Genomic DNA, 114,255 nt, shown 5'->3' on the forward strand with positions numbered 1-114,255 from the left:
GACTCATTTAACCTTATGATAAAACTATTAAATTATATCACATTCCTAATTCCTGTGGGAAAATTAAGAATTATAATAAATATTTTATCCTAATTAATCATACAAATGTAAGGAAAATCCTGTGGATATATTTCATCACATTATATATAACTAATTACAATTAATGTTTCAATAAAGTGATCTTTATAATATAATTTAATTAATTAAAGATGTTGTGGCTACTCTTTAATTATTAAAAATTATATTTATCACTAAACATTAAATTCTCTCTTATATTTAATCTAAATAAAATATAAGAGTCATATTATAAATATATAATATTTAAAAATTATTATACTAACGTATAATATCCACGCACATTTTTTTAATCCTAATTGCCTATATATAATATTCAAAATTATTATACTAACGTATAACAGCAATATATTATACGTATAACAGCAATAAGAAAAAAATCCAATATCTAACATTAAATATTATATATTTATATATATGAAAAGCAATGCGCAGAATGAAAAGAACTGTGGGTTGTATTAATTAAAACCAGAAGCATACCAATCTCTAGTGTGCGCGTATGTGAACAACAGATAAAGAAGAAAAATAAAAAACTGAATATATTGTTCTGAAAGATGTCCAAAATGAAACGCAAAAATAAATGTCGTTTCGATCATCTTCAACCTCCAGCATGGTTCCAACAAGGCGTATTCAAACACGAACCCAATAATATGTGAGGGTTTTAGCATCAAAATTTCACAGAAAATTTTCTTCTTTCGATTCAGTTTCAAAACAATTGATAAAACTAAAAACACAATACGCAGAGGAGTGAACCAAACAAGGCAGAGGATAAACGGCTCTGATACCAAATGTAAAAATTCATACTAAAGATTTGATAAATCTAAATATCTCAAACAAGCACATTTAATCATATTCAGATTTATAAGAAAGAAAAGCGAAAGCAGAAAGACCAACCTCCAACCATTGTTGTATGCTTGCTTAAATTCTGGTTTCTGAACCCTTGCTCTTAAAACACGATGGTGATGTATATGAAGTAAAGAGTAGGCTCAGTGACCTGATATGAAATTTTCTGTAGTGCTCCAAAAACCATCACAGAGTATTTTATATAACGGTAGAAGAGATTGTTGTGGGAATAATGGCACACCCACACGTTTGAAAACGATTTTTATTTAAAATGGACCACTTTCAGAATATTAACTGCTTTTAAAATATTAACTGAAAAGGAAATAAAATAAATGGGATAAATATATTCTTAAAATGTAACCTCTTTTCTGTATAAGGCTAACATCATCCACTTTAAAAAAGCTCCTTAACATTAGGAATGACAATGGGTCGGGTCGAATACATATAGTTTATACTCGCAATTCGATTTGCAGGATAAAATTGTACCCATCTGTTGGATACCCGCACATAAAACCCTATGGATTTTTTTCAACCCGCGAGTATCCGTTAGATACCTGTTTTCAACCGGCCAATATTTTAAAAAAAATATTTTATAAGTTTTTAAATGAAATTCAAATTAAATTGCAAAAAAAATACAAATAATATTTAAAACATATATCCAAATGGATAAGTAAATAAAAGTTAAAACTTAAATTCAAATTAATACAAACTAATAGTAAAACATATATCCAAATATAAGTAATTTTAAAAATAATTGTTCTAAAAATAACACTTCAAGATTTATGTTTATTCTCCCACATCTTCATTTTGATCACTTAACTCCTGAAACAAATAAATACAAATAAATTCGTTAATCAATGAAAAATTGACACTATTAATAAAATTAGATTAAAATATTATAACCAAAACTACTAACATCATCATCAATTATCTCCTCTAGTATTGTATTATGCTTCATGTTATCCACTTTCAATTTTAAAGAACTTGAAAAAGGAAAATAAATTCATTTGTCATAGCCAATCATTTGAATGAATATAAATATGTAATTTGAATTGTCTCTATAGCCAATCTTGAACACACATCAATGCCTCTAAAGTGTCTGGGTGTAATCTACTCCGATGTGGAGTAAGAAATCGACCACCAGTACTAAAAGAAGACTCAAAAACAACTATTGAGATATGAATGGCTAGAAAATCTCTTGCAATCATTTGTAAGATTGGATATTTTAATTCATTAGTCTTCCACAAAATTAAAATATCAAATTCTTCATCTGAATCCAGTAGTGTCAGTTCCTCCAAGTAAAAATCAAGTTCTAACTTATAATTCGATGGTTCATTTTTCTTTGCAATCTGATGTTTTGCAAAATCTCTCCTCCAAGCATCTTTTCTTCCATCAACAATTTGGCCTACATTTATGTTCGGATTATGACATAAAGAAAGTGAATTCTTAACTTTCATGTACATTTCATACTCTCTTACCAAGTCCTTAAAAGGAATCTTCACCTTTTCAATTTCACAATTAGATTCATTGCCATATATCTGAGAAAAAAAATAATCCAACAAATCAATTTTGTACCTGGGATCTAAGACAATACTTATAGTCATCACTCCACTGATCACACTCCAATACTTATTAAACTTTAAAACCATAGATGTAGTCATTTGGTAAATAATAGTTGGATAAGAGGTACTAGAAGTGTCACATCATAAAATATTTCCAACTTTTGGCAAATTTCAATTGCCATTTGTCAATCATGTGCGATAGGCAAAACTTTATATTGACTCTCTCGTTGTGATAAATGATCAAATACATCTTTGTATTGTATGTCTACTTGAAGCATTAAAAATGTAGAATTCCACCTAGTGCTGCAATCAACAACTAATTTTCTTCTGAATGGAATATTCAATTGAGCACATGTCTCTATAAATTTCTCTTCTCTTTTAGGTGTAGTTGTCCAAATATTAGCACTTTCTCTAACCTTTTCAATGACATTAGCAATTATAGACAAATCATCCTTCACAATCGAATTCAATATATGTGCACAACATCGCATGTGAAACAATTGGCCACCCAAAATAAGAGACATAAGTGAAATCTTGTCTAAAATGCGATCAACCATAGCATCATTCATAGTGCAATTATCAACTGTCAAAGTAGAAACTTTTCTACCTAGATTTCAATCCATTAAACATTCAACCAACAATTCAGCAAGAACTTGATTAGTATGAGGAGCAGACACACAAAATAAACCTAAAATTGAAAGTCATAGGTAAAAAAATAGACCTATTTAAGATAGGTCACGACTGATCTTGAGACTAAAAAAGTTGTTTCATCCTGAACTTCCAAACATTTCATCCTACACTTTCAATTTCCAAAAATAACTTTAAGAATTATATTTTTCTTATCGAATTTCAAAATCAGATGGATGATTTATTTTCATCGGATTTCGAAATTCAATGAAGAATTTTTCAAAAGCTTCATCAGATTTCGAAATTCAATGAAAAAAATGAAAAATCTTCATCGAATTTCTTCAATCGAATTTCAAAATCTAATTAAGTACAAAAAACGGGGTGTAGGATTTTTTGAATTATAGAGGGTAGTTTTGAAATTTTAAATTTTTTAAAAGTGTAAGATGAAATTATTTGAGATCCAGGACAAAACAGACAAAAAAAATTTACAGCTCTAACATATATGTAAATAGTTTGATTTCCATATCTCAAAATGCTTAGTGAATGGTATTTAAGTCTTTTTCTTTTATTGTGGGATGCCGTTAGTAATTATATGGGTGCAGGAAGCAATAGTTAGAGTCTTATATTATAAAGCCTACCCAAGTCGGAGCCGTCCTTCTCCAAAATAAAAAAATCATTATGTGGTCGGAATTTATAAAGTAATAGAAACTATATTTTTTTATTATTTATTTTATGATGAAATGGATTCTGAAAAGTTCATTTCAAAATGAATAAAGGGAGTCCAAAATTTTTAGAGGTTAAATAGTCTTATATGAATGTAAATAAATTTCATTAAATGTCATAATTTTTTATAAATTTAAACTAATATAGTAAACATTCATTTTGAAAACACAACTACATGGAAAAGTAACAAGACTAGATAAGGCAAAACGATGTTCCAGATTTGGCTATTCTTGCCTCTTCCCACCACAAGTAGCAGCTTCTCATCCCAAATACACTTATTCCTAAGCCATATTTATTGGCCCTACGAAAATTAAACAAAAGGTGTTAATATAATTTGTTCGTTCTCACAGAACATTCTTAATTCTTATATTAATCAAGTAGGCACCAATAAACATTTAAGTAAAATATATGAAGATATTACTTGTAACATAAAATGTAAAATAATAAATTTGTGAACTTTATTTCTTAAAAATTATATTTTTTATTTTCTTTTTTCTTTCGGTGCAATAAACATTATATTTAAAATCTTAAAAAAAGTAATGAAATGTGATTGGAGTGTGTTGGAAGTCTTACATCGATTAAAAATAAGACTAAATTATAATATATAAGTGAGATATAAATCTCATTTTATAAGTTGATTTTGTAAAAATGAGTTAGGTTTAAAGTTTACTTCGTAGTATATTAATATATTGAATGAACGCAGTGACTATGTGTGAACATCATCATCAATAAGAAGAATGGTCAGTGAGTGGGTGAGTTGAGTGTTAGCTTTTGACTGCATACATTCGCTCCAGTTATATGGTTTTATCTCAACCAGTAAGTTTAATGTATATAGACACTAACCCATCATACATAAAAGATTCCTCCACCCTACTTTCAGGGACCTTGTTCCAATTTTGTCACAATCACTTCCCACTCTCATTACTATTCATATAAACCACTTCTTTCTTTCTTACAAATAAATCAAACTCTCTTCAAAACTAACATTATTTTAACTTCTCTTCCTTTAAAGTCATATATATGTATCTTAACTTTTTCAATCTTATCCGGCATTAATATGTCACATATTCCGTCTAATTACGAATTCCATTATGTGGCCAAGTTAATCCAAATCTTAATCATGATTATGGAATAATTATTTTATACAAGATGGCTCAATATGCGAAAAAAAGGGCAATATTAAGAGAAAGTAATTTTTTCACGTCACTCTCCCTGCCTGTGGAGGAGAAGATTCATATCTTTAAAGCAAATATTTGGATAAAAACTCACTATCTAAGAATTTGCAGTATTTTAGGTTTGCGTTCTTTTCATAATCTTTTAATGCAGGCATTTAATCCCGCAAATTTAGGACACTTGTGGTTTGAAAAAAAAATCAAAACTTATTTAAAATAAGAGAATTTTTTTATATTAATTACAAGTTTATATGGATTAAAAAACTTAAAAGTTTTACTTTTGTTTAGTATAGAATTTGGATTTTCGAATTTAGGTTCAGAATGTGAAGAAGAAAATTAAAAAATAATTTAAATGGGGATGATATGTCTGTTCTTAATTGTTAATTTGATCCTAGTACAAATCAAACATGGCCATTTACTGTGTAAAGAAAAAGTATCTATTTAGATTGTTTAAACTACAAAAGCCAGGCTACACTATTATCTTATTCCTATTATTATTGTTTATGGTGATATTTTTATTGGTTTTTTCAACGTTGATTTTCAATACGTAAACATTTCAACTGACTGAAGAGACTTGCGAGGGCCAACATTATAAAAGTATGTGAGCTTTTTGCAATTAAGTTATCTGATGATTCATTAAGGATTAGCAAAATTTAACAACTTTTAACTGGCAACGTATTATTATTTTTTACTTAATTAAATTTTAAAGTAAATTTTAATATTTATAATGAAATCTTTATTAAAAGTTTTTATTGAGTATTTAAACTTTTATATTTTTTAATTAAATTCTTTTTGTTTATATTTGATTAGGTAAGTAAAATATATCTTGTCTTATTATTGTTTTCACGTTAAGAAATTTTAGATTTTATAATTAAACATAAAATTCTATTTAATGTAAATTTGATTTTCATTTTATTAATTAAATATATGTAACAGAGCAAGATCATTTTGGTCATCAATGATATGCATTGATGTAACAATGCAAAATAATAGGTGAGAATAAGTAAACAAGATAACAAAATAAAATAATAATCACATGATAAATTAAATGATAAAAATTTAACTAAAAAGTATAAAAATATTTTAAATGCGCAATTTAAAAGAATTAATATAGACTCAATTAAAACTACTAAAATTTATGTAAAACTTAAAACTTAATTATATTTATTTCTATATCATATATTTATTCTAGTTGTATGATATATATTTGAATGCACCATGTAATAATCTTGAAAATATTACATTGAACACGAGTTAGAACAAATGACCAAAACAACAAATATTTTTGTGATTTTATAAGTGGATTTCATGTTGGCTTATGAGATTAAAACGAACACTCATTGAATTATAATGTCGTGCAAAAAAATGTTATAATATAGTGTACTGTATAACTTGAATGATATCAAATAAGCGACAATTGTACAAAATCAAATAAATGACTAAGTGATCCAAATGTTAATATTATTAAACATCATTCAATCAATTATTGATAAATGTTGTTTATTAGGCAATGGATTGTGATTAGAAGTTCTTTAATCATAAGTTCATCTCAAAACCTAGGTCAAAGGTAAGAAGATATATGATTGTATTCATTGCGAATTTAAGATTTTAGTGTGACTCCATGTTAAGATTACTAACTTGAGCGTCAGAGTGTCTTTGACATGTATCCGTTTATACAGTTTGAAACTTAAACATCAAGAAGGCAGAAGGGAGTTAACTAAAAATGTTTAAGATAACCTAAGCTGAATCAGAGAAAGTGTGAATGAGTATATTATAGAGATCCTCGATTCTATAACTGAACTACCTAAGATTTTGAATAAAGTGTGTTGGTCTTGCCTAATCTAATGTGCATTACTTGTTTTTGTTTTTACTCATGTATAAAGATTTACTAGATATAGATAATTTTAAAATAAAATACTAGGGTTTGGACAAGTCGGACTCTAATTACATAACTTTATTTATAAATTTAAATTAAAATCGTGAGTAACTAGATATAAGTTTAGACTAAATTTTCTAAAATCATGAGTCGTGATCTATGTACGACTTTTGTGAAATGAAATAAAGAGGTTGATGATTAGAATTTTTTTTTGTCTTTGTAGTAGTAAGTTATTGGTTGAATGTGAGAATCTGCGCATGTAGAGAGGAGATATTTTCGGTGGTTAACAAAATAAATTAACTCACTACCATGTGATTTTTTTTAAATAATGTTAAATATTCTTAATATTTAAAAATATCAAAACGTGAATTTACATAAATGAAATGTTAACATCAATTTAATAATATAAAGAACCATATTTAATCATTTTAAATAAAATGGGAACTAAGTTGAGAAAATAAGTAAAGATAGCATTGAATGAATCTCATAAATATTGAAACCAAAATATTAATTAAACTTTTGTTTTTCTAATTCATTTTATATATTTATTGTAATACAAGGAAAACATTCAAACAAATATATTAACCATTCAAATTATTCAAATATTCTTAATATTAAAATATATCAAAATGTGAATTTACATAAATGAACACATTAAATAATTATGTAAAAGAATAAAAAAAATTATTTATGAATTATGATCAACTTACTTCAATCCGGACTCAAACTCAAAAATTCATTTACTCTTCTAATTAAGTAAATTAAGTTTAACTAACGATTAAAAGAACTAATTTTTATTAAAAACTAACCCGTAATAAAAACCTATTGCTTATTGAAACTTATTTTGATTCCTTTATATGCATTGATGGTTGGAAGATGATTTGAGGTAAAGGGGCCCTTGGGAGAGTCACATTATCTTGTTCCCTAAAGTGAAAACAATGAAACAAGTTCCCAATAGTTCAAATCCAATTGCAAAATCTCATTCATTGCCAAACATCAATTTGAATGAAACAGCACGACCACATACAAAGATTGGGATCAAATAGGCCAACAAACAAAAAAATAAGGAACAATTAATCAAGGGTGTTGGTCCCTCCACCACCCAAAGTGCTCCTACATCTCTCCACTATTTTTTTTTATTTCAAAAATATTTTACACATCTCCATTATTTTCTTTTATTTAAAAAATACTCTACACATTTCCACTATATTCAACAATTTTTCTCTTTCTCTCTCCACATTAATGGAGCATTCACATGGCTCAGATTTAAATTTGTGATATATATCAAAATTTTATTTACACTCTCCCTTAAATAAGTTTGATTCAATCTTATTTTCACTGTTCAATATATTTTTTTCTCTTCAAATTACTTAATAAATGGTAAAATTTTGTTCTAAATTTCTAGAAAAATGTTTATATATATGTGTGTTCTTTTACATTTAATATCTATAATTTTTAACATTACATTATGTTTTAACTTACCGACATGTTTGACTCAAATAACTTGAATAAAGTATTTAATTTATTAGATAAATAATATAAAAATATTATTAAATACTTAAAATATAAAAGAAAAGTTATTTGTTAAAGATTTGGAATTTATTTAGTTCTTTCGTTATTATAAAGTTAGTATATAATAATAATAATATATTATTTACTATTAATATTATTATGTTTATTATTTTGTATTGCATCTAACTTTTAAGTTTATAAAATGAAAGTGGTAGAAGCACTAATATTGAAGTTTCCTCTGAATTTTATATTTTGCAATATATCACAAGTTTAAATCTAAGTCATATAAATGTTCCATTAATGCAGAGAGAGAAAGAGAAAGATTGTTGAGGATAGTGAGGAGGTGTAGGGTATTTTTGGAATAAAAGAAAATAGTGGGGATGTGTAAAATATTTTTGGAATAAAAGAAAATAGTGGGGAGGTGTAGAATATTTTTGGAATAAAAGAAAATAATATGGAGGGAGCAACACCCATTAATCAAACCTTTTGAGTGGTATTCTCTTCTTAAATACTTATCAGTTTCTTATTTATTTATTTTCTAGTAGAATCACTATATAACATTTTATACTTATTATAACACGCAAGAAAAAAATCACTATAGTTGACTTCAGGTAAATCATTTTTCCAATTTTTCTAAAATATTTTAAAGTTGTTCTCTAAAATGAATAAAAAAAATTTCCTTAATTTTCTTTTATACAACAATAGTGAATCATTTATAAATGTTTAATAAAAAAATATTTTCATATTTAATTTTATTTTTTAATTATGTATTTTATTTTAATGATCATCTTATTTTTAATATGTATTCTATTAATTAAATATTACATTTCGAAAAAGAGTGTGTTGCTTATCTTGTGAGATAACTTTGTAAAATAAAGTAAATGATCTCTAAAATAATTTGAGACCTGTCATTATTTATAAGACGAGTTTTGTAATGTTCAAAACAATCATTAATTTTTTTTTGTTTAAAAATCCACACACAACTAATGATATTAACATTATAAGATCGTGAAACCAAATCCTACATATTATTTTTAATTAGAGCACCAAATTTAATTGCATGGTAGATTTTCAATTAGTATTTAATAAACTAATGGCTAAATTTTTTAGAAGAGGTGATATCATTAGATTGACAATAGAAACAGAAAGGTTAAAAAGCTTTTTGGTTTGGCAGACATTGGTTATGTTATGGGTGGCCATGGTCCTAGGAAGGAAGAGTCGTGATAGAGGGATAGGGTTCGGAGGCAGGTTAGGCTAGTATGAAGTAGATAGGTTGGTCGTGCTGGTTGATGTGCTAGATGAAAGGGAATGTAATCTTGTAGGTTATGGGTTAGGCAAAGGCTCCAAGTGAGTGTTGGCCCATGGATGAACAAGGGACGAATGTATGTCATCAGTGAAACTACCATAAGTATAGATAGGGAAGGAAGGCATATGGATAAAGGAAATTGTGTTTCATCAAAAGTGACATGCCACGATATTATTACCTTTTCGCGAGACATATCAAATCATTTATAACCTTTGTATTAAGGGGATAGCCCAAGAAAACACACAGATCATGTTCTTATGTGTGTGTGTGTGTGTGTGTGTGTGTGTGTGTATATATATATATATATATATATATATATATATATATATATATATATATATATATATATATATATATATGTCTTCAATACATAAAAGAGACACGTCTTCAAATCCTCTTTCTTTCTCACGTGGTATCATGAGTCTCTCTCTGATCCAAACACGTCGTGTGCTCATTCTCTATTTTGCAGGATCTCTCTTACTCTGTCGTCGCTCCTAATTGTCGTTGTGCCTCCCTTCCACTAACAACTTGTTTTCGCACCCTTACTCTCTTTCTTCTCTAACTTATGTGTTGCCCCTCCTTTTTCAATAGTTGTGAGTCATCCCTAGTCCTAGCAATCGTGCTCTACTACCTGGCAGCCCAACTGTTGTCTCTTCTTTCTGTCATACACTTGTGTTTCACCGTTGACGCCATGTCTTCAATCAACTCTGATCTTGGCTCCTCCTCAAGTAAACCTAATTTCACCTAACACTCATTGTCATTATTATAAAAAAAATAACATCTCTTTTATATTGGGCATGAGTATTAGAAAGTGGATTTTAAGCCTAACTCAACCCTACAAAACTAGCTAGTAAGGTGAGGTTTGCACCTCACTTATATATTATAATTTGCCATTATCTCTAGTCGATGTGAGATTTCCAACACACCCCCTTCACGCCGAGGTATAGACATCTCGTGCGTGATAATAGAAATTGGGTGGTCCGATAATGGCCCGATAGCGGGTGGAATAAAAATGTCCAAAAAATAAGGAATATCGCTAGGATAGGCTCTGATCATGACTCTGATACCATGTTAGAAAGTGGTTTTAATCCTAACTCAACCCCACAAAACCGGCTTGTAAGGTGAAGTTTGCACTCCACTTATATATATAATATATATATATATATATATATATATATATATATATATATATATATATATATATATATATATATATATATATATATATATATATATTATAATTTGGTCTTATTTCTAGTCGATGTGAGACTTCCAACAATGAGAAGTACCATTATGTTATGTGGGTTGAACTTTTTGAAACTCATGCTCGGGCTATCAAAATTATTCACCATATCATCCCTTAACTTGGGAAGGAACGTTTGGCTCCAACCAATGCTAATCACTAATAATGGATCACTCTTGATTCGATTGTACTTCAGTGAATCTACTCTACCATTCATTTTGATCTCCTCGCCATTATCATGGAGAAAGGCTCCATAACTTGCAATCGTGTGGTTACCATTTTTCAGGACAACCAGAATTCCCTTATTGTTGCTCTCGAGCAAAATTTCTCTTCCACTCGCATGGATAAATTTATAAATATTTCTACATATTGTCAGCGACTCAAACAAAATTATGACACCATGTAAGAAAGAAAGATGATTTGAATATGTGTCTCATTATGTATTGGAGATAGATATATATAATGAAAGTATGATCTAAATAAAAAATGTAATACAACATAATTTTAGAATATTTAATAATCTAATTACAAGAATAATTTGAATTCTATTAGTAAATGTGTTTTGTTTTTAATTGATGTGGAATCTCCAACACCTATTAGGTCAGGACATATACATATTGAATGTGATTATGTACAAGATAATTACACAATATTTAATAACTTAATTAGAGAAATTTGATTAACTTAATTACAGGAAATTAATTGCTGATTGACGTAATTTCATAAGAATAATTTGGATTCTATCAATAAACATATTTTATTTTTAATTGATGGAAATATCCAATACATGTATTAGGTACATCTCAAATGCAAGATTAGTTCAATAATAATAATAACATAATAGACTCAACAAAAAAGTAAATATTGTTTGAATAGACTTTATATGACTCTAATAAAAAATAAATTTTAAATTTAACTATTTTTAAAAAAAATATCTGTAGATAAGTGTTACATTACCTTATCTCTTATTAATATAAAATCTCCAACAATAATATTTAACTATTTTGATAATCATAATTACACTATATGATACTCAATTAATATGTACATCATCTTGATTTGAATAAATCATTCTCAAATCAATAACAAACATGTTAAAATAACAATTGCATTAAATAGTGTCCGCTAACGGAAAAATCGTAAAAGTAATAAGAAAAACTAAGGGAACAATTACTATATATTTCGTGTGTTTGAATTTTAGTTGGAAAACTCAAACCTATTTTCATCTTCCAATTTAAATTCCATATAAATTAAAAACCATAATAAATTGTTTTTTGAACTCTAGTGAAGTTCAACCTACATTAACTTCTTAAGTGAAGTGCAAACACACATTTAATTACAGCTTCAAAAAGTCATGCTTTTTTCTAAGAAAACTTAAAAACCTTGAACATACGGAATTTTAAGGATCATTATATTATTAGAGATTTTATATAAATAAAAAAAATTATAATATATAATTAAGTATAAATCTCATGATTTTGTAAAATAGATTAGAGATTTAATCTAACAATTTAATCTAGTATCATAATTATTTGAAATTTATGTTAATGAAATTTGTTGAACTCATCATATATTAGTTAATTATTAATATTTAATCTGATATTCAAAATATATATATCTCAATAAAATAGTTAAAAATTATATATCAATTTAAAGTAAATAAAACTTACAATAAATATATATATATATATATATATATATATATATATATATATATATATATATATGAGTAGAAAATTTATTTAATAAGTCAATATTTATAAGGTTTGGTACGACTTAAGATATTTTTTTTCCAAAGTTTCAACCACAAGAGCAGGAAGAGGAAGCATTCATTCACACTTAGAAGAAGCCTTTTTCGATAGCAACAACAACATGGCTTCATTCAGAGTTTTCAAATCCAACAAAGAAGCTGAAATCCAACACGAATTGATACGAAGATAGCATACAGAAAAAAAAGTCAATTGTACTATTTGCCGCAACCACTATCATTGTGAGCTTTATACATAATTTCACAAAAGGAGCATAAAAATGAGAGATTTTTCAGGATTTCATCATGTCCACTCTTGCTCCTGTTTCTTAATGGTTCTAAAGTTAACACATGACCTCTGATAAGGACCAGAGAAAATTTCCTTTCTTCCTCTAATTACTAACTTTTTAACTTTCAAATCATGCAACTTAAGATTCTAGATACAAGGCCACAGAACACTCCAACCCTACTGATATATAATCAATGATGAAATTATTCATGTGATATGATAAGGAAAAAGAAGATAACAAGAGTCAAATGTGTGTTGCACTGTTAGGTCGTCAAGAGTGCAACAAATCAGAACTCTATCCAAAAACTTTGCAAACATGGCTCAGGGTGTCCACCATTAGTTGGGAGAAGAATTCTCAAAGACACAAACAACCATAACACAAACATAAAATTGTTTTCAGCATGTATCCTTGTTGACAACCCAAATTTTTGCTTATTCTTAAAACACTAGACTTATAGAAATACTAAATTAATCAATTGTATTGTCCACGATAAATAACAAACTTACGTCATTGAAAATAACAAACATTTATCAATTTCTTTTTTTAAAACCGGAGCTAGTGGAATCATTCCACATACACAGTATGAGTTGATTTGTAATTAGGTACAGAACAAAACAAAATACAGGAAAAGAAAGCCGGCCACCTCTGTCTATGTTCTATAACTTTACACAAATTCATTTTGGCCACTCAGTGCTCTCACCAAATTCACTTTATTTTTTTTTTCCAATCTCCTCATCCTCCCTCTCTCTCTCTCTCTCTCTCTCTCTCTCTCTCTCTCTCTCTCTCTCTCTCTCTCTCTCTCTCTCTCTCTCTCTCTCTCTCTCTCTCTCTCTCTCTCTCTCTCTCTCTCTCTCTCTCTCTCTCTCTCTCTCTCTCTCTCTCTCTCTCTCTCTCTCTCTCTCTCTCTCTCTCTCTCTCTCTCTCTCTCTCTCTCTCTCTCTCTCTCTCTCTCTCTCTCTCTCTCTCTCTCTCTCTCCACATCTCAAACCCCAAGTTTTCTTATAAATACAGAGAAAGATAGTGAGTGAGTGAGTGAGAGAGTTGTCTAAGTTGAGTGAGTATTGAGTCACTAGTCACTGTTGGGTGGCCTGAAGTTGAGTGATTGATGATGATGATGATGGTGATGGAGATGGGAACCATGTGGGTGGTCCTTGTGGTTGTGGCCATTGCTGGTGCTCTTTTAGTCCTCAAGAACTTAAATTGGTGGCTCTATGAATCCAAATTAGGTGTGAAGCAGTACTCTCTGCCTCCAGGTGACATGGGTTGGCCCTTCATTGGCAACATGTGGTCCTTCCTCAGAGCTTTCAAGTCCAAGGACCCTGATTCCTTCATCTCCTCCTTTGTTTCCAGGTAATTACCATTTACCAGTAGCAAGTAATTTTAACATTTATCATCCTCTGTATAAAAAAATGTTTTTGATACGTAGTTTTTTCATAAGCTTGTTGTTTGTTTAATGTTTACTACCTTTGAGGTGACTCTGTATTGTGACTTGTGATTGTGATGAATCTGAGAGGGCTAATGGATATCATGATCCTCACCTCATGCCACTGACACAACCACACCCCTAACCAAAGCTGCTACTGCTATTAGTGGTCCAGGAAACATAAGATAATGTACTTTTTCTACTTTATATCTAGTTTGGCACAAAAAGCTGCTGGTTCTTTGTGAAAGTGAAATTACCATTATGCTATCTTTTCAGTTTTGGAATTGCAGCATGACCCTTTTCAACCTTATGAAACAAACAAACCATTGATAGGGAATAAGAGAAGAGCTGCATCTGTTTGTCATTTTCACTGTACTTAACCTCCTTTTCTCTTTCTCACTCACAACATCGTCCAGAGTTTTCTTCTGCTATCTGACACTGACAGTGGCGCAAGAGCCACGATTTCTGGACTCTGATACTCCAACTTTCCCTTTCTAGCTTGTAATTTATAAATTTATTATGTATCAATTGCAATTTTAGAAAATCTTTAGCTTGAATTTTCTTATACTTTTTTTCAAAATACAAAATCTAAACATTAAACGTGAAATTTACGTTGAAAAATTATGATGCAATACGTGCAGTATATACGTTTTGATGTCCGGACACGTACGTCAGAATGTGCAGTCCATGTCAGCATGGGCCCTCCATGATTAAGATGGTCTATAAAGTATTATAATACATTTTAGAATTTTTTAAACATGATTAATTAAATGATAAAATCTACTAACAAATTGATTATACTGCTTATACTATGTGGGTAGAATTGTCTACTAGTAGTCTCATAGGATTAAAGTGGAAGAAGAGTTATAAATGAAAGTTCCAAGGAGAGAATAGTTCTCTCACTAACTCTTTTCCCCCACCAAGATTCTGCAATAAAATATTAATCCAGAGCGTTTCAAATCATGCCTATGTGTGATGATGTATGAAATACTGATACGTGGCATTTGCTTAGCTAACTAATGTTAAATATGTATAAGATACTTACTCTTGGATACATCCAAATGTTTCTGAGGTGAGCTATTCAGTGTTTGACACCACCTACCAACTAAATAAAGATTAACTTTAAAGCGGTTTACTTTTTTTATGATATGTATTTTGCTGTTAATAGGAGTGAGACAATCGTAATCTTTCAACGCATCAATGACAGAAGTATATTTATTCACTAACAATTATTTTTTTTTTACATATCTAATAGAATTATGATTATAACATGTTCTATGTATCCTAAATATGTGAACAATATATGTATCATATATCATATTGTGCATTATAGTTGGTGATACTAACGTTTTTTTATTGAAACAACAAATCATGAAGATTTGGACGAACTGGAATGTACAAGACCTTGATGTTTGGAAACCCAGGTATAATTGTGACGACACCTGAAACATGCAAAAGGGTGTTGACAGATGATGATAAATTCACTACTGGTTGGCCACGTTCTGCGATAGAGCTCATTGGGAAGAGGTCATTTATTTCAATGCCTTATGAAGAACACAAACGCCTCAGGCGTTTGACATCCTCTTCAATCAATGGCATGGAAGCTTTGTCCCTTTACTTGACATATATTGAAAAAAATGTGATAAGTTCATTGGAGACATGGGCCAACCTTGGACAAATTGAGTTTTTAACTGAGATCAGGAAACTTACTTTCAAAATCATTATGCATATTTTTCTTAGCTCAGAAAGTGAACCTATAATGGAGGCTTTGGAGAGGGAATACACAGCACTTAATTATGGAGTCAGAGCCATGCGGATTAATATTCCTGGATTTGCATACCACAAGGCATTCAAGGTAATTAACTTCAACATTAAGTGTGTTAAAACACCATATTTGGTGGTTTGATTTGAAAACTAGATAACAAGGATATAAAGAACTTTATTTAAGTTTTGCCTTGTATGAACCAAATAGCATGTTTGTTAGAATTTCCTTGCTTTTAATTTGAAAGAAATGGAGAATAGAGCTTGTCTTGTTGTATTAACCTCAAAGTATGAATTGGCGAATGATAAGGTTACTTTTCATCTTTTCAGGAAAAGCTTATTGATATTCTTATGTTTCATTTGTTTGATTTTGACTACATGATTTATAGTTTATGCAAAATTGAAACCATTTTAGGTAAAAGCAATCAATTTCAACCTACTAGACTAAAAACATGTGTTGATCTACCAGTTCCCCCCTGAGATCTTTGACGTTATAAGTAAGAGATTTCAGTATCTTCACAATAGAGTTGGAATTAGAGCATATTCTATCAAAGCTAACGTAAAACCAAGTAAAGTCTAAATTGTTTTGCTGTCAGTTTTAGAAAGAAGTGTCTTAGAATTTAAAGTGTTTGGTCTAACTCAACTTCAGACATATATGACATTAAGTTTCATCACTATACATTTGTTTGTGATTCAGTAAAGGTCCGACATTGGGTCTTGATATTATTAAAATGCTCTCAATATCACTAAGATTCTAATATTTTTTTATAATTTGAAATTTAAGTCCCAAAAGTTACTCAGAAAACATTTGTTTCTCACCTACATATTATTTTGACCATATCAGTAGTGATTGTGAGCAAAGTATGGCAAATTTTTTCATTCTTTTATTGTGGTCACCAAACAAGCATATTCTAGGATGCTTAAATCATCAATGAGATTGTCAGACTATTATATATGTTCCACATGAATCAGAAGTTCCATTCTGTCAGACTCTGATTGCAACATGAAGCAACAAAATATAGTCTATTCAAATCTTGCAGTTATACAGGTAGAACATCTTACCACTTGGTGCTTTTATTTTAGGCAAGGAAAAATCTAGTGGCCATATTTCAATCTATTGTGGACGAGAGAAGAAGCATAAGGAAGGGATATTTGCCTGGAAAAAACAGAGATATGATGGATGCTCTGATAGATGTTGCTGATGAGGATGGAAGAAAGTTGGGAGATGAGGACATCATTGATATCATGTTAATGTACTTGAATGCAGGCCACGAATCTTCAGGACACATTACCATGTGGGCAACCTTCTTCCTGCAAAAGCACCCAGAATATCTCCAGAAGGCCAAGGTAATAGGTTATTTGATTATCATAGTCCACCTAAATTTACAAATTACTAAGGCACAATAAACATGAACATTAATCACTTCATCTTGGAAAATGTATCCTTGTTCTACCCTCAATAGTAGAGTAAGATCAAAACTAACATTTATCTTTACGCCTTGAATAGGCAGAACAAGAAGAAATAGTACGGAGAAGGCCTCCAACACAGAAAGGGTTGACACTAAAGGAAGTTCGTGAAATGGATTTTCTTTACAAGGTAGGTAGCTATTGATCTGAAGTTAATATCAATATCTACTCTGTCAACTATTATAGTACATGTTTCTATTTTCCACATTGTTTAGGTGATTGATGAAACAATGCGTGTGATTACATTCTCACTAGTGGTCTTTCGGGAGGCAAAATCTGATGTCAATATCAATGGTCAGTCCGTGTTCTTCCTATTTATTTGTTGTCAGTATCAGAAATGAAAGAAGTGAAAAAACAAAGCTATACTCTTCTCCGTTGTTGAACTTAGTTTTGTATATTATATGATGGCAAGTGGCTAGTATGATATTTGTTCACTGCATGAATGTCGAAGAACATCATGGTGTGGTATTAAGTATAATCTTTCACTCGTGTTACAAAATATTAACCGTATATGGGGTGATACAGGGTACTTAATTCCAAAAGGTTGGAAAGCACTTGTGTGGTTCAGATCAGTTCACCTTGATCCTGAAATATATCCTAATCCAAAGGAATTTAACCCTTATAGATGGAATGTAAGTTCCCAAGCTTCATCTTTGCCTATTCTGAATTGAGTCATGCAGTCTGCAATTGTATATGTGGTTTATGGTTTAATTTTGAATTTGGTGATGCTTATTCACAGAAAGAACACAAAGCCGGAGAATTCCTTCCCTTTGGGGCAGGAAGCAGATTGTGTCCTGGGAATGATCTTGCCAAGATGGAAATAGCAGTTTTTCTTCATTATTTCCTTCTGAATTACCGGTGAACATTCTCACTCTACCATTGCATACATCACTTTTCCATAATAAGTTATATTTTACCATAGTTTGAGTACTATGATTGGACCTAAGTCTAATGTTTCTTTTCTTGCTCATTCTAGCAATAGCAGATTGCTGAGTAAACTGTTACACATAAGCAAGTTAATCACTTATGAATCAAATGGGAAAAACATTGAAATTTGAGTTTTTTTTAACTGAAGTTTTGTGTTACTTTTTTATTCAACAGTTTTGAACAGAAAAATCCTAATTGTCCTGTGAGATACTTACCACATACAAGGCCCATGGACAATTGCTTGGGAAGGGTGAAGAAATGTTGATCTACAACAACCTGAGAGCTGTAGTATATATGGCTCTTTTCAATTTGAAATTCTGTCTCCATGTTATCTTCCTCAGATAAATGCTTGCAGATCCAGTCTAAGCTAAGTTGACATGGCTTCAACAAAAAAAGGAAAAAAAAAAAAGTTTTTCACAGTACATACAAATAAGTATATTTTCCAATTCTGCATCTTTCATATTCTCTTTAAGCACTAGCTAGGAAGTCTTCTGTCATATCTAAATGTTCTGACAAATGAACAAAAGAACTTTGTCTCATTAGGTATTTGTCCAATTTTTTGTGCATTAGACTGTTTAAAATTGAAAAATAATGTATGATTGAACCGAATTCCAGATATGTATTGTAGGTAAAATAATGATGTTCCAATTCAGAATAGCCAAGAACCTGAAGGTGACATTGATCATGTCACACGATAACCTCCAATCAGCATATTTGATAAAGCTAACTCAAAGGATAACTGAAAATTAAAAAACTAAACTAAAAGAGTTTACAAAATTAGTTAAAAGTTATAACATTCTTTTTCTTTTCACTATCAATTGTTAGACTTCAAAATTCAAAGTTCTTTCATATTTGTCACATATTTTTTTCTCTTATCACGTCTTTAAGTACACATTTTTTTTCTTTGTATAGTTTTGTTCAAAGAGTGTATTGCATTTTAATAAACACAAACCTTAAATTTAATTATTCAAATATAGTTTTTAAAATAAATATTTTATTATTTCTATTCTTTTTCAAATATTTTTTATTTATTGTTTACTTTTTAATATGAAAATGTTTGATTCTCAATTTTAAATATTTAAATATGTAAATTTATAGTTAACTTGATAACATGTAAAAGTTTTTGACACCAATTATTTTAGATATTTTATTTTAGTTCAACAATAGAAATATATCAAATAAAAAATTATGACTTTTTTATTTTGGTTATCAACCGAAATATAAATTTTCACATTAGACTTTAGTGTTTTTTAATAATCGAAACTTATTTCCTTTCTGATTTTAAAAATAATTTAATTTTAAATGTATTAATCTTTGTATCTAATACTCTTAAAATTAAATTATTTTTAAAATAAAAAATATAATTTTTTTATTAAAAAATTGAAACTTAATACTTTTAAAATCAGAATAGTATTCGATTATTTAAATAAGTGAAACCTAATACGTTTAAAATTAAATTACTTTTAAAATTAGAAAAAAAAATAATCTTCCGTTATTACTAAAAAGCTTGCATATTCGGTTTGCTTTTATGTTTAGTTTCGTGTTTTATTTAAAGATATTTATTTTACTAAAAAAAATCATTCACATAATTGATTATTTCTATTTTTATTAATAAATATTTAAAATTTATGACATTGTTATTTTATTTTCTAATCTAATTTAATATTTAGCTAACTAGATTTTTTTTTTCTTTTTTGATATTTGGATTGAAGGAAGAATATTTATATCTTTTAGAATTGAATCTATAATAATATTATGCTTATTTTGTTCTATTTTTTGAAGTAATGTATGTATTTAATTAATATTTAAAGTAATAGTATAAATAGTGATCTTACCTATAGAAAGAGATGAGACGAAGTTAGGCATTTTTTTTCTCCACCTCCATAAAAATGATGAAAATGGAAATTAACTTTTAGTTAAAAATGGAGGAGAGATACTAAAACCACAGTAATCCGCAACCAAAATAGATTTTTAAGTATGGCCAACACAAAAAAAAAAAGTCTATACATAAGAAAAATTAATATATTAGTCTTAAACATGCACGGTTCAAAGGTTTGAGCATCTTAAAATAAATTTAAGAATGTATTATTTTTATTATAATTTTATTTAAAATTTACCTTTTGAATTTTTTTATGTTATTTTCCTTAAAAGCTTAAAACAATTAGTAATAAAAAAAATTTCGAAACGTTTTTTTTTCTTGAAAGCCTAAAACAATTAGTAAAAGAAATAATGTTTCTTTCTAATCATTCCACATTTTTCCTTGCAACCTATATTTTTTTAAAATTTCAAAACTATTTTCGCATTTCAAAAAACTTTATACCTTAAATTTTTGAAAAAAAATTCAATAAATTTTTAAATTTGTTGAAGGAATTTTTCTTCAACGAATTTTTTTAAAATTTTGTTTTTCAATGAATTTTGAAATTCGAAGGAATTTTCAACGGATTTGAAATTTGTTGAAGAATGATATTTTTAAAATGTAGGGGTAGAGTAACAAGAGTGAAGAAATGCAGGAAGAAACACTATAAAAGAAAAGACTTTTCTAAACAAGAATTTTACATGGGCCTTGAGCTTGTCCTCGTCTAGAATAGGCTTTTTAGGTATTGCCATCGTGGTTATTGTAGCTATGAATGAAATATTGGTGGAGCGTTGTGGTGCACTTCTTTTTTAATTATCTCAAACTAATTTTTTAAAATAATATTGATCTATTTCTTTATCATAACAACTAGTACAATTTTTCTTATTTAATTTTAATTTTTTTAACGTAATAATTTATTTAATATAAACCACACTTTACAGGGGGAAATAGGGAAGATAATAAGTGACATTTTAATTGCATAAAGTTTATTGACACTTTTATAATAGTCTAAATTATTTGGGAATAATTCAGGAAACAAGAAAATAGCTTACGAGATTATTATACAAAGTGCTTGTATATTGAACAAAGAATTTATTAATTACAATTAAAAAATAAAGAAAATTTATATTGACGATAAATAAACAGAAAAACACAATAAAATTAAAATAAATTATACTGTTACAAGCTCACATAGTTTTATAGCTTTTAAAAAACCTTCTAAACTACATTTATTGTGATGTTTTGTTTTTATCTCCATCATTTGTTATGAACGTTTTACTACCTTTCCTTAAAATTACTTGGGAGATAGCTATATGTAATTGTAATTATCAGTAAGAAAATATATACTATTTCTATTTACCATGAAGTCTAGCTTGAATATATGGAGAACAGTTTTGAATTTTAGATCAAATTTTACCACCAATATATTTTTAATTAAATATTGGTTTACCTTGTCGTAAATTTAATTTAAATCATATGTTTTTATGTAATTAATGTTTACAATATAAATTATTATAAACATTATGTTTTATTACAGTCGGTGAATTATATTTGGATGTATTTTAATATGATTAATGATATTAAAAGAATATTACTCAGAACTAATTTTCAACTAGATATGTACATTGAAGATTTCGACATTGGGTATTCTTTTTTTTTTCTTCTAATTAAAATTTTTATTTTTTAACAATTTAATTTCGTGAAATATTATTTTTAGTCTTTGATATTAGATAACTTGATAAATAGTAGTTTGATAATGTCATAAAAAATGATTTATCAATATTTATTACATGGATCTAATTAAGTAATATGACTTATTTAGAACTTATAAAAAAAGTAATTTTTTAGTCCTTTAATTTTGATATATTATTTCTTTAGTACTTTAATTAAAAATATCATCTTTTTTATTTTATTTTATATTATCTAATACTATTTTTAATTTCTGGATTTAAATAATGCTAATTAGGTGTCTTTTGTGTTATTATTCTTCAAGGTGATAGCAAGTTAAAAAAAATAACCGTTTGCCTAGTAAACACTTTCACAAACACAAACTCAAACTATCTGATATGAATGTTTTAAGAAGAATATGTAAATATTAATTATTAATTTAAATTTTTGTAAAGTTTATATTAATTAGGTTGTTGAGTTGTATATGTATTTTTGAATTGAGCTATGTCTAGGATGTTCAGTATTTAGGTGGAAGTTGGTGTTTCATATAACTAGTGCTTACATTTCTCATAGTGTTGTTTACATGCAAACATTCTTTTTATGAGTAGCTACTACCAAATAAACATAAATTTATAGAATCCTTAGTTTATTGAGGCAGTTTGATAAACCTGACAAGACAGCAACAAGAAATGAAAGTTTGATACGATGAAGAAATAAGTTTCATTAGATTAGATCCCTGCTCTTATTGATGTGAAGCTTGATAGGAAGAAGAGACATTGTGACATGCTCCCACTCTTCTTCCATGCAAGGATCTATGTAGCAGACCATAATTACTTCGCTTTGTTGATCCTTGCCATGCAGTTGTCAATGGGTCTTGGGTGAGGAAGGAATCTCATAGGGGCAAGTGGATTAAGGCGTTCAAGCCTGTGACAGACATATATAACTCAGATTTCCACCTCTTGATGGTAAAATAAAATAAGATTAAATATCTTTTATTCCTTAAATTTTAAGATAAAATTTTAATTATTAAAAAGTGGCTTGAAAAGGGAAATATGTTTACTCGTAATTCAGCAGAAAATGATGAAGGAAAACTGAGATTTCCAGTTTGGCAAGGTCATTTCCGGGGCAAAATCTGCTTCCTGCTCCAAACGGAAGAAATTCTCCAGCCTTGTGCAATTCCTTTGTTTCACATGATAAACTTTCCATCAAAATTCAACAAAACACATACAATCATATAATTAATCTGTTCAATTCAAATCAGCTGTCAACTAAATCTCTGCAACTTACGTTCCATCTCTCAGGATTAAACTCTTTTGGATTAGGATATATCTCGGGATCAAGGTGAACAGACCTGAACCAGACCATTACTTTCCAACCCTTTGGAACCAAGTAACCTGAAACATGAACATCCAGTTAGTGTATATATGTCTATAGTGCTATAAATAAAATATTTTAAGCTATGTTGTGCTAATATCTAGCTACAGCATAACTATAAAGTCTTCATTATTCATAATACAAGTAGATTATTCTAATATTCATTGGAATGATAAATTATGACTGAATACAGAAAGTAACCATTGATATTGACATCAGATTTTGCCTCCCGAAAGACCGTAAGTGAGAATGAGATCAGTCGCAGTGTTTCATCAATCACCTTTGCAATGTAAACGAATCAAAAACGTGTTATAATCACAATACATCAATTATAAGTTGAAAGTAACCTTTGATCATCCATTTATTTTCTACCTTGGATAGATATTCCATCTTCCGAACTTCTGCTAATGACAACCCTTTCTGCGTTGGAGGCCTTTTCTTTAGAATTTGTTCTTGTTCTTCCTGTTTAAGCAAATGAATAATGCTGAGAAGTAAAGTTGAATTTGTTAACGCAGACCTATTGAGGGTGATATTGTAAATGCACATGAGTTAACGATAATTAAGAAATTTGTTACATAGTTGATACCTTAGCCTTCTTAAAGTATTGTGGATGAGTTTGGAGGAAATAGGTTGCCCACATGGTAATATGTCCTGATGATTCATGACCAGCATTCAAGTACATCAACAAGATATCAGTGATGTCATCAACACTCAATTTCTTTCCATTTTCATCTTCAACATCTATCAAAGCATTCATCATATCTTTAGCCTTTTTTCTGGGAAACTTTTCCTTCCTTTCTTTTATTCGTTTATCCACAACAGGATGAAATATGGCCACCAGATTTTTTCTTGCCTGAAATTATAAAATGTTAATTCATAACATAACATGTTGCATTGCATCTAAAGAAGCACTTCAAGGTTTAATTTCTCAGGCAGTAAGTTACATATCAGCATTTGTCTTCCATTGGAAGGTACTTCTGGTTCATTTGGAAAACAAAGTCAAGAATACGAGAATTCTATCAATAACATTCTGCATTTTTTTTATATGAGAAATGAACAAATTAAATTAACACTGACAAACTATATTTACTTTACTATAGTATTCCTTCGAACTACGATATTGATTATTTAATAGTGTAGTTTTTAATGATATTGATTATTTACAACATTCGTAATTCTGCTTGAACATTTCAGTTATGTTTTTAGATATTTATAAATTGATTTAAGATTGTTTTGAACTTTGATATGCAATTAAGTAAATATGTATGGATTTAAAATAATGTTGGACAATTTCTTTGGTGTTAACTATAGCCATCCTAATTAGTTGTGATTTAAATTATATGTGATATTTTACTAAATGTAAGTTATTAAAAGATAAAAAAAATATATGTACGATAATAGTTTTTACTCACTTAAATAGTCATAAAGTATTCACAAAAGATTTAAAAATAAAAGGTAAATATAATAATTATTTTATTAAGAATATTATCCTGGGACAATATATGAATATGGTTTTAGCTATATTCATCATCAAAGTTAAAATGAGAATTTTAAATGATGGGATTTTTTATAGAGAGATTTATTAAGTTTGATTATATATATATATATATATATATATATATATATATTAAAAGTATTTAAAATTACTTTTAACTAAAAACATTAAAGTAATATTAAAATAATGAGTTTATGAAATTTTTTTATATGATTTACTTTTTTTATTTATTTAATATAAAACTTTGACTTATATTTAAATTATTTTCTAACGATAAATTAATGACAACTCTAACCTTTCATAAAATTTCTTTTTTGTGATAATTTTATGTTAAAAACTATTTCAAAAGATTATTTTAATCTATTAAAAAGTATGTTTGTCTTTATGATTAATGAAAATAACTATATCTTTTAAATTGATTTTATTCACATTTATTAAATATTGTAAGCAGATAGATATTATCCAAATAGATAGATTTTATATCTAATTTAATTTTATATAAAACTTTAGAATTATATTTATACATATTAATCTTACAAAATAAGTTATTGAAATTTTTTAATTAAATTAAGATATTTAAATTAGTTAAAACTTCTTTATATTTAAGACAATTAAATATGATTATTTTTCTGTATTTAAATATAGACTTATTTGATACAAATTGAATACATGAAGTTACCTTAACTGCTGTATAAAATCCAAATCCAGGAAGGTTAACTGCCATAGCTCTAAGTCCATAATTAACTGCAGTAAATTCTTTTTCTAAACTCTCCATAGCATGTGCATCTTCTTTTCCTTCACCAAGAAAAATATGTGTAATGATGTTGAAAGTAAGCTTTCGCAGTTCAGTCAAAAACTCAATATCTCCCATGGTGGTCCATTTCTCCAATGAACTTATCACAGCTTCTTCAATATATGTAATGTAAACGGATAGTGCTTCATAGCCATTGATGGAAGCAGATGTTAGACGTCTAAGGTGTTTGTGTTCTTCGTAGGATATTGAAATGAAAGACTTTTTTCCCATCAACTCTACTGTGGCACGAGGCCATCCAACAGTGAATTTGCCATCATCTGTCAACACCCTTTTGCATGCTTCCGGTGTTGTGACTATCACACTTGGATTTCCAAACATCAATGCCTTGTATATCCCAGTTTTTCCATATCTGCATTGTTCATTGAATGTAAATGTGTGTTACACTTATGCATCAAGTTCATGGTTTATGCCAGCATGAAATGATCAACTATATGTTCAGCTTTTTACTGAGGTTATCTTGAAGATTACAGAAAAAAGAAATTTGTGACACAATTACTTAGAAAACAGTCATCTAATACAAACTGTTAAAACTTAATTAATAAAATACTTTATACTGATGAGGTCCTAATGCTATCAACAAGTTTCACCAACAAGAATAAAGGAATAAGCCAGAAGAGAAAATAAGAAAAGAGAGTAGAGTTGGTAAATATATATTAAAAAAAAAAAGAAGGAAAGACACTTATCTACAGGAGATTAAAAGTTGACGTCACAGGCTTCTACAATTGTTGGAAAAGTTGACGTCACAAGCTTCTACTATTTTTGGAAGTCCCACGTCGACTAGAGATAAGGCCAAAATATAATATATAAGTGAGGTGCAAACCTCACTTTACAAGTCGGTTTTGTGGGGTTGAGTTAGAATTAAAAACCCACCTTCTAATATGGTATCAGAGCCTATTCCACTCGCTATCGGACCGTTATCGGATCACCCAATTTCTACGCACGAGATGAGGTGCAAACCTCACCTTACAAGCCGGTCCAAACAAAACAAAACACTTTTGTTTTGATCCAAACAAAACAAACACTTTTGTAAAAAGAAAAAAATCATTTCAAATAGTGTACAGATTTTTGTTTTGATCCAAACAAAACAAACACTTTTGTTTTGAAACCTGCACATGATGCTTGGTGTAGTGTCCCTCATACAGAAGGAGACAAAAACCACCGAAACAATATTATCTTATGCTGCAGTTCTTGGACTGCACTGAACCATACTCATCATGAGAGCCTTACATTCACTGTCACTTTGTGATGAGACCACAACGTCAAAAACAAAACAGACAAATGAATATATTCTTTCAAATACAGTAAACTGGTATGTGCTTTCAAAACATCAGTAAAATTTATGTACGGGACTGTAATAGAATAGAAACTAATACATTGTCCATATCTTTCCGTAGCCAAAATTGAGAACCAAAATTTAGATCAAGAAATCAAAGATGTTAATTAGCATGTGTTTAGCAAAAGAAAATGTCAGTTTATGTGGCAAATATGATACGCAGTGAACTTTATTCTCTGGATCAAAAGCAAATGAGAGCAATCATGGGACAGTGTTTAAGTTTTGACAAACTGAGATTAGTCAAACGGTGGAGAATTTAAATAATACGTTTGATTGTAAATATATATGAATCTAAGTTTATATTTTATCGACATAATTGAACACTAGTCTATTGAACACTAGAAGATGTTATTGTGTTGAATCTTTCCGTGCCCTCAAAAGAACCATTAGAGATCTTACCAGTGGATTGTTCCCATAACATGCATGAGATCATAAGTTATAATGATGTCATGACTGAGATTTTAATAGTGAAGAGTTTGGATAATCTGCAGAGATATTTTGAGTGCAGAAAATGCAAAGAAAAAGAGTAGTGAAGAGTGAATGGTATACCTGGTGTAAAAGGAGTCCATGAAGGACTCAGGGTTATTGGTCTTTAAAGCACTAAAGAAGGACCACATGTTGCCGATTAAGGGCCACCCCATATGACCAGGGGGGAGAAAGTATTGTTTTTCACCCAGTTTCTGTTCATAGAGAAACCAGTTTACATTTCTCAGCAGAAATCTTAGGACAAGAAGAGCACCAAAAACATAGAGTAGCCACATTGAACCACCTTCCATGATCAACACAGACCAGAATTTTCACTCTCTTTCTGTGCAATATTCGCCTAAGGATGGAGTGGAGACAAAATGGAATGCAGGAACAGTAGTGACCAAACTTTCTTATTTATTTCTAAGAAAAGGATAATTTTGGAAAATTAAAGTGTTCAGAAGTGAACATAGATATCAAATGTTTGGTTTAGAGAACATGGCAAAGAGGAGATATTGGGCTGTTTATGAAAAGAGAGAAGAGTTTTCAATTAACTTTTATAACTTATATTGGATTGGAATCTTTAGATATTATTATGTCATAAGAAAAAGTCTTACCAAATTTTAAGATTAAGTACTAATGATATGACTTGTTAGAACTTCTAAGAGATTTTTATGATTAAGATTTTGTAATTTCAATTTTAATGAATTTTATATAATAAAAATTTAAAATATTTGAAATAATTTTAAAGATTTATGAGATTGGAAAGAAATTTATCATTTTTACAAATTGTTTACAATTTTAAGAGATAATAAAAAAAAATATAAGATTTAGATAAATGAAAATATATTCATTCTAACTTCGGACTTATTATGTTATTTAGCATATAAAAATAGGTGTATTAAATTGAAGAAAGATAAAGTTAAAACGTAGAAACATAATATAATTAGATTTTATGTTTAGTAGAGATAATTTAAAAACATAAAGGTCAAAATTTAAATTTATGCTTAATATGTAAATTATAATTTTAATTATTTAGTATTTTACTTTACAAGTTTTATCATCTCTTTAAATTCCTTATTTTAACATTCTCTATTTTGTTTCTAAAATTTTGAAATTGTTTCTCATTAAAAAGTTACAATTTAGAAGATAACTTAATTTAAGATATTTTGACATTATGAAATTATGTGTACTAAGTAAACTTTCTTTTCCTTAAATCTGTAACTTTTTCTTTTACTGTGTAAGTTGTAATGTCTGCATATAAACTTTTAATTAAATAAACTAATTTAGACTTAAACTTTTAATTAAACAAATTAATTTATACTAATTTAAATATGTAGTGAAATATTGTATTTATAAATCAAGACTTTTAATAAAAGTTAAGTATTAGTTTTGTCTGACTTTTGATTCTTTCCTAGTAAAGTACAAACATAGAAGCAAGAGAAATTAATATATTAAATTTTTATTTATAATTTGGTATATATTAAGGATATAACAACCTATGAAGAAAATGAATATCATGGAATTAAATCTCTATACAATGGAACTGTTTTGGGTTATAATAACGTTATGTTAATTCTGAGATTTGAGTAGACAACGACTTATTACATCTACAATAGGTATATTAGTATACGCTTAAATTAAACTTTACTCAGTTAAAAGAAAGGAAAAGGAAAAAGTACGTTTTTAGTTCTTGCACTCTTAAATTGATAAACTCAACCTTTAGAATATATAATTCAAATTTTTCTTTTAAATCTAAATTTAACATTTAATAATGATTTTTCACCATCATAAAATAATAAAAGATTAAATTCACACATTTTTTTAAAATTTGAAAACTAATTAATCAATTATAGAAAACAGTAACCAAAACCAAATTTGACCAAAAAATAATACGTAAACAAACAAAAAAATAACCCTAAAATCAATCTTATCACAATAACCCTTATCTAATTTCTCTAAAAACTATTTACACGAGTTAAAACTGAATTTATTCTACCACTTTGTCATTATTCTCTCCTAAAAAAACTAGTCTGCCGTTTTCATTTTCTGCTCCTAGAAAGGCATGAGAAAAGGTTTCTCCAAATACAACTTAAATCCACAAATGAAAAAGAATGGTTTCCATGCACAACATAACACTTTCAACTCTTAAAAAGGCTGGATAACACGTCAAAGGATGCACATGTATGCTTCAGAAGAAATTTGAACGAATTCCCATTCATCTAAACATCAACATTCTGTAAATGGGTACATGGCCAGAGCGCGAAGGTAACAATAGCTCTAAAGAAATTACAAGAAAGATTCAAACAATGCTTCTATCTACAAGGACATTTTAAGACCCAAAAATTCAGAATAATCTCCTAAACAAGGTGAAACCTGAACAGTAACAAGAGCCTCAAGTATTATGTGTAAAATGTAGACCATGCCAGCAAATGATATGTAGCTGGTTGGCTTCCCTACTCAATGCCACGGCTCATCCCTCCTAGTGTCTAATTCTTCAAACTTCCATCAAGCATGGATCTACGATATTTAGAAATGCCAAAAATTAGAATACTACAATATTTTATTTTGATAACAGGGAATCAGTAAGCAGCCAAATGGAATGTCTCCAAAATGATAAAAAAATTTCCTTATCCTTAACCAAATCACAAGTCTCATCAATATGAGAAACTGATTTGCTCCTTTCCCTCATCACTATCTTATATGAAAAATAAAACAAAATTCCCATTTCCTAAGCATATTTAAAGAAAAATATGTGCCTCTGTCCTTCTACTTTTAAGTTGTAACAAAAAGAATTTTTCTGCGTGCTCTACAGACGTATTTTAGTATCATGAATGAGAAAAGATGGAGAAGGAAGAGATTTTACCCTCCTTGGGGATTTCCTTCCTTTCCCTGATTTTGTTGTAGCATCTGCAAAAGCTTGTGCCGCCTCTGCATCGGCTTCTGCTGCTTCAGCCTCCTTGGCTGCCTCCTCTGCTTCTGCTATGGCAGCTTCTGCTTCTGCAACTGCTCGAGCAGCAAATGCAGCTGCCTCTTGCGGAGTCATGGACCTTATCTTCGCTAACTCTAAATCTATCTGAGATTTAGTAAGAATGTTGGTCTCATCCTTGTCCATTTTCATGGAGGCTTTTTGCCTCCCATCCAAAAATAACATGGATGAGGTTCTTCTTCTGTCAGAATATGCTGCTGTAGGTGCAATCCTATACTTGCGGTTTACCTGAAATATCAAAGTCAACCCAAAAGTAAGATCTCTAACAGAAACAACTTGATATAACCAACACAAAATGAGACGACATCCACAATAGTTGTAAAGCTAACATGAAAACCAAATGTATAAATATGAACTCAAGCTAATGGATTCCCGAAAATTATATCATAAATATGTTTATAGTTCATACCAAAACTGATAGGGGAATAAAAGTATATGTGAGTTAAAATAAAAGCGGGAAGGAGAGAGTGTCTGTTAAAAATTAGGAGGGAGTTTCTATTAGAAGTTAGTTAGAGGGAAAGGGGAGTGTAAATAAAAATTAGTGGTAAAGGGCGGGGGGGTATGAAATTAGTATTTTGTTGTTAACTGGAACATTAGTCCACTGGAGGGAGATCGGGCTTCCTTGGGGTGATTACTATACAATTGTATTCTCGGTTCATTGAATAAGAGAAGTGCATTCTGTTCGGTGTGATTTATTTGCTTTTCTTGACTTCTTGATTTAAGAAGTCCAACAAAATTAGTCCGACCTGCCGGATCCAGATTGAAGGAGAGACAAGATGGAGAACAGGGTTAGTGCATTGGAGGGAAGATTCGATGCCATGGAAGCGAGGTTGGAGGAAATTCGAGCGGAGATGAAGGGAATGGCTCGAAACGTGAATCGCGACCGTGGGAGAAGAGGGAACCAGGGGAGGAGTTCTGAAGGCAATCATTCGGTTAATGGAGGTCAGGATACGGAGGAGGATGAATCAGATGAAGAATCGGAGAAGAACGCGACGTTCAAAAGAGTTGGATGAAGAGAGTGGAATTACCCACTTTCGAAGGGATCGATCCAATGAGATGGATCGCTAGGACGGAGAAATTCCTCGAATTACAAAATGTGACAGAAAGGGAGAAGATGAAGCTGGTGTACATTTGTATGGAAGGGGGAGTGAATTATTGGTTCCGTTTTTGGCGGAAGAAGGTGCAGAATCCTACCTGGGCGACATTGACGGAGGCGATGGTCAGGAGGTTGGGAGGTAGACACCGAGGAAATATTTCTGAAAAATTGGCGGCGGTGCAACAGAAAGGAGCGGTGGAGGAATATGTACAGGAATTCGAGGTCCTGGTGGCTCAGGTGGCGGGCGTGACGGAGGAACAACTTCTTGGGTATTTCTTTGCTGGATTACAAGAAGGACTGAGGGATCTCGTTAGACCTTATGATCCGCGTGATCTGTTAACCGCGATGGAAAGGGCACGGGACGTGGAGCAATCGGGATTAGTGGCGAGGATGTCTAACGGTGGTGGGGCGAAGAAAGGAGGATTGACGTGGGGGAAATATGCGGCCAGCGCAGGCATGGTAGCGAGAACGGAGACCTATCGCGGGTCATCGAAGGGGCATGGGAGTAGCGGGGGAGGTCTCGGTCCAAAGAAAGAAGTGACGACCAGGACCGCCGGTTCAAAAGTTGAAAGCAATGCAAGCGGAGGTGGGCCGAGTTGCAGAGTGCGAACTCTACCATATCCAGAATACCTAAAGAGGAGAGAAAAGGGTCGTTGTTTCCACTGTGGGGATCCTTATAGCCCAGGCCATCGTTGTGCGGAGAGAAGTTTAAAGATAATGATCATGGGGGCGGATGACGACGAGGAAGAGGCGAAGACACGAGAGGAGGCGGAACAACTTTGCATGGAATTGTCAGTGTATTCAGCTGGAGGAATAACGCAATCCAACACCATGAAGTTGCCCGGTTGGATTCGAGACCGGAAGATCGTAGTGCTGATCGACAGCGGGGCGAGTCACAATTTCATTTCGACGCGCTTGGTAGAAGAGATGAGGTTAGAGAAAGAGAAGACGACACCGTATCGGGTAGGTTTGGGTGATGGCCAGAGAAAGGAGACACAAGGATGTTGCATGGGGCTGTCCTTGACACTAAAGGGAGTGGAGATCCGAGAGAACTTTTATCTTTTTGAGTTGGGAGGAGTTGATGTAGTGTTGGGAGTTGAGTGGCTGGCGAAATTGGGGGAGATTAGGGTGGACTAGAAGAAGATGACGTTGAAGTATGGGCCGGCGGAGGCTGAGGTAGTGATAAGGGGGGACAACACATTAATGAGGAAAATGATTACCCCTGAAGTGTTACAGAAGGAAACCGAGATCGAGACATTGGCGGTGGTGTGGGGTTTGAGTAAATCTGAAATAGCAGAGAAAATTTAATAGCAGAGGATTTAACGCCCATGCAGGAGGAGAATCTGGAGAAGATTTTGGGGGAGTTTGAGAAGGTGTTTGAGGTGCCACAAGGACTTCCTCCTGTCAGAAGAGTAGACCACCAGATAACCATTAAAGAAGGCACTGAACAAGTGAACGTGAGACCCTATAAGTATCCCCACTTAATGAAGGCTGAAATAGAGAAGCAGGTCCAGGAGATGTTGGGCTTGGGTATTATTAGGCCCAGTAACAGCCCATTTTCCAGTAAAGCTGCTGTTTTTAGTAAGGATAGAGTGGCAGGTTGTGGTGGGTATGCCAAAACAGTGAAGAAAGGAGAAGAATTGTTGAGGCCTGGGATTAAAGCAGTGTTGTCAGGAAGTGACCCAGCTGTGGTCTGGGTGTCCAGGGGTGCATCCACTAGGGCTGTTACAAGTCCATTTGTTGAAATTACTAAGGTTATAAAACCTGCAGATCTAGCTTCTAGCATTGGCCACAAAGGAATTTCCAGGTTGCTTGCAGAATCTTTATTAACTAGCCATCTTATATTACTCACAGTGGTGAAAGGTAAAGATGGTAGGAAAGAAACTTCAGGACTGGAAGTAATGCAGACATTTCAGAAACAAACTATAATACTTGTACTCCACAAGGTAAGAGGTCACAAGTCAGAAAGCAGTATACAACAATCATATGGTTTAGGGGAATCTTGGAAAAGGAGCAGTTCTTATTAATGGAACAAAAGGAGTCAATAATTTTCTCATATAGACCACCACCCAAGCCTCCAGACCTGAATTGGAGGACAGTAGCTAGTGGGTTCTCTTCATATGATAACACAATGATGAAGAGGAATCATGAGATCAAGTTCTTATTAATGGAACAAAAGGAGTCAATAATTTTCTCATATAGACCACCACCCAAGCCTCCAGACCTGAATTGGAGGACAGTAGCTAGTGGGTTCTCTTCATATGATAACACAATGATGAAGAGGAATCATGAGATCAAGTTTCACGGTTCCAACAGTGGAATTACAGGTGGAAGGTCCATTATATAGACCTTTAATTGTATTACAGAGGAGAGACAAAAATCAACAAGGAGAGGAGGTATCTCAAATTCTGATCCAATGGCAAGAGGGAGGAGTGGAAGGAGCAACCTGGGAAGAAGAGATGTACATCAAGCAGCAGTTTCCGAATTTCAACCTTGAGGACAAGGTTGCTGAGATGGAGGGGGGTATTGATAGGGGAATAAAAGTATATGTGAGGAAAAATAAAGGTGGGAAGGAGAGAGTGTCTGTTAAAAATTAGGAGGGAGTTTCTGTTAAAAGTTAGTTAGAGGGAAACGGGAGTATAAATAAGAATTAGTGGTAAAGGGCGGGGGGTATGAAATTAGTATTTTGTTGTTAACTGGAACATTAGTCCAGTGGAGGGAGATCGAGCTTCCTTGGGGGTGATTACTATACAATTGTATTCTCGGTTCATTGAATAAGAGAAGTGCATTCTGTTCGGTGTGATTTATTTGCTTTTCTTGACTTCTTGATTTAAGAAGTCCAACAAAAACACAAACTTTATGCAAGTCTGCACGGTTTGTAGTTAAACAACGCATGGCTACCTACCATAACCCTGACTAATTACACAAAACAAAAGAGTTTATGTAAGTAAGCAACAGTGCATAAAATAAAACATGAGTAATACCACCACCAGCAGCAGCAATGGATTTCAAATTAACCATATGAAATTATGAATCCCGAATAATAAGTGGATTAGAATTGTTTCTTGCTGTTTTAATTTGTCAAAAACGATTATGCCAATTACTTCATTCACATCTCTACTTATTCCCTTTTGTCATCTCCCCTAATTCTCTTGTCCTGGCATACAGCCCAACATCCAACCCACACACTTCGTCAGTCTTATAATGAGTAACTATAGGTTTGTCAAATCAAACACAGCTTCGGGTAAATGCTTCAGTGTTTGTCCATGAATAATAAATTAATACTAAAATCAACGCCCACTCCTCTAAATGAAAGTTCCATATTTCAATTCATTCAATATTCATGCTCCTACATCTAATCCATAAGGTTGTAAAAAAAAGCAACCCATTCACACTGGTGAACGAGCAAACTGGGTTTCATACCACCCAATTTAGAGAAAAGCCCGTTCCCAAGAGCCAGGAAGACTACCGAAGAGAGCCTAGTTCAGCATTAATAGGAGCTTCATTTCTCACATGCAACTAACTACAGAAGTCCGAACCAGAAACTAATTTGCATCCATCTCTTGAGATCATTAATCAAAAACAACAGTGAATGCACCAACAACTTTTATTGCGTGTTAGCATCAGAAGCATCTGAGCCGGGACATAATTAAACGTGTAGAAATATACCTTGATCAGTTTTCCACTTGCTGTCAAAAACTTTAATTTTGCAGACAACATCCTTTTTAAGTCTGGCAGTGCCCAATATTGGTCCTACAGATTTCAAAGCAATGAAACTGATAATGAATACAAACATAATATATCATACGATGTACCAAAGAAAATGGAAATTTGAACAGTAACTAAAAGACATAATGTCATTCCTTAGCCATAAAAATTGTGGTTATTTTAAAGTCTGAACGTCAACACATTTTCAGTATCCTTACTATCTGGGTTCCTAACACGATCACATGAAATGTATCTATGGTTACATGTGGGGGACAAGATCATTCAACCATTGAAAGATCATAGAATAGACCAAATGTGCACTGAGACTTAAGATCATGATCTTGTGAAAGGAGATTACTTGCACCTCTTTGTTGATTGAGATTAAATAAGTCACCTTACTGCTGCCAAAATTGAGATGTGACTAAGGATCAGGAGAGGGGTGAATTATCATAAATGAAAGATCGTAACATTGATTGTAAGATGCGACCAGAAGTTGAAAAATTATAAATAAAAATACATATGATAAAAAAAAAGACATGGATAAGGAAAACATCTTGTAAAGCATAAGCTTGAACTAACTTAAACTGAAAATATTCATAGATTATTATTCAATTGGTAGGTCCAAAAACATCCCATAGTCAATCACACAAAAGACAAATATAAGCTTTCAAAATTCACCAATACTCAGGTAGCCTGAATCCCTAAAGCAAATCCTGCACCCATTCCTAATCAGGTGCATGGGCATATTTTGTTCAAAAATTGTCCCAGCTTATCAGCACAACCTGAAAAAGAAAAATTGTCCCAGCATATCCAGCAGAGCACAATGTTGAAGGAAGTACTACAACCAACACAGAAGAAAAAACATAACCCCAGCATCCCAACTAAAAGGGAGGAGAAGAAGATGATGAAGCAGAAGAGAGAAGACGAAGCACAACAATGCTATAGCTGAGAGAGCACAAATGACAGGAAGAAAGAGACAGCAGGATAGGGAAGAAAAAATAATAATTTTAGGGATGTGAAACATGAAATGTTGGCTCTATATGACCTGGGTCACAAAATACTGACCCAGAGAAACAACTCCAGGATCAGTGTGGCACATCAATCCCTCAACTACACAAGGAACATTTAATCCAATAAGACAACTATGTTATCTCTCAACACTCATGTTTTCCTTTGACTTTAGGCTTCAGAAGCTTTTCATATATATTTCCTCCGACTGATCTAAACTAAAAGGCCTTCTATGCCCACAAGAAAAATCTTACATAGAACGAATAATTTTGTTTTATTAATTTTACAATTATCTAGGGAAAAAAAAGCTAACAAAAGTTAGGCTTAGCACTCAGAACTATACCTCTATGAAAGCAGCAATAGCTGTCTTATTAGAACCACCATTCTCCTTCAAGCTAGTGATTGCTTCCATTATAAGTTTATCCAAACTGTATAATGTAAACAGGGTAAAACATATACAGTCATGCTAGACAAACCAATTAAACAAAAACTATAGTACTTGTTAAACATTAACAATTCCTTGCTAGAAAACAATTACAGATAGCACCACTAAAGCATCACCTTTCAAGAAAACCAGTAGAAAATATAATAGAACAAAATACCATATGTAATAAAAAATAAAAAATCCAACCTTAAATTAGATCTTTTCGGACCCAGAATATGCACTGTATCTCTAGAAATTTGAAGAGGCTTAACATCAACAATGTCTTCATCACTTGGAGCAACAGGAGTGATAGACATGGAGTGCTCATCCTGTTTTGGGGTATGATGCACCCTTCTGACCGCTAGCCTAGACTTCTCCCTAGAGCTCCATCCATTTGCCATCACGCTCAGATTTCGCCATTTATCCTATTCAACACCCCATATCAGAACCGCACAAACATGTTATGCATGTAGGCCAACATTAGTTCATTACAGTGTAAAGATAATGAAGTAATGAACCTCAACCTAACATAACATCAACAAAGACAACTACCGAGATAACCGGACCTTGAGATCCACATTTGACCGCAGGTATAAGACATTATTAAACTCTGGATCCTTCAGTATGGTGCGCCATTTACCAACACCATGCTTGATAACTCCAGCTTTGAGTGCTGCTTCCTCTTCTGCAGTCCATTTCTGCTTCGGAGCACCCATCACGAGTTTATCAGAAGCACTCTCAGCTGGCAAGCAAATGTAAACCACATAAGCATCGACTTTAGCTCTAAATACATAATCACAAGTTTTGCAATCACAACACTTTGGAAGCTCTTCTGATTAGTTTAGCTTATGCCCAACTAAGTATTTAATTTTACAAATTCTAAACTCGAGAGTAATAATATAAATTATATGTGAAAAGTTCAGCCTAGGGCTTGTTTTTATTCTTAAAGACCACCTACAGTCCAATAATTGTACAAATCACGCCACTTGTGTCATAAAAATAGTTAAATTTACCACTTCCATTCCATTGATTTCGGACACCAAATAGTTCAAGGATGTGTTATACGGCCATAAATGGCACTAAAACAATAAATTCCACGTAGCATGCAAAGAAATCCAACAAATTCATTCTTGATTTGAATTGAGGGAACATAAGCTACAGAAACACGAAAACCACTGTCCAATCAAATAGCAGACTTCGAAATTCGACACTATCAGAAAATCTAATCAGAGTTATACATAAAAAAATAAAAAAACAGATTTCACAATCGGACTAAAACAATTGAATTTTGGTCTGTTATACGAAACCCTAAGAGCAGAATTTGAGAGATATCGACAGGGAAAACGGAGAGGAGAAACCTTAATTGGAATAGGGAGGAAACGATTTGATGGAGATTGGAAAGATGAGAAATTGGTGATCTAAGGTCCCCAGTTTCGATTGCATCCCTCGCCAAATGCCCTAACAGGAACAGAGACCCAACTTGTGCATTCAACAGATGTATTCTATACCGGTAAACAACAAACAAAAAATAAGACAAAAGTTACATATTTCTTCTGTACTCTTTTGTAATGTCATCCTTCTTCTAAAATAGTGTTACCTTCACAATATTTTACATAACATAGATGTTTGAGTTTGTTACGAAACTTTAAATTTATAAGATAAATACACAATTTCATTTATATATATGTATATATATACCAGATCAATTTTGTATGTATTGTTACGTCTCTTATCCCAAATAGTCACTTTGGTCCGGTTAATAAAAAAAATATAACACAAATAAAATAGAATTAACAACATATGAGAAAAAATTTAAATTGAAAAAATAGAAAATATATATGTATTTTTTCCAATATTTTTTTTTGTTTGGCTGAGCAAACTCTAAAACTATTAAATAAACTATTGCAACTTCATTTATAAATAAATAAATTAAAATAAAATATATTTATTTTTAGTGAACATCAATTATTAATGAAAAATATATTAAATAGCCACCTTTTATTTTTCAAAAATTTTCTTTTAATCTACATGTTTTCCTTAACACGTTTTACTTTTTTATCACTTACTCTCCCACCTACATTTCACTCATTCATCCTTTCTTTCTATTCTAACCAACTCATTTTCGTTTTCTCTTCACAAATTATCATTTTCTTTTATTTATAAGATAATAACAAGACTGAAAAAAAAATTATTAATTCAAATACCTAAAAGTATGGGTCACAATATAGATAGCTGTTTACATGCTTAAAAGCTCTATAGAATAATGTCTTTTAAGAATTACACTTAACATACAAAAATATAAGTTGTTGCTCAATAGCAGTTAAATGTGTAACAGTCCATTCATTTAATAATGAATATATTCAGATTATAATATATCAGTAACTGCAAATTTGAAGTTGTAGTAAGTTGCACTTTAGCTTGTTGAATTTGTGTGAAAAAACGTGTTGAAGATTCTGCCTATCATAAATATAATTAAAATAAAGTTTATTCTATCAAAATTTAGAAAACACCATGTCCATAGTTATGTTAGTTATTATTAATAATATTTTTTATTGATAAATTTTATTAACTGGTTTTTTATTATTAATAAATTTTAAGTGTTTTTATCACATTTAATAGTCTCACATTGAGAATTTTAGATCAAAGATAATTTAAATATAAATTTCTTCTTATTTTCTTATTTGTGTTTCTTTAAGGACAAACTTGTAATGAAGTATATATTTCAAAACTAATAACATATCAACTAACTGGTGATTAATTCTAACAATATCATTCAATACGAATTTGGAATCAAATTTTTAATGTCTATCATAAAACTGATATATAATTCAAATAACTAATTTTTGTAGTGATTTTAACAAAATTTATATAATAAAAAATATTATAATGATACAAGTGTATTATATGACTGTCCAATTAGACACAAACCAGACGGTCAACCACCACTCAAATAGTCCAATAATTATTAGTAAGACCAATCAATCGAAAAACAGACCAATTAATCATGAATCAACACAATTAACCTTAATTTTAATTAACTTAAAAAAAATTAATTACGCACTATTAGGTCAATATTAATAAAAAGTTTATTGCAAAACTTATAAATATTAGTTTAAGGTAAAAAAATAAGTAATGTTACATTTACCATTTTTAGATGTCAACTTTAAGCTAATTTTGACATAAGAGTATGTTATATAAATACTCTCTGAGTTGTTAGACTCACAATTTAGACTTTAAGACAACTTTCGAGTTTCAAAAAAATTATCAAATCTTATATAGTTGATTCGATTCCGAAATTCAAAATCCTACATTATAATAAAATGTTATAATAACTATAATATAAGAATAACAGATGATAACAAAATATAGCTAATTCTAATAACTAACTTTTTTCAGTAATATATAATTGAGATTTTGCATTTATAAGAAATATTTATTGTCTTCAATAATTGATAATTTCCTTACCGAAAATGACAGAAGGTAAGTGCAATGGCCCATGAAATGTATCATAATAAAAGAGTGATAACTTATGCACTTTATGAGTAACCTTAAATTTTAATTATTGAAATATTTTTTGATTATCAGTAATTATTTAAATTTAAAAAATAGTTTTAAAATAATAGACGAGTAAATAATTTATTTTTATAATAACTAATTATTTGAATTTAAAAAATAATTACTAAAATGACAATATAAAAAATACATTTTTTTTCATTATAGGTAATTATTTAAATTTAAAAAATATTATAATAAGAAGGTAAAATTAGAAAAAAAGTACAAGAAGATGTATCATTCATTAACATACAAAATTTGCCATATTTTTTATATATTTTTTTTATATATATTTTTTGAAAAAATAGCTAAAAATATCGATCATCTCATTTATATATCATTATACATATATGCCATAAAAAATAAATTTATACAACTTGGTCGTTGCATTTTGACATCTTCTCAAATAATTAGTAACAATCTTTTTTAATTTAAGGTTTAATACATCATTTGGTCCCTACTTTTAGGGGTTTGGTTCAAAGTGATCATATCTTTTAAAAAAGTTCAGTAAGACTCCATATTTCGTTAAAAAATATTCAATCAAGTCTTTTTCGCTCACGCCGTTAAAAACATAACGGTGCAAATGTCACCGTGGCCAAGCCTAAATGAGTTATGCAGTTTGATGAATACGTAGCACGTTTGAAGAGGTTGCACTGTGTAAATATTTTTAAAAAAATAAAATGACATAAGTTAGGTGCAAATCCCAACCGCCACACCATCTAGAAATCCTCCAACCTGGTCCAAAATCACTCTCTAATGATGATGGAATGACAACGTCATTGCATTTGCATCAGAGGGCTCCACCACAATTATCCTCACCTTTGGATTAACCCTCTTCACATAACAATCACCGCAAAGCAGATAACTCCCTTTTCCAACAACTCCCTGGGAAGCTTTGGCATCATATTATAAGCTCCATGAATCTTAAATGAGAAAACGGGTTGCAAATCCTCTCTCTTGAGCCAAACCTTAACCCCGAGTTTCCCAAAAAGCTTTGGCGCCAATTGTAGAGAGGACTCAATTGCTACGTCGTAGATCTTCGAAGTGAGAATATTCGTCAAATAACTCAACGCATTCATCACGTCGTCGCCACCACTGTCAGACCAAGACAGGTGGGGAACCGCACCGACATATCCCGGTGGGTACTAGAGGGAATCCGGCGAGACCCGGGGGCGCGGGGGAGCCACTAGCTGGGTATCCTCAACAACAGCGGCAGCAGGGGAGGAAGAATGCGCGGCCTCTGACAGCTTGTGTGCGAAATAAGAAGCAACCCTAAGCTACATTCTAGAACAACTCGAGATGGTACACAAGAGAGAAACCACCACTTTTTGTCCTCCACCATAAGTGTAGTGAGTAATAGAGAGAAGACTGTGAGAACCAAGGAGTTGTGTAGGGGCCTTTGTTGCAGTCACGGGATTTTATAGGAACCAAGGTGCCTTTAAAGAATTCACTAGAAAACCCAGGTAAGGGGAGTTAACTTTTTGATGTATTGATTGAACATGATGTGTTTCCTTTGAAACTTGTTAATCTTGAGAAACGGTGTGGATAGATAGTATACCCAATTGGAAGGTTGTGGGTTGATAAGGAAAAAAAAATGGTTTAGGATGTTATTCCCAGAATATGAATGCACGGGTTGAAGGATTAAAGTGCATGTGGTTTTGTAGTAAGGGATAAATGCATATCGTGAATCTTTGGTAGCCGTGAATTGGCTAGGTTAAGAATGTAAATAAGAGTAGGAAGTGTTAACGTGTTGTATGAGTGAAATATGACAATAAAGTGCATTGGTGATGGGTTGTGTTCTCAATCGAGATACCAACATGAGTTCATGGGTATAATAAATTATTATTTTGTAATTGCATGAAATGTTTGATGGGTATTAAATGTATGGAAATGGTATAAATGTTAAGTAATGTACTGTCATCACATAATGGTATGAGTGCATGTTTTCTTTTTGCAAATGAAGAGTTTCAATGCATGTGAGGCCACGATAAGATGAAGAGAAATATTATATTTTCTTCCTGTATAGTGTAGACGTTGGAATTCAGAGAGTTAGAAGGGGTTATTGATATTGGCATTTAATGGTTTTCATGGTACCTACTTTTGGAGGGAAATCATAATATGGTTAATATCAAGTGCATGAAATTGTTGTTGTGCATGTGTTGCTATGTTCCTTGTTGATAGGTAAAGTACGCACATGATATTCTGGGGTTGCATGGGTGGATTATAAGAATGGTGAAGGGTTATAGCCTAAGGTTGTCATTGTGCAGATTTTAAATTTTGGGTCTATAAAATAGGTCTAGGGAAGCTAAAGGAGTTTTCTTTGAAGATATAAAGATTGATGAACAAGGTGCAGAGATTATCTAATGGCCATGATTTTGTTGTTAATAAGCAAGGATTCTTTGTTTTAGTTATATTGATGTCGTCCTAACAGTGAAATATCTAGTTTTATGGGTTTCGAAAATTATATCATTTTTGAGTTTTATTGAGTATATAGGGTGGAATCTGGAGGTGGGTGTATAAAACTGGTGCATTGTTGGGTAATTCCAGAGAAATATTCTCTCTCTAATCAATACGTCAATATCATTTAATTTTTTCAACTACGTATTCATCAACTGCACAACTCACTTAGATTTGGCCATAATGGCATTTGTACCGTTATGTTTTTAACGGCGTGAGCGAAAAGGACCAGAATAAACATTTTTTAACGAAATATGGAGCCTTACTGAACTTTTTTAAAAGGTAAGATCACTTTGAACCAAACCCCTAAAAGTAAAGACTAAATGATGTATTAAACCTTAATTTAAATATGTTTTTCATGGGTTTTGAGTGATAATTTTACAAAAAACACAAATAAAAACATATACAGGTGGTGTTTAAATTGGATCAGTTTCTAAAAGGATCCATCCAATAAAAAAATTGAATTTTAAAATTTGTGAATTGTTAAGTTTTCAGTTATAAAAAAAATTGAATTTTAAAATTTGTGAATTGTTAAGTTTTCAGTTTATTCAGTTATCATAAGATTAAAAGTAAGATGACAATAAGTAACAACTCAATCTGCTACTCGTGTAGATACCCATTTAAAAAATACCTGCGAATATTTTAAAATTTACGGATACTCACAAATACCCAAAAAATATATTTATATATTTTTAAAATAAAATTTAAATAAAATAACAAAAAAATATATATATATATATATATATATATATATATATATAAAATATAATATAAATTAAATATAAATTAAAATTTAATTTTAATTAAATTTAATCTAATAAAATATAATTTTATTTTATTTTTAATTAAATTTAATTAAAATATATAAATTAATCTTTTATTATTTTTTGCGGGTCTACTAGTATACTACGAATTTTACTCCGGAATACCTGTAGATTTTTTTTTGCCATCTATATCCTTAAATCGTTGAAAAATGCATTAATGTTGACATTAAAAAACGTTTTTCTTTTTAATTTAACAAACGAAGAGGGAAGAGGGAAGAGAGGGCTATGCACTCGATATTCAATCGAAAGACAGACAAAGACAAAAGTACTTGGAAGAACATGATCACCATGTGGTCATACTACACCTTTACACCCTATCACTTTTAAACATATTGTATAAAAAATTTAGAATACCAACTGATATATCTTGTATGTGCCAGCTGATGAATGAAGCAATAAAAGAAAAGAATCAATCACTTCAGCACCTTCCACTTTTTGCTTGAAAGATATTAACTTTATGAGTCTTTTCGCTTGGCTTTTGATTCTACCTTATCAGGTATGCACGATGACCAAAAAGTTGGCACCAGAGTGCATGCAGCTTGTATCAGAAGTGCATGTGGAAAGCCTGAAAAGTCACTTCCAGTTATCTTAATATACGATGCAAGTGCAACACCAAGGTATCCACTCACAATGAATGCCAGTGCTACGGAAGACATAAGAAAGGCCATTATAGACCCCTCACATCCTGGTGGACACATCTGTGCTATTAGAACACTGAATGGGAGAATCTTGAAGAAAAACAGAACCTCCAAGAATCCTGAGAAAATCACCACGTAGACTGAGTCTGGCACACCCATTTGACGATAAAAGCCTCGCACAAACAAGAAATCTGAAATCATGAAGAATGCCATCGTAGCTTGAATGGCTGATATCAGTTTCCTTGGTGGGACAGATTTGAAGTATTGGTTGTATATGATTCCCCATAGGAGCATTGTTGCCTGGCCAAACACCTTGGAGATACCCAATACTGATGAGTTTATTTTCAAATGTTGTGTCTGGTAAAAGAACATGGTGCCTGTAAGGGCAGGAATAATGGCATAAGATGCTGTAAACCATGATATTGAGTATGCAATTTCAGGCTTTCTTAGAGCAACCAATAGCTGTGAAAGTTGATTTCTTATCCCAATAGATGGACTCTTTGGAAGCCCAAGAGAACTCTCAGGAACTGAAATGGTTATGAAAAATTGGAGAGCAAGGAGGAGACCGAAGTATAGAAACATGGTTTGTGGTTGGAACCGTCCAATAAAAAGGCCGCCTAGAAGATTACCAAGCACTCCTCCTGCAGAGCCAGCTATCCAAACAAAGGATTGGAGGTTGCCTGAGGAGGATGGTTGCCGGTGCTTGGTTGAGGAAGGACTCTGTTTAGCCATCTCTGCAACAATGGCATCATTTGCAACCTCAGCTATCGAAGCACCTAGGTTACTAAGGAGGAGGTATATGGAGATAGTGAAAATAGAAATGTTTGATGGAGAGATTGCTATGATTATCCATGACAGTGCCTGCAAGAAAGCTGCATAAACAGATTCAGAGAAATATTTTAGGAACTAGTTATATCATTGGTAGAAATTAGAAATGCCATAAAACTACAAACATTAGTATCATGAACCAACTATCCCAAAAGCTTAACCTCATAGTTCAAGACAAATGAATGGTTTTATATTGTGTCTCTATGTCCTTCATACATGATCCCTACAGACTCTAACCATGGATTATGAACAAGCTCACCTGACTTCTGCTAGAATTCAACTTTTTATCAGAAGAGAATGGGGAGAGGCAAGGAGTGAATTCTCTTAGAGTCTACACAATTTGGTCTAGAGGATCCAATGCCATGTCATAAAACAATTATCCCAAAAGCTTTAGTTATCAAGTGAAAACAAGAGAATGGTTTTACATTATATCTCCAACAAAACTCTAGCTGATGAATTTTCCTCCATATAATTGAAGATATCAAAATCCAAGAATCAGGGTGGTTGCAAAACATATAAAAATGCCACAAAAAGTTGTTCTAACGGATGAGAACTTAAATGGAGAAACTTTGATACTGATTCCAATTTTAGCAACCAAGAAACTATGGATGAATTTCCACCGATAAAAAAGAGGGGAAAATTCCTGAAAAGTCTGGCCAGACAACATATCAGACCCAGAGGTCACTATTGATGCTAATTGTTAAGTCATTAATCAAATCATACAACTGGTTAACTATTTGCCCCTCATTTATAGAGACTCAATGCTTAAATTGAAATGGTTGATATTGCTGAGCAGATGGCTCAATTTTGAATCCTTGAAGGTTAAATTACATACACTCAACAACCACCAACAATATCTGGGGAGGGGAATGTTCTTTGGCATTTAACTACTCATTAATATAAAAAGAATTCAAAGAATCTAGATTCAGACTTAAGATAATATATCAAATAAGTCCCAACAAAAGAAAAAAAGTAAGATACGAAACTCTATCTGGTTTTTTCTTTCAAGTTCAGAATCTCGATCCGACTCTTTCTTTATGCTTTTTCCCATTAAAGCAACTTCACACCGAATGGACAGATTCTTTTATTCATAGTTATACACAAAGAATCAATTCATCCATCCATCTATTCTTTTATCTATTCCAAAGCAGAATAAGAAGGAACACAACAGAACCAATTCTCAATTCCCAACACCCAACAGCAAGGAACCAACATCTATCCATTGACAGCAGTAAAAGTATGCAACTTGGCTTTAACATGAACAAATCAGAGAGAGAAGGCAAAAGGGTATAGAGAAATGAAAAGAGTGAAGACAACTTTACCTCCAAAGGCGATGTAGGGAACTCGGTGCTGGCCAGAGATGTAAACAGAGTCTGAAACGAGGCCATAGAGGGGCTTCCCAACCATGGGAAGATTAGCAGAATTCTGGAGAATTTGAAGAGTGGAAGGGTCCACATTAAGACCATCTTTGAGGTAGAAACTCACAACCAACCATGGAAAACACCTGAATCCTTGCACCCAGTATCCCAAACCCAGAACCTTCCTCAATTTCCCACCATCGCCACCGTCTGAAGTTACCATTTTTATTTCACTTTCGTAACCCTTAAGGAAAAGAGTTATCGAGAGAGAGAAGTGTTTAAGACTAAATAGAGATTTAACTTTATCTAAGGAATTGTTGTTTCAAAGAGGTTTGAGCTTTTTAAGGAAATGCATTCAGGTGCTGTTATGTTTTATGGAGGAACACCACTGAGTGGGGACACATTCATTCATAAACTGACATATGTTACTGTCATTGAACTATAACGTTTTCTAAACAAGTGACACCTGTTCCCACCTTTCTGTTTCTTGCATCTTTAACTTCTCTTTTTAGTAATTTAATATTTACTTTTCCTAGTTTTTCTTTTTTCAAGTAACAATTCTTTCATATTACATTCTCCAGAATACTCCTGTCAGTAGATCTGATATGGGTCCCTTTTTTTTTTTTTTCATTTTTGGTATTCGTAGACAAGAAAAAAGGGCATGGGACCATACCTGTGAACGTGGCAATCCTAAGTTCTAACAATGTTTTAGACAAAAATTAACATTTTTGTGAACGTTGTTAGAAAATCATATAAAAATATTTTTTTTTGTGTGTATAAGGAATAAATCATAATTTATGTGGTAATAAAACAAACAGCGATATTGAAAACGTCCCACTAAAACGGAAAGTTAGAGGACAGTTTAGTTTCTTATACTAATTGTGTGGATGTCACTGTCAAAATTATTAAATTAGTATAATATGTGTAGTTGTTAAAACATACTATCTAGATCATAAATAAATTGATAAATGAAATTTTGATAAATTTACGTTATATGTATTTGATAAAGTAGAAGTTTTAATAATTTTTAGCTTATTTAATTTATTTATATTTATATTTCTAAATAATCTACATAGACGAAATTTATACCATCTTTTGCTATGTCTTTATTACTTGTTTAATAATGTTAAATTAGTTTATTTTGTTTTAATTTATCAAGTTATTGTTTTTATTAAAAAGTAATAACTATTTTAAATTATAATAAAGAATATTTTTACATAAATATTCCATAGTTTATTTATTGTTTTAAAACTTTTAGTTGGTCAATTAATCTTATCAAATATTTTTAATTTAGTTTTTTTAACTTTAAACTAAGGATTTAATTTCCAACTGCCTTTTCAACAAATTTTATCAAACATAATCAATATTTTTAAATTGTTTTATTATAAAAATAAGTAATAATTTATTTTTACACTTTTGTTTGTGACATTTTCAAACTGTTGAAATTACTGTTAGATTATCTGAAATTATTTCATATTAAATAACAAAATCATATATATGAAGAGCAACTATCTTATATTTGTAAAAATTAAAATAAAGGGCACTGTATTGGTAGTTAAAAAAAGGAATACAAATTAATAACATGTATAATATTCTCACGACTTCTTTGTCGTCGTCACCAAATCAAGTAATGGTAAAACAAAGCCCTTTTCATGAAAAGTTCCTTTAGGAGAATGAAAATAATTATACGAAAGAACAATGATAAAAAAAAAAGACTTGTGTAACGTGTTAGACACAAATTTCATGGTCATTCGATATACTAAATAAGAAAGCAAAACATATATTACCTACTCTCAGACTAATCACAATATCTAAGCCAAATGGCCAAGCCATAGCGATACAACTCATCATTCTTTTCCGTATCCTTTAAGAAGGTTTATAGAACAAGAAACAACTAAACTAATTGAGTATGAAAATAGGTATAATGCTTCATAAGAGGTTCACCAGGCACCAGTCCAAACAGAATACTAGCAAGTATAGTGTATCAACTACAAGAATCTCAAAGAACTACAAGAAAATTCCATAAAATAATTTTGCCTATGAACCTAGAAACATTTCACTTGGAAGAAAATATGTGAGCAGAGGATAGGCAGACTGTTATAAGTGTCAAACCAACACTGCAGTTACAAGTGATACAGTAATGAACCAGAGAACCCAACTAACAAAAAATGGTTCAAATAGATTATTCAACAGCTGGTTCTTAATCGTTAAATCTGTTTCGTGCCATTAGAACTTTCTTCTAAAATTCATTCACGGATAACCATGAGATGGGAACTTAAAGACATACATTAAAGAAAATTATGATCTCAACCAAAAATCAAAGTTCTACTCCATAACTGCAACTCCTCCAGCAGCTTTTATTTTTTCTATTATGTCATTTGCCTCCTCTTTTGTGACTCCTTGTTTTAGTACCACTGGAACCTTTTCAACAAGATCTTTGGCCTCTTTCAATCCCAGGCTAGTAAATGCTCTTACCTCTTTAATTACCTTGATCTTTGCGGCAGCATCAAATTTCTCCAACTTCACATCAAAAGCTGTTTTCTCTGCTTTTTTCTCCTCGACCTTTGGTCCAGCAGCACCACCTTCTGAACCCATGTCCAAGCCATCCGTGGAAATTGGCTGCAACTTAGGAAGATTTAATCTTTCTGACAAAGTAGGCATAATTTGACCACGTTCTTCTTCCGATAGTTCTCCAATTCGTTCTGCAAGCTGAATGATCTTTTCTGAGGGTGGAGGTCTGGGGCCATAAGGATCATAGAATTGAGGAATTTTGTACTTTCTTGGCTTAGCCAGAGAGTCTTTAGGAACCGAATTAGTCTGTAAGGCTCGAGATTGCAAGGGACCACATATATCCCGCTGAGGGAGACGGTAGATTAATCTGGAAAGGGGGATAAACCTCATCTCTTTGTTCAATCAAAATAGTGACTCATGAACCCGATATATTGGAAAAGATGCTCTTTCAACAAATAAGGAGCACCAACCTGTAACAATTTCAAAACTTACTAAGGTTGAGCAGTGAACCACACGACATATAACATATATGATCGCAGATACAACTTCAGATATTCATACACATTCTCACCCAGTCACTTCAAACAGAAGTGATCACCATAACATAAAAGAAGGCAGAACATACTACACACGTAAAACATCAACTTCAAACACTTCCAATTTAAAAAAAACAACAATGATGTGTGGAACAGCCCATCAATCCAACCAAACAACCTAACAGACCTTTCGCATCTCTCCTCCTATCAATCATATCACCTATGTAGCTGCACTTCTCTCCATTTATCTCTTAAGGTGTCAATTAACATTTGGGTGTCTACTCATCATTTTCCTTTTAAAAACATCCCAAAATCAAAAAAACGAATTTGGAAGTGTTCTAAAATCGAAACAGATATTCCACGAGAATCTATAACCACTCTTGTTAAAATCCAAATCCAAACATCAAATGCCCATCACATATTTTTCTCCCCCAGATACAATATGCATATTTCACAATTCATACAGAACAAGACAGCAACTATAATTGAATCACAACCAGCACGCAACAAAAAAAAAAGTAAGCGAACTTAACTTAGTAGTTACCACTGGAATGAAACACAACAACATTTAAAAATAATTAAATTTTACATCCCTGCAATCTACGATGCAAAAAAATAGATGGAGGAAGGCCACTAAATCAGGGGATTAATTAAACCAAACCGAGTTTAAAAGTACATTATTTGGAATATTTTCATAGCGCTGAGAAAATGTGCCGAGGAGTTAATAAAAATACTGAGGGTGATTAGCGAATTGAAATGGCGGGTTCTATCTATCTAACCATGAAAACAGAAACTTTTCTTCATTTAAAAAGAATAAAGTACAGAAAGAAAGCATGTGTTACCTTCAGGAAGAAGGTGTTGGACTTGCAATTTTGGCGTACTGTGGTAGCGAGGTGAAAATTGGGGAAGGAAGGAAGAATGAAAACTGCGGGATTAGGGATTGCAGAGCTGTGAACAAAGCAGGCTTTACAGGTGGGCTTTCAAAGTTGGGCTAGCTTAAGAAAGTCCAACAATCACTTTCTGAACCACCCTTCTTCGTCCTACAGCCCCGATTATTCTTAAATAAACTTTGCCCTTTGTAATAGTTAGCAAACAGTACACTTCAAAATACAATACTTCATTCTTTATTTTTTGAATTAAATAATCTGTTAAAAAATCTAGGTTTAATACATCATTTGGTCTCTACTTCTGGAGTTTGGTTCAAACTGATCCTACCTTTTGAAAAAGTTTCAGTAAGGCCCCATATTTCGTTTAAAAATGTTCAATAAAGTCCTTTGCCCTAACGTTGTTAAAAACATAACGGTGCAGATGTCACCGTGGCCAAAGCTAAGTGAGCTGTTTTGTTTGATGATTATGTGGCACTGTGAAGTGTGAAGTGAAGTGAGTTGGTTGAAATGTTTAAAGTTGAGGTTATTGTGATAAAAGGGGTTTCTGTTTGCATGTGAACTCACTGACACTCTCTACTTTCACTATTGGCGCTTTTATCGCACACATACTCTTCCTCTTCCCTCCAAATCGCTCTTTCTCTCTCTTACTCTGTTCCTTTCTCCAAACTTTGCTTTCAAGTTTTCACCCCGTGACTCCCTCTCTACCACCTCTGCATATAAATAACACCCACTTCTCACTGTTAACCAACCACCGCAACCTACAATGGCACCTCCCAACCTTTTTCCGTTTCTTCTTCTCCTTCTTCTCTCTCTGTCACTGCTCACGATTACCAGCAGGCATTGTCCAAGACAATCCTCTTCTTCGAGGGCCAACGCTCCGAATTCCTGCCGCAGGACCAGAGAATGCAGTGGCGCGCCAATTCGGGTCTCGGCGACGCTGGACCTACAACATCGACCTCACCGACGGCTACTACGACGCCGACAACAACGTCAAGTTCGGCTTTCCCATGGCATTCACCGTCGACCACTATCAACCTCAAAAAGCTGACAATCTTGCTCAGTGTCTTCAATCACCCAAGAAGCGACAACTATACAATAGACAAAGCATTACAAATCAATTCAACATACAATATTTAACCAACAAATTTATACCCCCAAAATCATCGTCAATGGAACAAAATATAATTAAACCCTAACTCCCAAATACAACAACAACAACATCAAGTAATTAGGCTTAGATTAGAACCACTTACCTCACGTACGTACGTTGTTCCAATTTCACCTTCAAGGAGCCAACCCTCATTACAACACCACTTGCAGCACAATGTTGAACCCATAAATGGCAAAATCAGTCTTAGATAAGGGTAATTTTCTTTAACCCAGACTTAAACCTACCACCTACCTTACATTATTTTATTTATTTTTTAATATTTCCACTAGCATCTGCACCGTTATATTTTTAACGGCGTCATAAACAGGACCGTATTGAACATTTTTAAACGAAATATGAGACCTTACCGAACTTTTTCAAAAGGTACGATCAGTTTGAATCAAACCTCTAAAAAGTAAGGACCAAATGATTAATTAAACCAAAAATCTATCATTCAATTTTGAATCTTCTTGATGAAACTAATTTTTTTTATAAAATTGATAGATATATGGAGAGGAAAAAGTGTAGGAAGAAAACATGAAATGAAAGAGATATATATTTAGGGGTATAAGTCGTCTGAGTGAATTAATTGTACATAACTAAACCTCCTATATTTTATTAAATAGAATTTTATGGAAACACAAGAATTTTAAGAGTTTTCTTATTCAATGGAGGCAAAAATATCTCTTCTCTTGTGTCTAATAGTTCTAGATGAACAAACAGGCATTTCAAAACTTGCAATGAAAACTAATAAAAATTAAAACCAAACATGTCAGTTTTTCAGAACCAATGGCTGCGTCTTCCCGTCACTCAATCTCTATTCTCCAAGTTGATTCCCAGAACCTATGCAGCAGTGTTATCCACAAGACAATGTCCCGTTTGGTGTCATTCACTGGCTCGTAACACCACTGTGCCCTCTACTCCAGGTTCATCGTTTTCCCTCGCTTTTCTTCTCTTATGATACCCTTGTTCCCCGTTTGTTACTGTTATTAGTTTGAATTTTCTGGGCAGCCAAAGGATTCAGCTTTTTTAAGAGTTTAATATCTATGCTCTGTTGCCTTTAAAAGTTTAACGCTTTCAACGAATCAGAAAATATTATTTTGACTTTTAAGGTAGTCATTGTAAAGTTTAACAAATTTAAATTCATGACCTTTTGTGATTTGTTTAAGATGTGAAAAATATATAAAACCCTCCTATCAGTGCATAAACTATTTTTTTTTTATATTTTAGAAAAAAATATTTATTGAATTTCCCTTATATGATTGTTCGTGTTATTTTTAAGGTATTGTGGAGCAGGTTGTGGACAATACTTCTGATGCACCTAAAGTGAAAGTATTGAAAGAGAGAATGGAACTTCTGGGCATCAGCTTGGGAAACTCTTGTTTGCCCGGGCAGTACCATAATCTGTTTTGTCCAAAAGTATCTACTTTTATTTTCTTCTAAAACTGCAACTTATTTTCTGCCCCTAGTCTTTTGTATGTATTTGGTTTTAAGTAGGTTTCTGACTTTTGTCTGTTTTGATATTCTAGTGCAAAGGTGGGCAATTAAAGGAGAGGAGTTTGTCTTTTCACATTATCTCGAATGGGTATGCTTTATGTAATTGCTTTGTGTGTGTGGTGATAATTGCGTGTTTTGATGTAATGTGTTTTGGCAAATGTGCGATGTAGCGAATTTGCAATGTGGAGATGTTTTCGAGCTAAATGTGGTTGGGCTGGTCAGGTGACATAACATGGATTTATAAATTTACGTATCCTTTCAAGCATAAAACTTGTAATGAACAATGACATACTGCTTCCGCATGATTATTTGGTTGTAGGTTTTTGCAGATGATCAGGAATTGTACAGTGGGGTTTGTACCACCGCCAAGTTTTCTAGAAAAATAGCGGATGAGAGCTTAGGATTGGAACCACTTGGTCCTAAGGTACAGAACTTGTTTTTGGCATTTTTAGTGGGCAATAGCAGTAGAACAACTGCCAAATTCTCAGAATGACCTATCTCTCTCATTTTTCTGGTAATTGTTATGATACCGGATGTCTTTTGAAGGTCTTTTATTCAAATGAATTAGTGAAAAATGATTATCCTCTTAAGTGTGCTGGCCTTCTCGTTGTTCTCTGATTCAACACACAAAGTATGCACTCTTAAGGGTATCGAGAGTGGAAATGCGTTATAATTACTATTTTTAGCTGAAATAGACACAGGGCTTGACTTTCTTGTGCTTTTGGCTTTATTCTCCCAATTTTTAAGGCAAAATAACTGAGGATTTACTTGACACTTTGAAATAAGGTTCACCTGGACTTATGCTCAAGTGTTAAATCAATTTCAATAACATATCATTTTTCCCCATGACCCTCAAGCTCTTAGCATAAAGTATCTGGTCATTTTCCATAACCTGTGGCATGTTAATTAATATCTCAGTATCAAAGGTCCAGTAGAGGTTTAGAAATATGATGTAATGGGTAGTAAGTAATATGGCCTTAGAAGCTTCACTATTCAATCATGATTGTGAATTTGATAATTTTGGAATGGCCAAGTGTGAGCATGCAAAACTACTATTTTGATTGAGTGTTGCCTCTTCAAGATGTTAAAGACTGTTTCATTAGGTGCTTGTGTCAATATATTGCAACCTTTAAGTATTAGTCAGATTATTTGCATATGTATTGATTTTGTTTTTCCTTGTTTTAGCTTGTTGCGTACTTTAGAGAGAGACTGATATCAGAGAAAACCCTGAGCAGAAATGCTGTTAGACAACTGTCTGACAATAAGGTATTTCCACAGTTCTGGTTTTGTAATTGTAACATTTGTTCCTTTAAATTGCTAGATAAACAGAATCCAGATCTGTAATTGGTGCTCTGTCCCGTATTGTGCTGGGACTCCTATAGCTGCTTCTTTGATTGATATATACCCTTTCAACAGGGAAAAAGAATCTTCGGTGATCTTGCCATCTTGAATTCTTGAAATCTGAACTAAAAGACCAATATCATGGATTTTTAACTTAAAACGGTGACTTTAGATTTTTAATATGGTTCTGGCAATGTCATGATGGCTAATTGACGTTTCCTTAATAGCTTTAAAGCTGGAGTTCTGATGGCAAAATTCATTATTCGCAATTGAATTGAATGATTACGGCCATGAATTGATATATTTAAAGTCCGTGTTCTGTTTCCAACCGGTCTCAACTACTGCAATTGAACCTTAGTGGGGCAATAGTGGAGGGAAACATAAATCCATTTACATGAACCAGAGTGGTAGTGCGTATATATTCTTTTAAAGTAAACTTTGCTTTAGTTGTCATGGCTTCAAGATCATGAAAAAAATCTTAGCAATGATCATAATTGTTGTGGTTTCTTCTCTTTGCTGTCTTATAAACATTTCTATACGTGTTTTAGTTCTTAAGAACTTAACTAGTTAGAAGTTCTAAACTTCGTTGTGTACTACAAATTTTGTGCAGGCAGTCATTGCTTTTACTTATAAACAAAATGGGTTGCTTGTTGGTTGCAAATACAGAGCACTGGAGAAAAGATTTTGGCTGGTAACTTTTCCATTTTGCAAATAGTATTCATTACAATGAATGATGTATTTTGAAATGATCAGTAGCGTTTCATGTACAATCAATGAAAGAAAAGGACAACTGTGGTGTTAGAAATGAAAAAAAAGGATGCAGGCAAGGCTACATTTTCTCCTTTCTTGCCTACACTTCCTTTTTGTAGAAAATGCTCGGGGAAAAAATTTACAAATTTGTATCAAAAGGTTCTGTCAAAAACTGAGTATCACTCCTTGATGCTATTTCTTGGTAGGAATTCAAAATGAGTTGGAAATCCCAAATTGGGTAAAAAAAAGTAAGATGAATATATAAGTAGAAGGATCCATAAATCACCTTAAGATTTTGGGTTGAAAATGGTGTCTTGATTTATTATATGGGTTTGTTCACGTCTCTTCAATGCAAATGGAATAACTTTTGTTTTGAGAAAATGAATAATACAAAGCTGTAAGCCACAGTATAAGTTATAACTCCCTTCCTGAAATAAAACAATTTACAATAACTAGCTACTAAACTATCCTACAAAAAGAATAAGGGTAAATGGGTACTTTGGTCTCTGAAAGTGTAAACTGCTGCAAATTTAGTCGTTGAAAGAATGATAAATCTAATTTAGTCCCTAAATATGTAAAAGTTCAAATTGGTCCCGAAACATCATAACTTAATGTCAAATTGGTCTTAAAAATAAAATCCAACTGGTTTTTAAAAAATCCGTTCAATACCATGATTACAAAAAATCAATTGGTCATACAAAATACAACTTAGTGTCATGAAAGCTTAACATCATCACAACTTAAAGACAAAATGGTCCCACGAAAGATTAACAACAAAATGTAATTGTTCCACTTTTTAAACATTAAAGGACTAAATAAAAATTTGAGTTGTTTGATGGGTTAATTTGACACCAGTTTATACTCTCAGGAACCAAAATTATCATCTATCCAAAAGAATAATTTAGGCTACTTACAGTAATTACAAACAGAGAATGTGAGACTGCTGTAACAATATTTTTTTCACTAAATTAACCCTTCAAATTAGTCCTTTGGATATTTTTACTACTAAATTATTCCATAAAAAGTCTAATATTTATTTAATTTTATTCATTCTCGTAGAAGACTAAGTGGTGACACGGAGGAGTATGGTAACTATTTTGTATCCTTGAGGACTTATGTCATGACAATTTTTTGGGGGTAATTAATGTGGTGATACCCTAGTTTCTAAGGGACTAATTTGTGACAAAGCTTTGGAGGGATAATGTGATGGCACCCTATTCTTTAGAAGACCACGTTGAGGGTTCAAAAATGTTGATATGAAGTTTAATTGATCTAGATACTAAGTAACTTATGTTCATTCAAATGCTCGATTTGATTTTCAGGAAAGAGGCACGGACAAGATACTATATGGAATTGATGACATTAGACAAGTATCTGAAATCATCATTGTAAATTTTTCTCCCTTAATTCTCCATCATAATCTTCTTTTTGTCTGACAATTCCCAACTGAAAGCTGGAAAAGGAAAGAATTGAAGATATTCTTACAGTCCAATGATGATGATAGGTTGAAGGGGAAATTGATAAGCTTTCACTTGAGGAGGCTGGCTTTCGGAATTGTGTTAGTGTTCCAGTGGGTGCACCAGTAAAGGTTTCTTCAAAAGATTTGCCACCAATAGAGAAGGTTTGTGTGTGTGCTATTATTAAAATTTGTTTTCACTTCTTTTAAAACCGAGTGAATATTCAATGTAATATGCCTTATTAATGCAAACATCCCTAATGCTTCTTGTCTTCTTCAGCAAAATCTATCTGTCTCTCTTATCTATCTATCTAATGAAATAGATTAGATGTGGTCTATCGAATGAAACGTAATTGACCCTGTCTGTAGTTTTGTCCGTGTGTTCATTCATTATGATTATTAATTGTCTGATTGCAACTTACCCTTTCGGAATTATTTCAAATACCTAGACTAATTTGCTCATCTAATTTTTCATTTTTATTCTGATGCAGTACAAGGTTTATGGTCGTTGTTGTACTTTGGTAATTGAAAAATGTACTAAAAAAGGCCCAGTACAAATCATTTAGTGATGTTGATTCTAACTATCTCAAGGGAGATCTTTGTGTTTTAAGACCACTTTCATCCTAATAAATTTACTAGTTATAATCCTTAACTTTGAAAAGAATAATCTATCTAAACGTTTTCTGCTTTTTCCTGTTACCTACAAATAATCATAACTAATTGCATTTTACTGCAAAAGTGTCCAAGTATGGAACCTTATTCTTTGAAGATCTGTTATACTGACGTTGTGTATGAGTTCTGCTCTTGTCGACTCACCTTTTGTTTATTTTTTTGGTGATGGACCATAATCACACATCACTTTCCTAAGATTAACATGAGAGCAAAAACAAATTGCTTCCAGTCATTCTTTCTCTGCCTTAACTGATCCATGGTTATCTTTCTACATCCTCAAAAAGTATGTGTTTCGGTCAATTAATATCGCATTAATATTATCTGTGCATGCTTATGAAATCAGGACAATGCATTTCAGTACCTTTGGAACTGCAAAGAGTACTTGGATAAGGTACACACATTTGATATCTTCCTATTAAGTTGAATCTTTATAGCGCAGAAGTGAACTGCTTATTAGCTTGGTTTCCTCTTTGTTCTTTTAGGCAGTTCGCATTATCCTGGCAACTGATAATGATTCTCCAGGTCAAGCTTTAGCAGAAGAACTGGCACGGCGCCTTGGCCGAGAAAGGTTATATATGATGTCATTTATTTTCTATGTCATTGTGTGCATGTACTAAATATAAAGTAAAACTTGAGACTTGGATAGCATGCTGCATGAATAGTTTGGATATAATTCATAAAGCTCAGCTATTAAGGTTCAAAACACATATTCATGGTACCTAAACTACTTAATGCATTAGGTTTAAATTTCATGCATGCAAAGGAATCCATATCCTACTAAATAAATCAAAATGGTTACCAAATCTGGACCCTAATAATGGCTCAGAAAGTTTATTGGATCTGACTGTTTATACATTCTGTTCCTTTTCCAGCACTTGAGGCGTTTTCCAATAATAAATGTTCTCTTCTGCTTTACTTTTACTTTGTGTTTTCCTTCCTTTTTTGGTTGTCATCAGGTGTTGGCGTGTGCTCTGGCCGAAGAAAGATGAATTCAGCTCTTTCAAAGATGCAAATGAGGTATAACTGGATTTTCTCTGTTATCAATATTTTCTTAGTTCTCTGTAGGGCAAGTGAAAATTCAGTTCACTAATGGCTTGTGAAGTTTCTAAGAAAAAATAACTTTTCAAGGTCCAATGACACGAGAAATGTTAATCACACACTTCCTGAAGACACTCTTTATTATTGGTTCATATTCATTGGAGATCGAAATATTTTATAGGTCTCAGTTCATGCTTAATGATCTCTAAGAAAGAGTGTTCATTAGAAAAAGTGTGCTGTTAGTATTGTTAAATATGATTTGCATTTTTCACTTTTCAAATGCAGTATATTTATATACCTTTAGGACACAATAATTTATTCATGGCTTATGACCCTAGGTTCTCCAATGCCTTGGAGCTGATGCTTTGAAGAAAGTAGTTGAGAATGCAGAGCCATATACAAGTGCCAACTAGGTAATTCCATCCATGGAGCTGGATATTGCTTTCAGTGCTCAAGATCCTGAACTACTATTAAAATTTAGTCATACCAGAAAATGTAATGAAAATTGTGGTGCTCATATTCATATTCTTTTCAATTAAATTGGTATTGAGATATCTCCTTTTTATGGTAGCTAAATTTTAGTTGTTTATAGGATTTCAGAAGTGTGAGCAGGTGTGTGTGTAGTTGTTTTTTAACAATACTAACATCACACTTTTTCTAATGAACACTTTTTCAACAAATATATTTAGTTTATTTTCTACGTCAACATATTTTTAATTTTTTTAAAGCTTATAATTAATTTTTTCCTTTTACAAATTGAAGACTCTTTATATTTTTTACAAAATAATTAATAGAAACATTTTGACGAAGCTTATGATTATACACATACATTTATATCAGTGGTAGTACATGACTTTGTAATTTCAGGGTTTTCTAAGAAAGGTGTTTAGTGTATTTTCCATGTCAATGTATTTTTATTATATATTTATTATTTATTTTGAAAAAAACATAATTAAAAATATTTGTTTGAATTTAAGACGAGATTTTTAGTTCCTATAAAATGAGTGAATTTTAATTTGGCCCCTATGACACTTTTATTTATTTTTCACCTCAATTAACAAGTATCATAATACTAGGATAAAAAAACAACTATGTTCAATTTTAGAAGAACTAAAATCAAAGAAAAAAAAGTTAGGACATAAAAGTTTATAGGACCAAGATTAAAACACATTCATCAGAAATGTTTATAACACTCTCATATTTGCTTAACACAATTTCCAATTATGAGATAAAAAAAAACTTTGCGTTACGCGTTTTGGAGATATTATACATTTAAAAAAATGGTTGGAAATGAAAAATCTTAAGAAAATTTCAAATTTCTAGAATGTGCATAATTTAGAAAACTTTTATTACATGTTAGATACCATTTACCAGAGAATTATAAATTTTGATAGGCCATTTTCATTACGAAGGTGCTAGAAACAACTACGATGGTGCCGGAAGCAATTTTCTACATGAATGCCTTTTTGAAAAACTTCCCCAATCCTGCTTCAAATACGGGCCCACCTACCTTTGGGTTAGGGATTGCTAATTGGGTCGGGTAAAGCACAACGGCCCAATATTTTTAAAATCAAATTCTCAGTCCTGAAAACTCTGTCGATGTTTTTGAAATTACTAACGCATCAAACGGGCGCAAAATTTGACCGTTGAAATTCACAATTTTGCTGTCTCCTCTCTTTCACTTCTTCCAAACTCAAAGTTTCTTTTTTCTGAATTTCACAATGCAGAAATTCAGAAAACCGGAATCTACCGACGTCGCTTTGACGGAGCGCCGAAATTGGGGTAATATCTTCAAATCTCTGGTTCAGATGGTGCGCGACCAGCAGAACCAGCTTCAATCGTTCGCTAGCCGCCACAAGTTTCTCGAAGACCGTCTTCGGATGCAGCACGAAGGGTGGATTTCCGATGTTCGCTTTCACAAGGAGCAAATTTCTCAGGTAAATAGACTTCTTTAAGGGCTCCGCTAAATTTTAAAAAAATAACTTTTTCTTTATGTGTTTTTATTACCACTGTTTCTTTAGTTGAATGGGATTTTGGCATTTGAGGAGAAGAAACGGTCTCTGGAGGAAGCAAAGGCGGATTTGGCGCTGGGTTTGAAGCACAGAGAGGCTGCTATATTAACATGGATTTTAGGTCAGTGAGTTTTCTTTGATTTCTTGTTAGTAGTTTTTACTTTGAGCTATTATTAGGGAAAAGGTGTTTGCTTTTGGTTCTTGGTGTTAGGTTTTTGCATTTGTCGTTTTATTCCTTAATGTTTTGCTTTCAAGGAGCAAATTTGGTTGTGGTTTTTATTAAGGATTGAGAATGGAGTACCTGACGTGGTGTAGATATTTTGTTTTTTGAAGTACCTTAGTTGAGTTTTGGGGGACAGTAGAGAGTAGCATATGTTTGTGATATGATTATTTTTGGACAATTGTCTCTTTTCTGGGGGATCAAAAGGTTTCTCTTGAGGCATCGCATCGCATTTGAAAGTTATCCAAAACAAATACTGCGGAATTAATTGCATAGGAGCAGAGTTAAATTAATAAGTTTTGGATGAGAACTGGTTTATGTGACCCGTCAATCTTGGGATGGTCCTTGATATAACAAGATTCGGATTATTTTCATTTACCAGATGTAAATTTAAATAACTTTACATGATACATGAATGTAAGGGTTGGCTGAGATGGTTAAATGCCTGATTGGCTGAACCATTATGCAAGTTCCTGCTCCTGGATGATGTATCACTCCTAGCATGCTACAGAGAATTTTCTTTTCATTTTCTGGTTTAAATTATTAATAACTTCGATTTTTTCAACTCAAGGGAAAGTTTTTGTTAATTGTTGAAATAATAGGTGTTTGAATGAATTTTTATTTGACATTATTCTAACTGCATTTATTTATTTTATGATTACAGAGCATACAGAGGATGAGTTGGGGGATTTTAAAGAATGGTTTGAAATTCTTTCTCGTAAATCCTCTGTTAGAGAAGTACGTAATCTGTCAGTCAGCGTTGCATATTTGTTGGGTTTTCTGATATTTCTTATGTATTACATTATGCTGAACAGTCACTTTATAACAGGACCAAGGAACAAAATCAAAGGATACTGGCAAGAAGAAAAAAGGAACCACAGATAAAGAGAACAAGCCCATTTGGAATACTGCAGAAAAAGATAAATGTTCTTGCCATGAATTTAGTCTGTTAAAAGGTGAATATGATAAGCTTTCTCTAGAAAAGTATTCGGAGGTGTCTGAACTCTTGGCGGAAAAGAAATTTGTGTGGAATCAATATAAAATAATGGAGAATGACTGCACTGCTAAATTAAAGACCAAAGAAGCTGAAGTAGAAAAGGCAAATGAAAAGATAAAGGTACTCGTTTCCGGCATGGAGCAGCTACGGTCTGAAAATTATGAAAAAGATAGTAAAATTTGCGAATTAGAAAGTAAAATTGCTGAGATGGAGGCTGAGACAAAAAGCTTAAACAAGGAAATATCTGGACTCTCAGTGGAGTTGGAATCTTTAAGAAAACTCCAGAACAACCATGTCACACCTGTTTTAAATCATTGCTCCGATGGGAATAAAGCATCTGGTTTGGGAAAGAAGAGCAGCAAGATTAGAAGTATGATTGTGCAGAAGGAAATACGTACACCGGATCAACCAGCTGCAAAATCTTCTGAAAGGGTATGGGATGTTCTTCTTCTAATTGCTTATCTTCCTTGTACTCTTGTTAATTCTGCCGGCAGTTGTCATTTATGTGCTTTTCTGGTGGCATATTGATTAATGCTGGCTTTCTTTTGTTCTTGAACATGGTTGTATTGAAGTAGCATCCTGCTTCCTAAATTACAAATGCTTGAACTATGCATTCATTTCAATAGAAATATGTATTCCCATGGTTCTAAAATTGAAAGTTTGAGAAAAAAGTATGCATTTCCTTGTTTTTTATATGTTTTCACTTCTTGAATCTTAATGTCCAGCGGAAAACAAGCATGAAGAGGAAAGAGCCTCCAGTTATTCCCATTGTAGCTCCTAAGCTGTTCTCTAGTAGCTTCAAGGTTCCAAAACTGAAGTCCTCTGGGAAGGTCAGAGATGAAAGATGACTCCTTTCGGAAATATGTGAGTCTTACATGGCCTTGCACGCTCTTTATGTAAACTATGTATCATGTATGAGCTTTTAGTAATTAAAACATTTGATTTAACTTTGGAATAGATAATGCTATTCCACTCTTTTGTTGTAAATTATATTTAAAACAGCCTTTAGTATGTTAATGTTGTTATCATTCTAATGAAGTAGATTTTAATCATGTCAATCTTAAATAACTGGTTTAATTATTTATTACTAAATAAAAATGTATATGAAGAGATTCACTGTTCACACTATACATGAATGTTCGATTTTCTTTTTTGATTCAGGGAATCTTAAAAGGAGCAATTGCACAATAAGTACAATATTTTTCGGATTTACTTGCCTTTGAACTATAATTTTTTAATATAAATCAAAATATAAGTACAAATTTTATAAGATAAAACTGAAAAAGAATTATAGAAGACTGAAAACAACAGGTATTTACTGAAAAATAAAACAGAAATGAAAGAATGCACTTGTGTCACTTAGTGGCATGTCATTTAAGAAATATATTATCACTTAAAGGACACTAGTAAACAACACATACAAAAATATTAAAGTTACGTATAACTACATACAAAATTTACAGGTTTAATAAAAGTAAAAAATTTATTTAATACTTTCTACCTACATAAAGATTTTTGAAAACTAATTACTTTGTTTTGAAAAGAAAAACATCAGTAACATTTTGTTTCATATAATCTTATTAACGGAAATTCAGCACAAACTTTTATGAATTCTTACTTCAATTCAAGAACATGTAGTTCATAATTAAAAATTAATTATTAATGAATATTTAAAAAAGGTATAATGCAGAATATGCTATTGGCATTCTTTTACTAAATTAGTTTTATAATAAAATTATTTATATTAAGAGCATAAACATTATTAGCCAAAAAGTTTGAGAAATGCATTTTTTTTAAGTGTAAATAAAGGTTTGCTTTATCTTTAAAAATAATACTAGTTTGTGTTAATATTTGAAATTTTACACATACCTTTTATCTCTTTAAGAGGACTAGTATATAAGATCACGTCTATACAAGATGATGTATGGTGAATCATTGTAATCTACCATTAGACTATTTTTTTTTTCAATTTTATTATAATATAATAAAGCATGCGTTTAGATTTTTGTGGAAATATCTCAACTATTTTTTTTTAGTTTGGATCAAATAGGGTAGAAATATATTTGACACTTTTTTTAAGTATAATTAAAAAAAATTACCCAAAATTCTAAATTTCTTACAAATTATAATAAGTTATGTTTTAACACAACATAAGCAGAGGTTAGTGATTTTTAGTTATAATATAATTAGCGTACACAAACAGAGACTTGTGTATATGTATTTCTTAAATATTTATAAATTATTTATATTTTAAAAATAATAATTAAAAAATAAAATCGAAACAATAAAAAGTGTATATGGTTATAAATATAATTATAGATAAAATAAATTTTAGTTATTGAAATAAAAAAATATTATAAGTAGTATTGTGTAAATATTTTTATTATTATAAGTAATTATTTAAATTTGAAAAAATAATTTAATGATAAAAGAGTAAATAAATTTGTATAATGAATAATTATTTAAATTTAAAAAATAGTTATTAAAATGATGAAACTGAAAAATAATTTTTATTATGAATAAATATTTAAATTTAAAAAGTAATAATTAGAAGGATAAAATTAGAAAAATAAAAAAGACAGGTGTAAACTCTTTATATATAATTATAGAAATTATTTAAATTTTAAAATAAAGTAATTAGAAGGGTAGAATTGAAAAAACAAAAGGTGTTTATAGTTATAAATATAGTTATAGATAAAATAAAACAAATTATAGTTACTGAAATAAAAAATATTATAATTATTCATGTAAATAATTTTTCTATTATGAAAATTATTTAAATTTGAAAAAGTTGTCAATAAAATGATAAATCTAAAAAATAGTATTATGTATTATGAATAATGATTTAAATTTAAAAAATATTAATTAAGAAGAACATTAAATAAGTACATTTCTTTGTATATAATTATAGGTAATTGTGGATATATAGTTATAGATTATGAATTTAAAAATACTTACCAATTATAAACTATAATTATATACAAGCACATTAATTTGTTGCAATACACAAATAAAAAAATTAGTGGACTTTTATTTTAAATTTTTCTCAGTCGTATATTGATTAGTTGAATATACTATTTTCTTCTCAAAACAAAATAAAATAAAATAAAAAAATCCCCATAAAAATGCACGAGTCATTAAGGTAATAGTGTAAAAAAAACTAAATATTATAATATGTTGAATATTAAAAAAATTTAAATCTCGATAAAGTTTTGCAAATATAAGCAAATTATCACATAAATTAATTTATCACAACCCTACATAATTATGAAAGTATTGTTGCCAAAATTATTGTTTTCAATAATATTATATAAAATGACTTATTTTTTTATAATATAATTTTTTTATGTAATAACAATAGGTTAAAAGTGAACTCATCAAACATTATTATAAAAAACAATAAAATCAAATAGAATCTTAAAACTATATTATTTGTAATAAAACCTTTTAAAATAACATTGTAAAAACAATACCATTTCTAATTAATTACAGGATAATATTAACTGAAAACTACATTAATATTCAAATGTGTTTGCTCTTTCTAACTCACTATGATGAAAATCCCTCTTTGTTAAAACATTACTATAAACCAACAGTTACATCTTTCAAATAACCAATAACTAATTATGAAATAACATAAAATGTTTAAATGAAATAAAATTATCCTGTGTAAACTCAACACCAATGATTTGATGCTCACTGCACTCTGTTCTTTAGACTTCAAAAACCTTGAAAGCCTTAAAACCAAAACCCTCTCTTGCCACTTCTACTCTCTCTTTGGCACACACATGGAACCCTCTTAGAAAAACACACAAAACCAAGACTCTCTGCATCAAGAAAACAAGAAGCATGCGCCTTCGTTATCCCTACACTCTGCGTCCCCTCTTTTTTTCTTCAAAGCTCTCTACCATGACCCCTCAAACCCTCTTCGATTCTTCTCCATTCTCAACTCTCAAAAACATTCCTTTCTGTCAAAGACAACGTTTTCTTCCTCATAGACCCTTCTTCACTGTGTTCTGTTCCAAACCCACTTCAAGGAACCCTTCATCGCCTCTCAGAACCAACGGCTTCCATGCTGTCTCTCATGCCAGTATCCCTAGACCGGGTGAGGTGCCCTTTCCCGTGGGGGACAGGTCAGCCTTAAATGTGTTTCAAGTTGCTAACTTTTGTGTTTTTGGATTGGTTTTCTGAAGTTCAATTGGAGAACCCCGAGGCAAAGAGAGCGGAGTTGCAGTTCAATATTTTGAGGAAGAGGTTGGAGGCTGTTGGGATGGAAACTGGAATATGTGAGCCTGGGCAGTACAATCATTTGATTTGTCCAGAGGTATCTCCTACTTTCCTTCAAAGTTGAACAGAAGTTTTTTTAAATATGACTTATAAACTGTGATGTTTTGATCCTTTGGAAAGTTTTTCAGTTTTTTTAGACATTGTCCTCAAATTGCTGTTTCACTTTATGCATGAAAATTTGGGTTTTTGTTATTAATCACGTCTGTTTAAGGTGTGAAGTTGTGCAAATATTTTGTTGTTTGTTTGGCTTAAGATGATTGTACAGTGAATTAAACCAATGTAATTAACTTGTTTGTATCTTTTATTTTCCATTTTATCTGGGATACTGGGACTCTGCAGTGAGAATAGTTCATTCATTCTCTTTACACGAATCCCATTTATACGTCCCAATAACATTTTTCATTTTTATGTATTAAGTTTTGCATGTGTTTGTCATTTAATATTTCTTTTGTTAGTGCCAAGGTGGCGAAGGATCAGAAAAGAGCCTATCTCTTTACATTGCACCAGATGGGTATGGTATTTATCATTTTTTTTCCTAAACTTTTCTGATTCTTTTTTCTTAACAGATTGTATACATACTTTGTTTTTGTTTTTATTTTTCTTTTTGAGTTTTAGGGGATCTGCTGCATGGGTGTGTTTTCGTGGAAAGTGTGGTTGGAAAGGCAGCACACAGGTTACATTTTTTTCATTTTCAAGCGGGTCAGATTAACACAGGCAGATGTGGTATTTGGTTCATTTTCTACCTTCTGCTGTAGGCTTTTGCTGGAAGTAGATCTGCAGCAAGTATAGTAACCCCGGTTAACAAGAAAAGAGAAATTACGGAGGAGGAATTACAACTTGAACCACTTTGTGACGAGGTAATTAGATTCTATGTTACCTAATTTTGTCCTGCACTTTTATGAATTTTGGATATGCTATAACAGAGGGGCAGATAGTGCTCACGACAAACTCCTGTCCTCCATTACTTTGGTGAATGTTTGGGTAAGTGTTTGTTTACCATCTTAATTGAATTTTACAGTGATACACATTCCAATATTAGATTTTCTGTTAAGATAGTTTGACAATCCTCCCAATAACATTAACTGGTTCAAAATCAATACGATCAAAATCATTTCTACCAATCACTCTTTGAGAAGGGCGCTTACAATGTGTCTTCTTTGTTTTTGCATACAAATAGATCATCTAGCTGTATTGAGTTTTGGCAAGCAATTAAAATTAAATGCTAATGTTTAACTGGCTTTGCTTGCATACTCCTACTCTGCACTCAATAAATTTATTCTTTATGTCTTGGAAGAAGAGCCATTGTTTCCTCTGATTTTTCTCATCTCTGCAGTTAGTGATTTATTTATTCTGGATATGCATAGAGCTAAAAGTGTATTTATTGTAAGTAACAAATACGGAGTGGTGTGTTGTTGGTCACAATAAACAGAAATATAAACAAGCCTTTGGAAATTAGAATCAAAGTCTTTGTTTATTTTCATCTGTTTGCTTTATACTAGTTAGATAGTTTTTCAATTGTGTTGAGGATGATTTTTTTTGTTCATTTCCAGTCAATGTGGTGAATTTGACTTTGTTTGCCCTGTTTCAGCTGCTTGCATATTTTTCAGAGCGCTTGATTTCGAAAGAGACTCTGGAGAGAAATGCTGTTAAGCAGAGAAAATATGCAGATCAGGTGCAATTGACCACTAAATTGTGAATATGTATCTTCAATGCGTTGATAGTTCCTCTACATTAACAATCCTTATGATTGCTTGATTTCTTTGGTTGTTAGAAAGATCCTGGAGTGAACATCTTAGGTTGGTTATGATTTTATTAACCAGAAAATGCCTCTTGGCGTATATGTGATAAATTTAATTTGATATAATTTATGCTTGTTACACCTACTATTAGCCGATCATAAAGGCAGTCTTAAAAATGAAAATTTTCTATTTAATGTATTACCTTGAAAAAACATGTTTTACATAACGATTAATTAGGCAAGGATTGCAATTGATTTTCACGTAACAAAGTCGTACCTTCAAAGTTCAACTATTTCCAAGGGTAGTATATAATAAAATTTACTTTTTTTTAGTGTTCTATTTTCACACTTTTGCTTTAAAAGTGATGTACCTGTTACTGATTGTTTTTGTAACATTTGTATGATAGATTGTGATTGCTTTCACGTATCGTCGAAATGGATCACTTATTAGTTGCAAGTATCGAGATGTCAACAAGGTGTTTTGGCAGGTATGCTGTACATATTTAGATTGAGTGCGAAAATTGATAAGCCAAGAATTAATTAGTATTAAAAGTTAAAACAACAGTGATGGCATCTGTCATATTTTGGTGAGCATAATTAAATAAAATATATTCCACTAGCAATGTCAACATGTAACTATTGTTTTAGATTATTAGTGTTGGTGCCTTTTACTTATGGACATGTGCTCTGAGCTCCTACTCTTACAGCCTTGCAATTTTTTTAAAGGTAGAGTATGCAAAAGCATCACAATATAACATGATCCCAACTAGGTCCCTTTGTTACATCTATTATTTACAGCATACCCAAATAGCATAAAAATAAAGAAAAGAATATACACAAGTAAGCTTTGCAATCTCATTTATTTATCTGATTTTATGACATTACTTCTTTTCAGTTTCCTCTAAATATCCTTTTATTTCAGGAAGCAAACACTGAAAAGATCTTTTATGGATTGGATGACATAGTAGGACAGAATGATATAATCATTGTATGTATTCTGCTCTCTGTAGAAATTATGTAAAGTTTAAGTTTTGCTTTATGCTTAGCATATTGGTTTAACAATATAGGTTGAAGGTGAAATGGACAAGCTGGCAATGGAAGAAGCTGGCTTCTTGAACTGTGTCAGTGTTCCTGATGGGGCACCTGCATCAGTATCCTCAAAGGACTTGCCTCCTCAAGAACAGGTCCTTTTTTAATTCTCAAGATATTATATTATTATGTGTGTGCATGTTTGTAACTTTTGAATTTCTTCTCTGTTGCCATTTTTTTTACCGTGGTAGCATGTGTAATGTTAGAATCTAATGCTCTTGTCATATGTCTAATTCTGTAAAGCTAGGACAAAAAGTATCAGTATCTGTGGAACTCTAAAGATGAACTAAAGAAGGTTTGTTAGATTTTTTTTGTTGTTTTTTTTTTCTGAATCTGCTAAAATATATAATTTTCTTAAACTTTATTTGTTTTGTCAATATTTATATTGATAGGCAACTCGAGTTATACTTGCCACTGATGGGGATCCACCTGGTCATGCTTTGGCTGAGGAGCTTGCACGCCGCATTGGGAAAGAGAAGTTAGAATTTTTTTGGTCTTGCTTCTATTACATATATAACAATATTTTGTCACTTGTTTCATTTTAGTTTAAATGTTCCATGTATTCATTGTATATGATATTTAATTTTGAAGTAAGAAGAGCTAAACTGTATAGATCAGCTATTTTTGAGTTGCTTTTCCGTATTTTGTTCTAAAGAATTGCTTTTTAAGATAAATGGTGTCTCTGTAAACCTTTTTTGCTATGTTGATGTTGCTGTTGTTTCAAAATCTTAATGATTAGACAAGACCGAATGACTTTATTTACTGTTCTATATAGTCAGTTTATTCATATTAATTTCCTCTTTTCATGCTTGTTTCACATTTTCTTTAACCTTTCTCTGTTCAATGGTTGTAGATGCTGGCGAGTCAGGTGGCCTAAAAAAGGGAGATTAGACAATTGCAAAGATGCAAATGAGGTCAGATATCAATTTGCGTGTTCATGTTCCCCTTCACCTGCATCCTTCCTCTCATCCTCACCTAAAAGATTAAACCTCTAAATATTGAAAACAAATAATGCTTCCGTAACTTTTTCCAGACCCATTTAGGTTATATTTATACATTTTTCTATCTGGTGTATGCTATTTATGCTGTCTAGTGTGCATCATTTTGTGGACATGCATGTTTGGATTAGCTTATTTTAAAGAAATGATTTTTTTCAGGGAAAGCTTTCTGAAACGTAAGGGAGTAATTCCTTCTTATTATATGTTTCTGAACACCAACATAATTTTCCCACTTGTCTGGTTTGTGTATGTCACTTGTCATGCAGAGTTATTTGAAGTTGTTTGTATGTAATTTTGATAACTGTCGCGACCTTATGACATATTCACAGGTTCTCATGTATTTGGGCCCTGATGCACTCAAGGAAGTGATTGAGAATGCAGAATTATATCCAATACGTGGATTGTTTAACTTCAGAGATTACTTTGATGAGATTGATGCATACTACCATCGAACCTTAGGATATGATATTGGTATCTCAACTGGGTGGAATAATCTGAATGACTTTTACAATGTAAGGGGGCCGTTATTGCTATATTTTTCCTTATGTGATTAGCATTTTTTTATATATTTGTTTTTTCTTTATTTACTTTATGCATTTAATTACAGATAATAATATATCAAAAACAACATAAGGAGTCACCCCTAGTCTCAGACTCTAGATGACGCATAGGTACAACAAAAACAGCTATTAAAGAGTTTTTCAGAATATAATATAAGCTGCTCTAACATGTTTCATCAAATGCTTTTTTTAACCAAAGTACAATATTCGGCATATAGTAATAATTAAACATTTTTTCTGTGCGTGGACTTAGACATCTTGATATTATCCATTAAATTACTTTTATCAGGTTGTACCAGGAGAATTGACCATAGTAACTGGAGTTCCTAACTCTGGGAAGAGTGAGTGGATTGATGCTCTTCTCTGCAATCTTAATGAATTGGCTGGCTGGAAATTTGCACTTTGTTCTATGGAGAACAAGGTTAGATTGTTTATTTGTGACTTTCTATGTTCAGGATATTTATTGCTCACTTCTAGGTAACTATGAATTGGTAGATCATGTCTAGATATTTGTGGTAATATGATGATACCTGCGCTTACTCATGTACTTTCATTGTGGTTGGTTTCTGCTTAAGGGATCTTTTTCTCAGAGAAGAAAAGTAAATGAACTATTTCTCTTTCTTCCTCGTGTTTTACTTTATTTGTTGCATGTAAAGAAGTTATTTGTTTGAATGCTAGGGAATTGAATGTGTTTCAAAAACCATTGGTTTACTTGTTCTGTATGCTCAATATCACATGAACATTATTGAGTGAATAAAATAAAACTATTATATTTGTCTCTAATCAGCAATATATTTCTTCATATTAACTATAAACGAAATCTCTTCTCCATTTGGTGGGGTTGGCTCTATTGATTAAATTTCTGAGACTCAGGAGTTTTGTCAAAAGCTTCATATGAACTATGAAATTGTTAAAATGTTTGGGAAAACATAATCCTTCAGAGTAGAAGTATAACCTGGTACAGAATGGGTGGAGGCAAAACCACAATAATTTCAAGTGCATGTTCTTGTGAAAATTTATCCTGTCGTTCTTACCAAAGCCTTATTTTTCATGTGTCAAGTATGTTAAGTGCCACCTACTTTGACCATGAAAAAAGTAGTGGTTGACATACACCCAACGTCCACCCTGAATGCGTGGTTAACTTTGCAGCATAGATGGTGAACTACTATTATACATTTTAATAATCTCATGACATTATTTATCACTTGTCAGGCAAAGTAAACCACGATTAGACATTTTAATAACCTCATGACACCATTAACCATATAGTAATAATTGTATGCAATCATGTTCATTTACTCTTAACCAGTTGTTACAGGTAGTTAACCATATTTATATATGTAATTAACCACTGAGACAATTAATAATCTCAAGATTCTATTAATCACTTGTGAGATAAAGTTAACCACTATTTGACATTTCAATAAGCAATATTGATAACTACAATCGTTCATTTACTCGAGTCTTAACCACTTGTGAAGTAAAATTGGTCATATTTACACATGTACCTAACCAAGTATCTAGGTGGACACCAGGTGGATAATTCCAGGGTGCATGTTGCACTTTTTCCTAAAAAAGAGTCAGTATAAGGTAAGCTGGTTATCTGTTCGCATCTCAAGCTCAAATGTCTGCAGTAAATCACTTTTAGGAGTGCTCTATACGCAAGATATGTGGACAAATTAGAAAGCTCTTACAACTGCATTTTTCTTATTTAAAAGTACTTTTTTATTTGGAGGATGAATTGATGTACCTCTTTTCTTGTTAGTCCCATACTTTGGTCATCCCACGATATCCTCAAAAGTGAGTGGTGGTTGCGTAGGGATTTCAGATTCAGTGTTGAGTGTCTGTTCTTAGTAATCTTTATTGATTTGTTTAGCTGAAGTTCCTGGTGGAGTTGGACATGTGTTATAATATCTGTCATTTCTCTTATACTTCCGTTATGTATGTGGTTGTACCAAATTACTATGTCAACAGTATTTCTATTTTTAAATAGTCGCCTCTTACATTCCAGTTAGAAGGTTGTTCATTTTTCTGACTTTTTTATTGACTATCCTATAGGTCAGAGAACATGCTCGAAAACTTTTGGAGAAACACTTGAAGAAACCATTCTTTAATGAACGGTGAGCCTTGCATATTACTTATGATTTATGTACTATTGGTGCCTTGTTGATTATTTCTTTATTATTACTACAAAATTGACCATATTCCACCATGTGAGTTTAGGTACAGGATTACGTGACTTTGTTAGGCTCAATTCTCAAGAATATTATTAACCATGAGCTCCCTTTCAACAATTTTTTCCAATGTCATTATTAGTCTCCCTTTACTACTTTTTACAAAGCTAAAACCCATGTGATCTACACCTCCAATCCTCCAACATTAATTAGTGTTTATTTCCAGATCAAATAATAACTTATGGTGTTGTTTTCCCACATCCTATGTTGTGATATGTGCTGGATTTATAATAATTTTCAATTTTTTTCTTATCTGTATCACATTAATGATTCATATTTCACTCTTTTCTCTCTATTAGAAATACTATGGCTTACATTACTTTATACCAGATAGCATATTAATTAGTTCTATCTTGCTTGTATGTGTTGAGTTCATGTGAAAGCATGAGACATGCGTGGGATATGTAATTGAAACTTTTATACTACCAGTTATTAGAATTATGGATGATATAGTACTCTATGCCTTTGAATTGGCATTTATTACCGTGGTCCAATAATATCTTGGGACTTTTCCATTTGTGAGTATATTAATTCGGTTTTCGATTTGGTGTTAGACCATTTTATTATACTACTGGATTCAGTATTACTTTTATCATTAAGGATTTATAATTCTTTATCCTCTGCATTTTGCTTTGTAATATTGCAATTTTACTTTCATTGTAAGCAGACCCTTATATTGGTCTATTGGATGATAATGTTCATTAATTTTCAATAACTGTGATTGTTATTGTGCATATATATTTGATTATCTTCATTCACTTGTTTATCTAATGTTAGATATGGTGAAAAAGTTGACCGAATGAGTGTGGAGGATTTTGAACGGGGCAAGCTCTGGTTAAGCGATACTTTTTCTCTCATAAGGTAAGTCCATTAAAAGGATCTCTGCGGGTAGTTGTAACTTTTGGCATGCCACATTCAATCATTTGTACAATCATCCTCACATTTTTGGCTTGACTGCTGTTATCTTTTATACATTTGTTAAGTTGATTTAGTTTACCAGTTTCCTTTACAGTTGTCTGTAATTGAAACGTGATGATGCATGCTATGATTAGAGGTGCAGTTGATTTTTTATTTATTTAAAATAGGAAGGGTTAAATGTTTCTAAATAAATATTGTAGCAGGCAGTAGCAACTTTAGTGCATTTGGCTCATTTATTAGAACAGTTCTTGATTGAAAATTATATGATAGCACATTAAAACAATAGTAGGGGAGTGCATTTTTTTAATCATAATTAAAAAAAAATCTCCTTTTAATTCTTTAACTTGTTTCCTTAAGGCACTGGTTAGTATTTTCCAATTTATATTTGTTCTCTTGATGTTGGGTATTAGGGTGGTGCGGCTGTACAGTGGGTCAATATATGCCTGCGACTGGTGGCCTTATATAAAATGATCAGACTGGGATTTTAATCCTGGTTAGGTACCAATGGGGATGCGTAAATTTTCAGGTCTCCTTAATTTATTGGAAATGTTTTACATAGAACTGAATGACGAAGGATCCTAACATGAACCTTTTGATCTTGGCTGTTTATTTGAACTATGTCAAAATCTCTTGCTTTAGTAGTTATTGTTGAATAGACTGCCGTCTAATACTACCCACATTTCTTAAACTGATGAAATCTAGTGTTTGGCTACATGGTTGTTGATACTAGGTGTGAAGATGACTCCCTTCCAAATATAAGATGGGTCCTTGACCTTGCAAAAGCTGCTGTATTAAGGCACGGGGTGCGAGGACTTGTAATTGATCCTTATAATGAGCTCGATCATCAGAGACCTCCAAACCAGTAATTCTCTTAAAAGAACTTATTCTAAATTTGTATTTTTCTGAGTTGTATTAGAACACTTTAGAATGCTGGGACTTGCTGGAGATTCCTTTCATATGAATATGTATTAGACAAGTACAAGAGATATTACAGAATGGAAAATATACTTGAATGTTGTGTATTGTGTATCAGAGACGTGAATGTTATTTATAATCAAATTAAAGGATACATCATAAATAAATCTCTCTCCAAGAACATGCTGTTACAAATCATTCTCTGTTGCCAAGCTGCCTTTGTTGTTGACTAGATAATGGAGGATGAATAATTAAGATTAATCTAGTTGTTGCAAAAACTTGCAGGACCGAAACAGAATATGTGAGTCAGATGCTTACCTTTATCAAACGCTTTGCACAACATCATGGATGCCATGTTTGGTTTGTAGCACATCCTAGACAGGTTGGTAACAAACAGCTTTGGTTTCATCTGTTGTCATTTTATTCTTTCTGATATTCTTTCTTCTCATTTCATAGCTGCATAATTGGGTTGGGGATCCTCCTAATCTCTATGATATAAGTGGAAGTGCACACTTCATAAATAAGTGTGACAATGGAATTGTTATTCACCGAAATCGGGATCCTGAAGCTGGACCTATGGATCAAGTACAGGTGAGTGATTGCAGCACATTGTACTTACTTTGGTATCTTACAAGTAAAAGATACTAAATTGGGCTTGTCTCAGGTTTGTGTTCGAAAGGTACGTAACAAGGTGGCAGGGACAATAGGTGAAGCCATGTTGTTGTATAATAGGTAAATATATTTTTGCCTTGACTATTGTGCTGAAATGCTAGTTTCCTTACTCTGTAGTAGATGATCAGGGATTATGATGAAACTTATCCTGATCTCTTCTTTCTAATATGTAAATGGCTACAGAAAAGTCATTGACTTGTGCTGGAGATTGAGGGGTGCAAACAATTTTCTCCTGTTTTGCATAAGCTTTAGTCTTCATGGTTAACTCATTTTCTTTGGGAAATGGCAGGGTAACTGGTGAATACACACCAACAGATAACAAGAGACCAACTGATAGAAGGAAATAGCAGTGAGACAAATCATTTTTCAGTAGGCTTGTACAGTGGTCGACAACAACTACGTCCTAAAACGAAGTTAACGACTGATACTAGGATCGTGTCTAAAACACCACATTGGGGTGCCAAATTAAGATCAACAGTGTTGGATTCAATCTTAAAATGGGATGTGAAAATTGATAGTATAATATCATTGATTTGGCTTTCATTATTTGTATCCTGTAGTTGTCCTCTTATACGTGTTACGCTTACATCTTACTTTAATTTTGAAGTTCTGCATTTTAATCCTTGTATAGCGATACGGAGAGATTTTCTGTCTGACACTCATTTTAATTCTTTAGTTATAAAGTGTTATTTGCTTTAGTCCTTCTTCTATATAATATAATGGTAGGCAATGTTTGGACAAGTTTTTTACTAACAATTTTACAAGAAAAAATTTCCAAAACTGAAATTATTTAAATTTATGCATCAATTTTTTAACATATTAACAACTGTCCAAAATCCCACAGGCCAGACTGAACATTTAATTGATGTCTAGACGAATCCTTCCAGCTTCGATGGTTGACTATTTCCCAAAACTAACATGGATGAATGATTCCAAACTGGAATTTGATAAATGGGGTAAAATAATTCAGAATGAAACTTTAAAATGTTCTTTTCTTAAATTAATAAATAAAATGCATGTCTGTGTCAGTGATGGCCAAATCTTACACATGTTTTGTGATGTCGTTAGACCGAGTCAAACAAACTACCTAATATTTTTTTGTAATCATAAGATACCACATTTCAACATTATTCAACGGACAGAACTCTATTCTTGGTACACGTGGAAATACGACATAAACTTCTTTTTCTTCTTCTCCATTTTGCCCTCAAAATTTAAATTCCTGACATCGCCAGTGAATTTACAGTTTATAATATACTCTAACTAGTTTTTTATTTCCATGAAAAATACGCCAAAATACATGTTTTGTAAGTATGTATGTATATGTGTATATAAATTAACATTAGAAAGAAGTGAGTATATTATAGAGTAGTACTATGTATATTTTACATTAAGAGACTTTAAATGATAATTTTTCTTTTTAAGAAATAACTCGAAGAAACTTATCATTGAATATTACAAATAAAAGTAGATTATTTTTTTGTATTTAAAATATTCAATATTTTTTTTTTCAAATTAAATTCTTGACTTTTGGTGCGTAATAAACTTGCAAGAATTAAACAAAGCACGAAAGCACGACTATTAAAGAAATGGAATGGATTTTGTTGCAGTCACGATCAAAACCATTAGAAAGTTTTAAAATTTGTTAAACAAAAATACCCCCATTAACCTAATTAGTAAGTATGCTTCAGTGCATAGTAGCATCAACGCAACAATTTTTATAGGTATCAATATTATAGAGACTTGTAATAATACAAGGTAAAAAAAAATTATCTAGAGACAATACTAAGCAAACATAACCTGAAATGTGATCCTAGGTTGAAACAAAATAGAAGGGATACAATTAAGGTAAAGAAAGTAGTGCTTAAAACATGTAATTATCGTGTAATATGTATTTGACTTACTTGAAACAACAAGATAAGTTTAGAGCAGAAGCCGTCTAATAGCCTTTGCAGTAGCTTCAACAAACAATAAGACTTTTCCTGCATGTTTTGTGCCACTATTAAAGCTACAAGAACATTCCCCTTCCTCTGTATTTGGGGACATGTACAACACATTGCCCTTGCAACAATATCCACAATCCTCACCCTAAATAAGATGTCATTTGCAAATTGTAATAGACCAACCTAAATACAAAACAATTTCTAAAATAGCTTTGAAAGTTTTCAAATGCAGTTAATCAATTTAAATAAACTTTAGTCTTAAGAGAATAAGCCAAAATATTTCTTACATAGAAAAATACACCTTTTACACTATTTTTGAAATTCCTAGTTTAACCTCTTTATAGCTATTCAAAATTCAATTTTAAACTTAAAAACAAAATTTTGAAATAAAAAACCTCCCTCCCATATTCTATTTTAAATTCAATTCCTAGTTTCCCTTTATAATACTATAAACAACATTAAAAAAATAACCGTTTTTTCATATTAAACACAAAATATATCTTTTCTAGTTATATAACCATATCACAATTGCTTTAAAAAAATACAAAGTGATACTATTTATACATAACGTTATCTTAATTATTTAAAGCAATATTACAGTGCAAATCCTATAGAGAAATATTAGTATAACATCAACTAATATTGGATTATACTATTGTAATATATGTATATGAAAGATTATTGATCTTTATAATACTTTAATGAATATGTTTAAAACTATTCATGTTTAATTAATGATATGAAAACATTTCATGTTTGAGGAAGAAAAGAAAAAAGAGAGGACAAAAGTAAGGTGGGACAAAAAGCAATAAAGAAAGAGTATGATTGTGATTGATGGGGTGAATAGTGATGGTATCACGCCTTAATGTGCTGGATGCCAGAGCAGCATAACTCTCGGGAAAAGGAAAATCCCTAACGGCTCCTCTGTGTTGGATCCATTATGTGACCGTTGCTGCCATAAACCCTTTTTCCAACCTTTCAAATTACTATATATTACCCTCTCACCTCTCTCACCACCATAAACATAGCACACACATTCACAAACCTTTTTTTGATTTCTATATTCTGATTCATAACCTAGGTGTGTGCTTGTTTTCTGAATACTAGATCTTTCATTTACCCTTTTTAAGTATCTGGGTCTTTTCAAGTTTTCTTTTTGTTCCAATTGTAACCATGACTGCTGAGGTTATGGCTCAAGAGGAGACCCAGACAGCTGAGGTTGTTTCTGTTGCTGAGCCCCAGAAAGAGGAGAAGGTTGCTGGAGAAAATGTGGAACCAAAGGAATCACCTTTGGATGAAAAGAAGCCCAAAACGGTGGAGAAAAGCTCTTCTTACAAGGAAGAAAGCAACTTCCTTTCTGATCTCAAAGAGTTGGAAAGGAAGGCTTTGATTGAATTCAAGTCAAAGCTTGAGGAAGCTATCTTGGGAGGCATTCTTTTTGAGAAAGAAGAGCCAAAGAAGGAGGCTTCTGCTGAGAACGAGGCAGAAGAGAAGAATGAAGCTGAAGAGAAGGAGGAGGGGAAAAATGTGGAGGTTGAGGAGAAGGATGTGTGTCTTTGGGGAGTGCCCCTTTTGCCAAGCAAGGGAGCGGAAGGCATTGATGTGGTTCTGTTGAAATTTTTGAGGGCTAGGGAGTTCAGAGTCAGTGATGCGTTTGAGATGCTGAAGAAGACCCTTAAGTGGAGGAAGGAATCAAATATTGATTCTTTGGTGGATGAGGAATTTGCCTCAGACTTGGCCTCTGCAGCTTACATGAGTGGAGTTGATCATGAAGGGCACCCTGTGTGCTACAACATATTTGGTGCATTTGAAAGTGAGGAGCTTTATCAGAAGACTTTTGGGACTGAGGAGAAGCGCAGTGAGTTCTTGAGATGGAGGTGCCAGATGATGGAGAAGGGTATTCAGAAGCTCAATTTGAAGCCGGGTGGCGTGTCCTCCTTGCTTCAAATCAATGACCTTAAGAACTCCCCTGGTATTTCAAACAAGGAGCTTAGAGTTGCCACAAAGCAAACTGTTGCAATATTGCAAGACAATTATCCTGAAATGGTCGCAAAAAATGTAAGTTCTTTGCCCCCTTTTTTAACTGTCTTTTATCCTACAGTGCTCACAATAAGCTGTTGTTTTGATGTTTAAGGTATTTGATTATGAATGTGATTTTGTTTCATTGTAGATTTTCATCAACGTTCCTTTCTGGTATTATGCTCTCAACGCCCTTTTATCTCCTTTCTTAACCCAAAGAACAAAGAGCAAAATAGTGGTGGCTCGTCCTAACAAGGTCACTGAAACATTGACAAAGTATGTTCCTATCTCATCCATTAAATTAGCCATTTTGTTCATTGGATGTTTCATCAGCATCCCGTTAATGATCTTAATTTCTTTGCACTCAAAAAGGTACATTCCAATTGAGGAGATCCCAGTTCAATATGGTGGTTTCAAGAGGGAAGATGATGTTGAGTTCTCTTCCCAAGATGGTGCTGTCTCAGAAATCATTCTCAAGGCTGGATCAACTGCAACCGTTGAGATTCCTGCATTAGAGGTACTAACTTAAGGACAGATCATTCATACAATTTCACATAGTTGTTTTGCTTTTGGTTTACAATCAGAATTGAAGTTTTAGAGTAAACTTTTACATATGTGAGTTATTGAAGTTTGAAAGTAAACTTTATGATAAAAAAACAATGCCAAATCACAAAGCACATAAGGAACTTTATAAAAATTTATCATTATTTTTCATTTACTGGACTAAAGAGTGGTTGCATCTAAACAGGTTGGAAAGAGTGTGTGCTGGGATTTGACTGTTCTGGGTTGGGAGGTGAGTTACAAGGAGGAATTTGTTCCCAGTGATGAGGGTTCTTACACAGTTATTGTTCAAAAAGGAAAGAAAATGGGGTCACAAGAAGGGCCTGTTAGGAACACTTTTAGGAACAATGAAGCAGGGAAAGTTGTCCTCACTATAGAGAACAACACAAACAAGAAGAAGAGGGTGCTGTACCGTTACAAGGCCACCAAGAGCTCCTTCTGAGTTAGTGTGTGAGAGAGACTGAAGAATCCTGAGCCATTCTTTCATTGTTATTCATTGGTTTATATATCATTTTTTGCCTCAAGAGTGAAATTGATTCAAAGTTCATTAAATTTTTCTGTGCCAATAATGTATTTGATAGTTTGATGTAAATGTTAAGAGTGTTTCCACTTCAGTTTTTAGCTTATGCATTTTTTAATTTTATTGATATCCTAATTTGCACTCAGTTTTCCTACAGTTTAAGTAATCTGTTATATAGCAAAAGAAAAAAATATCTTATTTTAATATTTTTATTAATAAAAATCGTTGTAACGTGATTTTTTTTAATTCATAAATTATACTAAAATAGTTTTTTAGCCAGACGGGTATTATTATAACTAAAATCAGCATTATTCAATTGTTTAAACATACGGTCGAATTATCCACCATGGAGAAAAAAATCAGTGAGTTAAACTGAGAAAATGCGTTATTTTTTAATTATTTTCATGATGTTATTGCCGTTTTTTATATTTCAATAATATTTTCAAATACAATGTAACTGTGCACAGCCTTTTTTTTTTTTTAACCTGTTATAAGAAAAAATTAAGTGACTTTGAAAAAGATAACATACTTTAACAACATTTTTTTTACAATATTTTAATATATTTACATGTCATTCTATGATTAATCCAGTGTTTATGATTATTATTATTATTAATTATAGAGTAATTTTGGACCAATCACACACATAAATGATATTAAAATCTTGTCAAAAAAATATTTTCAAATATCATTATTCCTTTAAAAAAAAGTACATACATAATCTGGAGAGTCAATTATCACAGTATGTCCAGCAAAACACAAATGTCTTGGGCCTCAATAAAACATAAGTTGGGCCTTTAAAAAAAATTGGGGTGTTGCTCCCTCCACCACCACTCCTTCTCCCTCTACCTCCCCAACTTTTTATAAAAAAAATTAATTACAAAAATAACCATTTTTACTTTTAACCCTATTTATTTACTTTAAAGTAAAATCCTACCCATTTCTACTTTTCTCTCAATCTCACTTCCCAACTCTTCTTGTCTCTTTTCAGATTCCCACCCCCTCCCACCCTACCATATCTGTTTCTTTTCATCTCCCATTTTTTATTTCTCTTCTTTCGATTTCTTCTCAAACTTATACATATTAATAAAAAATTTGTTCCTCAGTCCAAACAAAAATCATTTACGGGGATTAAGTTAACGTAAAATTTTTTGTTGTTGTCTAAGATAGTTAATCAATCGCAACCAACAATGTTGTCTCGGTTTGGAAATAAAACAACACAAAGTTCAAATTCAACACTGTGCCCTGCTAAATCTTCAGAAATATGGGCACCCACTTCTGTGAGGTCTTTACCTCTTTCCTCCAACCTTGCAGAAAATTTAACAGCCTGCTTTCCAGTATTAAATGGAAATGGTGACTTCAAAACGTTATGTAAAAACTGTTGTGAAAGTTCAAAACGTTCGCTGCCAGTGCCCCCACCTGAGAAATGTTAATGTAATTAAACCCTTAGTAAAAACTTGGGCACACACACAAACTTAGGAAAGAGGCAAAGACCTCAGAGAAGTGGGTGCAAATATTTTCTGCGTGGCTTTCCTTCATATACTGTATTTTCGTTGTTACCTTTCCCAAATTCCAAACACTCATTATTGTTGCCGCAAACGGAACCCAACAAAAAAGATAATAATGCTGCTTCTCAAATTAGAGATGGGATATGAGAAAAAATGGAGTTGGGGGTGGGGTGGGAATCAAAAAAGAAAGAAGGAGAGTTGGGACGTGGACCGAATGAAAAGTAAAAATAGGTAGGGTTTGAGTTTGTAAATAAATAAAGTTAAAAATAAAAAAAAGTTATTTTTGTAATTAAATTATTTTTTCAAAAACTTGGGGAGGTGGAGGGAGAATGAGTGGTGGTGGAGGGATCAGCATCCAAAAAATTGGTACCAAAAACCGCATACATTCCCATGTTTTTTATCTGTACCCTATCTCTAAGTAAAAGACTAAAATACCTTTGACTTTTTTATCTGTACCCTATCGTGTTTTAATTAAGTCAACTTTGGTAACCAGTAACAGTTTCAATGTGTTGGTAAGGCTTAGGCAAATTCAAACACGCACCACGTAGTTTACGTACGTAATCACTTTTCAATACATATCTAAATTCAACTCTCCTCCAAACATGACTTTCTTCTGCAATAAATTAATATATAAATATAATCTAAAAAAAATGCTTATTTGACCACCAAATTTAATCATTCTAAGAAATTCCACCACCTGATTTCAGCAAAAAGTATTAAATTTGATCATTACTAAGATAGTGAGGGACCAAAGTAAAAATAATCGAGACACGTAATCCTCATCTATATCATTTGTTTCACTAGAAAAAGTAATATTTATGTAAATGGATCCCTTTCTAATGACCATGCATTAATGAAAATGTATATATTATGAAATTTTAAATATTGAATCATTCCAAAATTAATATAAAAGAATGTTTAATAATTTAAAATGTAAATGTTGACATTTTTACGTTGACATTAATAAAGATGAGATAGATGGCATTAAAGATAAGAAAGAAAGAATAAGGGTAAACAAAAGGAGAAAGATAATATGAAAGAGGTTGAAGAATAGGAAAGGAGACATTGATGTAAAAGTGTGTATATGTATAGATTAAAAAAGAGGGCATAAAGCATGAGAAGACCAGGTGAAAACTCGTGAAGTTCGTATTTGTTTTTAATGATGTCATGTTTAATCAAAGGAGGAGATGAATCATATCATATATTACTCCTTACCAAGATGAAGTCAAATAACTAACAATGTTTCGAGAATCCTAAAATCCAAAATTGTTATTAACATCCAAATTTCGTGAAATAATTAGACTGAAATTAAATACAATTAAGTCTCCTATCAAAAGCCATCAAATCTTAACAATCTTCTTAGAAATATAATAGTATTTGTAAAAAGGATTTTCGTAATTTTAGTGATACTACATTCACACATTTATTTCAAATAATTATTTTATATTTTTCTATCTTTAATATGGTTTTAAATTTAATATGAATTCCTAGACAAGTTTAATTTGAGTATCATTTACTATCAAGTTTTTTATTTATTTTCATGTTTAACAAACTCGTTTGAATCCTCAACAAGAGAGATGTGTACTGAAATCTCATATTAACTAAAAACATAATTAAATTATAATATATAAATAAATACAAACATCTTTTTATTAAATTAATTTTATAAAATTAAATTAGACTTAATTTTATTTATATAAATTACAAGATAACGTTAAAGACTCTTGCAAACAGAAGCATAAAATATAAAATATAAAACAATAGATTAAAATAAGAATGTAAATTACATAAAAAAATAAATAATAACAAACATATTCTCAAGCTCAATAAAAAATTATTATATAATATCTAAAGCCAAAATAAGTAATTATATATAATATTTAATTATACCTTATTCTAATAGTTTTTCAAATTAATAAATAAATCTTACTGATTTCCGACTCTAACATGTATGAATTTGGTCCTGTAAGCAATTTGTCTTGTAAGAATATCTATTCTGAGATTTTCGTAATTTACTTTTAGCTTATTTTCATAAATAAAAAAAGTATCAAAAGTTTGTGTGTTTTAACGAACATTGTGGAAAAATCAAAAGTTTAAACAATATTATTTATTTTTTGTTTATCCTTGTAGTTTTGTTCTTTTGGAAGTGGCTTTATCGGTCTCCGTTTGCAACTTTTGATGTAAATCTGACCAACAATCTAATCATTTTTTCTTCAATCGTCAATTATTTGTTGTTTGTGGAAGTGGTTCATACTGGCGCCGCATTCAGTATATGAAACTTCTTGGATATAAACTACGTAAACCTCTGTTCAAAAATTTTCTGCCGTTTTTAATCAACATTATTTTCAACGTTTATGTTTAGCATTACACTGCAAACCACGTAAAAATTTCTGTTAAGGAATTATTTTTTATTTCTTTGCTAATAACACTACGCATGCAAATACATTTGCTTGATCAAAAATATGTTTTGAGCTTACACGCTATTTTTGTTTAAATATATCTGAAAATCATGTGAAAGTGAAACTGGAATATATTAGTCGGCTTATTTCCAAAAAGTTGACTGCAGGAAGAGTAGAACATTTAATTCAGTAAAGATAAATAAATAAATTAAAGAACCTTAAACAATGTTTGATTTCACATGAGATATTACAGAATATGCGCAATCATATTAGCAAGGTCAAAGAATGATTGAGTTACGTTATATATTTCGTATATATGAAAAATATTTTGTCAACTTGGGAAACCCTAATCATCTTTTCATTTGTCTTTGACGATTTCTTCCTCCACTGGTTTTCATTATAAATTCCAATGTAGATCATGCTCATTTACAATAACCAAAAGCTTCTCTTTCTTGTTACCACCATCAGATAACAAAAAATGGAAGCTCTTTCTCCTCCGAGAATGCTACTATCAGTATTTTCCATTGCTGTGTTACTTTCTACGATTCCACAATCAGCTTCAGCTGCAAATTCAGCTCACAACACTTTTCTTCATTGCCTTGTAAACCATTCAGAACCCTCTCACCCCATAACCTCAGCCATTTTCACGCCACACAACGCTTCATTCTCCTCCGTCTTGGAAGCTTATGTCAGAAACCTTCGTTTCAACACCTCCACAACCCGAAAGCCATTTCTTATAATAACTGCATTGCATGTTTCTCATATACAAGCATCCATCATTTGCGCTCAGAAGTACAACTTGCAAATGAAAATCCGAAGTGGAGGCCATGACTACGAGGGTGTGTCCTACGTGGCTGAAGTCCCTTTCTTCATCCTTGACATGTTCAATCTCCGAAAAATTGAAGTTGATATACACACCGAGACCGCTTGGGTGCAAGCTGGTGCAACGCTTGGTGAAGTTTATTACAGAATTGGTGAGAAGAGTAAAATTCATGGTTTTCCAGCAGGGGTTTGTCCCACTGTTGGGGTGGGAGGCCACATAAGTGGTGGTGGCTATGGTAATATGATGAGAAAATACGGTCTTACAGTGGATAATGTTGTTGATGCACAAATGGTTGATGTTGAAGGTAGATTGCTTGATAGAAAATCTATGGGTGAAGATCTCTTTTGGGCCATCACAGGTGGTGGTGGATCTAGCTTTGGCGTAGTCCTTGCCTACAAAATAAAGCTTGTTCGAGTTCCTGAGGTGGTAACTGTTTTCAGAGTAGAGAGAACCGTGGAGCAAAACGCCACCGATGTTGTTTATAACTGGCAGCATGTTGCACCAACTATCGACAACGAGCTTTTTATCAGACTTATATTGGACGTTGTAAACGGTACACAAAATGGAAAAAAGACTGTAAGAGCTTCTTTTGTAGCTCTATTCCTCGGTGACTCCAAAAGCCTTGTTTCTCTCTTGAACGAGAAGTTCCCTCAGTTGGGATTGAAGCAATCAGACTGCATCGAAACAAGTTGGCTTCGGTCGGTGCTGTTTTGGACAAACATCAACATTACAACACCTGTTGAGGTTTTACTTGATAGACAACCACAATCACCTGTGAACTACTTGAAAAGAAAATCTGACTATGTACAAAAACCAATTTCCAAAAAGGGTTTTGAAGGACTTTGGAAGAAGATGATCGAGTTGGAGTATACGCTATTTCAATTCAATCCTTATGGTGGAAGAATGGCCGAGATTCCATCAACAGCAACTCCTTTTCCTCATCGTGCAGGGAACCTGTGGAAGGTTCAATACCAAGCCAATTGGAATCGGGCTGGGAAAAAGGTAGCAGATCATTATATAAACTTGACAAGAGTACTTCATAAGTATATGACTCCTTTTGTCTCCAAGAATCCAAGAGAGGCTTTTTACAATTATAAGGACCTTGACTTGGGAATTAATCACAATGGCAAGAACAGTTATGCTGAAGGAAAAGTTTATGGAGTCGAGTATTTCAAAGATAACTTCAACAGGTTGGTTGAAATAAAGACCAAGGTTGATCCTCATAATTTCTTTAGGAATGAACAAAGCATCCCTACGCTGCCATATCGAAAGAGTTAGGATAATAGCAACTCAAATGTCATTAATGTTTCTAGTTTGTTGATTTTAATTACTTTGTTTATTAATGTGGTGGAAAAAATAAGTGGGTTAACAAATTATGTTAGTTTGGTATTAAATTATGAAATGTGTTTATGTACCTCTTCTTTGTTATGTAAACAGTCATATAATTTGAGATGCAGTTTTAGTAAAAGTCTTCTTTAAATAACATGAAAATATTGAATTTATTATAACTTATGATTGTGTAAAAGTTTAGACAATGAAAAAAAAAATCATATTTAAAGAATAGTTAATTATTATAATGGGTGTTACTTTAGACAATAATTGAAACAATTGAAATATTATTAATGTTAAAAAAATGGTGGAGATGACAGATTGACAATATTGGTTGGAAAAGACAAATATGATAACGGAAGATGGAGAGGAAGGAAAGGAGGTGCATGGAAGATAACCTAATAGTTGTAAATAATAAAAGAATATTTAGTATTTAATTGAATTAAAATAACAAATTCAAAGCAAAGACTGAATTGAAATTAATATAATAATATTTGACCTTCAAGCTTCGTTTTGGTCATGGTCATGGATCACCCAAGTTCAGATCTTAATGAAAATTATTTTATGAAGACTCGCTTTCGCTTCCTTAACTAAAATCATTATATATGAGTCGCCAGCTCATTCTTTAACAGCCACGCGAGCTTAGCGGACCAGAATAATTTAGCCTTGTAAGATGGTCTTGTTTATTTACATAGAATTCCACATATTCATTGCTGACACGCAAATAATATTTTTAAAATAAATAAATTAAAAATTTAAAAATCATAAACCAAACACGTGACTTTAATATTATTACACAATAATAACGTAAAAGACCAGCTTAGATTGCATTTTTAAAAATAGAAATCTATTTGGAAAAAAATAAAATTAAGAAATCTATTCGATATTTTCATAATAAAATAATACCAAAATCATAATTGAACCAACAATATTTTAAAAAAAAATACAAACTCTAAAAATAATAACACCCTCTTGAAAATTTTTTATTTGTTAAAAAGTGCTGTTATATATATATATACTTTACCCCTACAATTTTTTTTATAGATTTTAATCAATAACGAAATGTTATCTCATCAGTATCAAACAAAAACATAAGTATTTTTAATTGTGTATAGAAACAAAATTTCGTGTAATGGGGGCATGATCCCCCTTAGACAATAGTAAGATCTATTCCAATGGAATTATACTTTGATGAAAACAAAACTTTTCTTTTACTATTATTATAAAAAGGATTTCACATTATTTTAAAAATATTTGCTTGTTGATGTATTCAATTAAAAAATATTAGGATTTGTTGAATTGTTGCAGTTGATACTTCTCGAGAAACAAAACTCAGAGAGGTGGTGATTTGTTGGTGCTGCTGGTGATGGTCTGATAGTGGTCGCTGCTGCGGCTGTTGCAGATTTTCTGTTCTGCAATTCGTCTCTTGCATGGTGATGGCCTGGTCTTCTGCTGCTGCTGCTGCTGCAGCACTGCTACTTGCCCGTTCTTGCTGCTGCTATTATTCTACAAAAGTCATCCAGATAATTAAATAACTTGTAATAAGCACCTCCATAATTGTTTGTCATCATACAACTGAATATATATAGCTCTTCCAAACACAGCTTTGTTTCAAAACTTTTTTTTTTTCCATCGTAGTTAATATATTTTTTTTCCTTAACAGAATCATTTAAAATGCATGTACAGTGTAAATGTTTCATTTAAGAATAATATTTATTTCTTTCCATTTAAAAATATTAAGCTTACTTGTATTTATAATTTTTCAGAAACCAAAATAATGTAAAAGTGATTTTGATAATGAAAAAAATGCAGAATCTTAATTTTCAGAATGCTTATAAATCAAATAGAGATGATGTTGAATGGACTCACTAAAGATCCTTTTCTTTGTTTACGTTATCAAACAACGTCATTCGGAAAAGAAAAATGGAAGTGATTTCTCCTCAGAGACTACAACCATTGTTACTTTCCATAATCGTTGTCTTGTTTTCTATAGTTGCATTTTCAGCTTCAGCTGAAAATTCAGCACACAACACTTTTCTTCGTTGCCTTTTAAACCATTCAGACTCCTCTCACCCCATACTTTCAGCAATCTTTACAACAAACAACGACTCATTCTCTTCGGTGTTGCAAGCCCACATAAGAAACCTTCGTTTCAACACCTCCACCACCCGAAAGCCATTCCTTATACTAACTCCATTGCATGTATCCCATATACAAGCTGTTAGATAAACTTGAAATGGCCCTACCTTTCTAGTAAATGGGCGGCCTACCTTTCTAGTAAATGGGCGGCCGTGACATATGAAAGCAAAATGAAAGTTTTGCTGCACCATCCAAAAGTGCCACTAGCCAATTTCCTTTTGTCTACTTTCCTAAATATTAAAATTAGTTGCCCATGTGTTTAACTATTATGGCTGCTCTGGAAGGAACTATAAATGTGGTGTTAGTATCATTGGAAATACACACCCGTTAATAAAAAGAAAGAGCATTAGTGTGGGTGTGTGTGGTGCAGAGAAGAAAAGTGAGTTTGCAAAAAGAAAGTGTGTAGGAAGAGAGGGAAGCCACTGAAGTTGGCAGTGTTGAAGAGGGATTGTAATTCTATAGTATTGTGAGGTTGAGAGTTTGAGTATTGTGTTTGTATATTCTGGATTTTCCAGAAAATCATCAAGTTTATCAATAATAGAATTATTTTGATTCCAACACAAGCATCCATTATCTGTGCCAAAAAGCACAAATTGTTGATGAAAATTCGTAGTGGTGGCCATGACTATGAAGGGGCGTCTTACGTGGCTTCACAACCATTCTTCATCCTTGACATGTTCCGACTCCGGTCCATTGAGGTTGACATAGACTCCGAGACCGCTTGGGTTCAGACCGGTGCGACACTTGGGGAACTGTATTATCGAATTGCTAAGAAGAGTAAAACTCACGGCTTCCCAGCTGGGGTTTGTCCCTCTGTTGGAGTGGGAGGTCACATAAGTGGTGGTGGATATGGCAACATGATGAGAAAATATGGTCTCACAGTAGATAATGTTGTTGATGCACAAATGGTTGATGTTGAAGGTAGATTGCTTGATAGAAAATCCATGGGTGAAGATCTCTTTTGGGCCATCACGGGTGGTGGAGGATCTAGCTTTGGCGTCATCATTGCCTACAAAATAAAGCTGGTTCGAGTTCCAGATACAGTCACTGTTTTCAAAGTTACAAAAACCCTCGAGCAAAATGCTACTGATATAGTTTACAAATGGCAGCATGTTGCACCGGCTATCAGTCACGACCTTTTCATTAGACTTATCTTGGACGTTGTAAACAATACACAAAAAGGAACAAAGACTGGAAGAGCAACTTTCATAGCTCTATTCCTTGGTGACTCGAAAAGCCTTGTTTCTCTCTTGAATGAGAAGTTCCCTCAATTGGGAGTGAAGCTATCTGACTGTATTGAAACAAGTTGGCTTCGTTCAGTGTTGTTTTTCGCAGACATCAACATTTCAGAGCCTGTTGAGATTTTACTTGACAGACAACCAAAATCACTCATATACTTGAAAAGGAAATCTGATTATGTAAAGAAAGCAATTTCCAAAGAAGGGTGGGAAGGGATTTGGAAGAAGTTGATTGAGTTGGACAATACAGTAATATTATATTTCAATCCTTATGGTGGAAGAATGTCTGAGATTTCATCAACAGCATCACCTTTCCCTCATCGAGCTGGGAACCTATGGAAGATCCAATACCAAGCAAATTGGAATCAGGCAGGGAAACAATTTGTTGATCATTACATAAACATGGCAAGAATACTTCACAAGTACATGACTAATTTTGTCTCCAAGAACCCAAGAGGAGCTTTCTTCAATTATAAGGATTTTGACTTAGGAATTAACCACAATGGTAACAAGAGCTACACTGAAGGAAGAGTTTACGGAGTGGAGTATTTCAAGAATAACTTCGAGAGGTTAGTTGAAATAAAGACAAAGGTTGATCCTCATAATTTCTTCAGGAACGAACAAAGCATCCCTACCCTGCCTCACATGACGAGTTAGAATAATAGTGACTCTAAATGTGTTTGCGAGGAATAATGAGAACCAAGAATGTTTTGTTACAAGTCTCGGATGGATTAATACTTATTAAAGTTCTAAGTAATGTTAATGTGACTCTTTATATTTCTGACAATTACTCAGAATTTCTAAGGATTGCTTCCAAAGCATACAACACAACTAAGCTAAAAGGTAAAGAAATTATCTTCCTTTGATTTTAAATTTTATGTTGTAAAATTTTGTGTGTCTCATTTATAAAGTGGTATTAGAGTTGTAGATCTTGAATAATAACACAAACAATCCTTTAGTACCTAAGAACAACATTGATACTAATGTCGAAGTTCTTTTATTTGCAGAAAATTATAACTTGGGCTACGTACGACAATTATCTAAGAAAAACGACAATTATCTAAGAAAAACAAAAAGGAGCTCTTCAAGTTTTCTTTCTGTACCTTCAAAATTTTTTTAATGTCTAAATTATATTTTTATAAGGATAATTTTTTTTCTCTCTTTTATAATTATCTCACCCACCTACCACCTAGTTTTTCTTAATCTAGTGTCGCACCTCTTCACTTATTTTTCGAAATTCAATTTAAAAAATCACGGAATTTCGAAATCTAGTATAAAAAACCATCAAATTAAATTTGATTAAAATTCATCAAATTTTAAAGTTTATCAGATTTTAAAATTTGATTAAAAAATTTGTTGAATTTCAAAATCCGGTTAATAAACTCACTGAATTTTAAAATTCAATTTAAGAAGTCAACTTTCAAAATCAATTAAAAAAATCACTAAATTTTAAGAAAATTATCAAATTTTAATATAAAAACACCCCATTTTAAAATTCGGTTAAAAAATTGACTAAATTTTCATATCTAGACGAAGAACTCATTGAATTTCAAATTTAATATTCAATTCTTCCATATTTCGGAATCTTATAAAAACTTCTTCAAGATTTCCAATTATTAGAGTTTTTTTAAATTCAATTATAATTTTGAAATCCCACATTTTCTTTTTAATTTTTTAATGTTTTTTTAAGGATTTTTACTTGTTTTACTTTAATAAATTGTATTTTAAAATATTAACATATTTTAAATTATATTAAAACATTAACATATTTTAAATTATATTAAAACATTAACATATTTTAAATTATATTAAAATATTAGAGTAAACTAAATATATTTTAAATTTTAACTTAAAAAAAATTAAAATAATATGTAAACAAATTTTAAAATCCGTATATAAATTTTGATATATATTAACATATATTAAATCTGATTTATTACTATCATTATTATTATTATCTTCATCATCTTTATTATCATCATTATTATTATCATTATTATTATCATTATTATCATCATTATTATCATCATTATCATTATTAATATCATTATGATTATTATCATCATTATTATAATTACTATTATAATTATTATTATCATTGCTATTTTCTTTATTAGTATTATCTTTATTATAATTATTATTACTATTATAATTATTATCATTATTACTATTATTATTATGACCATTATTACTATTATTATCATTATCATTAATAATTATTATTATTACATTATCAATGACTATTGTTATTATACTCTTTATGGTTATTAATAATAATAATAATTATTATTATTATGTTTTTTTATTATTTAATATGTGTTAATTAGTATATTTTAATATAATTTAATGTGTTAATATTTTAATATTTCAAAATATGATTCTTTAAACTAAATCAAGTATATTTTAAAAAATAAAACAAAAAAATAAAAAATAAAATAAATAAAAAATTATGTTTCGGATTTAAAATCAATACCAGATTTCAAAAACAATAAAAGTGAGTATTTGGATTTAGAAATTGAAAGGAAGTGTTAAACGGATTCTGAAACCTAAAAGAATTGAACGTTTGAAATTCGAAAAAAGTGTTAGCCTAATTTCGAAATTTAGTTAATTTCTTAAGTAATTTTCAAAATTTTGTTAGATTTTAACCAAATTTTAAAATTAATTTACTTATGTAAAACAATAAAAATAAATACAAAATTAAAATCCTGAAGGAACAAAAATCCTTATACTTAGAATATGACTTGGAGTGAAGAAGAAGATGAAGGTGAACAGAGAAAAGGAAAAAAATTGCTTTTGTGATGAAAACTCAAAAACACCACCACAAAGAGATTAGAGAGAAGAAGGATGAGAATCTGCTTATCTAATTTTCTTATATATATATATATATATATATATATATATATATATTGAATGATAAAAATGTCAACTTGGAGGTGTGAAGAGAAGCCTCCGAAAAAAATCAAATATACTTTTTTGGGACAAACAATATACAAAGTAGAATGGTCCATAAATATATTGTTTAAGATTTTTTTATGCAATGTTTTTATTTTGTGTGAGTTTGTCCATGATTCATTAATATTGAATTTCAAAGTATTAGCAATTAAATGAATATTCAATAAAGTCTCTGTTTTATATGAAAAATTAAGTTATACAAAACTATTATAAAAATTTAATTAATGTTTGAGAGTCGTCATCAAAATTCAATAAGTCTCTTAGGTATAGGAAGAATTTGAATAATTTTGTATCATTCGAATGTTTACCATTTTGCATAAAAAAACATGAAAAGATTTACAATTTGTTAAAAATGTATAGAAAAGTTTCTAATTTTCCCTAGAAAAGTATTCTTTGTGATGTTTGTAATTTTTGTCATAAAATTTGCATGACATGATTTGTAATTTTTTCTACAAAAATTGTAAAAAATATTATTATTTTAGAAAGATTGTTTGAAATTTTATAGTTTTTGCCAAAAAATATATATATTAAATGAGAATATTTTGTTTATTTATAGGATGTGAAACCTATATTATGTTTTATTTTTGCTCTTATTCATAGGTGTGTTTTCACTAAAAAAAATTATTGTTTTATTAAATGATTGTAAATACAATGAAGAAGTATTATTACAATTGGTGTACGTAAATGTATATGATCCAAGAAATACCCTTTTAAGTGTTGAGTAGTTTATTTTATTTACTCATTATTTAGGTAATTTATCTTATTTATTGATGATTTGACTTGCACAATATGGGTTTATTTTATTGATAAAGTTCATATTGTTTGAGAAAGGAATGTATAATAAGTGTTTATCATAAATGGTTGTAAAAAAAGTAATTTGAGTGATACTTTTGGAAAGATTGAATGATATTAAAGATATAATTATTCTAAGGTGAGACAAAAGAAAAAAAAAAGTGAGTTCGTATTTTGTGATAGACTCTTGATGCCTTTAAAATACACTCACTTATTTAATATTATAATATTAAAAGAGAAAATTAAATTTTAAAAAAAAACTATGAAAGATTATTGAAGTAAGATAAATTATAACAATATATATTAAGAAAAAATATTAAATAATATATTACTCTAAATGTTTAATAAAAATTAAATATTTATTAAGGGCCTTTGAAGAATATTTAATAATATTAATATAACTTTTTATAATAGCTGTTAGCTATCATATAGCTAAATGATATTTCTAAATAAAATGTTGGGAAAGAATTAAATAGCGGTAAAGAAATGCTGTAAATGGTTGAATTTATAAAAAAAAATGCAAATAAAGCTATAAGAAAGTAAACGAATGATTAAAAATATAATTCATGTTATGAAAGATTGAAAAATATTATCTATGTTGTTTCAATATCAACTTTACTAGTGTTGACCAAACCAATACAAGATGGAGGTATAGGCACAATAAATACCTAATATTTGAATTAGCTTCTACTTTAGTTAACTCTATTTAATGTCTCTTTAATGTATATACGAACAGTCCATTGTATACAAACTTTTATGTGGGTGATCCTTAATTTTCATAAAACTTGGTAAACTTAAAATTAACAAAACTACATTAAATAAATTTATTTTAAATTTTAAAATCTTATCATAATATATTGATCTATATCTTTATAATAGTAGAAACTTTTTCTTAGTCACAGTTTTATAGTTTTACCCCTACACTTCACTAGCCGATAATCAATGGTACTTAAGATATAATTACACGAGAATATAAACGATTCCATTTCCTAGAAATTTAGAGTAATATGCATATTTTAAAACTAACAAAACAATTCCTTGAAAGTAAAATGCATGTTTCCTGTCTTAGCATGTTCTCCTTAAAATAACCATTATTAATTACCGATTTCGTGTCAAACTGATTACAAAGTCAATTTTATGCATAGCTAATTTAAAAATATATTATAATAATTAGAGCTATCAAAACAGACTATCTGGCTCGATCCGGCCTGATCCGGCCCAACCCATCACAGGTTGGTCACTTACTAAGTCAACTCAACCCGGCTCATTTATTAACAAGTCAAAAAAATTCGAACTCAATTTGACCTACCACAGTGGGTAAACGGGTTGACTCACTTAATTATAATTTTTTAAATAAAAACAATTACAAACTTTCTATAATTCAAATCTAAACAAATTTCACTCCCGATATGGGTGTTTAATTAATTTTAAAAATAAAGAACTTAAATAATTTTTTCAAACAAAAAAATAATTTTTTTTTATAAAATTAAAATTAAATTTTAATAAAATAAAATTAGGTAGGTGGGTTGGTGGGCCAACTCGATGCACCACGGGTTCAACCCGCATGAGCTGGATTTAAATGAGCCGAGTTGAAATCTGATCCGCATGAAAAAAATATAATGTTTTTAAACCCAACCCAACCCAAACCCATGGTGAACGGGATTGACTCACGGATTGTGACTCACATTTTGACCGCTCTAATAATAATGATGAAAATTAGAAATTATGAATTTCCTCACCATAAAAATTATTTTGAATTTGACACTGTACAATAAATAGCTTAATTTATTGCATTTCATTAGATTGTAACTGATTTATTATGGTTCGGTAAATTTTTCTTTAACTTTAACAACAAATCGGAATGATATGGACCAAGTAGTTGAAGTAACGAGTTTGTCTTATTAGTTATGGAATAAGTTAAATTTGATCTTAACTATCCTTTAGATCATGTAATAACGTCTTATAATCATAAGTTATTCATGTATGGATTCCTATAAATATTTCTTCAACATATTGTACAAAGGACATCTCACTCACTTCTCGATCATTAAAATAAGAAATATTTCTAATATTAATTGTAGCTTTATCATGACACCACTTAGTTCCAACCACATTCATTAATGAAAACAAGGATCACAAACCATATTTTTTAATATGTGTATTTGTTGAGACTTCGGCAAGTGTACCGAATCGTTCAAGTAATAAAACCGGTAAGACCGGATATCGTTTCCCAAGAGACTCGTGTCCTAGACAATCATATAATATCTAACTAATTTAGACTAAAGAATGATTCCATGTTTTTGGGCTTTTCATGCAATTAAAGTAAAGATAAAAAGTAAATGGTAAAAGTGATCTTTGATAACGCAAACACTTAGAAATGGAAAGATTAGAAATGATATGGAATGATATTGTTGGGGGTTGATTTCACCTACTTCACTCTTATGTATAGAAAATCACTTCCTCTTCATTAATTAGCCAATGTCAATCTTCTAATTTACTCAAACCCAATCCCTTGGTAGAGAGAGCCTAGACTTACTTCTTAAACTCCAATCCCTTGGAAAACCTAACAAGTTCATCCGCTTTAAGAATTGAGATTCAAGACAACCAAAGGTCCTAGTTCTATCCCTAGATACAATTTCCTTTAGGTGTTTAATCCAGTTCTAGATTCACCCAATATTTCCCAATATCAAGCAAACCCTAAAATCATGATATGGTTGAATTACTCATACAAGCTTTAAGTAGAGGAATTAAACACTAACAATCAATGAAAGAGGCATATAATCATTCAAAACAACTGTAATTACATAAGAGATCCGTGGTTACATCAATCCCCAACAAGAATGAAACTAGCTCTCCATGAATGGAGAGCTTGAGCTTACAACAATGGTGGAAATGGAAGAAGGAGGAGGACCCAAGGATGAAGAAGGGCTGTTCCCACAGCTCCTAGCTCGCCTCTGGACGCTCCAATTGAGAGAATTTGTGTCTGGGATGCCAAAGATGCAAACCCCTTTGCGTTCCAGAACTAAATAAGCTGTTTCTGCCAGATCAGCAAAGGTGGCGCCCGGCGGCCCGACAGACAGGCGCCAGGCGCGTCCTCGGTCAGCATTGTCACGCCCGGCGCCGCCTAGGTCAGTAAGCGCCTGGCGTGACTCTCTGCAGCAGCCTGGGTTCTTCATCTTTTCAGCTACTCTTCTCTCTTTTCTTGGGTTTTGGCAATGTTCTTTGGTGAGTATCTTCTCCCAGCTTCTTTGAATGGGGATTAGCCATAAAAAGGGCTAATTACAACTTATGATGTAATCACTTACAAGTACAAGAAATTGAGTTAAACAAGACTAAAAGTAAAGGAAGAGTTGACAAATTCCATCAATTTGATGTTGGATAATGAAGTAAAATTGGTCATTATCAACTCCCCCAAACTTAGAACCTTGCTTGTCCTCAAGCAAAAGGTAAACTATTCTAGAATACAATCATTTAAATGCATTGGTTTCAAATTTGAGATATCCTTTAAGTTCAAGAAGTGAAAATCTTGCGTTAGCAACTAATAGAAAGAACATAATGGATATATACAGCTGTCATCAATCAAGCACAACAGAGGTGTTCACCTATCAACAATTATGATCACAATGCAAAGGGTGCAAACGAAATCAACAAACATGACAGAGTGTTTCACTTGATGTATGGAATCAATCCTCACCTGGAAAGTGTTTCACTCTAATGCACTGGTGTATAGGGGTGTATAACGCTCACTCTACAATCATATTATCACACAATTTAACTTTGCCTTTCGTTTCAATCAATTCAAAACAATTTACACGCAAGTTGATGTCACAAGGACTTTGATTGGCTTGTGTTGTGGTTGGGCTAAGAAAGAATCATGGTTTTTCTGGAAATCAACGGTTCTTGAGCTGAGAAATTACCTAATTCACTTCATGCATATAAGCTTCTCCTTTGCTCCTCATGTATCATAACCAATTTCAAACTTACACCCAACTGTTTTTCATTCAGTACTTTTCTTTTTCTCTTTTTCTTACTTTTCCATCTTTGTCTTTTTCTCAATACACCATCATTTCCCCCAAACTTGGATTATTCTGCTATAATGCAGATGCATGTTCTATTCAGCTCAAGGTAAAAGGTTCAGGGAATTTTCAATAAGCTTAAGGTACAAAGAGGAAAGATCTTTTTACATTTATGGTTGAATGGCTAATGTGTATGTAAGGTGAGAAAAGAATGCCTTGATCAAATTCAACAATCAAGTAGATAGTTCAAATTATAGAAACTCAGGCAAAGTCAATTGTGATCTAGCATGATAGCAATCACACAGCAAAAGAATATGAGGCACTGAATCTCACCCTGTTAATTACGATTCCATACTCTGCTAAACACAATGTCATGAATTTTGACTGCAATCGACTCCCCAAGCATTAGCATAACTCAGTGAACACATCACAATCAATGCTCAATCAAATAAGCTATTTCCACACGTTCAATCACATACAGAAAACATAACAACCAGATTTTCACACATCAACTCAAACTGTCAAACCAAATGCAAAAAAGATGTTTATGAACCTAAACGTAAAATAAAGACTGAAAACAGAAGAAAAAATAAAGAAAGAAAAAAAAACGACTCCTGCTGTGATGGCTAACAGTCAGTCTGAGTCCTCGTCCTCATCTACCTCGTCATCGTCATCATCCTCCTCCTCGTCGTCATCGTCATCCTCATCCATAGCAGCAGTGCCAGCCTGAGGTCTACCCCCCCCAGCAGGAAAGGACTGGTCCCCAGGCCAAGCAACGAAGGCGCTGTATTGATCCGATGTCATGAAACCTGGATGGGATGCTGCATAAACATGCATCATCATCTCTGCATGTGCCTGGCCAATCCGATTTACCACCTCCAACTTTGCATTAATCAATGCAAGGCTCAAGTCTGGCATCTGTGAAGGATCAGCTGGAGGTGATGGTGGTGGCGGAGGACTGATAATGCTAATTCTTACCATTATCTAAGCATGAATTTAAGAGCAAAATCAACTCCTTTCTAGCTTGTAACTCGCTAAATCCCCTCTTTTATCTTAGTTTCATGAATAAATGTGTTTTAGGCTATATTGATGAGATTTCATCTATAATCCCTTTATTTTGTAGTAATACAATGATTGGAAGAACCTCCACGAAAAGTATAAAGCTGAACTAACCACAGAAGCAAGCAGATCTGCACAAAATAGAAGAAAACACAATGCTGCTGCAGAGACTCACGCCGGGCGCCTACTGACCTGGGCGGCGCCGGGCGTGAGGTAGCTGACCCATGGCGCGCCGGGCGCCGGTCTGTCGGGCCGCCGGGCGCGACTTTTTGCTGATGTGGCAGAAACACTTTATTTAACCCTGGAACGCGAAGGGCTTGGGGTCTTTGGTTCTTTGGAGGTCCGATTCTTCTACTGGAGCTCATGGAGGGCGTGAGGAGCTGCTGGGTTCCTCTACTTCTCTACCTTTGGGTCTCCTTCTTCTTCCATCTTCCACTTTGTAAGCTTTAGGGTTCTCCATGGAAGTGGAGAACCATATTCGTTTTGTTAGGGATTGTTGTAGCCTATGGATTCTTGTGTAATGGATGATTGATTTGATTATATATATGCCTTTTCTATCAATTGCTAGTATTCTTGTTTCCAATCTTAAAGCTTGCATGTAATAGGAATGTTCATGACTTGAATTTGGGGTTTCATGGATTATGGGGACGTAAGATGGAACCTAGAACTGAAACAAGAGTCCTTGTGGTCATTGATTCTAGGGATGGAAGATGATTCACATGTTGTCTTAAGATCCTAGCTCTTTAATGCGGGTTTGCTTGTTAGATTGTCCAAGGAATTGGAGTTTAATAGGGAAAACCTAGGCTCTTTCACTTAAGGGATTGAGGCTAGAGTGTTTTAGTGGATTGACTTTAGTAAATTGATAGAGAGGAGATGAAAGTGGTTATACACAAGAGTGCATTGGTGAAAACTAGCCTTAGCAATGTCATTTCATACCATTTCTAGTCTTTTCCATTTCCAAGTGCCTTCAATACCAAAGTCCAACCTTGTAATTATGTATCAATTTATCTTTTTGCACATATTCTTAAATGATGAGTTGTTCTTGAGTCTATATGAGTTGTTAATCGCACAATTCTCTAGTATTACGAGTCTCTTGGGAAAACGATACCCGGTCTTACCGGTTTATTACTTGAACGATTCGGTACACTTGCCGAAGCATCAACAAGTTTTTGGCGCCGCTGCCGGGGACTCGTGTCAATACTAGACTTTTGTGAGGTTTCTAACTTATGTAGACTTGATTTTGTATATAGAACTAACTCTTTTGTTGTAAATAGATTTTCAGTTTTGTTTGGGCTAATTTGTGGCTTTAGCCTAGCTGTGTCTAAGTGTATATGCAGGGAGATGTTCATACAAGGAGGACTGCAGCCTCAAAAGCATCATGAAGACCCTGAGATTGAAGGCATTATAGGACACAAGGAGACAACTATGTTGAGCATCACAAGCTGCCCCAAATTCTTCCTCCCTTGAAGATGCTCCAAGTGCTAAGTAAGATGAAGAAAGGGAGAAGAAAAAGAGAAAGACTAGTCACCACCACCCTTGGATGAGAGATAAAGAACTCAAGCCTAGCAAGCAAAATTTGATCAAGAGGATTGAGTGTTTGAAGATGTCAAGGTAGTGGAAGGGCTAAAAAGAAGAATTCAAGCTATGAGAGTTGATTTGGTGGCTAGAATGTGATTCAAGAGGAGTTGGTGGAAGGAGCACACCAACATCAACATTTGCACTTCATTGAGTAATCCGTCAAGCTAATGACGTTAAACAAGCGCTTTTGGGAGGCAACCCAGTTTTATTACCTATTTTACTTGTGTTTGTGTGATTTTTGTGTTATTTGCATTTTTGGCTTATGTTTTGCATGTTTGTGTAGTTTTGCATTGTTGTGATTTTTGAGTTGTAATGTGTTTTTGTGGTTTGTTTGGTGTGTTTTCAAGTGCTTAAATCTGTTATGACATGTTACAGTGTGTTCTAGGATGTTTTGGTGTGATCTTAAGTTCTTAAATATGATTTGGATGCATAAGTACAGTTTTGAGTTGTAGAGTAAAAAGCTTTGGAAATGTGCATTCAATTCACCCATTCATGCATTCAATTTCATTCCTTATAGTTTAGACAAGTTTCAATGATGAAAACATGATATTCTGGATTGATTTGAGTGTGAATAAGGGTCATATACCAAAAATCACAAGTTGGGAAGCTTAATTTCGAAAACTGCAGAATTCTGCAGTTTTCTGCATAATTCACGCCCGGCGCCTTCTGATCAATAGGCGCCCGGCTCAAGTAGCACCTGGCTCGGTTCACGCCCGGCGCCTCCTGCTCGGTAGGCGCCCGGCCCCAGCAGCACTGGTTTAAGCACAAAAATTTGTTTTGCTTGTTTTTTTTTGTTTTTGATTGTTTTGCTACTTTCTTTTGCATATTTCTTTTAGTTTGTTTTATGGATTCTTCTCTCCAGTTGTTGACTATGGGATACTAATTTTGCTTTGAGCTTTCTTGTTACATGATAAGATCTTCCTTAGGAATTAAAGAGTCAAAACCACCACTGGCCAACCTTTGAGCCAAGTGTGAGCTGAGCACCCTATGACTTGAAGATTTGCTGCTCGTGTACCATGGCCTGGGGGCCAGGCCCCTACTGATGGGGGAGGTGGAGCAGTTGCGGAGTATACGCTACTGTTGGAGGAAGATGTTGCAGATGAAAGTGAAGCTAGTGTCCTACACTGCTGGAGCTGCAAGGAGTCCATTTTAATCGGTTTTTCAGTTTTAATTTCTTGTTTTATCTGTTTTCAGCTTTTGTGTTTTTGATTTCTTTTTGACTTGCCTAGTGGATAGTTCTTGTGCAATTGGTCTGGTGATTTGAGTGAATCATTTTCTATGCTTGAATTGAATGCAAATCTCTTGTGCTTGCCCTTTATCTATGAGAATTGTTTTGAAAATCTGATTGAGATTATGTGGTTGAGCTTGTTGAACAGAGATTGTGGTTGCTTGTATCTGTTTAGATAGATGCTTGGTTTTAATTGTGATCAATATTCTTGGCATGATGTTTATCAAATTTTGGAACCTTGAGTAAACCTGTGAGATGTTGTGCCTCAGAGTTTATTGTTGAATGCTATTACTTTGGACGCACAGTTGATTTTGCCTAAGTTTCTCTATTTGAACTATTTGCTTGCTTGTTACAAATGATCAAGGCCATCTTGTTCTTCCACCTCTTCTACATTTTGAGCCTAAAAGCCAATGTATAACCTTTGAACCTTAAAAAGAAAACTTTCTCATTCCCGAAACCTTAAGCCTATTGAAAAATCCTTAACCTCCTTACCTTGAGTTGAGATGAACATATATGTTAGAATGAGGAGAATGGTTTAAGTTTGGGGGAGTTCTTGTCAAAAGGGGAGCATTGAGAAAAACAATAAGTTGAGTAAAAAGAAAGAAAAAGAAGAAGAAGAGAAAGAAAAATGAATTCAATGAAAAAAAGAGAGTTGGGAAATAAGTTGAGAGTGGTTTATTCAAATTTGGAGAAAAAAGAGATATTATGCTATATCATGAACTAAATTGTTTGGTCTCTTATCTCAAGGTGCTTTGTTGTCCAGAAAAACCAATTTTTCTTCTTAGCCCAACCACAATACAAGCTTCAAAAAGTCCTTGTGATGTAACTTGCTTGTTGATATGTTTGATATTGTTGAAACGAAAGGCAAAGTTGATTTGTGTAACATTGTGATATTTGAGAGTTAGACACACATCCTTATACACCATTGTGCTTGAGTGAAACACTTTCCTTGGTGAGGATTGGTTCCATGCACTCATTGAAAACAACTTGCCATGTTTATTGATCTATCATTTGCATCTATCTTGTGACTTTTAATTTGTGAGCACCATGATTGAAGTTTAGCTTGCTAAGACTATATTGTCTCTTGAATGTGATTTATAAGTTGAGCAAGCATGATTGATTTTGTTTAATTGATTGAAAGTGTGCTTAAAGTTGCTAGAACATTGTGATTGAATTATTTGCTAGGTGAAGTACTTTTGCTTGAGGACAAGCAAAGTTGTAAGTTTGGGGGAGTTTGATAATGCTAATTCTTACCATTATCTAAGCATGAATTTAAGAGCAAAATCAACTCCTTTCTAGCTTGTAACTCGCTAAATCCCCTCTTTTATCTTAGTTTCATGAATAAATGTGTTTTAGGCTATATTGATGAGATTTCATCTATAATCCCTTTATTTTGTAGTAATACAATGATTGGAAGAACCTCCACGAAAAGTATAAAGCTGAACTAACCACAGAAGCAAGCAGATCTGCACAAAATAGAAGAAAACACAATGCTGCTGCAGAGACTCACGCCGGGCGCCTACTGACCTGGGCGGCGCCGGGCGTGAGGTAGCTGACCCATGGCGCGCCGGGCGCCGGTCTGTCGGGCCGCCGGGCGCGACTTTTTGCTGATGTGGCAGAAACGCTTTATTTAACCCTGGAACGCGAAGGGCTTGGGGTCTTTGGTTCTTTGGAGGTCCGATTCTTCTACTGGAGCTCATGGAGGGCGTGAGGAGCTGCTGGGTTCCTCTACTTCTCTACCTTTGGGTCTCCTTCTTCTTCCATCTTCCACTTTGTAAGCTTTAGGGTTCTCCATGGAAGTGGAGAACCAGATTCGTTTTGTTAGGGATTGTTGTAGCCTATGGATTCTTGTGTAATGGATGATTGATTTGATTATATATATGCCTTTTCTATCAATTGCTAGTATTCTTGTTTCCAATCTTAAAGCTTGCATGTAATAGGAATGTTCATGACTTGAATTTGGGGTTTCATGGATTATGGGGACGTAAGATGGAACCTAGAACTGAAACAAGAGTCCTTGTGGTCATTGATTCTAGGGATGGAAGATGATTCACATGTTGTCTTAAGATCCTAGCTCTTTAATGCGGGTTTGCTTGTTAGATTGTCCAAGGAATTGGAGTTTAATAGGGAAAACCTAGGCTCTTTCACTTAAGGGATTGAGGCTAGAGTGTTTTAGTGGATTGACTTTAGTAAATTGATAGAGAGGAGATGAAAGTGGTTATACACAAGAGTGCATTGGTGAAAACTAGCCTTAGCAATGTCATTTCATACCATTTCTAGTCTTTTCCATTTCCAAGTGCCTTCAATACCAAAGTCCAACCTTGTAATTATGTATCAATTTATCTTTTTGCACATATTCTTAAATGATGAGTTGTTCTTGAGTCTATATGAGTTGTTAATCGCACAATTCTCTAGTATTACGAGTCTCTTGGGAAAACGATACCCGGTCTTACCGGTTTATTACTTGAACGATTCGGTACACTTGCCGAAGCATCAACAAGTTTTTGGCGCCGCTGCCGGGGACTCGTGTCAATACTAGACTTTTGTGAGGTTTCTAACTTATGTAGACTTGATTTTGTATATAGAACTAACTCTTTTGTTGTAAATAGATTTTCAGTTTTGTTTGGGCTAATTTGTGGCTTTAGCCTAGCTGTGTCTAAGTGTATATGCAGGGAGATGTTCATACAAGGAGGACTGCAGCCTCAAAAGCATCATGAAGACCCTGAGATTGAAGGCATTATAGGACACAAGGAGACAACTATGTTGAGCATCACAAGCTGCCCCAAATTCTTCCTCCCTTGAAGATGCTCCAAGTGCTAAGTAAGATGAAGAAAGGGAGAAGAAAAAGAGAAAGACTAGTCACCACCACCCTTGGATGAGAGATAAAGAACTCAAGCCTAGCAAGCAAAATTTGATCAAGAGGATTGAGTGTTTGAAGATGTCAAGGTAGTGGAAGGGCTAAAAAGAAGAATTCAAGCTATGAGAGTTGATTTGGTGGCTAGAATGTGATTCAAGAGGAGTTGGTGGAAGGAGCACACCAACATCAACATTTGCACTTCATTGAGTAATCCGTCAAGCTAATGACGTTAAACAAGCGCTTTTGGGAGGCAACCCAGTTTTATTACCTATTTTACTTGTGTTTGTGTGATTTTTGTGTTATTTGCATTTTTGGCTTATGTTTTGCATGTTTGTGTAGTTTTGCATTGTTGTGATTTTTGAGTTGTAATGTGTTTTTGTGGTTTGTTTGGTGTGTTTTCAAGTGCTTAAATCTGTTATGACATGTTACAGTGTGTTCTAGGATGTTTTGGTGTGATCTTAAGTTCTTAAATATGATTTGGATGCATAAGTACAGTTTTGAGTTGTAGAGTAAAAAGCTTTGGAAATGTGCATTCAATTCACCCATTCATGCATTCAATTTCATTCCTTATAGTTTAGACAAGTTTCAATGATGAAAACATGATATTCTGGATTGATTTGAGTGTGAATAAGGGTCATATACCAAAAATCACAAGTTGGGAAGCTTAATTTCGAAAACTGCAGAATTCTGCAGTTTTCTGCATAATTCACGCCCGGCGCCTTCTGATCAATAGGCGCCCGGCTCAAGTAGCACCTGGCTCGGTTCACGCCCGGCGCCTCCTGCTCGGTAGGCGCCCGGCCCCAGCAGCACTGGTTTAAGCACAAAAATTTGTTTTGCTTGTTTTTTTTTGTTTTTGATTGTTTTGCTACTTTCTTTTGCATATTTCTTTTAGTTTGTTTTATGGATTCTTCTCTCCAGTTGTTGACTATGGGATACTAATTTTGCTTTGAGCTTTCTTGTTACATGATAAGATCTTCCTTAGGAATTAAAGAGTCAAAACCACCACTGGCCAACCTTTGAGCCAAGTGTGAGCTGAGCACCCTATGACTTGAAGATTTGCTGCTCGTGTACCATGGCCTGGGGGCCAGGCCCCTACTGATGGGGGAGGTGGAGCAGTTGCGGAGTATACGCTACTGTTGGAGGAAGATGTTGCAGATGAAAGTGAAGCTAGTGTCCTACACTGCTGGAGCTGCAAGGAGTCCATTTTAATCGGTTTTTCAGTTTTAATTTCTTGTTTTATCTGTTTTCAGCTTTTGTGTTTTTGATTTCTTTTTGACTTGCCTAGTGGATAGTTCTTGTGCAATTGGTCTGGTGATTTGAGTGAATCATTTTCTATGCTTGAATTGAATGCAAATCTCTTGTGCTTGCCCTTTATCTATGAGAATTGTTTTGAAAATCTGATTGAGATTATGTGGTTGAGCTTGTTGAACAGAGATTGTGGTTGCTTGTATCTGTTTAGATAGATGCTTGGTTTTAATTGTGATCAATATTCTTGGCATGATGTTTATCAAATTTTGGAACCTTGAGTAAACCTGTGAGATGTTGTGCCTCAGAGTTTATTGTTGAATGCTATTACTTTGGACGCACAGTTGATTTTGCCTAAGTTTCTCTATTTGAACTATTTGCTTGCTTGTTACAAATGATCAAGGCCATCTTGTTCTTCCACCTCTTCTACATTTTGAGCCTAAAAGCCAATGTATAACCTTTGAACCTTAAAAAGAAAACTTTCTCATTCCCGAAACCTTAAGCCTATTGAAAAATCCTTAACCTCCTTACCTTGAGTTGAGATGAACATATATGTTAGAATGAGGAGAATGGTTTAAGTTTGGGGGAGTTCTTGTCAAAAGGGGAGCATTGAGAAAAACAATAAGTTGAGTAAAAAGAAAGAAAAAGAAGAAGAAGAGAAAGAAAAATGAATTCAATGAAAAAAAGAGAGTTGGGAAATAAGTTGAGAGTGGTTTATTCAAATTTGGAGAAAAAAGAGATATTATGCTATATCATGAACTAAATTGTTTGGTCTCTTATCTCAAGGTGCTTTGTTGTCCAGAAAAACCAATTTTTCTTCTTAGCCCAACCACAATACAAGCTTCAAAAAGTCCTTGTGATGTAACTTGCTTGTTGATATGTTTGATATTGTTGAAACGAAAGGCAAAGTTGATTTGTGTAACATTGTGATATTTGAGAGTTAGACACACATCCTTATACACCATTGTGCTTGAGTGAAACACTTTCCTTGGTGAGGATTGGTTCCATGCACTCATTGAAAACAACTTGCCATGTTTATTGATCTATCATTTGCATCTATCTTGTGACTTTTAATTTGTGAGCACCATGATTGAAGTTTAGCTTGCTAAGACTATATTGTCTCTTGAATGTGATTTATAAGTTGAGCAAGCATGATTGATTTTGTTTAATTGATTGAAAGTGTGCTTAAAGTTGCTAGAACATTGTGATTGAATTATTTGCTAGGTGAAGTACTTTTGCTTGAGGACAAGCAAAGTTGTAAGTTTGGGGGAGTTTGATAATGCTAATTCTTACCATTATCTAAGCATGAATTTAAGAGCAAAATCAACTCCTTTCTAGCTTGTAACTCGCTAAATCCCCTCTTTTATCTTAGTTTCATGAATAAATGTGTTTTAGGCTATATTGATGAGATTTCATCTATAATCCCTTTATTTTGTAGTAATACAATGATTGGAAGAACCTCCACGAAAAGTATAAAGCTGAACTAACCACAGAAGCAAGCAAATCTGCACAAAATAGAAGAAAACACAATGCTGCTGCAGAGACTCACGCCGGGCGCCTACTGACCTGGGCGGCGCCGGGCGTGAGGTAGCTGACCCATGGCGCGCCGGGCGCCGGTCTGTCGGGCCGCCGGGCGCGACTTTTTGCTGATGTGGCAGAAACGCTTTATTTAACCCTGGAACGCGAAGGGCTTGGGGTCTTTGGTTCTTTGGAGGTCCGATTCTTCTACTGGAGCTCATGGAGGGCGTGAGGAGCTGCTGGGTTCCTCTACTTCTCTACCTTTGGGTCTCCTTCTTCTTCCATCTTCCACTTTGTAAGCTTTAGGGTTCTCCATGGAAGTGGAGAACCAGATTCGTTTTGTTAGGGATTGTTGTAGCCTATGGATTCTTGTGTAATGGATGATTGATTTGATTATATATATGCCTTTTCTATCAATTGCTAGTATTCTTGTTTCCAATCTTAAAGCTTGCATGTAATAGGAATGTTCATGACTTGAATTTGGGGTTTCATGGATTATGGGGACGTAAGATGGAACCTAGAACTGAAACAAGAGTCCTTGTGGTCATTGATTCTAGGGATGGAAGATGATTCACATGTTGTCTTAAGATCCTAGCTCTTTAATGCGGGTTTGCTTGTTAGATTGTCCAAGGAATTGGAGTTTAATAGGGAAAACCTAGGCTCTTTCACTTAAGGGATTGAGGCTAGAGTGTTTTAGTGGATTGACTTTAGTAAATTGATAGAGAGGAGATGAAAGTGGTTATACACAAGAGTGCATTGGTGAAAACTAGCCTTAGCAATGTCATTTCATACCATTTCTAGTCTTTTCCATTTCCAAGTGCCTTCAATACCAAAGTCCAACCTTGTAATTATGTATCAATTTATCTTTTTGCACATATTCTTAAATGATGAGTTGTTCTTGAGTCTATATGAGTTGTTAATCGCACAATTCTCTAGTATTACGAGTCTCTTGGGAAAACGATACCCGGTCTTACCGGTTTATTACTTGAACGATTCGGTACACTTGCCGAAGCATCAACAAGGACGTCGGGGAATAGGTCGCTGTCTGGCATGTCTCCTCGGCGATCTCGGTGGTGGGCTGGCAACTCCATCATCTGCATCCAAACAAAATTGGGTATAATACCCCATATCAATCGGTTTCCTGGGATGCTCGAACGGGGGAATAGTAGTGTCTACTCCTTCTTGCTTGCAGAGATGTGTGATCAGAGACGGATGTCCAAGGGGAGCTTTGGTTGAATTCGCACAGTTGCGTATCTCATTAGCTATTAATTTCCCCAGGTTTACAGAGCGTCCAGTGAGAATAGCATATAAGATGACAGCTCTGTTAACCGTGACATCAGAGACATGTGTGCACGGTGAAATGTTGGAATGCACCAGAGGCATCCATAGACGGCTGAGAGAACTGAGGTGTACCCTCTTGATATGAAGAGGTTGTTGCTGCCTATTTCTTTGGAATGTGCCTCCTGTAATACATAAGGCTTGCTCAATGTCCTCATGGTCTAGCTCAGTCGCCATCAACTCGGCGTAGCCACATAACTCATCATCATCTTCCCACTCCGTGTTGAGGAACTCATTTATAGTGTCAGCATCGAATGAAATCCGCTGACCACGCACATAACTCCAGAAGGGTTCTGTGTCCGGAGAGAAGGATTTGGCGTTGGCATAGAATTCCTGGACAATGGCTATATTGGCAGGTTCTGGGTATGTGGTTAAATGGCTCCATTGCCTCTCCATAATCTCATTGGAGAAGTCTGGCACATCTTGAGGTAGAAGGGTGACTTTCCTCTCCATCAAAAGTTTTCTGTTCTGGACATTGGAGAAGTGCTTCTTATGGTCCTTGGTTAAGAAGATATCAGAGTATATCTTCTCTTTCCTTCTGTTTTCCCTTAGACCAGCAGTGGTCTTAATCCTCTTGGACCCAGATGAAGAAGCCATAACTGCAAAATAAGGTAGAGTTCAAGAAGATAAATGCGTTTAGATTCATGAGTAAATTCATCATTAGCTTACATCATGATGTACCAAATGCTTTCAATGGTATGCACACAACCCACACGTTCAAAACATATCAAAGAAAAGCCCTGATCAGAGAAGAAATGAAGCCAAAGCAGCAAAACCACAAAAATTCTGGTTGCTGTCAGAGGTGGTCACGCCGGGCGCCGCACAAGTTAGTAGGCGCCGGGCGTGACAGCATGTTATGCAAATTCAGGCTTTTTGGCTTCTCAGCTGCTGGCTCAGTTTGAGTGTATGATATTGAGTTTAAATGATGTAATGATGCAGGATTCAGGGAAAACAAATCATCAAAAGCCAAGGCACAAGCAAAACACAATGAAACAACACACTTTTGCCACTTTAATAAAGGTCAAACACAGATATAATCACAGCTCAGTCAAAAATTCATCAAAAACAACATTAAAACAACAAACAAAAGCTGCAGGACACATCACAACAAAGTTCCAAACTTGGGCAGAGGGAGTCGCGCCCGACGCCGCACCAGTCAGCAGGCGCCTGGCGCGACATGCAGAATTGGGGCAAACCCAGATTCTGCATTCCAGCCACTGTGATTGTGTGTGTGTGTTCGAATTTGTCTATGAAAGCAAGAAGTTGAATCCTAACCAGCAGCTATCACAAACAACACTCAAATAGAACTGAAATTAAACTACCCTAGGTCAAATTCAAACCATGTACATGATGAACAACCAAGGCTAAGCATTGTGAAGGAATAAACAATAGAAAAGAGTGAAAAGCTTACTTGATGCACAGAGAATGTGATTAGGTTGGTGTGTGGGTTTTTGAATTGGGAGAGTGCTTGGGTGGAGATGGACCGAGAGTGAGTAAAGAAAGAATGAAGGGGTTCAAATGGTGGTGGCAGCAGCAATGTGGTGTGTGGGCTGGAAATTTGTGAGAAGGAAGTTGATTTAGGTGAATTGGAGTGGAGAAGAGTGAAAAACGTGAAGTGGAGAGAAATTAGAAGGAATGATAGTGTGTGTGAGGAGTTTCTGAACTGAGAGGAGTGTTAGGGTGAGTGTGGGGTGAAAAGAATTTGATGGTCCAAGCCCACTGTGCACTCAGATTTAAATGAAAAAAATCTGCTGCAGAAGTCGCGCCGGGCGCCTGTTAGGTCATGCGGCGCCGGGCGTGGGATCGTGACCCAGCCAGATGCTGAATCTGAGAAGTGATGGTTAGAGTGGACGAGCAGGCGCCAGGCGCCCTCTAGTGTAGGAGGCGCCGGGCGTGAGTTTCTGCAGAATTATGTAGAAACTGATTTCCAAGCTACCTAACTCGGGTTTTTGTGAATTTGAACTTCAAATCACTTGAGATGCTCCAGAATTATATATTATCATTAAACAAACTTGTTCAAAACCCAAGGAATTGAATTTGAGCACTCAAGTTGGAAATTGAAGTCGTTCTTTCAAAGTTTTGAAATTCCACAAGTTAGGCAACATTTTTGGCTATTGGCTTAAGAAAGGCACTTTGAAAACAAGTTAAAACAGCCCAGAAAACAACCAAAACAGTTTCACAACTCTAATTCACATCAATGCACGATATCCTTCAACAATCTAACAATCAACTCAAAAATTCACCTTGGTTGTTCTTCACACAAGCATGGTTCAAAACAAAGACAACACACTACACATAAAAACATACAATCAAACAATCAAACAACACTCAAAAATTAAAAACAAACAAGAGAAAAGGGGAGAAAGCTGGGTTGCCTCCCAGTAAGCGCTTGTTTAACGTCATTAGCTTGACACCATTAAGCTCAAGTTTGATTTTTGATGTTGGAATGCTTCTTCTTGTCATGACACCAACATCCTCTCAGCAATTTCCTAGTCACCACCTTGACTCTCCTAGAATATGGAGCCTCTATCTCAAGCACTCCATTTATCTTTATGTTCTTGATGACCCACAACCTATTCTTGAATCTCACTGGTTTGCCAGGTTTGGGCTCATCGCTTGCCATCACAGGATTTTTGTGAACTAGTTCCTCTTCCTTTTCTTCTTCTTCTTCCTTTACTCTTGGAGATAAACAACTAAGGCTCCTCTTTACCAACTTGGCAGCTTGCTCCGTTAGACTAGTAATTGATAGAAGTTCATCTGTAGCTTCAAGACTAGTCTCTTTTTCATGATTTTGCTGCTCAACCCCAAAGACGTTGAAAGTCACCTCCTCATCTTGGTCTTTCAATTTCACTGTTCCTTCTTCTACATGAATGACAACCTTAGCTGTCTTCATGAAAGGTCTTCCAAGGATGAGTGGTACATCTGCAGATTCCTCCATGTCCATAACTACAAAGTCCACTGGGAATTGGAGTTTGTCTATTTTGACCACCACATCTTCCACAACACCATAGGGATACTTGATGGATCTATCCGCCAGCTGCAGCATCATTCTCGTAGGCTTGACTTCAAGACCACCAATCTTCTTAAGCATAGATAGGGGTATCATATTGATACTAGCCCCCAAGTCAACGAGAGCTCTACCTATCTCCTGGTTTCCAATAGTGCATGGAATGGTGAAACTCCCTGGATCTTTAAATTTTGGAGGAAGAGTCTTCTGCATGATGGCACTGCAATTTCCCTGCACTTCAATTGTTTCCTCATCTAAATACTTATTCTTTTTGTTGAGGATTTGCTTCATGTACTTTGCGTAGGCAGGAATTTGTTGTAGTGCTTCGGTCAATGGCATGGTAATCTCAAGTTGATCAAATATTTGTTTAAACCGAGCCAATTGTTTCTCCTTTCCTTTAGCAGATGGGATTTTTGGGTAAGGAAGGTGTTTCACAATCTCTTTCTCTTTTTGATTTTTTTCTTTTTCTTTCTTTTTATTCTCTTCTCCACCTTCAACAATCTCTTCTTCAATTATTTCTTGATCTTCCTCTTCATTCTTTTCTTGTTCTTTTTCTTCTGGCTTTTCTTTTTCTTCTTCTTTTCTTCCAACCTCTTTCCCACTTCTTGTGAATATTACATTACATTCTTCCTTGGGGTTGACTTGCGTATTTGCAGTAAATTGTCCACCCTGTTGGTTTGCTAATTGCTTTGCCAATTGACCAACTTGCACTTCCAGATTCTTTATAGATGCATCAGTGTTTTTCTGGTTTTGGATGGACTGCTGTATGAACATTTGCAAGGTATCTTCTAGCTTTGAAGTCCGATCATTTTGAGGTTGATAATGTTGGGCAGGTTGATACGGATTTTTACTGCTAGAAGCTTCTTGATTTTGTCTCCACCCTTGATTGGAAGGATTAGGGAAATGATTGTTGAAGAAGTGTTGTCGTCCTTGATTTCCCATATAGTTGACTTCTTCAGGTTGGGACGTACTAGGACTTTGACAATGACCGTTGGGATGGTTATCTCCACAAAAATCACATCTCATTACTTGATTAAGTGGTTGAGCTTGAGCTTGCATTGCTTGTAACTGCTGAGGAAGTTTGGCCATATGTTGAGTCAGGAGCTCCATTTGTTGGGCAAGACGCTTATTTTGTGCAAGTAATGCATCCTGAGCACCAAGTTCATAAACTCCTCTCCTTTGTACTTGCATTCTCCCATGTTGACTCCGCATGTCGGTAGAAGCCATATTTTCTATGACAGCAATGGCTTCATCAGCAGTCTTGAAAAGTACTGAACCACCAAAAGATGCGTCTAGTATCATCTTAGTATGAGGTTGCAAACCATTACAGAAAGTTTGCACTTGCATTTCTAGACTGAATCCATGGCTGGGACACTTTCTCAATAAAGACTTGAATCTTTCCCAGGCTTCACATAGTGGTTCCTCTACTCCTTGTACGAAGGTAGCAATGGCAGCTTTCACCTCTGTGCTCTTTGATGGTGGAAAGAAGCGTGCTAGAAATTTGTATTCCACATCCTCCCAGCTTGTAAGACTTTGATTAGGCTGCGATTGGAGCCAAGCCTTTGCTTTGCCATTCAAAGAAAATGGGAAGAGTCTCATGTACAATGCTTCTTCATCCTCCCCTTGTACACCCATAGTACCACATAACTCATAGAAGGTGATCAAGTGCGCATGAGGGTCTTCATTGTCCAGGCCAGAAAATTGGTTTGAACTGATGAGCTGGAGTAGAGCAGGCTTCATTTCTGCCAGCTTGTCACTCATAGTGGGCCTCACAATGCTTGAGAAATTTCTCGGGCTTGTGTAGGTTATTGAGTCCCCTATGGTTCTCCTTGGAGGTGGTCCTGCGCCAGCCATCCCGTTCACAGAAGAAGAATCAAAAGATTCTATTTCTTGATTGTTGAAAGGAAATGAGGATTGAGGGGCAGCTTGTTGACTTAGAGCTCGCTGTCTCCTTGTGTCACTATTGTTTCTACGAGCTGTTTTCTCGATCTCAGGATCCACAAGGAGTGGTTCAGATGACATCGTCCTCCTTGTACGGATGTTTCCCTGCATACACTAGAAAACAACCAAACTCGTGCCACAAGTCAGCCCAAAAAAATAAAGATAAATGATAAATACAATAAACAGAAAGCTATACACAAAAGGATAGAATCTAAATCGGTTAAAATCACACAAAAGTCTAGTTTTAACACGGGTCCCCGGCAACGGCGCCAAAAACTTGTTGAGACTTCGGCAAGTGTACCGAATCGTTCAAGTAATAAAACCGGTAAGACCGGATATCGTTTCCCAAGAGACTCGTGTCCTAGACAATCGTATAATATCTAACTAATTTAGACTAAAGAATGATTCCATGTTTTTGGGCTTTTCATGCAATTAAAGTAAAGATAAAAAGTAAATGGTAAAAGTGATCTTTGATAACGCAAACACTTAGAAATGGAAAGATTAGAAATGATATGGAATGATATTGTTGGGGGTTGATTTCACCTACTTCACTCTTATGTATAGAAAATCACTTCCTCTTCATTAATTAGCCAATGTCAATCTTCTAATTTACTCAAACCCAATCCCTTGGTAGAGAGAGCCTAGACTTACTTCTTAAACTCCAATCCCTTGGAAAACCTAACAAGTTCATCCGCTTTAAGAATTGAGATTCAAGACAACCAAAGGTCCTAGTTCTATCCCTAGATACAATTTCCTTTAGGTGTTTAATCCAGTTCTAGATTCACCCAATATTTCCCAATATCAAGCAAACCCTAAAATCATGATATGGTTGAATTACTCATACAAGCTTTAAGTAGAGGAATTAAACACTAACAATCAATGAAAGAGGCATATAATCATTCAAAACAACTGTAATTACATAAGAGATCCGTGGTTACATCAATCCCCAACAAGAATGAAACTAGCTCTCCATGAATGGAGAGCTTGAGCTTACAACAATGGTGGAAATGGAAGAAGGAGGAGGACCCAAGGATGAAGAAGGGCTGTTCCCACAGCTCCTAGCTCGCCTCTGGACGCTCCAATTGAGAGAATTTGTGTCTGGGATGCCAAAGATGCAAACCCCTTTACGTTCCAGAACTAAATAAGCTGTTTCTGCCAGATCAGCAAAGGTGGCGCCCGGCGGCCCGACAGACAGGCGCCAGGCGCGTCCTCGGTCAGCATTGTCACGCCCGGCGCCGCCTAGGTCAGTAAGCGCCTGGCGTGACTCTCTGCAGCAGCCTGGGTTCTTCATCTTTTCAGCTACTCTTCTCTCTTTTCTTGGGTTTTG

General features: G+C 32.9%; 11 protein-coding genes across 14 annotated transcripts; 7 read left to right on the plus strand and 4 right to left on the minus strand.

The window, feature by feature from the left end:
- Positions 1-13,888: 13,888 nt before the first annotated feature.
- Positions 13,889-19,252, plus strand: LOC108340942 (ent-kaurenoic acid oxidase 2). Its single transcript, XM_017578517.2, has 8 exons — positions 13,889-14,326; positions 15,777-16,254; positions 17,244-17,507; positions 17,668-17,757; positions 17,843-17,921; positions 18,153-18,259; positions 18,367-18,485; positions 18,729-19,252. Exons 1-8 carry the CDS (start codon positions 14,082-14,084, stop codon positions 18,817-18,819), a joined length of 1,473 nt encoding a protein of 490 aa, XP_017434006.1. The 5' UTR covers positions 13,889-14,081; the 3' UTR covers positions 18,820-19,252.
- A 3,366-nt stretch (positions 19,253-22,618) lies between these two features.
- LOC108341206 (ent-kaurenoic acid oxidase 2-like) lies at positions 22,619-28,048 on the minus strand. The gene is made up of 8 exons (XM_017578880.2): positions 27,643-28,048; positions 25,626-26,109; positions 24,038-24,304; positions 23,824-23,913; positions 23,653-23,731; positions 23,365-23,471; positions 23,138-23,256; positions 22,619-23,001 (listed from the first exon to the last, which is right to left on the minus strand). The coding sequence occupies exons 1-8, from the start codon at positions 27,867-27,869 to the stop codon at positions 22,908-22,910; spliced, it is 1,467 nt and encodes a 488-aa protein (XP_017434369.1). The 5' UTR covers positions 27,870-28,048; the 3' UTR covers positions 22,619-22,907.
- Positions 28,049-29,720: 1,672 nt separating this feature from the next.
- On the minus strand, positions 29,721-38,361 carry LOC108343193 (telomere repeat-binding factor 1). Its single transcript, XM_017581303.2, has 7 exons — positions 38,142-38,361; positions 37,350-37,525; positions 36,991-37,208; positions 36,703-36,787; positions 35,313-35,396; positions 30,425-30,775; positions 29,721-30,078 (listed from the first exon to the last, which is right to left on the minus strand). The coding sequence occupies exons 2-7, from the start codon at positions 37,497-37,499 to the stop codon at positions 30,067-30,069; spliced, it is 900 nt and encodes a 299-aa protein (XP_017436792.1). The 5' UTR covers positions 37,500-37,525; positions 38,142-38,361; the 3' UTR covers positions 29,721-30,066.
- Positions 38,362-43,853: 5,492 nt separating this feature from the next.
- LOC108341968 (probable folate-biopterin transporter 7) lies at positions 43,854-46,780 on the minus strand. The gene is made up of 2 exons (XM_017579668.2): positions 46,405-46,780; positions 43,854-45,126 (listed from the first exon to the last, which is right to left on the minus strand). The coding sequence occupies exons 1-2, from the start codon at positions 46,661-46,663 to the stop codon at positions 44,072-44,074; spliced, it is 1,314 nt and encodes a 437-aa protein (XP_017435157.1). The 5' UTR covers positions 46,664-46,780; the 3' UTR covers positions 43,854-44,071.
- Positions 46,781-48,343: 1,563 nt separating this feature from the next.
- Positions 48,344-50,483, minus strand: LOC108341927 (uncharacterized). Its single transcript, XM_017579613.2, has 2 exons — positions 50,330-50,483; positions 48,344-49,421 (listed from the first exon to the last, which is right to left on the minus strand). The coding sequence occupies exon 2, from the start codon at positions 49,339-49,341 to the stop codon at positions 48,766-48,768; it is 576 nt and encodes a 191-aa protein (XP_017435102.1). The 5' UTR covers positions 49,342-49,421; positions 50,330-50,483; the 3' UTR covers positions 48,344-48,765.
- A 1,729-nt stretch (positions 50,484-52,212) lies between these two features.
- Positions 52,213-58,832, plus strand: LOC108342359 (primase homolog protein). The gene is made up of 13 exons (XM_017580121.2): positions 52,213-52,450; positions 52,807-52,943; positions 53,054-53,109; positions 53,192-53,243; positions 53,341-53,445; positions 54,207-54,287; positions 54,973-55,053; positions 56,435-56,500; positions 56,617-56,733; positions 57,584-57,631; positions 57,723-57,808; positions 58,197-58,257; positions 58,617-58,832. The coding sequence occupies exons 1-13, from the start codon at positions 52,294-52,296 to the stop codon at positions 58,689-58,691; spliced, it is 1,122 nt and encodes a 373-aa protein (XP_017435610.1). The 5' UTR covers positions 52,213-52,293; the 3' UTR covers positions 58,692-58,832.
- A 1,042-nt stretch (positions 58,833-59,874) lies between these two features.
- Positions 59,875-62,535, plus strand: LOC108342264 (uncharacterized). Of its 4 annotated transcripts, none has more exons than XM_017580013.2 (5): positions 59,875-60,215; positions 60,324-60,411; positions 61,175-61,248; positions 61,340-61,939; positions 62,233-62,535. In XM_017580013.2, exons 1-5 carry the CDS (start codon positions 60,000-60,002, stop codon positions 62,353-62,355), a joined length of 1,101 nt encoding a protein of 366 aa, XP_017435502.1. In that variant the 5' UTR covers positions 59,875-59,999; the 3' UTR covers positions 62,356-62,535. The 4 variants fall into 4 exon arrangements, with proteins under 4 accessions (XP_017435502.1, XP_017435503.1, XP_017435504.1 ...); XM_017580014.2 differs by having other exon boundaries at positions 60,327-60,411; XM_017580015.2 differs by having other exon boundaries at positions 60,330-60,411.
- A 2,668-nt stretch (positions 62,536-65,203) lies between these two features.
- LOC108343475 (twinkle homolog protein, chloroplastic/mitochondrial) lies at positions 65,204-75,616 on the plus strand. The gene is made up of 21 exons (XM_017581791.2): positions 65,204-65,612; positions 65,701-65,831; positions 66,250-66,305; positions 66,410-66,467; positions 66,550-66,651; positions 67,383-67,466; positions 67,940-68,020; positions 68,455-68,520; positions 68,600-68,716; positions 68,869-68,916; positions 69,014-69,099; positions 69,475-69,535; positions 69,949-70,131; positions 70,469-70,600; positions 72,238-72,299; positions 73,191-73,274; positions 74,062-74,193; positions 74,532-74,628; positions 74,703-74,837; positions 74,911-74,978; positions 75,208-75,616. Exons 1-21 carry the CDS (start codon positions 65,357-65,359, stop codon positions 75,263-75,265), a joined length of 2,097 nt encoding a protein of 698 aa, XP_017437280.1. The 5' UTR covers positions 65,204-65,356; the 3' UTR covers positions 75,266-75,616.
- Positions 75,617-77,862: 2,246 nt separating this feature from the next.
- On the plus strand, positions 77,863-80,055 carry LOC108341947 (patellin-4). Its single transcript, XM_017579637.2, has 4 exons — positions 77,863-78,919; positions 79,032-79,156; positions 79,253-79,397; positions 79,629-80,055. The coding sequence occupies exons 1-4, from the start codon at positions 78,035-78,037 to the stop codon at positions 79,881-79,883; spliced, it is 1,410 nt and encodes a 469-aa protein (XP_017435126.1). The 5' UTR covers positions 77,863-78,034; the 3' UTR covers positions 79,884-80,055.
- Positions 80,056-84,288: 4,233 nt separating this feature from the next.
- LOC108342570 (berberine bridge enzyme-like 8) lies at positions 84,289-86,116 on the plus strand. The gene has a single exon (XM_017580360.2). It carries the CDS (start codon positions 84,347-84,349, stop codon positions 85,967-85,969), a length of 1,623 nt encoding a protein of 540 aa, XP_017435849.1. The 5' UTR covers positions 84,289-84,346; the 3' UTR covers positions 85,970-86,116.
- A 1,785-nt stretch (positions 86,117-87,901) lies between these two features.
- Positions 87,902-90,151, plus strand: LOC108342312 (berberine bridge enzyme-like 8). Its single transcript, XM_017580070.2, has 2 exons — positions 87,902-88,241; positions 88,727-90,151. Exons 1-2 carry the CDS (start codon positions 87,944-87,946, stop codon positions 90,052-90,054), a joined length of 1,626 nt encoding a protein of 541 aa, XP_017435559.1. The 5' UTR covers positions 87,902-87,943; the 3' UTR covers positions 90,055-90,151.
- The last annotated feature ends 24,104 nt before the right edge of the window (positions 90,152-114,255 follow it).

This window comes from Vigna angularis, chromosome 6, assembly GCF_016808095.1.
Source record: "Vigna angularis cultivar LongXiaoDou No.4 chromosome 6, ASM1680809v1, whole genome shotgun sequence".
Lineage (NCBI taxonomy): Eukaryota > Viridiplantae > Streptophyta > Magnoliopsida > Fabales > Fabaceae > Vigna > Vigna angularis.

Coding starts and splice junctions, on each gene's coding strand:
- LOC108340942 (XM_017578517.2), top strand. CDS start 14,082: ATGATGATGATGATGGTGATGGAGATGGGAACCATGTGGGTGGTCCTT. Junction 16,255..17,243: donor CATACCACAAGGCATTCAAG/GTAATTAACTTC, acceptor CTTTTATTTTAG/GCAAGGAAAAATCTAGTGGC. Junction 17,508..17,667: donor AATATCTCCAGAAGGCCAAG/GTAATAGGTTAT, acceptor CGCCTTGAATAG/GCAGAACAAGAAGAAATAGT.
- LOC108341206 (XM_017578880.2), bottom strand. CDS start 27,869: ATGGAAGGTGGTTCAATGTGGCTACTCTATGTTTTTGGTGCTCTTCTT. Junction 26,110..27,642: donor ATGGACTCCTTTTACACCAG/GTATACCATTCA, acceptor TGAACAATGCAG/ATATGGAAAAACTGGGATAT. Junction 23,002..23,137: donor CATTTTCTGCTGAATTACGA/GTAAACATATTT, acceptor TGTCTGTCACAG/GCTTGAACGCCTTAATCCAC.
- LOC108343193 (XM_017581303.2), bottom strand. CDS start 37,499: ATGGGTGCTCCGAAGCAGAAATGGACTGCAGAAGAGGAAGCAGCACTC. Junction 36,788..36,990: donor CCGAAAAGATCTAATTTAAG/GTTGGATTTTTT, acceptor TACATTATACAG/TTTGGATAAACTTATAATGG. Junction 30,776..35,312: donor CAAGTGGAAAACTGATCAAG/GTATATTTCTAC, acceptor TTGATATTTCAG/GTAAACCGCAAGTATAGGAT.
- LOC108341968 (XM_017579668.2), bottom strand. CDS start 46,663: ATGGTAACTTCAGACGGTGGCGATGGTGGGAAATTGAGGAAGGTTCTG. Junction 45,127..46,404: donor TCCCTACATCGCCTTTGGAG/GTAAAGTTGTCT, acceptor CTGTTTATGCAG/CTTTCTTGCAGGCACTGTCA.
- LOC108341927 (XM_017579613.2), bottom strand. CDS start 49,341: ATGAGGTTTATCCCCCTTTCCAGATTAATCTACCGTCTCCCTCAGCGG.
- LOC108342359 (XM_017580121.2), top strand. CDS start 52,294: ATGTCAGTTTTTCAGAACCAATGGCTGCGTCTTCCCGTCACTCAATCT. Junction 55,054..56,434: donor TGGAGAAAAGATTTTGGCTG/GTAACTTTTCCA, acceptor TTTGATTTTCAG/GAAAGAGGCACGGACAAGAT. Junction 56,734..57,583: donor ATTTGCCACCAATAGAGAAG/GTTTGTGTGTGT, acceptor TTATGAAATCAG/GACAATGCATTTCAGTACCT.
- LOC108342264 (XM_017580012.2), top strand. CDS start 60,000: ATGCAGAAATTCAGAAAACCGGAATCTACCGACGTCGCTTTGACGGAG. Junction 60,412..61,174: donor TATATTAACATGGATTTTAG/GTCAGTGAGTTT, acceptor TTATGATTACAG/AGCATACAGAGGATGAGTTG. Junction 61,249..61,339: donor GTAAATCCTCTGTTAGAGAA/GTACGTAATCTG, acceptor ACTTTATAACAG/GACCAAGGAACAAAATCAAA.
- LOC108343475 (XM_017581791.2), top strand. CDS start 65,357: ATGCGCCTTCGTTATCCCTACACTCTGCGTCCCCTCTTTTTTTCTTCA. Junction 68,021..68,454: donor TCAACAAGGTGTTTTGGCAG/GTATGCTGTACA, acceptor CTTTTATTTCAG/GAAGCAAACACTGAAAAGAT. Junction 74,629..74,702: donor TTGTAGCACATCCTAGACAG/GTTGGTAACAAA, acceptor CTCATTTCATAG/CTGCATAATTGGGTTGGGGA.
- LOC108341947 (XM_017579637.2), top strand. CDS start 78,035: ATGACTGCTGAGGTTATGGCTCAAGAGGAGACCCAGACAGCTGAGGTT. Junction 78,920..79,031: donor CTGAAATGGTCGCAAAAAAT/GTAAGTTCTTTG, acceptor GTTTCATTGTAG/ATTTTCATCAACGTTCCTTT. Junction 79,157..79,252: donor GTCACTGAAACATTGACAAA/GTATGTTCCTAT, acceptor GCACTCAAAAAG/GTACATTCCAATTGAGGAGA.
- LOC108342570 (XM_017580360.2), top strand. CDS start 84,347: ATGGAAGCTCTTTCTCCTCCGAGAATGCTACTATCAGTATTTTCCATT.
- LOC108342312 (XM_017580070.2), top strand. CDS start 87,944: ATGGAAGTGATTTCTCCTCAGAGACTACAACCATTGTTACTTTCCATA. Junction 88,242..88,726: donor TGTATCCCATATACAAGCTG/TTAGATAAACTT, acceptor CAACACAAGCAT/CCATTATCTGTGCCAAAAAG.